This window comes from Furipterus horrens, unplaced genomic scaffold (assembly GCF_987537825.1).
Source record: "Furipterus horrens unplaced genomic scaffold, mFurHor1.1.pri manual_scaffold_8, whole genome shotgun sequence".
NCBI classification, from domain to species: domain Eukaryota; kingdom Metazoa; phylum Chordata; class Mammalia; order Chiroptera; family Furipteridae; genus Furipterus; species Furipterus horrens.
Window position 1 is genome coordinate 92,955,444 of NW_028327178.1, and position 107,583 is coordinate 93,063,026.

Genomic DNA, 107,583 nt, shown 5'->3' on the forward strand with positions numbered 1-107,583 from the left:
GAGTACTAAGACTTGGGGAGCTCAGGAACTTTCCATCAGGCACAGAGTGGAAGGCCTCAGGCCAGGGCTAAGACTCAACCTGCTTCCCTTGGGACCCTGGCATCTTGTGGAGGTTCTTGGACCTCTCAGATGCTGCTGTGACTGTGGTTTCCGGCTTCCTGAGTTCTCATACTCAGCTTGGTGCTGCAGATGTCATACCCCAGTTCCTGCTTTGGCAATTGACATGCTCAAGCTTGGTGATAGTCTGAGTAGATGGAGTCTGTGGGACTTACTTTACTGTTTTAGTTTTCCTCCTTTGCCTTAACTGGTTGTAAATGCCTTTGGTTACATAAGGACAGAGTAAAAAGATTTGCTCAGTAAAAGCTGAGAAAGATCATTTTTCTAATTGAATATCCTATCTCATGTTAGGTCTTTAGTTCTGCTTCTCTTTAGCTAGGGACATTTTGAACACTAGACAACAATCTAGTAATAAAGCAATTACAAAATCATTTATACAGAATTTAATAGTTTAGAATACATTTCTCATATGTTATTTAAATTAAATGTGACAATTCTATGAGGGTAGATATCCCATTTCATTTTTTTAGAAGATTTTATTTATTTTCAGAGAGGGCAAGGGAGAGAGAAAGAGAAGGAGAGAAACATCAATTGGTTGCCTTTTATACGCCCTCAACCAGGGACTTGGCCCGCAACCCAGGCATGTGGCCTGAGTGGGAATTGAACCGGTAACCTTCGGTTCACAGACTGGCGCTCAATCCACTGAGTCATAGCAGCCAGGGCAGATACCACATTTTAGAGTTGAAGAAAAGTGATGCTGAGGGAGAGAAAGGACTCTTGCTTGCAGATATTGAATACCTCTTGTACTATTGTATATCTTGTGTGTATTCAGGGTTTCATTGTGGAGCTATCTTTTTATGGGTTGGGACCACAGTTCTGGAATTGTTAGATTCTTAACAATCGATTCTACTCTCTGGAATTGAGGCTGCTATACAGTCAACCTTTCACTCATTCTTTCAATCACAACTATTAGTTAAATGCCTATCCTGTATAAAGAAAGGGTCTACTTAAGAAAGAATTGGAAGGGTGAGACCAACTACTAGTGAGATGCTGGAGAGGCTTTTAAGGCAAAAGGTGGATGTTGCTAAGGAGGCAGTGGTAAGACCTGTGCTTCAGACCAGAACTCTGCAAACTGGTATTCTGTGGCTAGCTAGCAATCAATGAATGTCCAGTTTAGAAGTTAGCAAGCCAGGTTTCTGCAGGTTTTTTTAATCAGAAAGAGTTTAACTCGCAAGGTACTTTATTCATATCTGTATCATTTTTTTTTTACCCAGCCAGCATCAATTTTCCTCTCTGTTTCCATTTGGGGGGATACTCTTAGAGGCAGATTGTTTCTCTCTTCTTTCCCGGCCAGCCTAGACTTTACCATGTGACCTGAGATTGACCAATCAAGCACAGCTCCTGGCCAAGACTTAGCTGGATTGTTGATGTTCTAGGCCCCAATGACATATTTCTTTATATTTCTCTTTTGCTTGTACTTGCAACAGTGTCTGTGCTGGTACTTGTAACAGACAAAAAGAATTTTCATTTACAAGTTGTGACAACTTCTTTATGAAGCTATAAACTCCTTGAAAGCAGGGCCTACGTTTTATCCTGCTCTTTGTCTTTGGTGCCCAGCTTAACCCTAGTCTCAACATATGTAGGTCAAATAAATGAAGAAACAGATATAGAGTTCGGGATTCTTGGCATTACTGTGGTTGTGGGGCAAAAATTTTGTGCATACTACCACAGTCACTAACAGTTGAGCAACACGTGGATGGAAACTAGAGGGTCGTGGGAAGGTCCTTTCTTCCTGTATTTGAGTACTTGGTGAAGTTCATGTTGGTGGTTCTAGTCCTCAAATTCCTGAAGTTAAAATTTTTTTATTTGAATATGGAATACCACTAACTTGCATCTTACCCCTGGGCAGGGGCCACACTAATGTTCTCTGTATGACTTCTGTATACATGCTTTGGAAATGAGCACAGCTGAAGCTTTTGTCCCTGGTTTCCCACAACCTCTTCCTAGGCACTGCACCCTGTCCTACTTCAGCCAAGGTAATGCCCTCTTCCGTTTTTAGTCCTGATATGAAAAGCACCTCTCTTATGGACTCAGGTCATGAAGACTCTACAGGTTCTGACGGTTCAGTAGGTACAAGATAGTCCTTAACTCGAATTCAGGATATGGACAAATATGACCAAGAGAAGAGATGAAATGATAACTGTTGTGCTCTGTTGAAAATTGAAGTGATTAAAGGTAGACAGTAATTTCCATGGTGAGGTGTGTGATAGAGGGAAGCACTTCTAGATACTGTAGTCAAAGAGGATTTCACTGAGATGAACTGAGACCTACATGAGGAAGAGTTAGCTTTGCAAAAAGCAACAGCCTATGCAACGGCCCAGCAGCTGGAGAGAGCCTGGAAAGGGCCACAGAAACTGACAGAAAGTTAGTTGTGGCTAGAGGGTGAGCGGTGGTGGAGGATGCAGATGGAGATCGGTTATTTTAATCAGGGCAGTGCCATGATTAGACTTATGTTTTAAGAAGTGAAATCTGGCTATTATGTCATCTCTCTAATGTAAAATAAAGTTGTTCTTGCCCTCTTAAATTACAAATGTTTAGCATTTCTCCTTGGGACTTTCCAAGTCCCATTGGGAAAACACCCCAGAATCTTCTGGGGTAGATGCAACTCCGATCTTGGTCCCTGGAGGCAAAATGAAGCTCCTCTTAACACCAGCAATTGGAATCCTTCCCTTGCAGTTAATGAGGCAAAAAGTGGAGAAGGAATAAGTACAAAGGCCCTGATGTGGGAAGGAACCTGGTTTGAGGACCTGAAAGCAGCTGAGATCTGGGGAAGCTGGAAGTGTGAGAATGCGAAAAGTAGGTTAGGTCCAGACTTTCAAGAGCCTGGTAAATAGGCTTACAGTGAAGATCCCATTGATCTTAATCTTAAGAACAGTGGGAAACAGGCTTTGGGCAGGGGATGCCTGTGTATTTGCGTTTTGAAAGCTTCCACTGTCTGTGTGTGAAGATTAGATTAAAATGGGGACGAGTAATGGCCTGAAGGGGAACACCATCATCTAGGAGAGACGGTGGTCTATACTGGCGTGTTGCAGTGGTATGGAGAGAGGTGGGAGGCAAAATTAAGAGGTGATGGAGTATCCAGTACCCGGCTTCGTGGTTACGGGAGAGCGGGGACTTGGAGTTCTAGAACAAGGGAGTCGGCCTGGTTCTTGCGCGTCAGGACAGTGGGCGTGGCCCGCCGGAGCCGTCGCCACGGTGATCGGGTTGGGCGGGGCCGAGGGCGGGGCAGCTGTGCCGCTGCGTCACTTGGTGGTGGCGATGGTGCGTGTGTGTGGGGGGGTGGGGGATACGCTGGGCGCGTCCCGAGGGTCACGTGGTGCGCAGCACGCAGAGTCCTTCTGTCGGTTGGTTCTGAAGCGGCGCAGCCGGAGCGGGGCTGTGAGGTGAGCTCGCGGTGAGGCGCGTTGAGGCGAAGCCGGCTGGTCGAAGCCGGGTCCGGGCGGGCCCGCGCCGGCGCGTGCCGTGCGGGTGGGGACGGTGACGGACGGGAGCACCGTTCCGGTGCCTGCTCGGCCCTGATCCCCGCCTGGCCCGTCTCGCCCGTCTCGCCCAGCCCGGAGGGAGGCCCGGGGACCGCTGCTGAGAGCGTGGCGGGCGTGCGAGCAGCGCCCAATCCCCAGGGCTCTTCACGGGAGTGACGGCCATCTAGGCCAATCAGTGCCGCCCTAGGGGGCTGGGCCGCGGCTTGCGGGCCCGGGGCGCGGAGCGGGCCGTGTTGGGGGTGAGGGGTAAGCGCTAGGGTAGAGCCAGAGCTTTGTAGACCCCGAGAGCTCCACCATCAGCCCTTCCTGTTGCCTTATTCTTTAAGATTGCGTTAAAAAAAATTTACTCTTTTATGCTATTCTGGGGAGCACACCCCTTTTCTCAAGCCCCCGACTATGGGAGTGTCCCCTTTCTCTAGTTTTGAAAATGTGGGTGGGGCACCCCGTTTCTTAAGCTCCAGCCCTTGGGTTTTATCTCAATTTCCAGAGCCCCCTCAAACTGACGATGTACCCCCTTTCCCAAGCCCCCCAAACTGGGAGGACACTTCTTTTTCCAGCCTTCAATCTGGATAAGCACTACCTTTTTAAATTTGGAGCTTCGCCCTGTTAACGAGTCTCGATTCTATCAAGTCTGGGGTCCAATAACCAAAGTTTGGGGGCACTTATTTCCACAGATCCAGGGAAGACTCTTCTTTTCCAGGCCCCAAATCTGGCAACATGCTTTCCAGAATTTCTTAAATTTAGGGGCCACTTCCTTTCCCCAATTCTTCGAATCTGAGGTACGCCTCATTTCCAGAGACTACCGACAATGAGATCCAAATCCTGAAGTTTAAGGTTACATATTTTCAGTTATACAAATAAGGGAATTCACTGCTTTTTCCAGTCACTGTTATTGGGTTTGCACCCTTTTTTCATGAGTTCCCCAAATCGAACTGTCTTACTTCCTGGGGGAGACTCATTTTCATATCTGAGAGTGTATTTATTTCTTGTGGCCCACAAATGTACAGGATGCACCCCTTTTGGTTACACAGTTTTTAGGGTGCAGCCACCTTCCTGATTCTTTTTAAATCTGGAAGGGTACATCTGTTTTCCGAGTCCTCATTCCCAGGTGAGGGTCCATGGTTTTTGAGTTTTTCTGCCAGCCAAGATATTTTCTTTCTTCAGTTTCCTTCCATTTTTGAAACCCCAATTTCCTCTAGGTGCTCTCCTTGTCTGGTCAGTGCACCCATTTCCTTTACTTCTGTGACCTTTTTTTTTCTCTAAGCACACTTTCTATAGTTCACACCTCCTGAATACCCCTTCCCCAAGGGGATTCCCTCTTCTAAAGGGGTGCCTGCAGGTTTTATCTCCTGTGTTTACTTTATTTTTTATCTGGAACTCTTCTCTCTTGGCTTGCCCTGTCCCCAGGCATTTTTCTGGTTTCTGACTTTGCACACTGCTCTGCTTAGTGGTGTCTGTACAGATTTTCTCTTTCTTCCCCAGCGCTGGAGGTGGCCTCAAGTCCAGGACTGCCTGATGCCCCAAGTGCTGGATTTAAACTAGAAAGGAATCTCCTCTTATATTTTTGGTTATTCACAGGACTGTTAATTCTCCTGGTGGTTTGCTTCCTATAACATTCTGGTTAGATGAATACTGTTTTCTCCTTTGCTTTATTTCCCTGTATTGGGAAGACAAAAAAACCCTCAAGAGATTCTTGCTTTCAGCTCAAAAGCTTCCTCCCTACATTGGCTTTCTTCTTTCCTTTTATCAAGAAAAGAGGTCATTTGGAGGAATCTCTTAGTCATTGTTTTTGTTCTTGTCCCTGGGGTGCAGGTGGGGGATGGATCCTTATCTCTCCCCATCATCCTCTCACGTATCCACCTAGCCTTGCTCCCAATCCCCCCTCCCCCTTAAAATCTGCAAATATCTGGGACCCTTGTCTCTTAAGAGCCTCTCAGTAGGTTCTTTTGTATTTCTCTTTCTAGATCTTACTCAAGGCTTCTCAGCCTAAACCCCTTAACTAGATTAATTTCTCCACAGCTGGAATTCCAAGTGCTTATGGAATAATGACACCTTTGACCTTTCTCCCTTTTGAGAAGTACTGAGTGTGCAGCTGTATGAGGCCTCAGTGGGGGAGAGTTTGGGCCTGAGAAGCTGCCCTGGCAGGATAAGGCAGAAGGAACATACTGCATTTTTAGGACCACGTCCTTCTGAATCTTATTTGGAGATTGGATGTTTGCCAAGCACCTGCTCCTTAGGGATGCTGGGGGGATTGACTGATACTCCCAGGAACCTATGGGAATTAATGGGGCTTGTGGAGAAGTGTTTGAACTATGTTGGAACTTGAATAAAATTAAACATTATTGTATTTTCAGAACAACTAAGCTGTTTTATATTTCATGTTCATGAAAGCCCTAGAGCTAAGTTGTGCTATTTCAGGATGTCAAATAGATCACATTTGATCATTTGGTCATTAGTAAGTATCAGATTCATTAAAAAACATTGGAGGTCTGTCTGAGTGAGCAGTACCTAATAAAGTATGGTATACAGAAAGTGAACAGGTACTTTGTCTCTTTATTTGCCTGTTTGGTACTTTATCTGTGTACTGCTATGTACAGTGCACCCAAAACTTTCTACACCACTGCTTCTCAAACTTGAATGTGTGTATAAATTACTTGGAGTGGGTGGGTAGGGCTTGCTAAAATGCTGATTCTGATCCAGTAGGATTAGGGTGGGGCCTGAGTGTCTGCATTTCTAATTCCCAGGTGATGGTAATGTTATTGAATTACATTTTGAATAGTGAGGTTCTATACACAAAGCCAAAAATATCTCTCTGAAAATATGAAGGTGATGGTTAGCCTTATGCTGGGGTATTGCATTCCATTTTCTCTTTATCCAGACACACATCCCTTAAAGTTTGTACAAGGCATGGCCCTCTTCTGAGGACTATTAGTTATACTGAAATACAGTTATTCTAGCATTTAGCTTTTAAAACCATGGCTAAAACTTCTCCAGGAATTTGATTTTTATGTATTGTCAAATTTATTTATTTATTATTGTTTTGTGTCTGCCTTTTCCCAAAGCCTGAGCATTCCTTATCAAGTTCCATGATAGCTCAATTAATGGCTGTAGGCATGACACTCCCCTTTGTGCCTATATTAGCTCTTACTCAGTCTCTTCAATTCTTCGATGTCAAGGTGGTTTCTAGCGTTTTACTACTATAAATAGTGCTTTCTGTATAAACACATTTAGCCCAGTCATGATTATCTCCCTAAGATAAATTCATAGATGTGACTGCCAGGCCAAGTTACATGTTTATTTTTAAGGCTTTTGATGAATACAGCCAAAATGACCTGCACAAAGGATGCACTGGTTTGTACTCTCACTTAACAATGTATGAGCGCGCTCTTTTTAAAAACAAGTATGAAAAGCTCAAATTTCTTTTTATTTCCCCTGAAAATTTGTTTGTTAAACTTTAATTTTTTTTTTGTTGAATTTATTGGGGTGATATTGGTAACAATATTACATAGGTTTCAGTTGTACATTTCTATAATACATCATCTGTATATTGTGTGTTCACTACCCCAAGTCAAGTCTCCTTCAATCACCATTTATATTTTTTCAAATTTAGATGTTTAAATATAAATATTTCTTGCTTAAATGTGGACATAATTCTTGACATAGAATCATATCATACTTTATAGTTTATAGTAATAATCAGCCACCTTGTCTCTCTGGTTCCTCATCTGTCATCTTCCCATGGTGAAGAGTCTGAGATACCCCAAGTCAGCAAGGTCACAGGTGCTAGAGTTTCCAAGGAGTCTTTGATTTTGTAGGTTCTGGGAATGGGTCTGGGAAAGGCAGTGGAGCTTGAATGGAAGCTGCTGGCTTATCTTTGGGAGCTTCACAAAGGTGAATGCTGGTGAGAAGATGACCTTCTTTGATGGGGATTATGCCTTGATGACTATGCTCTCTCCCTCCTTTTGTACTTACTCTAGTCTTTTTCTAAGTCTTAGTGGTTTTTCCTTTCTAAATGTCTTAGGTCATCTGTACCTATTTCCCTGACTGTCACCTGTCATGGGTTTTTCCCAACATGATCCTATTCTGGGCTCTAATCAAGACAAACCTGAATGCCTAGACTATTTTGTGTCCTGGTCCATCCCCCTCCCCACCCTCACGTGAATGTCAGCTCCGTTTCAGTCAAGGATTTTATCTGGATTTGATTATAGTTCCAGCTGTTCACTCAGGCAAGTCACATAATGCTACTGGGCCTCATTGTCCCCATTTGTAAAGTGAGGGGCTGATTATCTCCAAGGTGTACCCTGCGCTGTGTCTTCTTCAGTACCTGGCTTAGAAACCCAGCCTGGGAGCTTGTTGTAGCAGATCTGATTTCTTCACGTGCTCTGTTGGGCAGGCTGCCAGTCATTCTCTCGTCCGAGTCACTTCTGCCACTGCCTCTTTTCTAGCCAAGACAGCCAGCTTGTCCTTACACCCAACTCCAGCATTCTTCTGCCTCCATGTCCTCTTCCAGTTCCAAGCTTTATTTCATTCAGAACTGCCTGATTTTTTCAAAGAAGTCTTCCTTGAATTCTCTATTCAGTGTTAGCTAGTTCCCTGAATCATTTAAGAGGGAGTCTGTAGTTTACACACAACATGTTTATTTCTAAGTTCTCTTGTCTGATGTATATTTTATTTTTTATTTATTGGTTTTAAATAGAGGAAGGGGGAGGGAGAGACAAACAGACAGACATTGATCTGTTGTTCCACTTATTTATGCTTTCACTGGTTGCTTGTATGTGCCCTGACTGAGGATCAAATATGCAACTTTGGTGTATCAGGACAATGCTCTAACCAACTGAGCTAGCTGGCCAGGACCTGGAAAACATTTTTTAAATAAACATCAGGCCCTGGCCAGGTAGCTCAGTTGGTTAGAGCTTCATCCCGATAGACCAAAGTTGTGGGTTCGATCACCAGTCAGGGCACATACAAGCAACCAGTGAATGCATAAATAAGTGAAACAACAAAGCAATCTCTCTCTCTCAAAATCAATAAAAATTTTAAAAATTAAAAAAATGTTTTCGTCTCCTCCCCTTTTCAGCTTTCCTTTTTGCTTTGAATTAGCAGTGTAGGTAGAATGAAATTTAATGTTTTAAAAAAGATTTTATTTTCTTTTAGAGAAAGGGGAAGGGAGGGAGAAAGAGAGGGAGAGAAACATCAGGCGGTTGCCTCTTGCACGCCACCCACTGGAGACCTGGCCTGCAACCCAGGCGTGTGTCCTGATCCAGAATTGAACCGGTGACCCTTAGGTTTCCGGGCCGGCACTCAGTTCACTGAGCCACACCAGTCAGAGCTAGAATGAAATTTAAAAGTGAAGCAGGTAGTTTGCCTTTGGCCAGAGTTGGGGCAAAATGACATATAATTCTTTTAGCCCTCTTTACCCAAGGTTTCTCATATCTGTGGAGAATCTGCTGTCTGGTATTTCTTCCTGGATTTTAAAGGTGTTTAGCCCTGGCCGGTGTGGCTCAGTTGGTTGGTGTGTTGTCCTGTAAACTGAAAGGTCGTGGGTTTGATCCATGGTCAGCACATGCCTAGGTTGTGGGTTCAATCCCAGTCAGGGCACATATGAGAGGCAACTGATCGATGTTTCTCTCTCACATTGATGTTTCTCTCCCTCTCTCCCCCTTCCTTCCCCTCACTCTAAAATCAATAAGCACTCCTCAGGTGGAGATTTAAAAAAATGCATTAAAGGACCTTAAATTCCCTATCTGAAATTTGAAAGTGTATCCAAAATTTGAGTGTATCCTAAGTTCTAATACCTTTTAAAAATTACTTCCAAGTGCTCTTCATCCTAGAACGCTCACCCACAAAACTCCAGACAAGAAATTTCTAAGGACAATAAGAAATCTAAATTTCAAATAACTTTATCAATGAGTAAAACTAACACTTATTTGAAAACACCTCAAAGGCAGTTGCCTACACTGCCTGGAAATCAGGGCTCAAAGCTATCTATATATAACCTTCTAACCTCCCTTCCTCATCATCTTAGGAAGTAAGTGGGGGCGGAGTTTACATTTTTCTTGATAAGCATTTTTTAAAATCCAAACTAAATGTGTCTTTAGAGTCTCCTTGGTTAGGTTGGATTGTAAACTTGGAAAGAAAAAGGGAGAATGTTGTTTGTCTCTGTTCATCTCTCAGCAACTGCCCCTTTCAGATTATTGACTGACTAACCTATTGAAAATTGAAACCCTGATTTATAATGATGCTGTGACAACTTTGCTGGGTCTTGGGCTAGGTATCCAGCTGTCCTTTGCTTTCTTTGGCCAAATAATGGAAGCAATGAGCTTGCAGAAATCTCATAAAATTTTGGGAGCCTGGTATGAGTCACCAAGCGTAAACTGTACAGTTGTATGAAAGGGAGGTAGCTGGTGCCTGCCTGAATCAGTGGACTTTGGGGAAGGAGGGAGTGGAAGGGCCAGGGGAAGGATTTAAAATAATGGTTTTAGAATGGGAGCTTATCCTGTGTCAGGAACATAATCCTAGGATTTAAAAGGCTGACTCCCAGGCATCTTAGATGAATATTGGGGTTCTCTTTGTCCTAGTAGAGATCTGATTTTCAAGAAATCTCTTTACTGCATGGAAGAGGTGCCTGGCTAGGTGGATTGACATGCCTTCCTTGCTTTTACTGGTGCACAGACAGGTGTTGGGATTTATAGGTTTTGGAAACCTGGTTTGGAAATGTGGGCATTTTACAGTAATAAGTATAGCAAGCATTTTTGGGAGTACTCTACTGGATTTTATTGAATCTTTACAGTGTATCTATTATCCTCATCTAATAGATGAGGAAAGTGAGATTTAGTAACTTGTCCAAAGTTATTTGGCTAATGAGAGGCCAGGTTTCTTGGCCTGCAATACTGGTTCTCTTACATCTTCCTGTCTATGGATGCCTTACTCCCCCCACCCCTACCTCAGGTTTGAATGTCACTTTAATCACAGTAGCAAACAAGTAGTATCCTGGAACCTAGGACTGAGGCGTTGCTGAGAGGAGGGGTGGCCTTGCCCCCTCACCCCAGATTCCATTCCTGACCATGCAAACATCCCTTAATTGTCGAAGCTCAAGTCTCTCAGCTCAGGCTGCCTTTCTCTTTCTTGAGGCTTCTGGGCACGGATGGTTTGGGCTGCTTGATTGCCCCATGGAGCGGTGGTGAATGCTCTCCAATGTGCTTTGATGAGTAGGAAGTTGGTCATGCTATGACCTGTGTGTTATACATCTGCAGTTCAGAAAGGCGAGATAGTTAAAGAGGCCATCTTTCATGTCCATGGTGCATGGTATTTGGTGGTAGGAACCAGGATTTGGAGACAGAATGCCTGAGTTTGAGACCCAGCATCTGTAACTTGTGGGCTTTGGAGACAGACCTCTAGCATGCCAAGTTACTTAACCTGTCTGGACCTCTTTTTCCACACTCAAGTGTCATCGTAACTGCCTCCCATTGATCGTTGGAAAAATCAGTAAATGTTATTTTTCTACATTTCCTAATTGATAAGTGGGAATAAGAAAACCTTCAAAAAGTTAGCAAAACTTGGTGAACTGTGAAGAGCTGAGTGTATGTTACCATTATTTTTGTTTTATTTCACCCACAAAGTGTTTGTAAAATCCCCTCATGGACTTTGTTTGTAGTCTGTTTTATCCTTACTACATCAGTAGTGTCTGTAAGAGAAAGACTTTAAATTTTTTCCCTCATTTTCACACTTAAGAACATAACAGTATGTACTCCCTTAATATCATTAGTGTTTAAGTATCCCAAAAGCCTTATTTTTAAAAGCATTATAAGTATAATGGGTTTTGGAGGAGGTGCTGCTTTTCAAAATTCCAGCTCTTCCACTTAGCTGGTGACCATGGACAAGTTATTTGCTCTGAGCCTCTGTTCCCTCTCCTCTGTAAAATGGGATAATACTGCCAACTTCTCTGCATTGTTGGGAATGAGATGTTTGTCAGGGATTTAGCTGTGGTGAAGACTCAGTAAATGTTAGCCATTTCCTGGTATTGATAATAAAGGCCAGGAATAAAAGTTAATATTTAAGAATAAGGTAATAAAGTCATTGACTATTAAATAATTTATCTTCAAAGCTCCGTATTAGTGAAAGGGTTGTAATTCAGGAAGATGTCTCTGGAGGCCCCAAGGAGTAATGACTCCAATTCCAAATTGTTTTCCTTTGTAATGTAGTGATACCTCAAAAGAATCCTGTAAGCTTAGTCAGGTATGTTTAAAAAAAGACTCCTTTGCCTGAAAGGAACCCACACAAACCCATGCCAGAGCTACTGACATTTGTAGACTGGCTCCTCCTTGTGAAAGAATACAGCTGTTCTTCAGCCCCATGGGTGAAATTGTGGTCTGTCTTCAGGTGGCTCATTCCCTGTACTTTGCTTTCCTCTCCCTGCCCCCAATTAGTAATAACAGTTACTACATTTACCCGTGGATAGCAGTTTTCAAAGAACTTGCAAGTAATTATCTCCTTGAATCCCTACGTCCCTCCAGGGGAGTGATATTGGTCTCTTTCCTGTTTTTATTCCCATTTTGCCAGTGGGGAAGCTGAACAAGCATAGGACCACCATGTAAGGGTACTATTTGTTAGATGCCGGGGTGTCTATGAGGAGTTAAATGCCTAGGGAGAAATTGGCTCATAAAGAGGCAATTTCTTCTTTTTTAAAGATTTTGTTTATTGACTTTTAGAGAGAGGGGAAAGGGAAGGAGAAAAACATTGATGTGTGGTTGCCTCTTGCACACCACCAGCTGGGGACCTGGCCTGCAACCCTGGCATGTGCCCTGACCAGGAATTGAACCGGTTACCTTTTGGTTCGCAGGCCAGTGCTCAATCCACTGAGCCATACCAGCCAGGGCAGAAAGAGGCAATTTCAGTGCAGAATGTGAGTGCCGTGGCCCAGAGGACAGGCCAGGCTGCTATGGGAGAATATTGGAGTGAGCCCCTGGCTGTTAGTGCTAATGGTTGAGCCCAGGCCTGAAGGGGACTAGGCAGAAGAAGCAGCTTGTTTGAGCAGAGGTCTGGAGGTTGGAACTGCAAGTCCAGGTGTGTGGGCTGCAAGAGCAGTAATAACCTTGAGAGCTTATTGTGTGCTAGGCTCTGTGCTAAGTAATTTTTACCTCCACAACGCTTGTACGACAGTACTGGTACTATCCCCTTCTTTTACAGAGGAGGCTGAGGCTCAGCAAGGAAGTGCCTTGTGCAAGGTTATCTGGAACATGGTGGAGCTGGGGGGGATCCACATTAGTCTCACTCCAGAGTTCTGGCTCATAACCACCGTGTACCACTGCCCCTTTGCTAAGCTTGCCTGCTTCCCTCTTAAGCTCCCATTGAGTTTGGTTTGGGTATAGGGCTAACTCATTGACAACCTTGATGCCACACTGAGTAGCTTAAACTCAGTTCTGTAGAGAAACTACTGAACTGCTTTTATTTAAATTGAGATATCATTAATGTATAACCTGAACTGTTTTATTTTATTTTGTTTATTTTTAGAGAGAGGGAAGGGAGGGAGAAGGAGAGGGAGAGGAACATCAATTTGCTAGAGATGAATCAATTGGTTGCCTCTTGCACGACCCCATCTGGGGACCTGGCCTGCAACCCAGGCATGTGCCCTGACTGGGAATCAAACTGGCAATCTTTCAGTCCACAGCCCGGCACTCAATCCACTGAGCCACACCAGCCAGGGCTTATTTTTATTTTCAGAGAGCTGGGAAGGGAGGGAGAAAGAAAGGGAGAGAAACATCAATCAGTTGCCTCTTACATGCCCTCCAGCAGGGACCTAGGCATGTGCCCTGACTGGGAATCAAACTGGTGGCCTTTTGATTCACAGGCAGGTGCTTGATCCACTGAGCCACACCAGACAGGGCATAACCTGAACTATTTTAAACAGAGGCATCTTATGATCAGATTTGTGTTTTAGAAATAGCACTGTAGTAGCAGTGAGGAAGATTAGTAATGGTGTAGTAGTTGACTGGAGTCAGACTACCTGGGTTTAATTCTTTGCCCCAGTCTATACTTGCTAGCTTTGTCATTTGAGCAGCTTACTTTCTGAACCTTGGTTTTTTCACCTATAAATTAGGAATAATAATAATACTCATTATGAACCTGTGAAGTGGACACTAAATGAGATGATGTGTATATAAGTACTTAGAATAGTTTCTGTCATGAAATAGGCAAATGTCTGTTTTTAAGAGTATTGATTTGGATCTGGGGAGGGTGTGTCTGAAGGCTTTGAGCTCCATCATAAACTTCTGCAGTAGTTGGATTAGAACTGATGGGGGTGTGGAGGGGGGCAGTTGGAACTGGGCAACCACCCAGAAATGGGAGAGACCTAGAAGTAGGTGTTACAAAATGGTGACTGAGAGTGGGAAGCAAGGGTGATGCCCATGTGTTTAGCTGGGCACATTGATCAATCTTGGGGCCTTAAACTGTGATGGGGAGAAAAGGAGAAGGAACTTGTGAGGGTAAGGTGATTAGCTCAGTGAAGTTGAGTAATGTGCCAAAGGTCATTGAGCAAATATATTCTGGAGCCAAGCCTGGACACCAGGCCCTTTCCACTGCTCCTGGGATTTCCACTGATTTAACCGACTCATTCTTAGTACTTTGAAATGGGTAAACTCAGCATGTGTTTGCTGTCTGTCTGATTTTATTTTTTTATCTGTCTGAATTTTAATTGTGGAAGGAAAAGCTAGATTCTTGGAGAAAGCATTTCAAAAATCTGGAAAGCGGGTAAGGGAATTTTTTGGCCTGTTTCCTCTGTGACTCTCCCCTCCCTTTTACTTCCCTCCATAGTCACTCAAATAAAAGAAACTAATTCACCTCTTTTTTTAATTTTCAGAGAGAAGGGAAGGGAAGGAGAAACAGGGAGAGAAACATCAGTCAGTTGCCTGTCACGTGCCCCCAGATGGGGACCTGGCCTGACCAGGAATTGAACCTTTCGGTTTGCACTCAATCCACTGAGCCACACCAGTCAGCCCCCCCCCCCCCTTTTTTTTCTAAATTGGTTTTAGGGAGGGAGAGAGACATTGATTTCTTGTTCCACTTATTTATGCGTTCATTGGTTGGTTCTTGTATGTGCCCTGACCAGGGATTGAACCCACAGTGTTGTATGTATCTAGACAATGCTCTTAACTGAGCTACCCGTCCAGGGCTAGAGCCGTTTCTAACAGCCTTATCAAAGTGGTCCTCCCATGTCACTGATTCACATTATTTTGTTGGTTTTTTTCTCACAGTACTTATCCTGCCAGAAATTACCGTGTTTGTCATATTTTTGCCTGCCTTCCCCACCAGAGAACAGGGTCCAGGTTGTCTCATCTTCCCTGTCTCTATCTCCAGCACACAGCAGACTCTCGATAACTATTGAATGAAGGAGACCTAAAGATTTGAGCGTGTCTTTCTTTTCTTTTTCTAAAATTAAGAAAAAGTTTTTAATAGATTTTTAGAGAGTGAGGGAGAGAGAAAGAAAGAGAGAGAGACATTGATTTGTTGTTCCACTTATTTATGCGTTTGTTGGTTGCTTCTTGTATGTGCCCCGACCAGGGATCAAATTTGCAGCCTTGGTGTATTGGAGTGATGCTCTAACCAACTGAGTGACCCAGCCAGGGTTGAGCATGTCTTTTACTTCAAGTGTCCTTTAATTGAAAGTGGGTGGCATCAAGTTTAAAAGACACTATCACTCTTTGATGGAGGTTGAATGCAAGCCTGGTGATAAGCAATATTAGGTTATCCCAAGCCTGTTCTGTAGTTTCTGGTGATTCACATTCTTTCAGGTGTCTCAGAGTTCATTTTCCCTTAACCCTGACTAGCTGAAATATCTTGTTTCATACATCTGTCACTTAAATTCTTTATTATTTTGAGCCCTCAGTCCCTTCTCCCAAAGCACAATAGGCTGTTGAGGGCAGGACATTCAGTTACCATGGCTGTAGTACTCTTTCACCTCTCCCAAAATAAAATCTAGAGTCCTTATCAGTACCTCATTAACTGTAAAGGTATTATAAATTCTGAAAATTCTTCTGCCAAATAGGGGCTTTACAGATTTTTTCTCAGCTAATCCTTGTAATAGGGGCCATTAATTCTCATTTGATGAGTTAGGAAAGAGTACTCAAAGATATACCTCCTAAACAAACACGTGGTAGTGGTTAAGAATATGGAGCTACAGGGCTTAAATTCAAATCCTGACGCAGCTCCTTATTGTTCAATATATAGGTGTCCTAGGGTGTTCCTAATTTTTCTCTGTTCCTCTGTTTACTCACCTTTACAATGAGGATTAATGATGACACCTCTTTGGTGTTTGTAAGGATTACATGGCTTACTATATGAAGCATTAGCTATTATTACCATTATAAATGTTTTTTATGTAGGCCTTGTTAGTCTGCATAAGGCTATTTTATATCTACTCTCCTTTTGTAAGGTTAGTTCACATCCTCGCCATTTTAGCACACTCTTTATTTTATTTATTAGGCATCTGTTGAGCATCAGTCATTCTTTACCCTAATAGGTTTTCTTGTTCTTAAACATGTGAACTGTATCTAGTTTCCCCAGAATCATATGTAAAGAGCCATTGCTTTATTCTCGTTTTCACAAATGATTTATTTTTATCCTGGGCTGTATTCTGCAGATTAAAATTACTGAGTCCAAGTGTCCAAGCAGTTTTACAGCTTGTTTCTTGCTTCCAGATTGAAGTATAAAATGATGGCTCTAGTCAGGGCCTCAGGCAGTGGTTCAGGTGTTCTAGTTTCTCCACAGCTGGGCCCTCAGCCTTTTCTCGGTTTTGTCCTTTCTAAAAAATTGAGTATTTCTATTTGTTATATAATGGTGTGATAATTCTAACACAACATTTGAAAAGCATCCGATGCTAAATTTTCTTTAAATTATATTTATATCTAAAGGCATGAATATAAAAGCATAGCAACGACAACGTTGGTAGAGGAAAGGGGAAGGGCCTTTGAGAAGTGGTTTGTCTGCTTCTGGGAAAATCCTGTTAACTGGGCTAAGAGAAATGTCTCCTTTCTTGGAGGGCCTTGAAAGCTGCTAGCCCCTCTGTACCTCAGTTTCCTTTCTGTACATATCACGTTTAGTTTTTTGTTTTTTTTAAAAAAATCATTTTTTTAATTTATTTTTAGAGAGAGGGGAAAGGAGAAAGAGAGGGAGAGAAACATCACTATTTGGTTGCCTCTCACGCGCCCCCAGCTGGGGACCTGATGTGCAACCTAGTAATGTGCCCTGACTGGGAATTGAACCAGTGACACTTGGTTCGCAGGCTGATGCTCAATCCACTGAGCCACAGCATCCAGGTTTCACATTTAGTTTTAATATGTCATTTAGTGGTTGTAAAGATCCAGTAAGATAGTATAAGATGAAAGGATTTTGTATATTTTAAAAAGGCTTAAAAAATAAAAAGGAATATAAATAATCTAAAATTAAAATTTTACCAACTAGAAGTACATTTTTTAAATTTAATATTATTTTGTATTCATTTCAGGTGTACAGCATAGTGGTTAGACAATCATACAATCATATACTTTACAAAGTGTTCCCCCTGGTATTTCTAGTACCCAACTGGCACCATATATATTTATTACAACATCATTGACTGTATTTCCTATGCTGTACTGTAAGTACGTTCTTTAAAAAAAAAATATTTATTTTTAGAGAGAGGGGAAAGGAAGGAGAAAGAGAGGGAGAGAAACATCGATGTGTGAAAGAAACGTCAATTGGCTGTCTCTCGCACGTCCCCAACTGGGAACCTGGCCTGCAGCCCAGGTATGTGCCCTCACTGGTAATTGAACTGGCGACCTTTTGGTCTGCAGACCAGTGCTCAATTTACTGAGCCACGCCATCCTGGGGCATGGAAGTACATTCTTAAGGTTAGAAAATTATTACAACACAGAAAGGTAAAATATGAAAAGTCAAATTTTCAAGCTCTGTTCCTCTCATTTAAAACAACTACTTACACAGTTTCTTAGTTTCTTCCAAGAAATAATTTTATGTATCTGATATAATAGATCTGTCTATACTTATGTCTGTTTGTTCACATTGAAGGGGTAATACCATACACAGGTCTCTATACCGTACCTTTTTTACTTGACTGTGTACATATTGCAGATGGCTTTGTATCAGCATCTACAGATTGCTATTGTTCCTTTTGATAACTGTACAATATTATATTGATGAACCATAATTAATTTAATGAGGCCTCTTGATGGACATTTTAGCTGCAGAAATTGGGAAGTGTTTTGATAATCCTTACAGGTAATCTGGGGAATGTATCTTTAGCGTAAGTTACTGGCAGTGGACTGCTGCTGGGTTGCAGGTATGTGCATTTTTGTAGATAGTGCCAAATTGCTTTTAGAAAAGCTTTTCCAATTTATGCTTCTACCAACAGTATATAAGCAGCCTCTTTTCTCCTCATCCCTGTAAACAGTGGCTATCCTCCCTATCTGAGTTTTGCTATGAGAAGTGAAAAAAAAAATTTTTTTTTTTTGAGTTATATTTTCTTAATTTAGGGTGAGGTTATGTGGAAATAATAGCACATATTTATTAGACCTTTGTATTAGTCCCACCTTGTAATCTGCCAGTTCTTCAACATTGCCCATTTTAAATTATTTCTTAATCCTTACCTGAGAATATGTATTTTTTATTATTATTGATATCAAAGAGAGAGAGTAAGGGGGAGAGAGAGAGAGAAAGTGAGAGAAACATCAATGTGTCACCTCCCGTATGTGCCCCAACTGGGGATTGAACTTTCAGCCTCGGTATGTTCCCTGACTGAGAATCGAACCTGCAGCCTTTTTGTTGTACAGGATGATGTTCTAACCAACTGAGCCACCTGGCCAGGCACACTTTGCCCATTTTTAAGTGAGTTTGACCTTTTTATTCTTGGCTTGTATGCACTCTTTGTTAATAAAGTAAGTTTTTTGTCATGTGTGTTGTAGTTGTTTTCTTCTAGTTTGTCATTTGTTAAAGTGTCTTTAAACTGTTATACAGTATACATTTAAAATTTTCATTATTATCAATATAGGAGCATTAACTGTGAAAACTGTATTTAAGGAAATAAACTAGGCTCTCTGCCTTCTGTGTGGGAGCAGTGGGCTCCCATTCTAGCGAAATTTGAATGTAAAGAAGTAATTTGAAGTCTTGCCAAGGTCTTTAAAGTGAAATCTTATATAAATACAGATTGCATTATATTTTTTTCTCAGTTTTCCTCGGTGTCCTATTGAACATATTTTTTTCCCTATTATTCTGGAAGCTGGAGATTTTTTGGAGGAAAAGCTAAGGCCCTGAAGAATTGATAAGTTAAAAGCTATAGAACTTTAGCTTTGTATTTTGAGAAAAATTTTTGTTTAAAACTATGAGAAGTAAAAATGTATACTTCTTATGCAATTTAAAAAAATTCTGTTTCTGTCTTGAACTATTTTGTTAGCAGATGTTGTCAAATTAATTTGAGACTTTCAGATGATTTTCCAGGTGTCCTTCCCCTTGCCCTTTGTTAGATAGAGCTTGTTCATCTCTTCTCAGTGTTTGTGTTTGTCTTCCTGGATGGGCTGAAGTGAGGACTGAGTTGGATTTCTTATTTCTAATTTCCAGCACAGTGCCTTACTAAGAGTACTCACTAATTGTACTTTTGAAAACAAACTCTGCTACCCCCAGAAGAATGCAGGGAAGGTTGAGGATGGGACATGAAAACCAGATTAGTCCTTAGTCTTGTTCTGTGTGATACCAGAGAGTAAAACTTCAAAAATTGGCCAGTTAAAATCAAACAGGTGTTAGTTCACAATAAGGAAGACCTGACAATTCAGGCTCAAGAGGAATTGTTTTCCTTGAACCATTGGGAATAGTTTGCTCATCTTTATTCACTCATTGCCTTGTCCCCACACTCCTGTATTTTAACGGACAGTCTCCTGGGGTACTTAGGGCAGGGGAGTTGTGTAATAAAAGTATTAATTCAGAAATCAAGCAGACCTGGGCTTTTGTTTTGGGACCTGATCCTTAGCCAAATAACTTTAAGCTTTATTTTGTGATAACAGAATTATTAATATCTACTAACTATATAGTCCTTATTTTGTACTATCCCTATGCTCCTTAAATGGATTATTTTATTAATCCTCTCACATGTACTGCCTGCAGATAGGTACTATTATTGTCACCATCCCATTTCACTAGCAGTTCAGTGAGGGTTCAGTGCCACTCTGCCTTTCTTCTTGTTTGGCATCACATTTTCATATAATCTGGGAGCCAAACTATTAATCTGAATATTACTTGGTATGCATAAGGTCAGAGATGAAAAGATAATTTGATGTGGTATTTCAGGCAAGCCAAAATGAGGACTTCTACTGATTGGGTTTACTTATATCAGATTTGATACCTTATTTTCCCAGAGTGTATTAGGTAAAGTTAGTCAGACCTTCGACTCCCTTTCCTAGGGTCATATGAAACACTCCTGCTGTACAGCTTTGCAGTTTACTGTTGGGTTCAGCTTCTTTAATAACAGTTGTCTTCCATTCCTGACTTAGTTTGATTTGCTTTGTGTTCTCTCTAATATCAGGCCTGTGGAATGGGTTGGTTAATGGATAGTTTATCCTTCATATTACACTGTATTTTTTCCCTTATGGAAAATTTTTGTTGTGAAAAACTATAAATCTAGGAGACTGTTTAAGAGGAAAAGGACAGTCACCTACAACTGGTTTCTTTCTTCTAGTCTTTTTTTTTTTTTTTTTTTTATGCACAAGTTTTAATGTGAGCTCAAATTGGTATAGTTTTGGATTCTGCCTTTTCATGTAATATAGTGTAAGCAAATTCTTTTAAGATAAGATGGTATTACACATCAGATATAAGGAGCCACTTACGTGATTTTTCTGCATTCTTCTCTTGCAAAGATAGTGTTTCTGGTATGAGGCAGGTAAGGGATTGTTGAGATACAAAGTTTAGTGGGAAAGAATTTAGTTAGGGGTAGCTTGCTGTATGGAGGTGGCCTGCTCAAATGCTCTGAGAGTTCAAGAGTGGCTCCATCTCCATCAAAACCATCAATAGCCCCTAAAGATAGATTTTACTTGTAGAAAATGACCACCAATCCCAGTACCCAAAGGCTTGATATAGAATTACGGTACTTAGGAAAATATATTGTTAGAATGGACTCAAGAAAAAGTAGAAAATATAAATAAATAGATCAAAGAGAGTAGAACTTTTTCTTTAAATAGGTCTTTATTTAAAAATATGATCTGCTAGCAGTGTTTTCCATCAACATGGGGAACAGAAACCTTCACAGGCTTCACAGTCTTTTGTTCAGGTGCTGCCTTTGTGGGAACCTTAGCAGCAGCCACTGCCATCTTTCTGTCTTTTTAGGTTCTTGCTTAGCCTTTTTTGCTTCCTTGACAGCCCTGGTGGCTTGTTCTCTTTGAGCTTTACTAACTTTAGGTTTCTGATTATTCTTGGCCATTGTATCAGCAAGAGATGATGCACCAGTGATGGCGCTGTGGAATTTGACTGCAGAGCAGGTTCTTTTCTTTTGAATTTCTTCCAACTGTCCCTTTCTGTGCTTTCTTCTGAAGAGGACAGTCCAGTTTATCTGTTGAGGATTCCTCTTGGAAAGGAATGCTCACTTGCATTTTGCATTAGGAAATTAGAAAGCCATAAATGCGGTTGCTGGTGTGGCTCAGTTGTTTGGGCATCATCCTGCAAAGTGAAAGGTTGCTGGTTTGATTCCCAGTCAGGGCACATGCTTGGATTGAGGGTTCAGTCACTAGTTGGGGTGTGTACAAGAGGCAACCAATCAATGTTTTTTTCCCTCTCTTCCCTCCCTTCACCTCTCTGAAGAAATAAAATACAGGGTAGATCTTGTATCCACTGAAACTGCACAGCTTGACCTTCATGGCTGCGGCTGCTGCAAAGAAGGGTAGATGGTGAAGAGAAGCTAAATAGATCTTTCTTGTCCAGCCTTCCGAAAGTAAGGCCAGAAATCACTGTCTCGGCATTTGTTTGCTTCCTTTGTAGTCCTAAACATTCATTGCAGTTACAGCTTGCAGTTATATCATTTATCTGTTTACTGACTACATTATTGTGTCCTCCCCCAGTGCAATGGAGGCTTCATGAGGGCAGGCATTGTCTCTTTCGGTCCTGTTTTCCTAAGTCATCTGTCTGCTGATATTTGGTGACTACATCAGGAAATGATTAAATTTAACCCTGAGAGCAAGTAATTGTTTTCTTGAGTTTTGAGGGGTCCCACTTAGGTAAGTCCTTTCTCTTCACAATTTCAGAGACTATAGGATGCTGCATAATAGAAAAGGAACCAGTGGAGGACACTTGTGTTAGGATGAGGGCAGGAGTGATAGAGGGTGCAGACAGGTTTTTTTTTTTTAATTAAAATATTAAAAAATTAAATTTGTTAGGTTGACATTGGTTAATAGGGTCAAGCAGACAGGGTTTCCTGAAGCTTTGTGTTTTGAATGATGCCTGTTTGTCTTTTATCTGTAGTAAGTGATGCTACACTCTGGGCAGACTTTGCCTAAGTTTCATAAATATTTAATTGACTTTTTCAGGAGAATAAAGGCAGCCCCGTTGATGACTGAAAATGACAAAGCATCCACCTAACAGACGAGGAATCAGCTTTGAAGTGGGAGCCCAGTTGGAAGCCCGGGACCGATTAAAAAACTGGTACTTTTACATTTTTCTATTAATTAAATCCCTTCAGTAAAGGACTCTTGCCAGCACTGATAAAGAGGGGTAGTCTGGGCTTTTCTGTAGTGTTTTCCTGCTCCCTGAGTCTTGGAAGGTGGAAGGAGACTTAAGTCTAGAGCCGTGGGAAAGACCTTTCTCCTGGTGTAGGGACCCTTGTGTCTAGGGGACCATTCTGTGACCTCTTGTTTGTACTTGTTTCCCCTTCCTGCCTCTTCATCTAAAGGAGTTAAGAGAAAAAGAAACATAAGAGGCTACAGGGAATGGAAGAGTTAATAGTGGCATCTCTTGCTTTGGGCTGCCTGTCTGGAAGAGGAGAGGAGAGAAAGATGAGGGATGGAAGAATGAAGAAAAGGGGTTGGATCAAAACAGCTCTTGTGTTGTGAACAACCCCTCCTGTTTTCTGGGTATGTTGGATGGTTGAAATTTAATTGTCATACTGTAGGGGTGATCAGATTCCAAAGCTGAGGGGTTGTAGTCTTTGTCATTGACTTGTGTCCTCTGGCTGGTAATTTGCTGCTTTGAGCATCAGCTTCATATATAAATGTGGGTAATAGTGTTGACCTCACAGGGTTTTTTCTGAGAACCAAATTATAGGGTATGTGGGAGAAGGCCTTATAAACTATAAAATGATTATGGTTGTTGAGGACATTCTAGAATTTGGTTATTTATTAATGCTGAAGGTGAAGGTGGGGGTTTCTGAACTCAAACCTTTCTGAATTTTTACGAGGAAGAGTATGGCCTTTTGAGGAGTTTGTCTCAGAATATACAGGCTGACCAGTTTTAGAGGTGGCAGAAGAGAAGACAGGAAGAGAAGCAGGGAAATGGCTGGGGCAGAAAATGTCTCTGTGGGGCTGGGAGATTTGATATAAGAATTAGAGACACTTTGAACACCTAGTTGTTTTTAGGCTGTTTGTATTATCTATAATGATTTACCTTTTTTGGTTTCCCTCAGTATTTTTAAAAGGTAGCTTTAATAAAGGGAAGGAATCCTTTTTTTTTTTTTTTAACTATTTTCTGCAAAGTCAATCAACAAGTGTTGGAGGGGGAAAGTATAAAAGTTATTCTTGCATATTCGGGAACAGCAAGCACTTAGTTCGAGAAAACAAGAACTTAAAATAGTTGACTCAAAGGCAGTACCCTGCTACTTCTATTTTAAAACAACTGTGATGTTCTTTCTTAGCAACATTTCTTCCCTAAAAGCTACGATATGATACAGAATGCAGTAGCTCACTTGAAAGCACTAGAATCAGAAGGTAAAGAATGTTATATGCCATTCCAGTTAACATTCCTACTATACCATGTTTTTTTTGTGTGTGTGTTAGATAAACCAAGCATTCATATTAGCATAACATTCAACAGAAGCATTTCTCATACTTTGGGTTTAAGATCCTTGCCCCCTCCAGTTCTGATGTTGTGACATCTGACTATCATTGTAAATATTTCAGTCATTTGCCATATCTGCATGATGTTATCCTCAGACGCCAAGCTAATGACCCATGGCTCATTGGGGTTCCAGCTACAGCCTGATATCTTGGCTGTGTGTCCTCCACGAATAAACAGGAGTTCAGAAGGCCCTGTTTTCTGCATCTTCTGCTGATTGTTCTCCAGTTTTGCATTATGTATCCTCCTGAGGCTGTTCTTCAGGGGAAAGACTTAAGGGACAGGCAGTGATGGTCTCCTGAGATGAATTCTGGAGACCTCACTACTGCCAGGAGGAACTGGTTTTGGGGGTTTGTAGTGGAACAGTGCATTTAGATTGTTGTGGCCTTGGACCTTGGCGGACCTTGGCAGAACTTGGAGTGGGGCTTTGGGCTCTGCCAGAAGCCAGCTGAGCTAACCCAGGGCCACCTCCTGTCAGGCGAGAGACTATGCCCTAGGAATTCTTTTTGGATTTAGGAAAAAAGCCTAAAACAAAAAGTAAAAAATGACAGCTAACCATAAACTAATCTGTGTCCTTATCACTCAAAATTAATAAACATTACCATTTTTGTTTTATTTAAAAATAAAGGACATAAAACATTTTTGATAAAATGGAAGTACTGTACCTTTATACTCTTCCCAATTCAGCTCCCTTCTCCATATTCCATAAAGGCAGCCAACATTCCGAGGCTGGTTATATCCTTTATGTTCATGTTTTTACATTTTTACTTTATATATGTATCCATAAATAGTAGAATTGTTTAGGGTGTTTCCAAAAAGTTTATATAAGTGGTATCATGTTGTTTGTTTATTTTCTTTATCATGTTTTTTTATGATTTACTCATATTGATATATAAGATATCCATTCTAATTTCTGGAAAGAGTTCACTGTATGAATATACTATATTTTGTTTATTTAGTCTCCTATTGATGGGCACTTAGATTTCAATTTTTTACTTTATATACAGTGCTACTGTGAACATCTCTGTAAATGTCTCTTTTGTGGACATGTGCCAAGAATATTTTTTGGGCAGAGGCTTTCAAATATTTTTGAACACAACCTATATAGTAAGAAATATATTTCAAGTCCAGTGTGGTACCCACCCATATATACGCATAACATTTTTTCTTTTCTTTTTTGTGTACATATTCTTTTTTTTTCTAATTTTTCCTTTCTTTTTATATATACATGTAAATTTAACTGAAGCAAAACTTTTATGAAACAGTCCTTGACATTATTACATGCATTATACTCTGAAGTTTTTCTTCTGTGTCGTGTAGTGTATTTCCTTAACATACACACCAAAATGCTGGTCAAGAAGCATTGATTTGATTTTGTAATCTTCTAATGGGTCACAAATTGCAGTTTTATAAGACTGCTCCCATGAATTTGTTGAGTAATATGATGTACACATTTTTGGTTTTCCTGGAAATTACCAAATTGATGTCCAAAATGCTTCTACTAAACTACATTCCCACCAGTAGTACATAAAATTTCCTGTTTTTCCACATCCTTACTAACCCTTGCCTTTGACAGACTTTCTGGTTTTGCCAGTCTTTAGTGTTGGTTGTGAAACTTCCACAGTTATTGTAGTAAACCGACAGGGATTATCAGTGGATGCTAAAATCATTATCTCAATGTTGTGGGGTAACAGGATATTGATATGTACCAAAGTATCCCTACAAATTACTTAATACTTTCACAGGGAAAAATATACTTTTAAAATGGTAAGAGATGGTATTCTTTATCTTATCCAAGTGATATAAGGAACAGTGGGGCAACCTAGCTTTATGTGTTCTCTGATGTGATACAGTATAAAACAGAGGTACTGTTGAAACATTCTGCAAAAAATGTTTATAATCTGAAGTCTACACCTAACATCCAATTTACAGAAAATATAAGGGAATATAAAAAACAAATTCACTATGAGAAAAAGAATGTGACCAAGTCAGAATATGGAATGTTCTATAAAATAGCTGTTTCGAATTCTTAAAAATACATAATGCCACGAAGAGGGAAAGAGTGGGGAGGGGAGAAGGATTATGTGGAATAAAAGCAACTAAAGAGACATAAAACAAAAATGTACTGTGAAAACCTTGATCAAATCTCGATTTTGAAGAGATTTTTTTGGATAACAGGAGTAGTCTGGATAGTAGCTGTTTTGGAATTATTACTAATTAGGATTGATTACAATAAGTATATAAAGTGGGAGAAAATGATTTTCTACTTCTGTCAATCTCTGTCTTAATAGTTGATGTTCTTCTGTAAGAAGAGTTTTTTCCTTTTTAAGGATCACTAAGGACTCAGATTATTCAGTGTGGTGTAATCAAATTACATTCATTATTCTCTTTGGTGCTAAATTATCTCAAATTTGGCCAGTGGGAGGTCCTTTAAACCAGCTCCTTTTTAAACAGATTTTATGTACTTATTTTTGTTTTTAAAATGTTTTTGCAGCTTTATTGAAGTAGAATTAACACTTGGCCCGCAACCCAGGCATGTGCACTGACTGGGAATCGAACCAGCAACCATTCAGTTCACAGGCTGGCTTTCAACCCACTGAACCACACCAGCCAGGGCTATTAATTTTTAGAAAGAGGGGAAGGGAAGGAGAAAGAGATGGGGAGAAACATCAATGTGGGGTTGCCTCTTGCATACCCTCAACTGGGAACCTAGCCCACAACCCAGGCAGTGTCCTGACTGGGAATCGAACCAGAAACCCTTTGGTTTGCAGGCCAGTACTCAATCCACTGAAACCACATCAGCAAGGGCCCAGCTCCTTTGTTTTTGTTCTGACACATTCCTATTAGTCCTTGAGCATTTTTTTGTTTTCTGGCACTATTTGAAGCCCCATATTTATCTTGCGTGAGTCTGCTCCAGACCATGGAGCCTGTTGTTTCTCCAAGGAGGCCTGGTTCTTTTTAGTTGTAAGTGGTATATAGAAATTAAGCTCTGGGCACTTGGTATGTTTATTGCTTCTAGAATGTCTTCTTTTAGGCCTTTTGATTGGATGGAGCTAAGAAATAAATTTTTTGATAAATTGTGAGTTCATTTTGATATTTTCAACTTAAATTCAGCATTTTGTAATTTTACTTTTGTCTCTTAAATTAATTTTTTTGTTCCTAATCACACTAATATATTAACCTGTTCGTGTCATTCTACATTGTACACAAAATAATTTCAAACCTACAGTAACAATATTACTACTAACAAATCTACTGAGTGAAGTTTAAGATTTTCTTGACATTAAAAAACATATACATGCCTCTAAGGATAAATTATATTTAATTTGTAACAAAATTATACATTTAATTTGTTATGTTAAATAGGATTTCAAATTAAATATTGTGAGTTCCTTTTTAATACTCTTACAATATAATTTTATTTCTACATAAAAATTTTGAATACACATATAGTAACATTTTCCCTTTTTTGGACATATCGTCGTCGTCGGCAGCCGTCCGTCTCGAGAGACGATGGTGTAGCTTCTTAAGAGTCTATCTGCACGGCCGAGAATGGCTGTGCAGTCCGACTCGGGAGTGACATGGTATCTGTCTCCTCCCGTGTTGAATCGACATCTTGCGATGACGCTGAAGCTACAGAGCCTGGGCAGGGTGATATGGAGGGCCAGCTGTTGCCCATGCAGCAGACCCCCCCTCTCTTCGCAGCTGAAGGATCCAAGGGAAAGACGGAGTCAATACAGCTTGGGTTCAGGTGCGCCGCAGGAGTTGCCGGTGTTGACTACAACGTCGAACCGCCTTAGGGACTCCGGCTCCGGATTTTCTGTCGGGGTTTACTCCCTTAGCCTTTCCCCTGAAGAGGTATGCCGCAAGGCAGCGGAGGTTTTTTGGAATCAGAGTTTTCCTTCTCTGATGTGCCCTGACTGGAAGATCGAACCAGCGACACTTAGCTCGCAGGCTGACGCTCAATCCACTGAGCTAAACCAGCCAGGGCTGGACATATATACCTGTGTTTTAACACATACATAGATTCTTTTAAGTGTCACCACTAACAGGATATAGAACACTTCAAAGAATTTTGTCATTTATAAATTATTTGATTTGATTATTTTGTGGATTTGTGTATCTGTCTTCCCCTCTAGAATGCAAGCTTAGTGAGGGCTAGTATGTTAGATTGGATTCTCCTAAGAAGCAATACAATTGATTTATTTGGAAACCACCTGTAGGGGGGAAATGCAGACTGAGGTGAAGAGGCTGGGAGAGCTGTCAGACAGCCTTGCAAGTCGCCCCTGTGGAGGAGAGAGAAGGAAGGTACCAATGACTCACTGCAGTGCCCAAATAAATAGCCCAATCAGTGGTTTTGCTCATCTGCAGAGCCAAGACGGTGGCGTGATCCAGCCAGGGAATGCAGCAAGGTGAAGGTCTACCTGATTTGGGTCCTCAAAGAACTTTCCTGGTCTCGGAGCCTGGTCTGCCTCTCTGTCCAGGCAAGGTTGCTGAATCATCAGTTACTAACTAGCCACTTGATAAAAGATGTGATGAGGGTATTTTGAAGGCAGCCATAGGTGGGCTACCTATTTTGTTCACTGATGTATCTCCAGTGCCTCAGAATTACATATGGTATATAACAAGTACTCAATAAAATATTTGTGGACTGAGTTCCAAATGATTGTGGGAAGACATTTTCCTAGGTTGTTTTGACTACTTTCTTACATCTTAAGCCTGAGAGATATTTTTTTAAATATTGCAGAGTTAGATAACAATTAGGTAAAGTACTGACTTTGTGTCAGGCTGTTCATATGCAGCTTCTTCATTAAATCTTCTCAACAAGCTGTCAGGTTACTTATTTCAATTTTATAAATAAGGAAGAAATCAAGGTTCACAGGTGTGAAAGTCCTTTGTCCTGAATTTTCTAGCTGGTGAGTGGTAGAGCTGGGATTTGTATCCCTGTGATCTGACCCAAAGGCTGCCATGCTTTCTCAGGTGAAATTTTTCTATGTGCTCTTCCATATTTTCTTGATTTGCTGCTGGTTGCAAAAATAAAAACAAACAAGTCATGAAAAGGGTTAGGATTTTTCAAAATCCATGTAACAGTAGAAGTGTATAGAAAGACAAATGTGACCCAGAGTGGGCGAATGGGTTTCATGTTTATATCCTTATTTTGTATCTATTGCTTATACAGAAGCCTGTTTTTTCGCTCATCTTTGTATACTGCAGTATCAGGGTACAGAACAGCTAATATTATAATTTTGTTAAAGTAACAGTAGCAGTGACAGCTAACATTTAATCAGCATGATGCTGGTTGCTTTAAGTGCTTTACTTGGGCTATTTCATTTAACGCCCCCACCTCTACCCCGGTAGCAAACCCATTTGAACCTGAAGCGCAGAGGTAAAATGACTTGCTCAAGGCACAAACTAATTACTAATAAATCCAAGACTTACTTAGTTCTCCTTTATGACAGTGTTCTTTCTATCTTACCAGAATTTATTTGTAAATCTTCTGAGTCAGCTTTTCTTAAATTATAGGATCCCTGTGATATCATGAAATTAGGATTTTAATTTTTTAAAGGGAGTTTGTATATAGATTTGGATTTTCTGTGGAGATCGTTAGTTCTCAAAGCAGTTTATCTCACCAAACAGACTGGAATAGTGATAAGAATCTAAGTTCTAATTTGGATCTACCACTTTGGGGCGAACTTTCCACATATAATTTTCCTATTCTATAGACAGGGTAATCCTGTCTGCCCTCTTTACCTCTAGGGTTGTGTAGGTGAACTGACATGTGAGAAGCTACGGTTTCCTAGTAATGATGCTTGGTGGATAGAACGGAAGCTGCTTGTTCTGCTGCCTTCGCCTTCTTCCTGTGATCTGTCAGGAGCACACCATCTGCCCTGAACAGTAGGCCTGGCCTTCCCTGTTCTTACTCTGAGCACAGTGAAAAAAGCTCCTTCTGTCTGTTGCTTTCATGACTTTTTCGTATGTTTCTGTTACCCTGTTTTCATTTAAGGTGATCATGGTATCCTATTTCTTTTACAAAGGATTTTAAAACCCGAGTGTTATTTTTTTAAAAGATTTTATTTATTTAATTTTAGAGAGGGGGAGAGTGGGAGGGAAAAGGAGAAAGAGAAACATTAATGTGTGGTTACCTCTTGCACACCCCCAACTGGGGACCTGACCTGCAACCCAGGCAAGTGTCTGACTGGGAATCGAACCAGTGACCCTTTGGTTTGCAGGTGGGCCCTCAGTCCACTGAGCCACACCAGCCAGGGTGAAATCTGAGTTTTATAATGTCTCTCTGAGTTTTATAATAGCTCTCTTCTATTTCTTTTTCATTAGGATTATTTGCACTGATCAAGGATGAGTTCCTGGTTCATACCTCTTTTCTTGTACCATCTGTTTTTTTCCAGTCATCTTTCATTTTTGAGCTTTTCGCATACATGAGTATCTCCTGTGAGTCAGGCATAATGGTAGGCACTGTGGAATGAAGAGAAATCACAGAAGTCCCTTAAGAAATTTAGAGGCTAGTGGGGTATTTGGCTTTGGCTTTTAGAATTGCCAGCCGAGGACCGTGAATCATACAGTCTCATGCTCATGTCTGTGCTAATAGCTCACAATTATTGAGTAACTTACTCTGTGCCAGGCACAAATCTGAAGGCGTACATGTTAACCCCCCTTTAATCCTCACAACGCTATGAAGTGGACTTTTATGATTGCCGTTTTATATGTTAGGAAACACAGGCACAGAGCAGTTAAGTAAGTTGCCCAAAGTTGCATAACTAGTAAGTAGTGGGTTTGGGATTTGAATCCAGGTAGTCAGGTCTCTGAGCATGATAGGGTATGACTTTGATCCCCATACTGTGTTTTATACCTAGGATGGAGAGTAAAGTCCCAGAAGTTAATGGTATTATGAGGTGATATTTACACATGTACACTCCTGTGGGGGAGAACAATTAATTTCATGTGTGGGAATTTCAGAAGGCTTCAAAAGATTACTTGATTCTAGGTCATTCATTCAGTGCTAGATGCTGCAGATAGAGTAGTGATTAAGATAAACGTAGACTCCGATACTTAGGAGCTGACATACAGTGGAGTGAGATAGACCATAAACAGATCAATACTTATAAGGTTAGGTGGTGATAAATGCTAAGAAGAGGAATAAGTACTGATAAGTAGATGGAGAGTGACTTTCTGTGTATGAGGAGTGCTTTTTAATGTGGAGGGTGCTTAGGGAAGATCTGTCTGACAAGGAGACATTTGAGTAGAGATCCGAAGTGAGGGAGTGATCCAGGTCGGTATCCAGGGGAAGAGAACTCCAGGCAGAGGCAGTGAAGGCACAGAATGCTGGGTATGTTCAAGCAATAGCAGGAGGGTAAAGAGTGAGGGGCCAGAGGTAGGAGAGGAGTCCACAGATGTCATCAGGAGTCAGGTCAGCCATAAAAGGGGGTTTGGACTTTATTCTAAGTGTAATAGGAAGTCATTGAAAGATTTTAAACAGGGAAGTGACATATTTGATTTGTTATTAAAAGTAGCTGTAGTTATTCTGTATAGAATATGCAGTAAGCAGGCACAGGCAGAAATAAGGAGAATACTAAGGAGTCTTTTGTAGTCCAGATTAAAGGTGGCTTGAACTGAAAAGCAGTGATGGAGACAATGAGAAGTGATCCGAGTCTGGGTATTTTTTTGAAGGTACAGCTGACAGATTTATTGATGATGTTGTGAGAGACAGAGAAGAGTCCAGGATGATTCCAAGGGCTTTTGGTCTAAGTATTAGTAGAAGTACTATTCGCTGAAATGGGAAAATCAGCAATCTGTTTTTGCACATATTAAATATAGGATTCATTTCTGACAGCCAAGGGGAGGTGTTGAGCAGGTGGTTGAATAAACTGAGTCAAGTGTTCAGGTGTGAGCTCTGGGTTAGAGATAGAAAATGGGAGTTGGCAGTCAGTATATGAGATTAAAAGAAAAAGATCTTATTTTGTAAAGCAGTTATAGGTTCATAGTAAAATTGAGCAGAGAATAGAATTCCCATCAAATATACATAGCCTTCCCCGCTAACACATCTTTCATCGAAGTGGTACAGTTGTTTAATCGATGAATGTACATTGGCACATCATTATCATCCAGAGTCCATAGTTTACATAAGGGTTCACTTTTGGTGTAGTATATTCTGTGGGTTTTGACAAATGTATAAAGACATGTGTCTACTTTTGTAGTATACAGAGTAGTTTCATTGCCCTAAAAGTCCTCTGTAATTTGACTCTTCTTCCTCTAACCGCTGGCAATCACTGATCTTTATACTGTCTCTATAGTTTTGCCTTTTCCGTAATGTCATCTAGTTGGACATATCATACATACAGTATATAGCCTTTTTGGATTGGCTTCTTTCATTTAATAATATTCATTGAAGATTTATTCATGTCTTTTCATGGCTTGATAGCTCATTACTTTATTTTATTTATTTATTTTTAGAGAGAGAGAAAGGAAGGGAGAAAGAGAGGGAGAGAAACATTGATGTGCAGTAGATAATGGCAGTTTCATATGGTTCACCCTAATAGTCTTAAAGTTTAATTGGTTCATTTGTCTTGTTTTCCTCAAGGGCAGGTCCCACAACATGTATGTCTTATAATTCCTTCCCAGACCTGGAATTGATTGGCTGAATCAAAATCACTTAATAAAATTCTGTTGACTGATGAAGTTGAGCTGTTCTCAGGGCAAGTAATTGTGATCCACCAAGTTTTGCTGCGTTGATCTCTAAGATCAACTGTCTCTCTGTTCTCTGAAATGCAGTTGGGTTTCTCCATCCTTTGTGAGTGACCTGCATCATTGCCACACTTCAGAGAAGTAGGGAGAACTACTTTCTCCTTAGGAAACCTTGCTGACTGCTTGGTTACTATTGATCCTCCTACAGAGTTGTGTGTAGTCTGCAGATAGTGGGAAGCCTGTGTCCTGTGAAGTTTTTTGAGCAAGGAAGAAGCTTTAGGCTAGCCCAGGGCCCAGAGCTCCTTTAGACTCCGAGTATGTGCAACAGGGGTTGCTAGCCTAGGAGTTTGGAGTTGATTCTGTGGACCAGACTTCTGAAATTTATTTTTAGAGAGAGGGGAAGGGAGGGAGAAAGAGAGGGAGAGAAACATCGAAGTGCTAGAGAAACACTGATGGTTGCCCCTTGCATGCTTCCAGCTGGGGACCTGGTTTGTAACTCAGGCATGTGCTGTGATTGGGAATCGAACTGACAGCCTTTCAGTTCGCAGGCCCAGTGCTCAGTCTACTGAGCCACACTAGCCAGGGCACTGACCAGTGCAAGTTCAAGAGAATTTGAGGTTGCCAACTTTTTATTTTGCCAAACAAGGATATTTAAAATAAGTATATAATTATATACTTTTTATAGTTAATACATGCTCATGGTATAACATTCGAAACATACAAAAGGATGTACATTGAATAAATTAATTCTCATACTTCCTCTCCAGTTTCTTAACTATCCAGTTCCCCTCCCAAGAGGCAAACTGGGTTGCTTGATCATCCTTCCAGAGATAGCCCACGCATTTAAAAACAGGTACGAATGCATTGGCTCTCTCCTTTCCTCCAAAGAAATAGTAGTGTAGGGCCTGGCTGGGTAGCTCAGTTGGTTAGAGAGTCATCCTGATATACCAGGGTTGCGGGTTTGATTCCCCCAGTTGGGGTACATACAAGAAGCAACTGATGAATGCATCAGTAATTGGAATAAAAAATTGATGTCTCTCACTCTTTCCTCTTTCTCACCCCTTTCCTCTCTCTAAGATCAATTTAAAAAAAAATGAATTCAATATCATTTTTCATCTTGAGTTTATTTTTCTCCCCACTTATCTTAGAAATCTTTTAAAATTAGTACATAGAGAGCTGCCTTATTCTTTTTAATGGCTGCATAATATTAGTAAGGCTATTAAAAAGTTACCACTGTTTTAATTAAAAATATATTTAAGTACCAAGAAGTTAAAAAGAATGTGATTGTTGTATAAAGAAGAGTTTATAAATTAAATAAATTTAGTTTTGTGGAAAATTAATTTTATGAGTTGGTCCAAAGGCTTGTGTTTGAAAAGTATTAGTAGAGATAGTAAACCATTACAGAAAGGGCTTTGGATAAGAATGTGTTGGGCAGGTTGTGTTATTTTAGGCAGGCTCACTAATCTCTGGTAGGCTGAATGAATGATAGGGCAAAAGGAATATAATTGAGATATCCATGTCCTCCACATTTTACAGAGAAGAAACCTTTTTTGTCTCCCCTAGTTGTACTACTCAGTTCATCAGATCTTACAATTAGCTATTCTGCTGTCAAGATATTTTGTATTTATAGCAGCTTTATGCCAGTTGGATTAGAGTAGGGAGACTAGTTTCAGGGCTACTTCCCTCAGTTAATATTTTTTGAGCAATTAATGTATGCATGGTACCATAAGGAATTTTGAAAAGCATACCCTATCAGTCCTCTGTGAGAAGTAGTACCCACATGGAGTGATGTGGGTCTAAACTTGGAGAGTGAGTGAAATTGGAATGGGTAGCTGGAGTTTTAGAGCCTTGGGATTGGAGAATTTACAGGATATGTGAGCTTTGGGGAAGAACAGTAAGAGTGGAATTCATATGATGAACATTTATTGAATGCCCAGTATCTGCTGTGATAGTTTTAACACCAAGCAAATTGCCTTAGAGGACACTAGTGTAGGACTGAGGAAGACATAGTATATAGACACAAGCAGCAGGCCTGTTTATTTAGGTATCATTTATTTATTAGGACAGCGGGGTACTACGTGCTAGATCCAAGAAAAGAAGAAAATGGTGCAAGTCCAAGTTGCAGGGAGAAAATATTGGTAGAATCTAAACTTTCTTAATCTAGAATAGCAATCTGATTAAGGAAACAGTTGCATGCAAAAATTATTTTTCTTTATTGTTAACCATTTATTTTTGTAGTGAGCAATAATTTATATGGTTGAAACTGAAAAAGTATTAAAAGATGCACTACTAAAAGTCTCCCTCCCACTTTTGCCCCTTCCCATCCCCAGTTCCTCTCCTGTGTCAATCAGGCTTAAATGCTAGAAGCAGAAACCACTCTGGGTACTTTAACTACAAAAGGATTTAACACAAGAAATTGGGTACTTATGAATTGTTGGAAGGGTTGGAAGAGTAAGGCTCAAGGGGCTGCCCTTAGAGAATCAGTATGAGTGACCCACCACTGAAGCTGTGATCTGGAGATCAGGAAGTTACTATCGCTACTGCTACCTCCACCAGGGCTTTTTGACACACACAGCAAGCTAATGATTAGACATTAGCTTATTGCTACTGCAAATTAGCACATCAGTATCACCTGGGGGTTGTTTAAGGCTCTTAGTCCCTAGCCCCACCTACTGAATCATAATCTTCATTTTAACAAGATCTCCTGATAATTTGTATTATTGTACATGAAAGTTTAAGAGGCCCTGCACTGGAGCTTTGGGCCTGGCTACTATGTTGTCTCCAATCCCACAGGTCTCCATGACCTTGATTGCTAATTGTAAGGGAGTCAGGGAAATGTAGTTCTTGGTTTTTGAAACTGTCTAGAAGGAGGGTGGAACAGAGATTGAAAGAGCCCATTTACTGAACTGACTATACTTCTACAAGTAACCATTTTTAGTTTCTTGAGTGTCTTTCCAGCTAGCTTATGCATATTTAAGCAGATATGAATATATTCTTTTTAATACAATAAACAATAACTCATCATACACAGTATTGTATATCTGGCTCTTTCCATTTAATAATTCACCTTGGGAGAGCTTTTCATGTCATGACATATAACTATCTTGTTCTTTTTAACAACTACACGGTATTCTATATGGACTGCAAAATTCTTAAAATTGAGACTGTCTTAATACAGTCTGGGTTGCATGGTCATTCTAATTTGTTGGCACATGTAAAATATAACCTAGTTGTTAAATGTTTAGTTCCTGTCTCTTTTGTGCTCAGGTCTTGTGTATCTGTCTTGTTTAACTTGCATTACAACCCAATGTGCTGGGTATCCTTCCTCTACTTCACCTGAGGAAACTTTGTAGGATTAACATAATAGTTCATAAGCTGAGGAATATCAAGGTTGGGATTTGAACTCCATGTCTGTTAGCCTCTGTAATTTGTGATTAGGCACAGTTATATAGAGCCTTTAATTGGTGGGTTTTATTTAGTACTTTGATAATCTACTTCTTCGGAAAGAGGTTTGGAAGGGTTACTCTTTTAGGTATTTTGGGTGGGTGTTTAAAGGCATTTCAATTTTGTTTTCTGACTCAGGTATCCTGCTCACATAGAAGATATTGACTACGAAGAAGGAAAAGTACTTATTCATTTCAAGCGTTGGAACCATCGTTATGATGAGTGGTTCTGCTGGGACAGTCCTTATTTACGTCCTTTAGAGAAAATACAGCTGCGAAAAGAAGGCTTACATGAGGAGGAAGGATCTTCTGTGAGTAACATCTTTGAAGTTCAGTAATGAACTGTATCAGCCATTGGGTTACTTTATGTTCTAGCCTTTGATTTTCAGTGTGAAAGCCAGTAACAGCTGGGGACCAGTCTTTATTTAGGCCTGTAGTTGCAACCCTGAGATCCCCAGGGCCCCCAGGCTCTTGAAGAATCCCAGCTGTCATCTACTTGAATGATGTTATTGATGCAACCACTCATAAAATGACTTGGTTGAAACCTCACTGATGATGAATGGGGACCTTATCTCTTACACCACTGTATACCTTTAGGTCATTTATTAAGCTGATCTGCTGTTTGAGCATTTATTAAGCAATCATTCCATGTGAAGTACTCTGCTAGCCTCATATTGAGATCTTTTTTTAAAAAAATTTGTATTTATTGATTTTAGAGAGAGAGGAAGGGAGAGAGAGAAAGAAAGGGAAACGTTAATTTGTTGTTCCGCTTGTTTATGCATTCATTGGTTGTTATATGAACCCTGACTGGGGATTAAGCCCACAACCTTGGCTTGCAGGGATGGTGCGCTAACCAACTGAGCTACCTGGACAGGGTCTCAAGGTCTTTTATAAGCCCTTGAAAAACTTGAAATTGATTGGACTCTATTTCTGTTTTTAAATTTCATCACTCTGCTTCAAGTTTTCATTGACTTCAGAATTAAGGATGTGGTATGGTACCAGTTTTGAGTTTTTTTAAGCATAGATTGAGACCTCTGTAGAGATCCTGCTGCCTTTGGATCTGTCAGCCCTGGATTGTTTTCCATTTTAACCCTGACCAGGGAATTGAACTCTTATTAGCCTTTTCTTTTTTTTTCACCAATTTAGGATTGTTCACTGTTGTCTAATTTAATTGCTCAATATTTATTCTACACAATTTATCAATGCAAACTATGTACTGGGAAACAGTGTGAAATATTAAAGGTGTTCTTTGGCAAAAGACTGTTTTAAAGTGTGGATGAAACTCATTTTCAAGGACAGGATGCAATTATCATCAGTGCTGTGCTGCATTGCCCACACTGCCTAGAAGGGGAAAAGTCTTAGGTTCAGCCCTTTTGTTTTGACTCCCAGTGCTGAAAAGCAGAAATATCTTCCTCTATCCCAGGAGCTATCTCCCCTTCCTGCTCTTGTGAATTCTAGCTGTTCATGAATTTTGGTGTTGTGTGTGTCCTGTGAAATTGGATTGGTAACAGGATTTCTTTTTTTAATGTTTTTTTAGGAATTTCAAATAAATGAGCAGGTCCTTGCTTGCTGGTCTGATTGTCGTTTTTATCCAGCCAAAGTCACTGCTGTTAACAAGGATGGTAAGGCATTGAGTTGTAATTGTTTTTACTCATGACTTAGTGGGGAGTGGGGGATTGAGAGTATATTTTCAATATGTATTATTACCTAGAAATTCTCTCTCTTCAAGGTAATCACTATGTCAGGAGTTAGGAAGAAATTATAAGTGGAGAGAAAGCTGGGTTAAATAGGGGAGTTGGATTCTTTGATTTCTAAATTTTAGTCAATGTTTTCTAAAGTAGTCATGGTTCACGTGTCATTCTGATGTAAAGTGTAAATTCTTGCTGTTTAGGCGTTCCTAATATAATTGATGAAATAAGTCCCCTATATTCCTTTTACTTACTTGTGAATAGCCTAGAAGTGAAGTGAACACTGACAGACATTTCTTAAAAATGTGCTTTATGGATGTAAGGTGGATGAAGGTGGTCTGTAATATCAGAGTTGCTAGTTGATTAGGGTGCTGGGACATGGAGCACTGAGTTGGGATGCTTTTGCCAGAGTTTAGAACATGTGAGGAATCAGGACAAGGTCTGGGATGCATAGAGGCTCGTTTTGCTAGTACAAAGGCAAGAGGAGGGAGAGGAGATGGACGCTCAGCATTCTGACAGCATCCTGCCACTTGGACAACAGACTCTGGGTTCAATTGATACCTTTTTTTTTTTTTTACATTTTCTACCAGGATGTTTATTATGGTTTGTCCATGATCTCTGTAATGACTGTTTAGGGTAATTAGGCCTTTAGTACTATTGTTAGGGGTGGCTGCAAGGCCAGATTGACTATTCATTCCACGAAGTTATTCAAGTATTTATTCAGTACTCTGCTAAATGCTGGGCCTTGGTCCGACCAAGAAGTTTTGAGTGAGAATGGGTTGAAATGGTCAAAAATGAACATTCATTTGCATGTAGCAGAAATTTTAGTTTGTCTATTGCTATAGTCACCCTATCCCCACCCTGCTGGTTGTTAGACTAGTGTGGGTAAATAGATGCAGGTTCACTCATGCGCCAGATGTAGGTTATTCTTAAAGCACAGTCCTTTTGCCTCAGACCTCCAAAGCAAGGTTGCATCTTCTAAGTTGCCTAAGCAGTTAGTTACTCATCCTCCAGTTTATGGTTAAGTATTTTTGGATAGTTTCTTTATAAAAAATTTTATTTATTTATTTATTGAGAGAGAGGAAGGGAGGGAGAAAGGCAGAGAAACATTGATCGGTTGCCTCTTGTATGCGCCGTGACTGGGAACTGAACCTGCAACACAGGTGTGTGGCCTGACTGTGACTCGAACCTGCAATCTTTCTGTTTGCAGGACGATGCCCAACCAACTGAGCCACACTGGCCTGGGCCATTTTTGGATAGTTCCTTGTTTCCTTAAATTACCTTTATAAGCGTATGTTCAAAATAAAATACTACTACTACTTTTCATATATGTGACATTAACCTAAAAACTTATCTAAAAGGAAAGCTTATATGTTATTAAACTCCCTCAGATTCTTTTAGTAAAAGACATAGTTTACTTTTTTAGTTTCATTTTCAAGATTAATGATTTTTTCTGCTTTTACTGTATTTAAATCATGATGTGAAATACAGATGGTCTTCATGTCTATTAGGTTGATTTATACTGATCAAGTCATATTTTCTCCCAGAATAATATCCATTGGCATTTTTTTCTCTTGGGTAAATGGCTGTCCCTTAGCGCAAATGAAATTTGTAGGTAGTAACATGGGTAACTGTAGGTAAGGGAGGTAGCAGAAAGGAAGCAACATTTCTCTTTTGTTTTAGTGAGTGATGTCTCAGAGTCACAGGGAGGACAGTAATGAGGCAAAGGAGATTGGATGAGGGAGTGGCAAAGGAGGGCAGATTGAGGAAGAGGGGCTGGGGAGCCCTGGGAGCTGTCTCACAAGAGGGGTGGGGGATGTCTTGGTGAAGGCAGGAAAGGCATAGGAACTTACCTGCATCTAATATCTGAAGAGTTCAGAGTTTGGCATTATGGATTGAAAAACTAAAAAGATCTAGTCCAAGGCAGAATGAGGTGTTGAGATAGAGCCATCAGGAGGCGCAGGGCAGGAGCAGATGGTGCAGATAAATCATAAGGGGAGTGAGGAGGGATCTCTGTCTATAGTTAATGGGTGTGTGTGTGTGTGGGTGTGTGTGTGTGTGAGAGAGAGAAGTCTTGCAATAATCATTTAAGGGCTAAAAGTCATTGGCTACATTGTCATTCCTGGTTAATTAAGATTTTAAAACATCTTTTAAACTGGAGTTACCAGAACCTTACAAGTTTAACCCTTTGAGTGCCATGAGTAATTTGAAATTTGGATCAACATGAGAAAAAATTATATCAATATATAACCAGCAGTACAAAAAAAGAGAAAAAAACATAAAATAGGAATTATTCCATTGTTGTTTACATTTTTAGCCATCAAAAAAAGAGTTGCTGGGAGTGACGCTGGCACTTTTGGGAAAATTTGTCAGCGTCGCTCACAGCGATGTTGGCACTCAAAGGGTTAAAAAAATCTTTCCAGTTTATTTCCTCCATGAGCTAAAATTATAGTAGGGAGTCTTGAAGTAATGGTTGTTCCTAAAACGGTTATTTGCTACTCCAATATATAGGTTCTATAACCTCCGAAATCTGTCTGGTGTATTTTAATTAATTGAAGGACATTGAAAATGAGTGGAGGTTTCTGCCATAACCTGTTTTCCCTAGTTCTTGAGTCTGAAGTCCTGTATTATGCTGCTACCCTTACTGGTTCTTAAGACTAATTGGAAGGGGGAGGAGAGGAAGAACATGGGGGAGAGGAAGTCTTAAAAATTAGTAGAACTGGTTGAGTGGTATTATTGCCAAATCGTGGATTGTGAGAGAAAGCTAGCTTTTCTGGGAACTCAGATATTTTGAGATGAAATAATGACCCTTAGGTGCTGCCTTTGGGTTAGATTTCATCTATGGGAGCTGCTGTACAGTTTCTAGTTCATCATGATTCATTCTGTCAATTGCAGAATTGGAAGGGACAATACTGGGCTCTCTTTTCACTCTTTCCATGGTATTTTTTGTCCTGCCTCAGTTTCACGTGCAGCAGGGGTTATCACAGCTTAATGGCTCTGTGAATAGAAGCTCTGCTGGCAAGGTGCCCTTTTATTTCCTGTAAAAGTCATTCTGTCTTGTTGGTGCTGCCGAGAGGAGGCCGGGGATATAGCAAAGTCATACTCTGTAGATTCATCTTTGGAAGGCTCGGTATGGTTTTCTTGCTACTCTTAACCTCTCTGTTGGTTTCTGAGGCTGATTATTGACTGAGCCGGCTGGTGGGTGGGGGCTCGTGCTGGAGGCTGGAGAGCAACAGCTGCCGGTATTTGGAGTCTGGCATGATTGAATTACAACTAAATAAGCAACTTTAGAGTTTCTTGGGGGAGTTAGCAGTTGGAAATTGGGGAGGGCAGTGCCATGTTATTTAGTTCTCTTCACCTGGAGTGGCTCTTTGGCAGTGGTAATTAAGCGGCATTTACTGTGAAGGCGGTTACATCTGGTAGCCTCTAGACCCTGGGTCTGTGTTGTAGTTAAGGACAGGATATATTGGTTCCAGGGAATCTTTGTTCAGCAGCCATCTCTGGTGAGTTGATCTCAGCTCTTTGCTGGGGCTGCTCAGCTCCCCTTTTTTAGCTGGTGGTGGCAGAGGCACTTATCTATGTCAGTGCTTTGTGCTCCCAGTCGCAGAGGAAACTGAAAGTAGGTTCACATTTACAACAAAATGAGGAATTGTTCCTTCCTGTTGATGAATGGTTCCTAGTTCTTAAAGTTAAATGCATATTCTTGGGTCACAGTCCTGTCCCACCCTCCCTCTTAGTTCAATCTCTGGTTCACTGACTGAAATCTATGTTTATAGCAGGAGATCCTGTAGAAATAGTCTTATTTCTAGAGTCTGTTGTTGAACAGTTACTATTTTTTGTTTTCTTTATGTTGTAACTGATCCTGCATTTAAAATGCAGGGATATTGGGCCTATGTGAACGGCTTTGCACAGAGATAAAAAGGAATGTTAGGCCCACACATGTGAGTGCTAGCTTGGCTTTTATTGATATCTTCTATGGGGGGAGGGGTTGGTGCTTCTATTTTAAAGTAACTTGGATGATAATAATTAGAACCACTATTGATCCCTTACACTGTGACAGTCCCTTTGCTAAGCAATTTCCATCTCATATTGGAAAGGTGGTTGCCATCAACTGGATCCTCGTTTAATAGATGAGGAACTAAGCTCACAGGAGAAATTGCTGGAGGTTTCAGAGTGCCTTCATAAATGGTAGAGCTCAGATCTGAATGGAGGTCTGTGGGTCTGCAGCATTCCTGAACTGCAGTTCCCCCAGTTCCAGGCTGCCTCTCTGGAGCAGGGTTTTCTGGAGCAGTTGTTGTCAGGGCAGGTGTTCATTGGGAGTGTGTGCGTGTGCGTTGCACACATGGGCCTGATATGATGGTAGGATGGGTGTAGATGGTTTGCACTTTCTGGAGCCTGCTTGGTGATACAGGCAATTCACCGCCCTTGCTGTGGGGTCATTTGAACAATTAAAAATTGAAGAAGTTGAAATAGATGAGCATTTTTGGAAGTTGTTGGTCACAGGACCCAAGCCCATTATGTAAAAGTTGCTTAAAAGGAAAAGACTTGAGGGGAAAGGGAAGGTGTGTCTGCAAAAATGTACCTACCCCTTTGCTCACCTGCTGAGGCACATCTGTGGAAACTTGACGGTTTTGAGAAACCATGTGTGAAAATTTTGAGTCTCCTATGCATGGCATTGTGGAATTCTCTGACTCCTGGAGAATGACTAGGATAAAGAAAAGGCCTTGGAGTCACGGTTATGGTAGATTTCAAGAGCAACAGAAGTCTGTCCTATTCACAGTGACCTGTGTATCCCTATTTCTTTAGTCCTAGGGAAGATGAGCTTGCTATGCATCTCCAGTTTTGTTCTTACATCCCTTCTGCTATTAACTGACTACTATAAGGTTGTCTGGCATGCTAAGTTCTTAACTGCCAGAGGGGTAAGGCCAGGAAGTTTTGTTTTACCTGGCAATGTAAGGACAGGGGCTTCTTAAGGGAGCCTGAGCCAGGAGGCCTTTGTGTTAAGGATGTGTTTATTTTATTGAATTCTGTCATTTACATGTTATTTGTTAGATGTTGTTTGCGGGAGTGGGAGAGCTTTCTTGTCAGCCACCCATGGGAAGATTCCATGGGAAGACACTCTTTTAGTTACACATGAAACCATTAAAATATTGTAGATTTGGTGCCTGTTATCCATGGGATGTGTTGTTTTGTTCCCACTGATTTTTTTGAAGCCCAAGTAAGTCTGTGTGCATGATCAAGGGAGACAGTTTCAAGACAATCTTGTAGGTAATCCTTTGGGAGTAAAAAGGGCCAGGGCCAGGATATTGCTATCTAAGGACAGTGGCCCCTGAGCACCTTTGGGTATAGTTTGGGTCATTTCAGAGTGGCCAGTTGTGGTCTGGTTTTGTGGTTTGAACTTTAGGCTGAAGGACTTGTGGGGTGGTGGGAGAAGAATTGGTCAGAGGTCAGCAACAGGCTTGGATTCAAATCCTAGCTCTGTTTCAGACTTAGGGAATTCAGGGCATATCCTTCATCTAAGGCGTCCTTTTCGAGTCTGCCATAAGTAGTAAGCTTCAAAAGTGACTTCATGTAGCTGAAAACGTACTGTTGGATAGCATTACTTAACGTTGTCTTTCTGGAGGTTTGAAATGTTTGTAAAAATTGACAGTTTTCATTTTGTTGCCACTGATGCTGAACTTTATTTGTAGATAAAATAGTTTAAAGTATAGGCTTGGGTGGTTTGTTGGCACTCTTAATATTTAAGATTTCATGAGAATTGGGTGCTTAAAGCACCAGTCCCCCTCTCTCATGCTGACCAGAGCTCCCGTGGTTGCTTGAAATGGGCCTGTTGATAGTCTCTGAGCACTGTTTATCATTGCTCTGCTGCTTGCCAACACCCTCCCAACAGAAGCAGGAAGAGAGGAACCCAGACCTTTGTTGTAAGTGCTCATTAGTCACCGCTGAGCTGCCCTATGTAGAATTCTTTACCATAGCCTGTCATCTAAATTGCTTGTTTTAACCATCCAAGCATAAATATATATCATTATATCTAGCTTGTATGCTAGCCATTTTCTTTCTGAGTTGGTGACACTTGTGACAAATAATCACCTTTATTTTGTAGTTACCAGGAGTAAAGATCAGTTGGTAATTACTAATTGTCTACACCAGTGGTTCTCAGACTTTAGTGTGCAGTAGAACACCTGAAGGATTTGTTAAAACATCCGTTTCTGTGTCGCACTCCCAGGGTGTTTGATTCAGAATATTGGGGCTGGGGCTGGCAACTTGAATTTCTAACGAGGCCCAGGAGTTGCTGTTGCTGCTGGTCGGCGCACCACACTTTGGGAAGCACTGGTCAGTAGCGAGCCAGGCTGTGAGAGAGAGAGACTGGTGTGAGATGTCATGTATGGCCTGGGAAGCCTGCTTTCAGTTTGGGATCTGCCTTCTTGATAAGGTAGACCTACTTATGTGTGAGGCCAGGTGCCAAATGAGTCTTTGAGAAGCTTAGAACAGGGATACATCTCCAGTAGCTGAGAAATCAGGAAGCTTTTACAGAACTGTTGTGGTCTTTTGAGCAGGGGGTCCTAAGGATCCATGAGTGACACGTTCCAGGCAGGAAAACAATAGAGATGTGGAGGCACTTTCAGTCGTGGCATGTAGCTGGTCACTTTGAGTGGGTGCGTATTGTGTGCTGGTAATGGGAGATAAGGTTTTGCAACTTGTTGGGCTCAGATGGCATTGGACTTCCAACACTAGAGAGGGAAGCTTTAAATAGAGGTGGCTACCCATTGACAGAGACCTTTTCAGGACTGGAGGAGCGATGGGGTGCAGTGGGAAGACAGAGTTTAAGAAGGAGTTAAACAGCCAGGTCTTAACTTCCTTGTAGCATTCTTTTGCTCCTAACCCTTGGGATTTCTTGGGAAGTTGGTCCTGAAAGCTGACTATTTATCAGTGTTAAACTATTACATGATTACTAGTGGTTCACTGGTAAGCTTGACAAGATTAACTATGAATCTTTTTAAATCCTTGTGACAAAAAAGGGGGGCAGAGATGGGTTCTAAGATGCAGAAGTTTGGAAGTGTTGGTTTGAGTGCAACTAATGAGAGCTTTTGTAATTGGTTGCCTTATTTATTATTTGGATTTCCAGCTTTATTTTTATTTTTTTATTTTAACTTTATTCTATTTTATGTATAGCAGATAGTGATTTTTGTTGGACATTTTTTTCTGATGGAATAAAACTGACAACGTAGCAGGCACCATTTAGTGTTTTGGCTAAATTTCTATTTTTAAATATTATAACATGAAACATTCATATGGAATTTGAGATTAATGTGATCCCTGCAAACGTGTGATACCTTTAGCAGTAATGTTTCTTTTAAAGTTAAAGAGCTATTGCTATCTTTAAGCTCAGAAAATAGATTAAATGATAAAAATTAATTCACCAAGAAATATATAAATACGCATTTTCCTCAGACTCTTAAATTATTTTAGTGCTCTTTGTTCTTAGTCTAAATTCAGTGCAAGTTTATTTTAATTTTAATGAAGCATCATAAAAAGGAATTGTTTTTTGATGGATTTTGATCTCTATAGATAAAAAGAAAAGCATACATACTGTTATCTTAGTCATATATATGATGTGATTCTTAAAGAATTTTGAAGTTTTCGTAAGTTTATTATTGTTGAAGTTCTCTTGTGTTTCATGAAACTGCAAGTTAAAATCATGATATCTTCTTGAATTTTAGGTACTTACACTGTGAAATTTTATGATGGAGTAGTTCAGACCGTCAAACATATTCATGTCAAAGCTTTTTCCAAAGATCAGGTGAGAAATACGGTTTTGTGCTTTGTGGTATGACTAATGCTAACACTGTAGTTTTGTTTCTCAGATAATTACATTTGTTTGTGATGGCAGAGTCTTTATTTCCTCCATTTGACACGATTTAACTAGAAAGCAATATGCACATTTTCAGAAATTGTAAATATTTCTCTCTCTCTGCCATTTCCTTTTAAACACAGAATCTTCTTTTCAAAAGTACCAGATACTTGGATACCATTTACCTGTTTTTTCCTCATTTTTTCTTGAAAGTGTCTAGTTTTTATTTTTTTTTCTCTCTCCATGTGCTCTGCCTCCAGAAAACTTGCTGAACTGCTTGAGAAGATCTAGAGTATGTTTTCTCCTCATCTGACTTTGTCTTTAAACTCAGGACCATGACATGGTGGTTACAGAGCTTTAGTTCAGCATGGATTTGCCAGTCACTTGTGCTAGATGTGCCTGGGTTGAAAATTTTGTTTTCTGTCCCAGGCATGTATTGACTTGAGCATGGGACCTGAGTTTTGATACTGGAAATACGGTGCACACAGATAATGGACCATTTAGGAGTGTTGCCTACTTCATGATCTTTACCCCTTTAATCTTTTTAATTTTTATGTTTTCATGAAGTAGTTGAGGGGAAGGAGAGACCAAAATTTGGATATTGATGCTTTAAAAACTCCAATTGTTACTGTTACCTTTTTGGTGTTTGCTGATATGACAATATTTGGTGATGTTGGTACCTGTTATATTTTTTCTTATGATGACCAAATGTTTCTCCTTATCACAGATTTTTATAAATTCTTCTGTACATATGTTTAGCAATTTCAATGGATCATAACGTGATAACGTTTAAAGGTAGTCTCAAGACATTTTTACCTTTTGCTGGTTTTCTGCTTCAGAAAATTGACAAAACTATAAGGCTTTAGTTCTGAGGATGTGTTCTCTTTGATCATTTGCCCTTCAGGCATCTAAAGAGCTACACAGTACTCTAAAACATCATTTTGGTGTTTGATTTGACATTTTTTGTGTGCAGTTCATGAAATTAGTCAATATAGATAGAGGACCATATTAAGAACTTGTCCAGAGTTGTCAGATTGTTTCTAGAACTCCCTAAATGGAAGCCCAGGGCTCCAGAAAACAAACGTCCAACTGTTTCTTCTGCTGTACTCAATAAACTGATTGCTAGCACTCATGGCGCTTTGGCCTGGAGCAGGGCACCTTACCCAGGGTGGATTTGTGGGTGCTTCAATTCTCAATTTCCAGATGCCTCTGAGTGTCTCACCTCATCTCAGGCCTGGCAGGTGGTCAAGCACAGTCCCATGGCACCTATTTTTTCTTTAACCCCAAGAGGACATAGTAGTTTGGATAAGTAGCTTCTCAGCTCTTTTTTTTTTTTTTTTTTTTTTTATTTTGGTTTTTCAATTACAGTTATCCCCTTTTCCCCCAATTTCTCTCCCCCACCCAGCCCACCCCCTCTCCCGCACTCATATCCCTCCCCGTTGTCTATGTCCATGTCAGCTCTTTTTGATCCTAATAATCTAAGGCACTTACAAAGCAAAACTTCTTAAAAATATCTGTCTGGCAATTTTTAAAACTTTTCTCATATAGTATTAGAACAGATGGAAGTTTCTTTTGTAGGACCACTCTGTCTTAAATGTTTTGATAAACTATATTTTAGGAACATTTCTCTTTTTTTGAAATTGAAGAAAAACAATACATTTGCTATAGAAAATTAAGAAAGTACAGAAAGGCACAAAGAAGGTAAAAACTGTAATTCTATCATCTAGATACAATTACTGTTAACTGTTCACATTTTGATGTATATCATTCTGTGTTTTTTGTTAAATATTGATGTATAGACATTTCTTTATAAAATTGGAGTCATGTAGTATATTACTGTACTAGAGCTTGCTCTTTTAATGAAATAACATTTTCTCAAGTTTCTTTTTACAATTAAAAAAAAAGATTTTACTTATTTATTTTTAGAGAGATGAGGAGGGAGGGAGAAAGGGAGAGAAACACTGATGTGCGAGAGAAACATCAATTGGTTGCCTCTTGTACATCCCCAACTGTGGGCCTGTCCTGCAGCCCAGGCTTGTGCCCTGATCAGGAATTGAACCTATGATGCCCAAACCATTGAGCCACACCAGCAGGGCTCCCCAAGTTTCTTAATACTGTATGTGAATATGGCTTTTAATAGCTACGAAGTATTCTATAATATGTATGTAATCCTGATTTGTGTAACCAATTCCCTAATGGTCATCTAAGGATATTTGTAAATCTGGGTGCACAAGTCTGATTATTTTTTATTAGCAGATTTTATTTCTAGGAATTCATTCTAGTTCAAAAGTATAAACTTAAGTCTTTTGACCCAAATTGCCCCCTTCAAACCCAGGCAGTTGCAATTCATATTTCCACCAACAGTTACTAGGAATGCTTGTTCTCAAACCTGGCTGCTTTCAGAAAATTTTGGGGACTTGAAAAAATATTTCCTTCTAGGCTTTAACCACAGGGATTTTTTTTGTTTATTATTTTTCTTTATGGGACAAATTAAACTTTTACTCAGTGAGTATTTAGGCACTCCTTCCTGCTTCTGGCAAAGATCTGTGTGTCTAGTGCATGCTAGTGCTGGGGATCTCATATGAACATGGTGTGATGAAGACTGAGGTCTTGAAAGAGATGTACATATACAAATAAACTTAACTGTTGTTTTGGAAACTCCAGAGCTTTCAGAGCCTGCTTTATTGTGAGACAGTCATACTAGGACACAAGATTTTTAGGATGAATTTTAAAGAAAGTAATTTAGGAGGAAAATAACCAAGAAGCAGTACTTCCTCCTGATAGATAAACGTCAGTAAGTAGCTCAGGAATATAGTAAGTAGCTTGTTGGACTGAGCATAGCCTTTACCCAGTAGAGAAAGCAAAGACCCTGTTTCTGAGTTACAGAATCTTTGAAGTTTTCCTATTCAGCCTCTAGTTATCAATTTGGGTTCTACTCTACAGAGGGGATCAGCATCCACTGGCACACTGAGCCAGGCCTCTGAAAGGCCCTGGGTCAGTGTAGTCGTGCTTGGGATGAGCAGAATGGGACATGAAGGCTTTTTCTTAGAAAGAGTGCTTTCCACAAGATGCCCCTGGGGGTAGTTGTCTGTCCCTTTTATTATTTTCTAGTGATGTATTAATTATAAGGGAGATAGGTCTGCCTCAGAAGGAATTGAACTTGACTGTTGTTTTCTTTAAACTTAGGATTGGTTCCTCAAGCCTCAGAGTATGGCTGGATATTTTCAGTGGTGACCATTATGTGGCTTGCATATGTCCTTTTTATTTCTTTGTCTTAGTAAGTTTGCAAAAAACCACCTGATTTTATATTTGCAAGTAATCACAGTGTGTTTCATCACTATTTTGCTCATTTTAGAATATTGTGGGTAACACTAGGCCTAAAGAAACGGATCACAGAAGTCTTTCATCGTCTCCTGATAAACGAGAGAAGTTTAAAGAGCAGAGAAAAGTCACAGTCAACCTGAAGAAAGACAAAGAGGACAAAGCCTTAAAGACAGAAAAACGACTGAAGCAGCCTGATAAAGATGGAAAATTAATCTGTTCTGAAAAGGGGAAAGTGTCAGAGAAAAGCCTTCCCAAGAACGAGAAAGAAGATAAGGAGAACATTTCAGAAAATGACAGAGAGTACTCTGGAGATGCCCAAGTGGATAAGAAACCTGAAAATGACATTGTAAAGAGTCCACAAGAAAACTTGAGGGAGCCCAAAAGAAAACGAGGCAGACCCCCTTCCATAGCTCCTACTGGTGAGTTTCCCTAGAGGGCTCTGCAATGGGCAATGCCAGTGTTTTTCTGTGGCCCCTTGTGGTTATGTACATCAGTTCTTCATTTTTGTGGCAGTCTTTGAATTGTCCTATAATCTGAAAACAAGTCATCTGAATTTTAAGGGAGGCATGAGTCTATCTAGAGCAGCAATGTTCAGCCTTTTTTTCATCTCATGGCACACAAACTAATTACTAAAATTCTGCAGCACCAAAAAATATGTATTTTTACCGATCTGACAAAAAAACAGGTATAATTTTGATTCATTCACACTGGATGGCTATTACTGTGTTGACTATTGTCACTTTTTAGTCAGGTATTGCATGTTGTAAAAATTCTTGTGGCACACTGGTTGAAAATTGCTGATGTAGATGAACATAAGTTGGGAGGCATGTCCGAAACTGATCTTCGGGGTAGGGTAGATAATTGTTTAATAGATACTTATATGAAAAAACCTAGTATGCTAAGGCCTTTTGCTTGCACCTATTTAAATAATACCAGGTTAAGTAAGCTTAATAGAACCTGGAATCAGGAAATAGAATTTTCATGAGAAACGTGGAAGGGGAAAGGAGGGGTGAAATAGTTGTGGGTGTCTGAAGGAGACTTAGTGAGGGAGATGGGGCCAAAGACCGGAAAGGCATGGGTAAATTTGAAATAGAGCTCTCTGGAGAGTGATTATTGATTGACAGTTTTCACAGTCTAAATAGAAAGCTTGAGATGGCTGATTGGTAAGAGTCAAGGTTAGAGGGTATAGACTTAGGGAAAAATCCACAGTTGTGAAGTAAAGTTGAAATTTGGAACTTTTCTAGAATAATCCAGAATGAAACATACCCTGAATTTCTTCCTAAGCCAAACATTCTTTCTCTATATCAATTCAGTGGCATGAAGAGTTCTGAGGATCTCTGGACTGAATGCCTGTGATTATCCAGCAGTGTTTCCTCAGACATTCTGGCTTGCATGTTCTCTACATGAATATTGAAAAACTATGAATTTCTTAGCGCATTTTAAAGTGACATTATTTTTTTCTCACAAGTTTAAATAGTTGCAAAAGGTATATCTAAAATATAAAATCTGTTTTCATCAAAACCGTGGAATTAAAGAATTAGCTCTTTCATTGTTTCCAAAGCTACTTCTCTAAATCCAGACAGTTACATCAGACTTAATTTCTGTGGCATAAAGTCTACCTTAATAAACTTCAAATAAATGTTGTATTAGTAGTCATTCATAGTAGACGAGCTTCTTGCATCTGAGTTCTAATTTTAACAGGAAATTAGATAGATTGATTTCTTCCCAGATGAAATAAGGCACCTCCCCCTTTAGTGGTTGTAACTGGGTTTTGCCCTCAAAAGCTGAGCAGGCCGAAATTGTCCCTAGACAAATTAGGCCCTAGACCTGAGCTGTCCAGTATGGTAGCTGCTAGACACACGTGGCTGGTGAGCACTTGAAATGTTGCTCATCTGAATTGAGATGTGCTGTAACTGGATTTCAAATACTTAGTATAAACACCCCCACAAGAATGTATAATATCTTAATAATTTTTATACTGATTGCATGGTGAAATATTTTTGGATGTATTGGGTTAAATAAAATATATTCTTAAAATCAATTTCACTTTTTTCTTTAACTTCTTAATGCGACGGCTAAAAAATTTATATTTACATATGTAGCTTGCATTTGTGGCTCTCGGTATGTTTCTGTTGGACAGCACTGGCCTAAATTCACTGGCTTTCTCAACAGTGTCCTGGGAGAGGATTAAACTCTAATGCCCAAGGTATCCATGTAATGAATTGACTTCTCTCCTGTGCATTCTGAATGGTGTTAGTTATCAACTGCTGTTGGGAGAACTGAGAAAATAACCTGTGTGTTTTGTGTTCGAATGAGGAGTCCTAGTTAAGAAAGCCTAGAGGTTTTAGACCTCTGGGTAGTGTACCATGTTAAGATGTGGGATGAGGGAGAGGTAGTCTTTTTATGTAAGTGGAAAAGGTGAACTGGCAGAAGTTGAATGTGTCCCCTTCTCAGTTTAGGAAATTGTATATGTGGGAATTGACTGCTGTGAAACTGATATGCCTTTAGCCATTCATACTCTGTTTTGTACCATCAGGAAGGTGCGTACTGGGCAGTTGGGCTTCAGCTTGCAGGCTGCTTCTGTGAAGCCACATGACTTCATTCAGATTAAATAAGTGTCATCAGTTTAATGCTTTTATTTTATAAGTGTAAGATTTCATAATAGATAGGATCAATTTAAGAGAGAAATGGTGTTTCCAAACCTTCTGTTAGTACTTTTCTTTTCTCCCCAGTCAGAATCTCTGGAGGAGGGTCTGGAATATGAATTTCCAGATGATTCTTACTGTAAGAAGAATTTGGGAAACACTGAAGTTCTATATAGTTAGCCCCAGTTTATATATGGTACCCAAGTGGAGAAGGCTTGCCAAATAGATGATAATATAGTTCAAATCCCCTTTAAAAATTGCTTAGAATAAGCTCACTGACTCAGTGGAGCCTTGAGCCCTCTAGATTGTACTACAGACTTGATTGGAAAAGGATCTGAGCTATTTAAGGAGGGCTCTTTGTGTTTAATTTGGAATGGGTGTGATCTCTGAGTTCCCTCCACTTGGGACAAAATAATGGTGGCACACTGGGAAAATTGAATGCAGGAAGAGCCAGGGAGTTCAGCACTCTCATCAGGTTTTCCTCCTCAGAACTCAGCCCTGTCTTTTGTTTGGCCATTGGACATGGCAGAGCTGGAGCTTCTGGTGTAAGATGAGTCTTCTCTCCATTTCTGCTCCCCTCTTTTCCTTTCCTCTTCCCTTCCCATTTCCCTCCCTTCCCCCTCCTTCCTCTTTCCCTGTCCTTCTCTCTCCTTTGAACCTTCATCAGTCCCCTTAGCCCTGCCTTCCCCCTAAGCTTCCCAGTTTCTTTTCTTTTGTTTTCTCCTTCTGCTTGCCTTTTGGATTATCTTTCCTGATTATGGATGAGTTTCTTAAGTGTTAGATTTAAAAATAAAGAGTTCTGTCCCAGGGTTTAGTGTCTGCCCTGCTAAATTACGTCAGGGCTGGATTTGCTGGTGGTCAGCAGCCTTGCCTGGAACACTGACTGTCAAGTAGAAGAGTCTCCAGAGATTTTCCTGGAATTGTTTTTAGAGGTTATAAGTTTTGACATTCTTTTTGGTTTCTCAAAACTAGAATCAGTGCCAAGCTAACTAATTTCAGCAAGTAGAGATTGAAAACAATCAAGTTGTACTTCCAGGGTTCACATTTTAAGAAATAACCTGCATGGTAGATTTTCTGAGTATTGGATAAGTCCAGTTTTGATGAACAGATTTGAAGCTGATTAAAATGATTTTTCTATTGTTCTTACACCTTCGTATTTTAAAGCAGTCCTGTTGGGGCAGAATGTTGTAAAGGAGGGCTTCAGGAGAGAAGTATATGACGAGAGCTGGTCACAGATGTCAGCATATCTCAAAAACAAGTAATTTCTCACCCATTTCACTTTTTGGTTTTCTTTTAGTTTGAGTAAGAATGCTCCTTGGTCTGTTTATCATGCAAGAATGTTTTTTGTGTGTGTTATTTATAGATAACAGTGAGGATTGGACACTAGGAAATGACATACCTTTTTTGTGTGGTTTTATTTTCACTGCAGCTGTGGATTCAAACTCTCAAACATTGCAACCAATAACACTGGAATTAAGAAGACGAAAAATATCAAAGGGAAGTGAAATTCCATTAAAACGTCCCCGGCTTGACAAAAATTCATGTGAGTTTTCAGTTTGTGTATGTGTGCCTAGAACTGACTTCATTTGGCTTAGCTTCCCTGTATCCATGTTTCCCCCTATTTCCTATAGGCTCTAAGACTTGTCCTGGATCATAGGAGCTAATATGAGTGGGATGTGGTTGGATCAAAAGGAGTTTTTCTAGGAGAACAATAAATCTTAAAGCATAAACTCCATTAATATTGGATTCAGTGGTATCACCTTCATACCCATAAACTACATCTGATTTGAATTCCACTGGAAATTTAATGGCTTAGTAGGGTATGGATTTCATATGCTGAGTGAAACTTTAAAAATACTACTTATTGATTTTTAAAAAGTATCCTGTTGGCTCCAAAAAGGATTTGTGATTGTTCTGAGGCTCTATAAACCTTATTGACTTTGAAAGTCTGTTACCTATACTTTTATGTTTGGAAGTTCCAACATAGAACTTAGTTGTCAAGATTGGGACATGACCTTGGCACATATTTGCAGACCATAAATCCTTAAATAAGGAAAATTCTGTCCTGGCAGGGAGACTGTGCCTTTACTTAAAACTATAAACTAGGAAAGGATATTTCCTTTTATCACTGGTTTAATATTCCATAAGTCTCTGTAAAGCCCTTATAGAGGACAACCAGTCCAGAAATCTGTAGTAGTAGAATTATTTCTTCTGGTCTCTTGACTACAACTCTCTTAATGGTTTGTTAGCCCAGGAAAAGTCAAAAAACTACCCAGAAAACACTGACAAAGACTTATCGAGGAGACGGTCCTCCAGGCTGTCCACAACTGGGACCCATGAGATCTTAGATCCTGACTTGATTGTATCAGATATGGTTGATACAGTTAATACCGATTCTTTGCAAAACACATCATCCAGTACCAAGGAATCTGAAGAAGGTGAGTCAAAGTCTGTTCTGGAACTGTATTGTCACCCTGATTCCTCTCTAGTGAAAACTAGTTTAATCTTTGTGTACTGCCTTCCACAAGTTTTAGATGGTCTTGAAATCAAGTTATTGAATGGGCTGCAGTGTTTTTATAACATATTGTTCTTCACTGATGATTCAGTAGACAAACCTTTTGAGATTGGTTTTGCTTATGTGTGTTCAAATATTGGGTTGGAGGTACAGTGCTTGAAGAGCCCTGCCCCTCTCTCTGTCTTTCTGGTGCCGTCTTATTCCAGGCCTCTGCTTTTTTGTTAATGCTTCTGGTAAATCCTCCCTTCACTTTAGCCTCTTTCTTTGAGATGATCACAGCCCTCGCTATATGTGCTAGAATCCCTGAATATATTGTTAAAAAAAATTTTTTTTTAAAGAATCTATTTATTTTTAGAGAGAGGGGAAGGGAGGGAGAAAGAAAGGGAGAGAAACAACGATGTGTGAGAGATATATCCATTGGTTGCCTCTCACATGCCCTCAACTGGGGACCTGACCCGCAACCCAGGCAGTGTCCTGACTGGGAATCCAACCAGCAACCTTTCAGTTTGTAGGCTGGTACTCAATCTACTGAGGCACACCAACCAGGCTTATTTTTTTAAAAAAAATTTATTGATTTTAGAGAGAGAGGAGGGGGTGGTGTGATAAGAGAATGAGAGAGAGAGCCAGAGAGAGAAATGACTTTTTGTTCTATTTACCAATACATTTGTTGGTTGATTCTTGTATGTGCCCTGACTGGGGATCAAACTTGCAACCTTGGCATATTGGGACTAACAATTTAGCTACCTGGTTAGGGCATGAATATATTTATGCTGTGAGATGAATGGCTTCCTCTAAAAAGTTCTTGGCTTTCTTAGTCTATTGAGGTACTTTGGATTCTCAGACTATATACACACACACACACACACACACACACACACACACACACACACACACACACACATATAGGTATATGTATGTATGTATAACATGTGTTTCCTAAGCTTTCTTCTTTTCTTCTAGGTCAGTTGAAATCTCCTTTGGAAGCTGGCCAGATCCCATCTGCACTAACTTGCCATTCCCTGGGGGATGGATTGGGGGCTTCAGGCTTGGAGTTGAACTGCAAGTCAGTGGGAGAAAACGCTATGAAAACGGAACCGACTTCTCCACTTGCTGAGTTACAAGAGATTTCTACTGTGGCAGGTTCATATTTAGAGTTAACATATTCATATTTAGAGTTAACATAATTTTCTCCTGATACATATTTTTGATTGTGAAATATAAATAATGGAGTCTTCAAATTATGTTTCTTCACATTTTATTAATAATATTTTCTTATTTTAATGTTATACTCCCTTCATTTCTCATATTGCTAATTTGTGTTTTTTTTTCTTGATTAGTATGATTAGGGATTTATCAATTTTGTTTGATAGTTTCAAAGAATCAACCTATTATTTTTTTCTCTTATCTTTTTTAAAATGTCACTGATTTCTGTTTAGACCTTAATATTGTTTTATTCCTTTAAAATTTTCTAGAAATGTAGGTCATTGATTGTAGGCTTTCGTTTTCTTTTTCAGTATGAGCATTTAAAATTATAAATTTTTGCCCTGGCTGGTGTGGCTCAGTGGATTGAACGTCAGGTCGCAAGTTTGATTCCCTATCTTGGCACATGCCTGGGTTGCAGGCCAGGTCCCCAGTTAAGGCCTGCGAGAGGCGACTGATTGATGTTTCTCTCCATATGATGTTTCTCTCCCTCTCTTTTTTCCTCCCTTCCCCTCTCTCTAAAAATAAATAAAATCTTTTCTAAAAAGTTACAAATTTTTCATTAGCATTGCTTTAGCTGCATCCTACAAATTCTGACGTTCCATTTTCGTTTTCATTCAATTCAAATACCTTGTGGTTTATTTGTTGACCATGGGTTACTTAGGATGTGTGTTTCATTTCCGAGTATTGGGGTTTTTAAAGATACCTTGCTGTGCCTGATTTCTAATATAATTCCATTGTGGTCAGAGAATGTACTCTGTGGGATTTTAGGCTTTTAAAATTTGTTGAGACTCATTTTATGGCCCAGAATATGATCTGTCTTGGTGAATGTTTCATATACACTTGAAAAAATATATATTCTGCCATTATTGTTTATCTATTCTGTGTCTGTTAATTAGGTCAAGGTAGTTGATGGTATTTTTCTGATATATATCTCCATTGATTTTGTTTTGATGTTTGTTTAGTTGTATCAATTACGAAGAGAGGAGTGTTAAAAATCTTTTAACCATGATTGTGTATTTTTCTGTTTCTCTTTTTAATACTGTCAGTTTTGCTTCATGTATTTTGAAGTTCTGTTATTAGGTACATACACATTTATAATTGTTATGTCCTCCTGGTGAATCGCACCTTTGTAATATTGAAATATCACTTTGTCTTTGATAATAGTATTGGACTTGAAGTCTGCTTTGTGTGGTATTAGTACAGGTACTCCAGCTTTCTTTTACTTATTGTATGCATGGCATATCAAACACTTTCTGCCAATATAAGTGTGTCTTTAAATTCTGTGTGTCTTTTTAAAAGATTTTATTATTTATTCTTAGAGAGAGAGAGGAAGGGAGGTGAAAGATAGGGGGAGAAACATCAATGTATGAGAAACATCAACTGATTGCTTCTCCCACATGCCCCTACAGGGGACTGGACACGCAACCCAGGCATGTTCCTTGACCGGGAATCAAACTGGTGACCTTTCACTTTGCCAGATAATGCCCAATCAACTGAGCCACACCAGTCAGGGCTAAGTGTGTCTTTTGTAAGATAGTATATAGTTAGCTTTTGCTTTTAACTGCCATGTTTAATCTACTTACATTAAATGTTATTATTGATATGGTTGCTTTTAGGTCTCTTATTTGCTTTTTGTTTTCAGTTTATCCTCTTTGTTATTTGTTCTTCCTTTCCTGATTTTTTAAGTTAATTGAATTTTTTATTAGTATTCCATTTTAATTAATCTATTAGCTTTTAGCTGTAATTCTAAGCATTTTTTTAAAGGATACTCCAGGGATTATTATATATATTACTTAAGTTGTTACAATTTAATTAATATTGAATCACTTTTTGTGAAATATATAGTTCCATTAACCCCCCTCCCTTGATGCTCTAGTTGTCACATGAATTGTAGCCACATATGCTATAAAATCCACAATACAGGATTATAATTTTTGCTGTAAGCAATATATATTTTAAGGAAGACAAAAGGAGTAATCTTATGTACATATTTACCATTTTCAGTGTTCTTCATTTCTTCCTGAAGATTTCTTTTCAGCCTGAAAATTTTCCCTTAGTTTTTCTTGTAATATAGGTTTCCTGGTGACAGATTCTCTTGGTTTTTGCTTATCTGAACATGTTCTTTTTGAAAATACAATCTTTTTTTCTCCGTTACCATTTTTCCCCTTACATCCCCCTTCCCGCTGCAGTCGCCACACTTGTCTATGAGTTTTTTCTGTTTTGCTCAATCGCTCCACCTCCTACTGCCACCCTAGCTGCCCACCATAACTGTCATACTGCTTTCTACATGAAGGGACCCCAAAAACCTGGAATTTATTAAAAATTGTGTATTTAGTCTCTTACATGTTTAAACTTCAGTCACCTTTAGAGTACTATCCATTTGATTCAGTAGACCCATTGAGACATTTTTTCCACTACTCAAAACAGTTTTTGAACTCGTCAATGTTGATGCTTTTTATTGCTTCTGCTGTCTTTTTGGTTCACATCTTCCACATCAGCAAAATGTTTCCCTTTGAGGACTTTTTTCATCTGGGGAAACAAAAAAATGTCGTTTGGGGGCAAGATTGGGTGAATAGGGAGAGTGGGGAATGGGGGTCATGCTGTTTTTGGTCAAAAACTGCTGAACACTCAGTGTGGTATGGACAAGTGCACTTGTAAATCACCCATCATGAAATGGGCAAACACGTTGAGTCTTCAAAAAATTTTACTGAAGTCAAATGCAGCCTCTCACAACGCCTGCTGGAACACTGACACAGATGGGTCCCTAGAGCACTCATCTAGTGGGGGGAAGCCTGTAACTAGAAGGGGCCCACCCTCCAGAGGATAATTCCATTTTTTGTTTTTGTTTTAAAAGATTTTATTTATTTAATTTTAGAGAGAGGGGAAGGGAGGGAGAAAAACATGAATGTGTGTTTGCCTTTCGCACGTGCCCAACTGGGGACCTGGCCTGCAACCCAGGAATGTGCCCTGACTGGGCATCGAACCAGCAACCCTTTGGTTCACAGGCTCGCACTCAATCCACTGAGCCACACCAGCCAGGGCTAGAAGATAATTCAATTTTTTTGCCCCCTCCCATGTATGAGGCTGTCTCTATTGTGCTTGTTATGAACGTGGTTTTAACTTTCGCTCTTGAAGGATATTTTCACTGGATATAGAATAATGAGTTTACAGATTTTTTTCTTTTAAGTACTTTAAAGATGTTATTCATTGTCCTATGGCCTCTATTATTTCTGAAGGACAGTTAGTGATCATTTATATAATTGTTTCCTTATGTATAATGTGTTGTTTTCTTTTTGGCTACTTTTTAAGATTTTTGTCTTTGGTTTTCAGCAGTTTGACTATGATGTATTTAGGTTTGGTTTATTTTTGTATTTAATCTGCTTGACTTTCAGCTGAGCTTTAGTATGAAAATTGATATCTTTCATCAAATTTCAGCCATTATTTCTGTGAATATTTTTTTCTGTGCCATTCTCTCTGTTTTCGAGTTTGGGGGTTTACATTAGACCTTTGTAAATAAATGTGTTATGTTAGACCTTTTGATACTGTGCCACAGGTCATTGAGTCTCTGTTTACTTTTTTGTTTTTTTCAGTCTTCTATTCTTTTTTCAGATTGAATAATTTCTTTTGATCTGTTTTCAAATCATTACTTCTCTCAACTCCCAATCTGCTGTTAAGGTCATCCACTGAGTCTTATTTTGATAATGTTTAATTCTAGAGTTCTCATTTGGAATTTTTTTCTATAAGGAAAAATATAGTCATTTTGCTATTTGTTTTTTCTATAAATTTGAAAGCCAGTACATGCTAAGAAAAATTAAAACAACTAAAAGAAAAAAAAAGTCCTCCCTTTATAGTTTTCTTGCTCTGGGATGAACTATGGTACGATTCCATGTGTGGCTTTCCATCCTTCCAGATATGGTTCTGTGCATATGCATAAAACATACATATACACATATAGCTTTAAAAAAAAACACAATAATAGAAACATTCTTTTATTATTGCTATTTTACTTGTGGTATTCTTCCATGTTCATATCTCCTTTCACAATTGCATATGACTTATTTTATTGTATGAGTATTCTATGATTTATTTAACTATCCCCTGCTGAAAGACATTTATTTCTAATTTTCCACTGTTCTCCCTGTTGTATAGGCTAAGAGCCCAATGCTTGCTGAGAAATGACTTAACCAGAGTTGTACACTCCCTAGATGGCTGATGTGGTAAATGCATGGTCTGTGGCTCCCATCTTCCAGATGAGTGCCTAATGCCATCTGATGAGATGCTAGGTGCTGTGTGAATCAGCCCCTGCCTTAGGAAAGTTGTACAGTATGTGATGCAAAACTCCCACTGCTCTTGAGGGGACTCATTAAACAGTGTGTACACTTTGAGTAAGAGGCTTATTAGTAGGGTAGCAGGCTTGAAGAGCAGTGTGTGGTACAAGTGAAGTCAGCTCCAGACACAGTGGTGCCTTAGAAATTCTTTAATTTGATCTGGAATGTGAATGGTGTTCCTGGTGTTCCTTTTGGAACAGGGCTTAGTGGTGAGTACAGGACGATCCAGAAAGATTGCTGGGGGAGAGGGGATGTTGTTGAGAACTCATTCACCAGGAATGTGTTATGTAAGCAAGCAGGAAGGAGGGCAGTATCATCATCAGAAACATCTAGCAAGGCCCCTTGAGGCCAGGATGCTGCTGTGTAAGTTGTCATCTAGTGATTGCTGTTCTGAGCTGGTGCCAGTCTTGGAATTTCTAACCTGGGCTGGAGTCACGGTCTGAGAAATGAGTGCGAAGGGGTTTCTGGGCAGCAGCAGGAGGACTTGAGGACGACAACAAGTCTAGTCCTGACAATTCTAGTCTGGAGCAGAATAGAGAATTAGCTGCTCCAGAGGCAGCTCTGGCATTTGGGGCAGCTCTGCCATCTTGTGGAACAAATGCTCAGTGATTTTTGTGAGGGCTGAGTGTGGAGATTGCAATCCAGGTTATAGGCTTGGCAAGGTTGCTTTCCTCCTATTTACATATTCTATGGCCTCAAAGTATTTTTCCCTGCATATATTTTTAATAAATTTTTATTTTCAAATAATCTCAGACTTACAACAAAGTTGCAAGCATGATACAAGGAATTCCTGTATAGGCATACCTCGGAGATATTGAGATTTGGTCACAGGCCATGGTAATAAAGCGAGTGTAGCAATAAAATGAGTCAAAGTCTTTTTGCTTGTGGAGGGTCTTGCCTTCAGGTTGTAAAAAAAAAAAAAAAAAAAAAAATCTGCAAAATACAATAAAGTGAAGCCCAGTAAAATCAGGTGTGTGTGTGTATCATCAACCAGATTTCTCACTTGTTATCAATTTACCATGTTTGCTGTATTACTGTTTTTGTTTTTGTTTTTAATTTTTATAAGAGTTTATTTGAGCCAAACTGACAGCATATACCAGGAAAGCAAGATCTCAAGTGCTTCTATTCTGTTTTTTAAAGTATTTTTTCTGAATTGTTTGCAAACAAGTTGCAGACCTTTGCCCTTTAATACCCTGGAACACATTTCCTAAAAACAAGGATGTTCTTTTGCATAACCACAAAATAATTTTATCAAAATCAGGACCTTTTTCAGTTTAGCAAAAGTGGAAAAAACTTCTTTGTTTTTTCCTGGTCAGGATCTAATCCTGGATGGCACATTGGATTAATTGTCATTTTTTAAGTTTTCTTTTATCTGAAATAATTGTTCAGTCTTTCTTTGTCTTTCATGACTTTGACATTTCTCAAGGATATGATGTTCCTCAATTTGGGGTTTTCTGATGTATCCTCATGATTAGATTTAGATTTTTGACTTTTAGCAGAATACCATGGAAGTCATATGTCCTTTTCACGTGTATTGTATCAGGAGACACATGTTATTTGTTTGTCCCGTTTATTGGTGATGTTAACTTTGATCACTTGGTTAAGGTAGTAGCTTGCAGGTTTCTCTAGTGTAAAGCTATTATTTTTCCCTTTATAATTAAAAATTTTATTGAGAGAGGGTACTTTGAGATTATGTAAATATATTGTTTATTAAATGATTCCCTACTGTTGTAGCATTTATTGATATTTCTTGCCTGAAACAACTTTAACTATGATGGCTGCCTAATGGTGATTTCTAACTCTCATTCCTTCTACATTTATTAGTTTGTATTCAATTGTAAGGAAGAGCTGTCCCTTCTTTATTTTTTGTATTATATCCACGTGGACTCATGGATTCTTACTTTGTTCCATGGGTTATAATCTTTGGCCAGTGGGAGCCCTTCCAGCTTTTTACTGTATCTTCTCTTCTTTCAGCACTTCTTTACTTTCTGGCATAACAAGATGTTTTAAGCTCATTTTGTATTTACCCAATCCTGGATTCAGCTACTTCTCCAAGAAGTTCTATTTCTTTTAAATGGAGAAATTAGAAACCAGGATCTGTGTGCTAAGTGTGCTCATTGTTCCTAAGGTGTACAGAGAAAATGTGGATGTTTCTCTTTACCACCTGACTTCCTAGGCCAAGCCCCTCTCCTAAGGTAACCATTATCAATAGTTTGATTTCTGTCCTTCTGGTTTCTTTTCTGTTTATTTTTATAATATCTCCCCCCCCCACAACCATATGTGGAATTGTATAGTACGTATTGGGCAATTTTCTGTTTTCACTTAATAATATATCTTGAGATTATTATCAGTTAAGTATAGAGCTACTTTATTCTTTTAAGTGGCTGGTTAGAATTACATAATTCAGACTTCCTGTAATTTTTACAACTTTCTCTGTGGACATTTTAATTGGTTGTTTTTTTATTCTAAGCATTTTTCTGGACTTTCTGTGAATATTTAGATCTGTTTGTGCTTTTTTTTATTGATTTTGTTACTTCAAAGCTGAGAAAGTTATTCCTTCATAGACTAAAAAATTTTTCTATTCATTCCAGTATTTGAAATACATACAAAGAAAAGTATTTTAACGACTGGATTCATGTGATATCATTGCTGACTAGAATACCAGCTGTATTAGGGATTAATGCTGAAGGAACAAGACAATGAGAAGTGGCCCTTATCCTCTGGCTGTAGAAGTGACAAATTATAGGGTCCAAGAGCAGATCCAAAGTGCTAAAGGTGGGATGTAGCAGATGGTCACTTGTACCAAGAGTTGATGGCATGTGGTTCCTGATTGCCAGGGCCATCTGGCTGCCTTCTTGCACATGGAGTGAGCTGGGTCTGGATGGAAGTGAAGACTTGGCTGAGCCACGGGAGAATGGCAGGGAGAGGGCACAGCATGAGCAGGAGTACGAGCTATGGGAGCATGAAGCCGTTGCTGGGGCCAGCAAGGGGCTGGGGCAGATGCTGAGGCCTCATTGTGGATTAATTGGAGCTGGGTTTCAAAAGCAAGGTTAGAAGGTCAGACTGAATATTGCTAATCAGACTGAATATCACCATGATAGTCATCTAACTGTGAGGTTTTGAGGTACTATCAATGAATATACAAAAGAAAGAGGGGTTTAACAGGACATTTATTTCTAATCCAAGTTTCAAGAAACAGTTAAAACAAGTTTCTAGTATAAAAGTAATGTATGCTTATTGTAAAAGGGAAAGTATTAAGTGTTACTAGAAAATGAGAGGGTTTCCGATCCTACTCTGTATTATCTATTGCTATGTAACAGTACCGCAAACATAATGGCTTAAAACTCACATTTATTTTCGTACAGTTTGTGAGATCAGTCACAGCCTAACTGGTTCCTCCGCAATGCTACAGTCAAGGGGTTGGCCAGGGCTGTGTTCTCATCTGAAAACTATGGAGGAAGGATCTGCTTCCAGGCTCACGTGGTTGTTGGCAGCATTCAGTTTTGCAGCAAGTCAGAGTGAGGGCCAGTTTTTGCTGGCACACTCAGTTCCTTGCCACACGGGCCTCTCCATAGAACAGCTCACAGCATAGCAGCCTTTTTCATCCAGCCATGATGGATGTTACAATCTTACGTAACATGATCATGGAAGTGACTGTCACTGTTGCTATGTTCTATTAGGCAAGTTACCGGTCCTTCCCCCACACAAGGTGAGGGGATTTATACTTGGTTTGTGACTACCAGAAGGCAGGGATTATTAGGAGATGTTTTATAGTCTATCCTCCTCCCCCCCAAACAAACAAAAACAGTGAAGAAAACATTCCTTAGAGTTACTATTCTTAAAAGGAAATTCAAACTCTGTGGACTGTTTTTCTCTGTATAGTAGTAACTCGGGAGAGACGAGAGCAAAGGGTGACTGTTGGGATTTTGAGCCTGGGAGCCAGGAGAGAGTTCTGTGCTTTGCTTGGTTCCTCCAAACAACAATCTCTTAAACATGAGGACGAGCACAGAGCATTTAAATGGGAATACCAGTAACTATTTGCAAATATTGATTTCCATACTGTTTTATAAAACAGAAATAAATTGGTTTTTACCCCAAGGGTAATTTAATTACTCCTAGCTTTTGAACCAGTCTTCCACAAGGATTTAATGTGCATATTTTCTGCCCTCTGTGTCCTAGTAAGTGCTCCCATGTTGACAAGGACCATGGTATCCCAAGAGTGGATAATGTCACTTAACTGATACCACCAGTGATATATGTTTCAGATGAACTGTCCTCCCCTTGGGAAATACACATCTGTGCATGAGACCTGGGATTTATGTAGACAGTGGCTAGCAAGCAGGCCCTTTTGGCAACCAGTGGCTCTCCTAGTTTCTCAACCATGCTATCAATACCATGTTTCTTTTTGTCACAAGAACACCTTTCTGGGGAGGAGGATATTGTGAAAATATGAAAGAATTTTGTTGCTTTTTCTACTGTGGAAGTAATATGGCTATTATAAACATACTAGAAAACATGGAAAAGTAGAGAAAACTGATTGTTTACTTGAAAATTCATAATCAAAAGGTTGTCGTTGTTTACTTTCTTACAATTCTAAAAAATATGCTATTGTTTTACATATTAATCTAATACGTGATTTTATGTTTTGCTCATAATATTTCTTTTGCTGGATGCATCACTGTACTGTTTCTTTTGTGCTTTTATTAATCATCATTAATACATCAGTTTTTGATTAGATGTTAAAATTTTGCAGTTCATGCCACTAAGACATGAACCCCTGGCTGGGACTCTGTGTAATAGTGATTGTTTGAAGCAAGTCACTGTGAGATCAGTGACAACCATGATGACAACTAATGTTCAAGTAACCTGTTACAGTTGATAAGGGTTTTCTCTTCTGTTACCTCATGGAGACACGTAGGAGCCTTGTGAAATACGTACTTTTATTCCCACTTAATTATGAAGAAATGTTCTTGGAGAAGCTAACTCTCCTGTTTGATGTAGTGGTACAATAAACACTGTAAGAAAAGAAAAGAAAGGAACACACTTCCTGTTTCACGTTTTAGAATAAGGAGTGAACAGAACTGACTGTAATACAAATGAAAAAGGACAGATACATGATTCATTTTCCATGAAATACTTATGGGTATTCAGAGAAGGCAGAACAGAATCTTTTCTGCTGAGAAACCAAGGAGGAAGTATTGTGCAAGGGGGTGGCATTTGAAGGATGAGCAGGGCTTGGTTTGCATATGGGAGAAACGTGACAAACAATGGGAACCACGTGGACTGCACTGGCTGAACTGGCAGCTTTCATTGTGCCTACAGAGCTTGTTGTGGCTGTTATAAGAGAAAAGTAGGATAAAATTGTAAGGTCTGGAAAATTTTCTGTACCTCTCAAAATTTGTGGAGTTCAAACTTAGTAGTTTGTAAGACCTTCATGAAAGAGGAACAAATACTTAAGTCTTGGGGTATTTATATATCTTTTGTTTTGCTGTTGTTTCATTTTATTTAACACATAATTCTCATCATTAAAAAGTGAGCATAAACACTATTACTATGTAATATTTTTTATCACTTTTCAACTTGTGGGTCTGACATTATAGTTAGTTGTGTAGCCTATCAGATTTTCTCAAGGCTGTTATTCATACTGACTTATAACCTATTTGCTGCTTGTCTCATCCTGATACGTATGTTGATTGTTTTTTTCCCCACAGTGCAAGGTAGATTACTAACAGGCTTATAATTAGAAGGGCATGTATATCAATGAGTTAATACTTTAGTGAATTGAGTTTATAGGGGAATCTTCCTGAACTTCCATAGTTGAAGATTCATAATACTTAAATCTTTTTTTAATGTTTAGTCCTTCAGACAAATACCAGTGACTCATTTTTTGTTTTATCAATGTTTATCTTGAAGGAGGCCCTTGGCTTGGTCATGGGCTTCATGGCAGTGACACCTGGCAGTGTCTTCTCTCCTAGGGAATTTCTTTGTTCACCTGATCCTCTGTGATCTAGGACCACCTTTCAGAGGCAGGTGACCCACCTGCATGCCAGGCTTGCTCTCCTTTGGAGGTCCAGCTGTTCCCACCTTTGACTAAGCAAGGATTTTGCTTTTGGAGGGAGGAGTTTTTATCCTGCTCGTCGGCAGCCGTCCGTCTCGAGAGACGATGGTGTAGCTTCTTAAGAGTCTATCTGCACCGCCGAGAATGGCTGTGCAGTCCGACTCGGGAGTGACACGGTATCTGTCTCCTCCCGTGTTGAATCGACATCTTGCGATGACGCTGGAGTGTCCTCTCCAGTGGAGCTGAAGCTACAGAGCCTGGGCAGGGTGATATGGAGGGTCTGCTGTTGCCCATGCAGCAGACCCCCCCTCTCTTCGCAGCTGAAGGGTCCAAGGGAAAGACGGAGTCAATACAGCTTGGCTTCAGGTGCGCCGCAGGAGTTGCCGGTGTTGACTACAACGTCAAACCGCCTTAGGGACTCCGGCTCCGGATTTTCTGTCGGGGTTTACTCCCTTAGCCTTTCCCCTGAAGAGGTATGCCGCAAGGCAGCGGAGGTTTTTTGGAGTCAGAGTTTTCCTTCTCTGATGTGCCCTGACTGGAAGATCGAACCAGCGACACTTAGCTCGCAGGCCGACGCTCAATCCACTGAGCCAAACCAGCCAGGGCCTGCTACACTCAAGCTTATTTCCTTTTTAGTTTGATGAACTCCCCTTTGTTTATTTTTACTTTTGTTTTCCTTGCTTGAGGGGACATACCAAAAACATTTTTTCAGACTGATGTCAAAAAGTTTATTGCCTATATTTTTTCTTATAGGAGTTCTGGGGTTTGAGGCCTTACATTTAAGTCTAATTCAATTTGAGTTTACTTTTGTATATAGTATAAAAGAGTGGTCCAGTTTCTTTTCTTTTTCATAATATCTGTCCAGTTTTCCCAGCATTTACCAAAGATCATTTTTAGTTCTTAGATTTTCTTTTTTAATTCAAAGAAGTTTGTATTTTAGCATTCTTCTTTTGCATTAAAAAATAAGTTTTATCACAGATCTGGGCTTCAAATACAAGTCAAAGGATGGCTGAGTTTACTTGAACTTGACTGCTGTAGTCCTCAGGTTGTAGCACTGCTTTGGGATGTGTGTATGTATGTGTATAAGTTTTTACTTGTTAAGATTGCCTGTATAACAGTATCCATCAGATCATCAAGCCTACCAGTTTTGCAGTCTTACCCTAGTGCTACAATAGAGTATGATTTAGATTGAGTTTAAGAATTTTATAATTTATTTTGATTATGGAATATAACTTCAAAAAGTAATAATCATATTTACCAGTTTCAGTGCACTATCTGCTTCTAATAGAACTTGTATCATTGCATTGAGGAAAAATTTGATTCGCTCGGACCTGTTCTGTAGAGGAGTGACTTGAGTTGATGGTGATTGCTCTCATTTGAGTGAGGGCACTGTGAAGGGAGTCTTCAGTAAACTGATTTTCTAACACACATGAAGGCCTTGTGACAGCTTTACTTTTTGCCATTGCTACATGAGACCATTGCCTTCTGTTTGGTTTGAGGCGGTTTCAGACTTCGTCCCTTGAATTTGATCATTGAACTCTCCCAAGTTCTCATCATGCCTTCCAGCTTCATTCAGTTGGTTGATTGTTTTTTATACTCTCTTGAGTCCTTGTGATGAAACAATGTACATGATGGTGAAATCTCACAAAGCTCAATACTAAAACCTTTATCACAGTTGTACTCTCCTTGTGCAAAAACTATTGTATGATTCCTTAGGTGTATAAAGAGATCCCACCAGAATAATGCCTAGTTCTGTCCACATGGAAAGCTACTGGAGCAGTGGTGAGTCTGAATCTAGTCCAACTCATGAGTAACAAGTGATGGGTTGGGATTCTGATTTTTGTTTTTAGGATTTTCCCTTGTTCTTTCCCCAAAGTCTGACACCCTGAGACCTTCTAGGGCAGCTTCAGAAAAACAAACAAACAAACAGACAAACAGGTTGATCTCCTTTCAAAAGGTGACTCACAAGTGAGTCTCTGTTATTTACCCTAAGATTGTATTTCTCCTGTCCAAACAGTAATCTTTGGGAGGAAACAGCAGTCTGAGTGATGTCTCCAGCTACACATGCATGCTACTCTTTCACTGTCTATTGCCATGTGTTAATGTGTGTATTGTAATAACTAGGATAAGCACAAAGGATCTTTATGTATGTGTGTGTGTATATGTTTTCTTTTTTCCAGTGACAAATGCTTTTAAGAAAACAGATGATTTGGTGACATCTAAAGCACCAGCTGTCGACTTTGACCACAAATTTAGGTGCAAGGTTGTGGATTGTTTAAAATTTTTCCGCAAAGCCAAACTCCTGCACTATCACATGAAGTATTTCCATGGAATGGAGAAGGCTCCAGAGCCAGAGGAGAGCCCAGGAAAGAGGCACGTGCAAACGAGGGGCTCTTCAGCTTCAGACAAGGCAAGCCAGGAGAGCCTGACCAGGAAGCGAGTCTCTGCCAGCTCCCCAAGTAAGTCTTTTCATTCTGTGTTGTATTTCTATCATAGAGGGGTCTGCTGTTCAGGTCACAGTGCTTGCATTTCTAATGCAGGAAGCAGGTGTTGGTCTGGTCCAGGTGATTCCCAAAAGATTAAAAATGACAGGTGATCCTCAGGGGTTACATTATGGAGCTGCAGCCTTCCTGGAGGAAGCAGAAACGCCTAACTTGTTCTTACCTGAGCCTCTTGCTGTTCAGGTTACCGTGAGAAAGTCACTTAGCCTCGGAAGGCCTGGGAACTCCTTCCAGAGCCAGCAGGAGAACTTGTACTCAGAACAGTATCCCCATCCCCCATTCCTGCCTGTAGGACAAAAAAGATGAAAAGAACTAAAAGGTACTATATGATCCTGGCCGGGTAGCTCATTTGGTTAGAGCGTGTCTGGATAGGTCAAGGTTGTGGGTTTGATCCCCAGTCAGGGCACATACAAGAAGCAACCAGTGAATGCATAAATAGGTAGAACAACAAAATCATTCTCTCTCTCTCTCTCTCTCTCTCTCTCTCTCTCTCTCTCTCTCTCTCTCTCTCTCACACACACACACACACACACCCTGCCCCATTCTCTCTCTCTCAAATCAATGAATTAAAAAAACATTAGCCCTGGCTGCTGTGGCTTAGTGAATTGAGCGTTGGCCTGTGAGCCAAGTGTCTCTGGTTCAATTCTCAGTCAGGGCACATGACTAGGTTGCACATCAGGTCCCCAGTTGGGGGCGCAAGTAAGAGGCAACCACACAGTGATGTTTCTGCCCTTCTCTTTCTCCTTTCCCCTCTCTTTAAAAACAAACAAGCCAATAAGTTATTACAAAAAAATTAAATAGCGATATGTGATTTTCCTCTTGGATCCAAATTTGAGTCTGCTTTTTTCATAATTGTGACTGAAAATAATTCCCTATGACATTGTTTATTTTGCATAGAAACTTCAATGGTGGTAGTAAGAGTTACCGTAAAATTACATGTTCCTAGGGAATTGCAGGAAAATTAATGAGTTTCCTATAAATTCTAAGAGTTTCCCAACTTCTTTTTACCTAAAACTGTAACTTTATTATGTATTTTTGGCATAGCTTCTTCACTGAAATACTACATGTGTATTAGATGGCATGTGAAACTTCTGACACATCTAACAGCATTTATAAAATGAGGTTTCAGGACAGTAGGGCAGAGCTATTCTGAATGAGGTGATCTCTGTGTGTAAAACCAGCAGTCAGGTTGTTGCCATTTGGTATAATTAAGAAGTCCTGCTGCTGCTGTTAACCAGCAGGACCCTCAGTTATTATCACCTGTAAACTGGGCTCAGTAGACATGTTCATGCTGCTGGCTGTCAATGAGAGCAAACACAGCAGGGTATTTAGGAGATTGCATAGGCCCCAGTGCTCCAGAAGGACGCCCCCTGCCCCTCTGCCCCCCCCCCCCCCCCCCCCGTTCCAGGCATCTTCTCTCACTTTTTCCCATCAAAGCCTCTGTTGGTTTCTTCACAGTTTTGCTCATATTTGACTAATCTGATAGCTAAATTTCTTAGAATTTGAAAGAATAAAACCAACTGAGTAGCTCACCTGTTCTCTCGGCATATCTGCGTTTCATCTCAGACTTCTAAGAAAACCCTTATCTTTAGGAGTAGAATTTCAGACATTTGAGGGGAGCTCGTTTGGGGAGATGTTTCAAGGTGAGATCTGACACCAGGCAGCCTATGTCCTGGTTCACAGGCAGTGTGAACTTGACATTATGCCTAAGTAGAAAACATAATATTAAAGGATTTGTACTGCTTGGGGATAATTACTGTAAAAAAGTACCCTCATTATGCTGAATATGCTGATTATATTAAATGGAAACTTGGGTTCTAATGGATTTCTCAGATGGAGATTCCTGGGACTTCTAGTCCATCCGAACCAGAAAACTTGGCAGAGATTTTTTTTTAGGGGAGGGGGAGGTCAATTTTCCTGCCAGTAATGTTGAGCAGGAGAAGCAATTCTGATCTAAGAGTCCAGGGACTGAATATTGGCTACTTGCCTCCTTGTGCTGTGAGTTCTTCACAGATCTGATTTCCTCATTTCTGAAGAGATGATGTAGGGAGAAAAGCACATAAACAGGGACAGTGGACGGGCTAAGACCTACATTAGGATATAGAAAGTGCTGTGGGAACACACATGCAGATTTTGCCTGTAGAGCAGGGTGAGATGTTGAGAAGAGAAGGTTACATCTGAGTTAGGCCTTAAAGGGTGAGGGTAGGTAAGGGTTGGACCAGAAGGCAGGAGGATAGGAAAGGCACCCCTGTGCTGAGAACAAGCAGAGCAAAGGTTTGGAGGCATTGAGGCCAACAAACTGCCATGATCATCTGTCCCTGAGGTGGCCTCTGACTCTCGCCTTCAGGTGGTTCCTCTTCCCTCAGTCAGGCCTTTAGTCTTCATAAGTGGATTTGGAAGGTCAATTTAGAGTTGCTTTCCAAATGAGATTTCTCATAATACCAGAATCTATTTAATAAATTCTCTTCAGGGGCAAGTTCAGGCTTTTTTGGTATTTGGTTTTGTTTCTGCATAGGTGAGTTCAGTACTGAGTAGAGGTTTGGCTCACAAAGAATATTCTAGAATTAAAGGGAACCTTTGGTTTATGTTTTCGCTCTGCATAAACCTTAGTTTAGGCCAAAGTGGGCCTTGGGGCAGTGGGCCCATCTTTGTCGCAGTCTGCACCTTTTCTTGTGGTACTAGACTGGCCTTTGCACTTTCTCCTTTAAAGGAAGAGAGCAGTATGCACTTAATTAGGGTATAGATTACTATGTCAAAGTAGTTGGCTTAAACAAGACCTTCTCTGGTGAGACTGCAGCTCCCACATGAAACTCCATGAAATGACACAGGCCTGAGGCTAAGATGTTGCTGTTCTCTGCATGGCCCACAACGCTTAACCTTGCCTGTCTTTTGGCTGCTGGGGAGGGAAAAGGAGGGCATGCCTCTTTCCTTTAAGGGCACAATCCAGAAGTAGCACACATTACTTCTTCTTTGTTTTTTTTTACAATTTTACTTATTTATTTATTTATTATTTATAGAGAGAGGGGAAAGGAGAAAGAGAGGGAGAGAAACTTCACTGTGTGGTTGCTTCTCACGCACCCCCAACTGGGGCCCTGCCGTGCAGCCTAGTCATGTGCCCTGACTGGGAATCAAACCAGCGACACTTGGTTCGCAGGCCGACGCTCAATTCACTGAGCCACAGCAGCCAGGGCCTACTTATTTTATTTTATTTTACAGTTTTATTTATTTATTTATTTATTTATAGCACACATTACTTCTGTTCATATCTTGAACATCTGTACCTGGCTACACCTCTGTCAGGAGAAGCTGAAAAACATACTCTTTTTCTGTAGCACAAGTGGAGAAAAGGATATTGGAGAATGCATAGCAGTCTCTGTCATGTGAGCTAAGGTGGGAAAATACAGGGCTTGAGGGAGGCAGTTAATGGAGGGCCCTTTTGGGCCAATGTCTGGGTGGTATACATAGTGAGGGATTGATGGGAGTTGAGGCTGGGAAAGTAGACATGGTGTGCCCTGGCCAGGTGGCTCAGGTGGTTGGAGTGTCATCCCATACACCAAAAGGTTGTGGGTTCAATTTCTGGTGAGTGCACATATATAGGTTACAGGTTCGATCCCTGGTCAGGGTGCATACGGGAGGCACCCGATTGATGTTCCTCTCTCACATCAATGTTTCTCTCTTTCTTCTTTCCTGTCTCTCTAAAATCAATAAAGATATCCTCCAGTGAAGATTTAAAAAAGAAACGTAGACATGGTGAAGTGATGGTGTTAGGCCGTGAGCATCACTTCCTCTGATAGGCAGTGAAAATCTCCCCAAGAGCATACCCATTTGTACACTGCGCTGGAGCTGCCATTCCCTTGCTCGTGAGCTGCTCTGTGGTGTACAAGCAGTTCTTCACAGGTGAGGGTGCTGTTACTCTTTCCTCTTCCCTCTGGAAGCAGCAGTTTGATACCCTTCTCTGTCATGACTCAGTGATGACCTGTTGGAGAAGTAGGGAGCAGGCTGTATGTACAGAGGGAGTAAGGAGGGCTCCGGTGTTTCTCCTGATGGGTGCCTGCAGCCTGAGGAGAGGACAAGTGGCCATCCTGGGAAAGCCTTGTCCTGCTCAGGGGATAAACTGCTCTCTGATGCAGCGCGCTGGCAGGAAGTCACTCTGTCCAAGTTACGTGTTCTGTGGATCACGGAACAGTTGGTCAGGCTGTCTGAAGAGAGAGCTGACAGCAGATCAGCACCACTTCCTGGGCAGAGAGTATCACAAGCAAGATAATAACAGCTAACATTTTGAGTACTTGCCATGTGCTGGGCACCATTTCAGATTCTTCACTTATATTATCTCATTTAATCCTCACTACAAACCCTATGAGGCAGGTGCTGTTGTTTCCACTTTGTAGATTAGAAACTGAGGTGCAGATGAGATGGCTTAACTTGAACCGCTATCTATACATCTAGCAGGTGGAGGAGCCATGATTGAAGCTATGGCTGCAGAGCCCACGCTCCTGTCTGCAGGCTCTGCTGTCTTTTAGGACTCAAGGGAAGGATGCACTGCCCCTGGGTCCTGGAGTAGGGCATAGGAGTGTCTTCCCGAAGGAGACTTTCTGTGCACGGTCCCGAATGGGCTCTGCCTGTTGTCCCCTTGTCTGCCCCTGTTCCTCACCTGGCTTGACTTAGTCCCCACTGGGCAACTCTCCATGTGACTCTGCCACCTCAGGCTACATGACCTCACCATCTTAGCTAGAGGCCAGGCTGTGCCTCTGAAGGCTTCTCTCTTGCCTTTGTGTTCAGAGAAGATGCTGCTAAAAAGAAGAGATTCTAGTTGTTGTTCTAGAGAAGGTGATGGAGAAGGGGCTCCCGAGCCCTGAGGGCAGAACCAGGCCCACAGTTCTGTTCTCCCATCCGTTTTAATTCTTCACATTGGACATGCTTCCTCACTTAAGAATAAATACCCCAGAGTTGACAACAAAATATTAGAATGCCGGTACTTACACTTGTATTTAATTCTAGCTGCAAAAGACAAGGAAAAGAATAAAGAGAAGAAATTCAAAGAGTTTGTGAGAGTGAAGCCAAAGAAGAAAAAGAAAAAGAAAAAGAAAACCAAACCTGGTAATTTTTCCTGTGGGGTTCACGAGGGTTTCCTTACCGTGGATGGGCCAAGGGTTTGCTTTCTCCCCAGTGCTGGCCTCTGATCCTGCATGCAGGAGAGGAAGGGCCAGCAGGCCTTCACTGGGCCTGCTGAGCTCAGCCCTGGCAGGGGAAGAGCCCCCTCATCCTGGGAGTTACGAGGACACACTGGCATTTAGGAAAGCTCTCCCCTCTTGCTTCACTGGCCAGTGTGCCCTGCCATAGGGCAGTGCATAGGAAAGCATCATAGTAGCAGAGGATATGCATGTAAAGGACTGTTCATGTCTCTGGACCTTTTCAGGAAACGGTTTACTTCTTGAAAAGTGTGTGTCTAGCCCTCACATAAATGTCGGTTTTTAAAGAAAATCAGTGCTCCAACCTTGGGAGCTAAAGGGATGCCACATTTTATTTTCAGTGTCTCTTCTGGCTTAGAAAAAGAATGTGGCATCAGAAAAGATCAGAGAAGAAGGGTGATGAAGAAGAGAAAGCTTTTGGTTTTGAACTTCTCAGAGGGAGCGGGGAGAATTAATCCCTAAATCTCTTCTACAGCATGTCTGTAGTTAAATTGCTCCCGAGCCTTTGAGCTGTTTGAACAGCAGAGATGTTTGTTGGATGGGGTTGGTCCTGGGATGTCCTGATGACATCTAGGGCTGCTAATTCCTTTCTGATCTTGTTCTTTCAGAATGCCCCTGCAGTGAAGAGATCAGCGACACCTCTCAGGAGCCTTCTCCACCCAAGGCGTTTGCTGTCAATAGGTGTGGGTCCTCACACAAGCCTGGGGTCCATATGAGCCCACAGCTCCATGGCTCAGAATCTGGAAACCACAAAGGGAAAGTGAAAGTATCTGGTAAGGAGGCCCTCTTGCTGGCTTGATCATTTGTACAGCACTTAGCCTGACAAGACCCGATTTATGTTGATAATGTAATCTGCTCTCCAGGCCCTCTGCAAGTATGATCTGTTATGTTTTTAAAATAAGTACATCAAGTGAAACAAAGGCCATTAGCTATGCCTTCCTTGAACTTCTCATTCTTTCTGAATACTTGAGTCTTAATTAATGTCTCTCAGGTACCTCCAAGCCAGGGTGTCTATAACCAAATCCATTATCCCCCATCCCCTTGCACACCTGCCCCCAATTTCTCCATTTCCTATTTGATGGCCTCTGCATTTAACCTGGTTGCGCGTGGAAATCTGAGTCAACTTTGAAGGTTCCCTTTGTAGGGTGATTATGAGTTTAAAGTTAATAAGTATGTGGAAAGTACCTAGAACAGTGTCTACAGAATAAGTGATCAGTAAGAGTTAACTGTAATTATAACTAATCAGGCTCCAAGACCTTGTGATTTTAGTTCTGATTATCCCTGGAATCTGCCCCTTCTTCATTCCCCATGTCTACAGAGTTTTAAAGGTGACTCTGGTTACAGACTTGGGTGTAAGTCAGGTCCTGGCTGGATGGGGTGAGGTTGTAGAACACATGTGAATCATTAGGGATGATGATTTGTGTCATTCATGAGGAGCTGCAGCTTCTCTGCCAAGGAATTTTGTGACCTGGAATAGCCATTTACCTTGGGCCTCTCTCCAGTAAAATGAGGAAATGGTGTTTAGTTTGTTGCTAGGCAGCATACGTTGTTTGGGCTGTTACTAGATGATAGGCCATTATTCTTGACAATCTAGGATTTCTCAAATTTCATAACATAATTTAAAACGGTGACTATTGTTTTCTCTTTCCTCTCAGAGGAGGACAATCTAAGTGAATCCTCTTCCGAGAGCTTTCTTTGGAGCGATGAGGAGTATAGCCAAGACGTCGATGTGACCACCAACCCAGATGAGGAACTCGATGGGGAGGACCGCTATGATTTTGAAGTGGTCCGCTGCATCTGTGAGGTTCAGGAGGAAAATGACTTTATGATTCAGGTAGGTAGAGCTTCTAGAAGACAGGTATAGAGAAGCACAGGCTGGTCCTTGGGGGAAATTTTGAGGGACTACAGTTAGAGGCCAGCAAAAATAAGTCATATCAGCAGCCCCAGATAGCCAGTGTTATCAACAGCAGATTGAGCTTTGATCTTTGGGTTAGCTTACTCTGAACCTCGGGCTGGTGTGAATAGCCTATTAATAGAAGAAGGGAGGCCTTGAGGGATCACTGAGTCTAAACCTCTCATGCTCTGCTTGGGGCAGCTGGGACCCACAGATGGGAAGGGCCTTGCCTGTGGTCACACAGTAAGGATTTGAGCAGCAGTGCCCCAGATGTCTGGAATGGCAGTTAACCTTCCTGTGGACCCATACCTTCTCTCTCAGATAAAAATTCTTTATGGCCTAAAGAAATGGAGGCCAGTTTTATAACTTGTCTATTTCTTGTTCTTTATTTTCCTGACATTTGTACCTGTCATTTCCCTCTCTGGGATGTGCCTGTGGGTTGGGCCTCCTTGCCTGCTTGGGGAAAGCATCACTGGCCAGCACCTCACTTCCTCTGGTCCTTCTCTTGCTCTTAATCACTGTTCTGGTGGAGGTAGCTCCTATTTGGCTGGCTCCGAGGGCTGTCATAAATGTCTCCGCAGCTGCCTGGCTGTCCAGGAAACCTGAGTTTTTAAAGTAAGTCATGGTTATGTTGGTTAGATTCTTTGGGTGTTTCCTTCCTTTGGAAGAGCCTCTACGGTAATCGCTAAGAATTCAAGGGACATGAATGGTCTCAAATATTGTCTGATATTTGTGACCTTAAGTATGCCTTAGGTCAATGGTTTTCAAACTTTTTAAGCATCAGAACCCCTTTTCTTAATGAATTCTTTCACAGAGTCCAAGATGTATAAAGGTAAAAACAGTAGTTTAGAAAGTTCAAAATAGATAATCTTTACTTTTAAATTCAGAAATGTGAATGGTGGTCCTATTCCTATGAAATCTGATATGCGGTCAGGGTTGTGACAGTTGCTTACTTGGAGCATTTCAATGGCTCAATTATTTTTCTCTTTTTGTGAGATAAGCCTAATGCTCATGGCCTTTGTATGGGTAAGTTTTTCTAAACAACTTGCTGTGTAGTCACTTTGATTAATCAGAGGTGGGAGGAAAAGCTTTGTTCCAAGGACAGTGTAATACTGAGCTAGCCCAGCAGAGCAGAATTTTGTGTACTGGTGGGCTCTGTTGTCTTTTTAACATTTAAGCTTCAAACGTGTGTGAGTATGCATTTTTTTTTTTTAAGTTTGTTTTTTAAAAGGATGTTGGAGATTATTAGTTTTTATCCTGTATCTCTGGAGGTATGTGCTCAGTTCTGGCCTTGAAACCTGATCTGGCCTTCATTTGTCCATAGAAATCTTTAGTGGGTGCATAATGAAGGCCACTCTGGCAAGGCTATTCTGGCCTATCACTATGGGACACAGTGCCAGTCCACTGTGGTTCTTTCTCTGTTGATTTTTCTATAAGGAGCAAAGATCACAGGTTACTTGCGGGATAGAGCTTGACTTGGCATTCTGTACTATAGGAAGAAACTAAGTTTGTAGCTATTGAGGCATACCAGCTGTTACATGGCAGAATCGGAACTGACTTCCCTCTCCTGCTTCCCAGGCTCTACATGACCTTCCTCCCAGCTCAGCTTAACAATGTGGCTTCTTGTCTGGCGTTGTGTGATGATGAGCTCACTTCAGAACCCTTTTGGTTTTGTTGTAGACTTTTTCTCCTATCCAGTTGCTGTCCATCTGGCTTTGTGTTACAGAGGGACAGTTTCTGACCTTCCCTGTCATTATGAGCAGTTTACATTTTCTACTCAGGACTTTTTTAGCAAAAGGCATTCATAAATTTAGAGGGAGCTAACTGGAACAAATACATTTAAACTTATAAAATTTATTCATCATCTAGTTTTAAATGTGTTCATCATCTAGGAAGGTTCAAATAATTTTTTCTTAAAAGAAATTTTTAACTTAACTGATAATTTGTACAACCCTAGAATACATTTAGAGTTTGTTTTCTATAAAATACAGATATTACTATAGAAAAATGATTTTCTTTGATCATTTTCATTATTTGATTGATATCAGCATTACTCAAATGTGTTTTTGTTTGATTTTATTTACCACTACTAATTTAAATCACTGGGAGGTTAAAGTTCTACTTAGATCATTATGAATATTTGAGAAATCTGGGTACCATATTGAAAATGAGCATCAGGAAACACATTTGATGTTTAAATTATTTTAATTAGTTTAGGCCAGGTTTTGGCAAACATTTTCTAATAGGATCAGATAATAAATATTTTAGGTCTTGAGGACCATATGGTCTCTGTTGTAACTGCCCAGCTCTGTCCTAAGCAGCCATAGGTAGTCTGTATATAAAATGAATGAGCATGTTCATATAATACTTTATTTACAGAAACAGGACTCCAGCTGGATTTGGCCTGTGGGCTGTAGTTTGCTTACCTTTGCCCTAGAGTAACAAATATGTATTAGGTGCCAAACCCCAGTATAAATTGTATAGCAGTTTTAACAAGAAGCCCATTTTTAAAGTTTTGTTTGATTTAAAATGTATATTGTTTAACTGTTGCTGACAAACACATTCACATAGTTCAAAGTCTAAAAGGTATACAGAGAAAAATCTTACCCCCCGCCCCTGTCAGTCAGCTACCCTAGAGGCTGCCATTACAATCTTCTGTACCATTCCACAAATATTCTGTGGCTAAACAAGCAATAACAAATATATTGTCTTTATTCTTTTTTTTAGTGGTAAATTATGCATAATTACCATTTTAACAATTTTTAAGTGTCAGGCATTAAGTGAATTGGCATTGAGTACATTCACATGTCTGTATAGCCATCTTTAAAAAAATTTTTTTTAGATGTATTATCAAGATCTTTTTTTCATATAACACTATATAAGTTGAAGATCACTTCATTTTCAAATATAAAAAGCTTCCCTATTTTTTTTATGACTGCATAATGGATGGATGGTAATTTATTTAACCATTTCCCTATTGTTGGACATTTAGATTATTTCTAATCATAACAGTGATGTAATGAATAATTTTGTGTAAATATACCTATGGCCTAAGTTTGGGAGTGGAATTCCTGGACTAAAGGGTATGTGCATTTGTAATTTTAACAAATATTGCTATTTGTCATAACGATATTATATAAACCTACCTTGGAGGCAGTACCAAAGAAGTCACACCAGGCACCCTTATTAGTATACTATTAAACTTTATTAACTTTGCTCTTTTTTAAAAAAGTTTTTATTTGTTTATTGTTAGAGGGGAAGGGAAGGAGAAAGAGGTAGAGAAAGATAGATGTATGAGAAAAACATTGGTTGCCTCTCACATGCTCCCGACTGGGGACCTGGCCCAAAACCCAGGCATGTGCCCTGACTGGGAATCGAACCAGCGACCTTTCAAATTGCACGCTGACACTCAACAACTGAGCCACACCAGCAGGGCTACCTTTGCTCTTTTAAGTGAAAAAATAGTCCATTAATATAGCCATTTTGTAATTTATTTTAAAATAAATTTGAAACATATTATAATTGTAGCATTTGGGAAATGCAGAAAATCACAAATTAGAAAACAAGTCACCCAGAACACTGATCTTTGTGGCTCAGTTGTTTGGCATCATACTGCAAAGCCAAAGGCTGCCAGTTCGATTCCCAGTCAGGGCACATGCCTGGGTTTCAGGCCATGTCCCCAGCTGGGGGTGTGTTAGAGGCAGCCAAATCCATCTTTCTCACTCCTTTCCCCTCTTTCTAAAAATAAATAAATACAATCTCTTTTTTGAAAAAGGAATCACCTAGATTATTTTTACCCAGGGATAACCACTGTCAATATTTTGGAATACACATATACACATACACATATAAATGAAAATTATGCTCTGTAAACAGTTTTTCATAAGAATAACACTTTTATGATGAAGGTAGTAAATGTTATAAAAACTCAGTACATAAAGGTGTACAGAATTGATACATGATATTTTCATGTAATCCCCCAAACCTAGAAAATATGTATGCATATTATTAGACTGGTTTTATTTCACATTAATTTATATTAATTCAAATTATTTTACATTAATCTATTTTAATGGTTGATTTAAACATGTTTTTATTTAAGAATTAGTGTTTTTTTCCCCTTTGATCTGTCTGTTCCTGTTCTTTATCCATTTTTCTGTTGAATAATTGGTCATTTTGCTATTCATGTATAGTCTCTTTTGTATTGGCTGTTACAAATGAATAGTTACAAATGTTTATATTCACTTTGTCATCTGTTTTCTGACTTGTCTTACAGATTTTTTGTTGTTATGATGTCAAATATATTAAACTTTAATGGTGTCTGATATTTGAATAGTAGTTGCTTTTTCATTGGAAGTTCATAAGAGTTTATAGAAATTTTAATAAAAAATTCTCATGGTTCCTTATGGTACTTCTGAGGTTTCATTTATTTTTTTAAAAACCATATAAATATTTGATCTACCTGGGATTTTTATCCTGGTATAACATGAAACTGTGGCTACCTAGTTGTCTCAGCACTATATCTCACTTGTTGCTATCCATGAATAAGGTACACCTTACTATTGACTTAAGTTTCTACGTCTCTCAAATAGTATTTTAAAACTTTCTTCATAGAGATCTTGCATATTTTATTTTTAGATAGTCTTAGGTATTTTTATTCTTAAATTGTCTTAGAGTTATTCTTAGATATTTTACCTTTTCTATTATTCTTATTCATTTCTAAATTTAAACTTAAAAAAAAAAAAAAAGAATAACGGCTCTGGCTGATGTGGCTCAGTGCAGTTGAGTGCTGGCCTGTGAACTGAAAGGCTGCTTGTTCAGTTCCCAGTCAGGGCACATGCCTGGGCTGTGGGCCAGGTTCTCAGCTGGGGGCAGGTGAGAGATAGCTGATGGATGTGTCTTTCACTCTCTTTCCCCCTCCCTTCCCCTCTCTCTAAAAAATAAATAAAATCTATATAAAAAATGAATATTGCATTTTAGTCAGACTCTCATGAAGAAAATTATTTTGAAATTTTCAACTTGGCTATATTTGATTCAATTGAATCCTAGTTCTTAAGACACTAACTCGTTGGTGAGAGAGACTTTCATCCTTATTACAAGTCTTTTCTGCTACTAACTACGTTTGTTATTGTATACTCTACTTTCTCTCTGAGCTTTAGTTTGCTCATTGGAAATGGAAGAATCAGGATCATATCTTATCTGAAGTCTCTTGCACCTCTGCCCCTGTTGATTCTGAAATGATCAGCTTCCTAGAGGCTTTATATCTGCCCACGAAAGCCCTCTTCATGCTAGGGACTATCTTACTCCAAGTGGCTGAAGATTGTGTGAACTTGGGGCTTTTAGTCGCTTGTGGCCAGGCTGGTGGCCCATCCTCAAGGCCATGCATGTCAGGAAGCTCACTGTTCACCTTCCAGAGCTGTTCGTTTAGTTGGGTACTTAAAGGTTTTGGGCCCTGGTTTGGAATTGTTTGGAATACCTTAGTATTTCTTTTGACACCTGCTTTTCCTCATTTCCTCCCCTGGGCCCTTAGTCCTCAGGCATACTTTCCACAGGCCTCCCAATGCCGCCCTCACTGTCTACTCCTTTCTTTTCCTCTGTACCTCCTGCTCCACCTTTACCACCCTCTCTCCACCTCCTCCCTTACCCAGGAAAGGCAGTGAGGCTTAGGGATTAAAAGAACTAGCTTTGCAGTTTCACCTGGCTTGTGTTCTGAACCATTTTTGCTTCTCTTGAGCTGTGTGACCTTCGGTAAGATTTAGAGAGAATAAATACAAAGTGCTAGCATGTGGTTACTTCAGGAGGTAGCAAAGTGGAGTTAGACTGCCCATTAAAAGTAGTATAGTAATAGGCTCTTAGTATGTTAAAGTTGTGAGATGGAACTTTTACACATGACCCGTTGATTCTTCATATACAGTCCCACATGGTTGGTAGGAATAGTATCCCATTTTGCTGATGGGGAACTGAAGCTTAGGGTGTGGAAGTGACCTCTGCAAAGTCACACAGCTAATGAATATCTGAGCCAGAATGCAAACTCAGGTTTTGTCATTACAAGTTAACCTTCCTCTATGTACTTGAACAATTTTTCCTGTCAAAAATCAGAAAAGTTTAAGTCTTTAGAATTGAGAGTGAAAGCCATTTTTTGAGACGAGCACTGTTTAATAGATCTAAATATTCTTCATCTATGCTGTCCAGTACAGTAGCCACTAGTCTTGTGTGGCTATTAAACACTTACGACGTGGCTAGTGGGGCTAAGGAACTGACTTTTTAACTTAATTTGTCAATGTAAATGTAAAGAGCCACAGGTGGCTAGCACAGCTCCAGATGAACGGGTGCAGCCCCGCACCTGTGAGAGTCAGTTGTGGGTGCTCTCTCCCCTCTTCTTCTACCTCCCGCTCCCCTCCCCCATGGGTGGGTCTTATTTTTGGACAGAGGATATCTTCTGAGTTTAATTTTTATTGCTTCTTTAATTCTAACAGTGTGAAGAGTGCCAGTGCTGGCAGCATGGGGTCTGCATGGGATTACTGGAAGAAAATGTGCCTGAGAAATACACCTGTTATGTTTGCCAAGACCCTCCAGGTAGAGATTTCTGGAGTCAGGGGTATTAACAGTATGTAGCCTTTTCCTTGGCACAGCTGGTTGTGAAGCAGCCTGAGTGTCTATGGTCTTGAGACTGATTTCGTCAGCATCGGCTACACTCTGCCTTCTCTCACTTTCGTTGCTCACTTTTCTGCTGGCCAGCTTCCCTGAGCTTAGCAGTAAGAGACCATGTGTGAAAAAGTTCACCGAGTGGAAGAGCTGGCCTTGAGCTAGAATTTATTATTTTTTTATTGTAAAAATTATGTAATGTGAGATCTGCCCTCTAAACATTTTAAGCGTATAGTATAGTTTATAAACAAAGCAGTGTTGTTCAGCAGATCCCTAGAACTTACTCATCTTGCATGACCAAAACTATAAAAACTATGATATGCTCTGCAGTTTTGCTTGTCATCCTAGTGTAAGGGCCATGCTAATCATCTCTGTATTGTTCTGGTTTTGGAACTCTCCTTTTCTTGAGAGTTCATGAGGATGTAGGCTCTGTCCTTGGCTTTTAGGGGCTGTTGGAGGGTTAGAGACCTCCCACTGCTCCCTCTGGTGGCATCTGCCCTTCATTGCTTCTCTGGCACCGGGAAGGGAGACAAGCCCTTGAGGGGAACAGGAAAGGGGTGCTTTTGTAGAGCGTATCTGCCACCCAAAGCAGTGAATTACCAGTAATTCCTTAGCAGGATCAGTTTGTTTCATTGTTCCATGGCCACTGGGCTGGCCTGTGGCTCTTGGCAGCCCTTTTCAGAAGTCTGAGGGGTGGATTATAACTCTTATCTTGCTGTCAGTAGGATGGTAACGTCTTCTCCCTTCACCACCTGCAACGTCTCCGCTCTGCCCCAGTCCCATGATCTCCCTACAGCTAGACAATACTTGAGAACCACTGTTTCTGTTATCCTTTCAGTCCTTTGAGGGGCCTGGTAGGAACTCCTACTCCCATTTTGCTAATGAGAAAGAAATTGATGTAACAGATATGAATGACTTTCCTAATCTCGTGAAGCAAATTGGAATTACAACTGGCTTATGGGGCCAAATGTCTCACTTTTGCTGGTTGTGTAGGGCAGGGCTGGCCACCGTAGTTCATTTTCCAGCAAGTAGGTCCCTCGGGGCCTGATAACCTCTGTTTGTGTCATTGTGTCTCCTTGTGTTAGATGACTAGTCCACAGACAGAGAGGAATCTGTCTCTGTTTTTCTCTTTATCTCAAGGGAAGAATATGATCAGATTAGTCTATGAGTCATAGAATATTTTTGATGGGCAGGCTCTCAGAGACCACTTACTTTAGCCCCAGCATTTGACAGGCAAGCAAATATAGGCCCAGAATGGACATGACAGAAGATGAGAACCAGTGTCTCTCTCACCTTTGTCTTGTAAAACAGGTAGTGCTGCTCTGAATCCTGTTCAGGTGGCTTCTGCAGTAGCTGCCTCTGAGATTTCACATATAATCCCAAGGGTTTCTTAAGGCACTGTTTAAAAATCTCTTGCCCTGGCTGGTGTGGGTCAGTGGATTGAGCGCCAACCTGCGAACCAAAGGACTGCTGATTTGATTCCTAGTCAGGGCACATTCCTGGGTTGTGGGCCAGGTCCCCAGATAGGGGTATGCGAGAGGCAAACACACAGATATTTCTCTCCCTCTCTTTCTCCCTCCCTCTAAATATAAATAAATAAAATCTTAAAAAAAATTTTTTTAAATAGTTTTTGTTTTAAATTATTTATTTGTTTATTTGTAGAGAGAGGGGAAAAGGGGGGGGGGCATCACTGTGTGGTTGCCTCTCACTCGCGCCCCCAACTGGGAACCTGACGTGCAACCTAGTCATGTGCCCTGACTGGGAATAGAACCAGCGACACTTGGTTCACAGGCCAACACTCAATCCACTGAACCACAGCAGCCAGGACCAATAAATAAAATCTTAAAAAAAAAAAGCCTCTTGTCTACTTTATTGCTTCCCACTCTTTCCCTCTACTTTTCTCTTTTTAGAAATCATACACATGACCTTCATCAATTCCTATACTCTTTTTGAACTTTTTTAAAAAGTTTATTTTTATTGTATTTTTTTCCATTACCATTTATTCTCCCTAGACCCTCTTTAGTAATTCTTAATTGCCAAGATTGTGAATAGAGTTCTCCTTGAATTGAGAACTCATTGTCTGTCACATTTTTATAGACTTGGTTGAACTCTGCAGTATCTTGGACCAGAAGTTTAACCTAATAGCTAAAGGTTATTTAAAGATACTTTTAACAGAATCATGGTGCATTCCTACCATGTGTCTTGGTAATGCCAGAAAGAGCCTAGGAACCTTGATAGGGATTACATAGGTTATTTCAGGGGTTTGAGATGTTAGGAGGTGAACAACAGTTTGAAAGATGTCCCCCTGGGGTTTTGGAGCTGAAAACGCTGCCAAATCACATGGTCATGTTTTCAGTCCTTCCTAAGAGTCCCTATAATGAACAAGACCACTGAGGCCATCCAGTTCATATGCCATAACAGATGGGAAATGGAGGTCTAGAGAAGGGAGGAAACCTGGTCATTATTTAATTGGGTGGTAGTTGACAGTTGTAGGGGTGCTTGGGGCTTCTTTTCATTTGATAAATCCATTCAAGATGCTTTTTACCAGGTACTGGGAATATAACCGTGAACAAGATGGTTACTATTCTTTTGGCTCTTAATGGAGTCGGGACCAGAAACGGGTGTCAAAATAAATCAGATAAACTAGAACTTGTTAGATAAGGACAAATGCTGGGGGTGGGGAGTGAGGGGTGCAAAAACGATCAGATAGAGAACAGCTAGGAGGCACTGAAGAGGCTCTCTTACTTTGGGAGGTGACAAAAGGCCTCTGAGGAGAAGTAGTAAGGAGCCAGTCTTACAAAGGCCTTGGGGAATGGTGTTCCAGAGTGGGTGCTAAAGCAGAGACCCTAGACCAGAAAGAACTTGATGTTTTCCATAAGCTGAAAGGAGGCCACTGTAAGGGTGGGGCCAAGAGGCAGAAAGAGCCTGTCCTACAAGCCTCAGTGGCCAGAGTTAGGGCTTTGGGTTTCTACTGTGTGCCGTATAGTCTTTTAGGTTTAAGTAGGAGAGGGGATGATGTGGTTTAAATTAAAGAAATAACCAGGTTCCCACTGCACCTCTGGCCATTTTCAGGAGATCAGGAAACTTACATTTCTTACTCTCTACCTTATCCCCAACACCTAGCAAAGAGCCTAGCATATATAGTAGGTGCCAAGTAAATGTATATTGGATGAATAAATGAACATAATAGACCAGTCCATCCTTCCAATAGTTTATGTAATAATTGTACATTGGTGAAATAATCTGGGTTTCCTTCAGGCCAACCATTAACTCTTATTGTCACTATTTTAGGTCAGAGGCCTGGCTTAAAGTACTGGTACGACAAGGAGTGGTTGACTAGGGGACATATGCATGGTCTGGCATTTTTAGAAGAGAACTACTCCCACCAGAATGCCAAGAAGATTGTGGCCACTCACCAGCTTCTTGGGGATGTGCAGAGAGTGATCGAGGTTCTGCATGGCCTGCAGCTCAAGATGAGCATCTTGCAGTAAGTGTGGTACCTGCAGCTTTGGGGACGGGTCTGATTTGGCATAGTCTGGGGTGAGGATAAATTTGAGAAATTAGAAAGCTACAAAATCAAGACATGACCTTATTAAAAATCCTGTTATAAAACATTTTTAAAAAGATTTTATTTATTTACTCTTAGAGGGAGAGAATGGGAGGGAGAAAGAGAGGGAGAGAAACATCAATGTGTGAGAGATACATCCATTGCCTCTCATACACCCCTAACTGGAGACCTGGCCCACAACTCAGGCATGTGCCCTGACTGGGAATTGAACCCGTGGCCTTTTGGTTCGCAGCCTGGTGCTCAATCCACTGAGCCATTCCAGCCAGGTCCCCAGTTGGGGGTGTATGTAATTTTTAAAAATTAACTTTATTGAAATATATTTACATAAATTGAGTTCATCCAGTTTTTAAGTGTTCATTGAGTTTTCACAAATGTATACACTCTTGCAACCACCACCATAATCAAGATACAGTATATGTATTTATAGTTCAGACTGTTTTTTTTGTGTGTGTTTGTTTTGGTATATGGTTCTGAATTTTTTGTTTTTGTTTTTTAAATTGTGGTAAGATAGCCCTGACCAGAGTGTCTCAGTTGGTTACTTCTCAAAGTGAATGGTCACCAGATTAATTCCTGGTCTGGGCACATGCCTGGGTTGTGGATTTGGTCCTCGGTTGGGGCATGTCCCAGGTGGGGCGTGCGTACAAGAGGCAACCAGTCGATGTTTCCCTCTCATATCGATGTTTCTTTCCCTGTCTGTCTATTCCCTTTCCCACTATGAAAAAATAAATAGATAAAATCTTTTAAAAAATTGTGGTAAGATATACATAATATAAAAATTACCATCTTAACCGTTTTTCAGTGTACAGTTCAGCCGTGGTAAGTCCAACCAATCTCCAGGACTCTTTATCTGTAAAATGGAACCTTTATACTCATTAATAACTCCTCTCCTTGTCCTTTCCACCATTCTACTTTCTGTCTATGAGTTTGACTAGGTACCTCACATAAATGGGATCCTGCAGTATTTGTCTTTTTATGACTGGTTCATTTCACTTAGCATGATGTCCTCAAGGTTCATCTATTATGTAGACTGTACTGAATTTCCTATCTTTTTAAGGTTGAATAATAACATTTCATTGTATGTAATACCACATTTTGTTTATCCATCCTAAACCTTCTTGATTGGTAAATAAAGTAAAATTGAAAGCTGTTGGAAGAGATATTGTTGGCAAGCCTGCTCTTTAGCATAGGGGCTGCTCAGTAAATATGTCCCTTGATGATTTGCTCATACAGAAAAGTTTTAGACCTTTTGGAGCTGGACTTCTGGAATTTAGTGGCCAGAGTTTGGAATTAAATTGAGTGTGAATTCTCTCCTGTGGTCACATTCTACATGTCAGATGACGCAAGTTTATGTAAACTGAGAAAGACAAGTGGCTCTTACTGGAGTCTGTTGGCTTTTATAACCTGTCTCCTGTTTACCAAATTGGGCCTTGAGTGGGTCAGTTACCCTCCCCCTCCATGGTTTCCAAGGCCAAGAGTAGAACTCAGATCCTGACTCCCATCAAGCACTTGTTCTAACCTTTCTAACTGCCTCTCCTCAGCTGTTGCATGAATTTTCCTTTGGTGTTAGCACAATCTGTGGTAGGAACAGCATCTCTTCTGTAAAAATCTCTCCTTAAGTTCTTCCATAGGGTGCCATTTTAGTTACATCATCAACAGTGACAGACTAGCGCCATGAGTGAGTTAGACATGACAGGCCACTCCCCGACAAGGTTTCCTTTGTGCTGACTAGTCCTGGAGGCCTCTTGGTGTCAGGCAGAGTAGAGTGTCGGAGCCCTGAGATGGCAGGATGAGGGTCTGCTTTCTCTTGCGTTCTGGCGCACAGAGGCCTGCCTTTAAGTATTGGCATAACAAGGGGTGGTTGAGCAGGGCACTTTCAGCAAGAGTATATATTGGTTTGGGTGAAAGCTAAGCTGCTGTAACAGGGACCTCCAAACAGACACTAAAACAAAATGGAGTTTCTCACTTAATGTATGTTTCAGGGCTAGGTAGGGGTCCTGGCCAGGTAGGTGACCTTTCTCAAGGATTCTGTCTGGGGACTTAGGGTCCTGGGTTCCTTGTCTCTTATTCCTTTGGCATTCTATTGGGATTATCCTCGTCTGTGTGGCTGAAGCAGTCTCATCTGTACCTCATCTCTGCTCCAAACACCGGGAGGGGGAAAGTAGGAAAAGGAGGAGCAAGCAGTTTCATGGATACTCCTAACTGCAGGGGAGGCTAGGCAGGTGGCCACGTGCCCTGCTGAAACTCAGGAGTGAGGGTAGAGTGGGTATAAGAGAAGGGAGCATAGTTGCTTGGTGTATTAGCTATTGTTGTGAAAATATCCGTTGAGGTGAGCTGAATCAATTGATATCCCTGGATAGGAATAACTTTTAAACCAAATGAGTTTCTTCTTAATGAGATGCCAGAAATCGACTGAGGTAAGTGGAAGGGTGGTCCTCAGATGATGCTCCTGATTTTGAACTTTGCTAGATTTCTTTTCATTTGCAGAATCAGTCAGAGATGGGTCTCTTTCTTCTCACTGAAGTGTCAGTGCTCCTGGCCCTGTTCCAAATTCAGAAACCTTGTCCCCTGCAATTCCCTGTTCAGATCTTTCATCTTTATAGTGGTAACTTTGTACTGGAATTAAATCTGACTTCTCCAAGCAATTCAGAAGGGTGTAGGGAGATCTTTTTAGTCATTATATGTGGAGAAAAGATCTTGGGAAAAGGGGAGGTGGTCCCAGTATGTCTGTGTACACACAGATAGTCTGTCGTCACAGACTGGATCTTCATTCTCAAGTACTTTTCCTTAAGTGGCCTGGTCAACTTAATTTCAGAGGCAGACAATAAAAGGGAATAACTTCGGAGCAGCTGTTGTCATTTAAAAAGTAGCATACATGGCTGAGCATACCTTCTTTGTGATTGACAGAGCTTCTAAGGAAAGGTCAGGGTCATCCTTGTATGGAGTAGTAGTTGGGGCTTCAGATCTTAGCTGGGAGGGTGAAAACTATGAGGAGGAAGCAAAGTCTTTCATGATTTAGATGTAATAGGAGATCTGTACTGGGGCTTCTGTGTTCCATGTTAACAGATTTCTGACTACAGTGGACTTGAAAGTTAACAATGATTCTTATTCCCCTGATGTGGTTAAGGTGTTGAGGGTGTTTTGGGATCTGGAGTTCCTGGTATAGGCTGTGATACCTTGATGGAGGTGACCCCGGGGCCCACGCAGCCACGATGCTGGTGGTTTTCTGTCCTTCCCCAGTGGATGAGAGTGGTGTCGGTATTGGGGATTGCTGAGGGGAGAGCTGAGAAGGGATGGTTGCAGCCTCTTGGGAGCAGAGTTTTAGGTTCTGTAAGATCACTGGACACCTTCATGTTTATGACATTCCATTTCTGCAGGAAGGATTCAGTAAAGGGGGGGGCAGCAGTACCCATGTGTGGTAGTTGCTGCTGAGTTAAGCTTGTGTTTTCCTGCTGACCACTTTCTCACCTGGGGCTGGGAAGGTGCCTGTTGACAATTGTACCATGGGATAACTCTGTGGCATTGTCCCAAGCGTTAACAGGATGTGTAGCATCCTTGGATTCTGTAAACTAAATGCCAGTAGTACCCTTCATCATTGTGACAGTCAGATGATGACTGGCTACACGTTTCTACACATCTGTGAATCAAATGTGGGTAGCACCTCTCTGCCCTCCCACTCCCTGTGAGTGTACATGAGGGAGCTTCCCTGGAGGTGAGGTGACCACGGATTTCCATTCTCTTTTGCTTGGCAAAGGGTGGTTTGTTACCAGATGGCCCAGGTGGGAGCTCTTCTTCCTGTTGGGAGAGTGTTCAGGCACTGAGAGGCGCCTGCAGTGGTTGCACTTACTCCAAAGCCCTTCCCGTGTTTGCCCTCCCCACAGAAGCAGGGAGCATCCTGATCTGCAGCTGTGGTGTCAGCCTTGGAAACAGCACTCAGGGGACGGGAGATCTCATTTCAGACACATCCAAGTTGCTGAAGCCAAGGGCAAGGAGGAAGCCCCAAGCTATAGAACTTTGAATGGGGCAGTGGAGAAACCCCTGCCCTTGCCCCAGTCTGTGGAGGAGTCCTATATCACCAGCGAGCACTGCTACCAGAAACCCCGCACCTATTACCCTGCTGTGGAGCAGAAGCTGGTGGTGGAGACCCGGGGCTCTGCCCTCGACGATGCTGTCAACCCCCTCCATGAAAACGGTGATGATTCCCTCTCTCCGCGCTTGGGCTGGCCTCTAGACCAGGACAGAAGCAGGGGGGACAGTGACCCCAAACCCAGCTCCCCAAAGGTAGGTGGCTGGCTTGTGCTTGTGCTTGTTCTTAATTCAGTGTTTGAGTGCTTGTAAGTTCTCCTTCTAGGGATAAATGTTCTGTGGAAGATGTTTATTATAACATTGTATTTGTTGTAAAACTGTATAAATTGTATTTAAATTTCATATCACAGGGATTTTGTTGTTTTTTGTTCCTTGCTAAAGTGGGTGCAAAGTCAGGAGAGCCCACTTAAATCAAAGATCATTGGTTCTGGAAAACGCCCACAAAATGGCATAGTCAGTGGGGGTGGGGGTAGAGAGGTGCGAAGTAGAAAGGAGAAAAGGGTTGACTGGGACCTGCTAAATGGAACTAAGTTAGGAAGTGAGTTTTTTCTTTAATGCAATTTGTAATTGCACCTAGGTGCTAACTCTTAGCATGAGCAAAGAGTGAGTCAAGTGTTATGTCTGGCATAAGTTTTTAGTACAATTCTATGATAGCTGTAGTTGGACTCTTAACTTTGCAGCCCTGACATAATGACAGTCTGTTTTGTTAAACTATTTGCAAGTTGCATCAGTTTTCCCAAGAGCCACTCTTCATTTTTTTTGTCTTTCAAGTTATTCTCTCCTGGAACTGCCTGTGTCATCCTCTTGCTAAAGTTATCTTTAACTGTTCACTGGTCTTGTTCTACCCTGTTCTCAGTGTGATTTGAGAGCTTCTCTACCCTTGTCATCCTTGCTTTCACAGCATTGTGAGTCACTATTACTAGCATTGAATATGTTGTTGCTTATTGAGGAAAGGGAATATCCTAAACTCTAAGCCCCTCAAGGGTGGGCATCGTATCTTATTCAGCCTGTGTCAAAACAGTCCTGGGCAAGGGTGATCTTGGAGACAGAGGACACTTGGAGCCAAAGGATACAGTCTTTAGAGATAGACCCAGTTTCAGGTCTTAACCAGGTCCCATTTACTGTGTAGTTAGGACAAGTCACTTCACCTCCTCTCCCATCATGGCTTTGCACATAGTAAGCTCTAAATAAATATTAGCTAGAATCTATTTTATTTCAAATGAATGAATGAAAGGTTGAGCTCACAAACCCCAGAAGAGGTTTGTGCTCATGCAGACTAGGCGGATTTCCTAGAGGTGTCTGGCACATAATAAAAAATCAGAAAATATTGCGTCTAAACAAGGCAAGCAGAGTTAAAAATCTCTTTCATTGATGGCAAGCTGACTTTAGGCCAGCACTGTTTTAGAAATCTTACCCTGTTTCATCTACATGAACATTTAAAGTAGGTTTTACTGCTTTACATAAGGGAGTAGAGGTTCACCTATTCAGCAAGGCATGGAGCTGGGACTTAAAATTTATTTGTTGATTCTCACATACCAATTCTTGTCTACACTTGCCCTGCTAAACTCTGGTCTCAGGGCTCTGGAAGCCATTCCATGAGGCCCACATCAGGCCTAGGGCATTGAACCAGTCACTGAGAAGCAGCTGTGGGGTCCTCTGAGCCAGAGGTCTGTGCTGCTCTGAGGTGGTTGCAGTTGGTACAGCAGTGCCCAAAAGAGAGGGAAGAAAGGGAGATAGAGATTTGAAATATTCAGACTGCACCTAGCTTTTTAGATGGTTTCAAACACTGGTTGGCTGGAAAAGGGGCTGGGAGCTGTCTCCACTCAGTTATTTAAATGTCATTGCATTCCCAGGTGCGGGAGTATGTCTCCAAAAAGGTCCTACCAGAGGAAGCCCCTGCGCGGAAGCTGCTGGACAGAGGCGGGGAGGGGCTGCTGAGCTCCCAGCACCAGTGGCAGTTTAACCTGCTGACCCATGTGGAATCTCTTCAGGATGAAGTCACGCATAGGATGGACTCCATTGAGAAGGAGCTGGACGGTAGGGCTCCTTTCTTGCTCTCTGCCTCTCGGCAGGCACTGTGAGCTTAACAGGATGAGCGGCTGTCTGCACTGCCTTATTTGGCTCTCCAGGGACAACTCTATTCTTGCCTACTCTTCTTTTTAGTCTCACTCACTTTCATTCTACCCTCAAGATGGACCAGCCAGCTCTGGCTGGTGTGGCTCAGTGGATTGTGAACCAAAGGGTCACTGGTTCGATTCTCAGTCAGGGCACATGCCTGGGTTGCGGGCCAGGTCCCCAGCTGGGGGCATGTGAGAGGCAACCACACATTGATGTTTCTCTCCCTCTCTTTCTCCCTCCCTTCCCCTCTCTCTAAAAATAAATAAATAAAATGTTTAAAAAAAAAAGGCCGAGCCTTACTTTCAGTATTTATTGGGCACGTCTAAGGTCCATGTGATGTCAGGAGTCCTGCCTCACTTGCCCAGTCCCTTCTATGGCTCTACTGCAGGCAGTTCCTCCCTCCTTCCCTCTCTTCTTCTCTCCCTCTTTCTCTCCTTTCTTCTTTCTTTCTTTCTTGATTTGTTTTTAAGAAAGAGAGAAACATTGATTTGCTGTTCCACTTATTTATGGATTCATTGGTTGATTTTTGTATGTGCCCTGACTGGGGACCAAACCCACAACTTTGGCGTATTGGGATGCTCTAATCAACTAAGCTCCCTGGCCAGGGCTAAGCAAGCTCTTAACTGAGCTTTTAGAATATCTGAGGATTAATCTGAAAAAATGAAAACTTTTATTTCACCCCTTGATAAAATCTAAAATGAAACCCTTTCCTCTTTATCAGTCGAGATTTAAGAACTTGACTAAGTCTTTTGTGTAGTCTCTGAGATTTCTCCCAGATGTTAGTGGTAACAGATGGGTTTGGAGGACAGAACTTGTTATGATGAACATGATCAAATTTAGTCTCTATTGATCCCCAGGAAGTTGTTAGATTTTTGAAGACAAAATTCCTTCTTGATTGTTAACTGATTTCGTAATTGTTTTCATCCTTAAAATGTAACGCAATTAAGAAATAAATGTTCTGTTTGATGATTCTGACTACAAACTATTATTACTTTAATTGGGGATATAAAACATACTTATATGAAATAACTCAGAAAAATACTGTATGTTACACAAGCTAGGGTCTCGAGGTGTGGCCAGGACATATGTACAGCTGAGGCCATGCCAGGGAGAAATGTCGTGAGGGAAACTAATAACAGGGAGGCTTCCTGGAACTCCTGGTACTGAAGTTGAGCCTTGAGGAGCGTGATGTCTTCTGCTGGAGAGAATGTGACTCAGAGTGGATGAGGAGAGGACTGGCTGTTCTGGAAAATGGATTGCCGTATTGGAGGGGGGAGAGAGAGAGAGAGAGAGAGAGAGAGACAGAGACAGAGAGAGAGACAGAGAGAGAGAGGCAGAGAGAGAGAGAGAGAGAGAGAGACACCTGGCCTCATGCTTCTATCTTGCCTGAGGCAAACCCGAGGAACCCGGAATAGGAGGCTAATCCTTGAAAGGGGAGGTTTAGCACCATGGAAACAGGATGAACAGCATTCTGTTGTTGACAAAGGAACCTGCCCTTAGGGGAAAAGTCAGAGACTACATACTTCTTACTGACATCTCTGCCCCCGCCCCCCCTTCAGTGTAGTTTAGGCAGTGTGGCCAGGATGATAAGCCTGGGATTCCTTCTCTGGCCTTCCAGAGAACTTTTTATGTGGTGTCCTGCTGACTTGGGGCCACATACTCTGTTCCTGTGCTAACGCTCCAGGCCCTGAGAGGTACCGAGGAAGCATGGAAATCATTTGTAAAGTGTAAAGATTTTATTCAGATAAACAGACTTTTACATTGTGTTTGATTCATCAGAATCCTGTTTTAGCCCTGATTGGTGTGACTCAGTGGATTGAGTGCTGGCTTGTACATTGTAAAGTCACCAGTTGGATTCCCAGTTGGCACGTGCCTGGGTTGCAGACCAGGTCCCCGGTTGGGGGCATGTGAGAGGCAGCTAATAGATGTATCTCCCGCATTGATCTTTCTCTCCCTTCCTTCCCCTCTCTCTAAAAGTAAATAAATAAGATCTTTAAAAATATACATATAAGAAATGCTCATAAAAAAAAGAATCCTGTTTTTCTCTACTGTAATAGGGAGTGAACTTAAATACCATCAAGATAAGCTTTGATAGGAATTTGGATACAATACTGCTCTTAAAAATACCTTGTAAGCTGTTATAATGACTGATATGTTTTTAAATGTCATTGTTTTACTAATCATTATTTAATAATTTATGTAGTTGTGAGAACAGTATTATAAAACTAAAAGACAAAAGATGTTTGATGACCATGAAAATTATTAATCTTTTAGCATTTGAAATATATATTGTTTAAGAAAATGTTACTTTAGAGAGCATTAGCCTCTATCCAATTGGTCTGAGTGTATTTGAAATGAAACCTTTTGCCTTGCTTGTGGTCAGTATACTGCTGAGAAACTTTCGAGCTTTTAAAAAGAAAAACAGGGTGATGGTCTAGCACATGGTGTGGAGAAAAGGCAGGCTTGCTAGATGCTGGGTTCAGAGGAGATGGTGTTGGCTGAAAAGTTCTGGGTCTGGTCTTCAGCCCTACAGATCTAGAGAAGGCTTCCACCATAGGGGCTCTAAACAAACACATTCAGATTCTCAGATTCTTCTGGTCTGTGCACTGGTACTCCTCCCTATGCATGCTTCTTGGGTCACCATAGTGTAGGGGGATCTCTTTGGTGAACCTGGAATTATATCTGAGGTAGTTATAGTGACCTTAGGAGCAAGGTCTCTTAGCAATTGTAGGATCTCTTTTTTTTTTTTTTACTTATTGTTTATCTTTAGGGAGAGGAGAAGAGAAATAAGAGAGGGAGAGAAACATCTGTATTTGAGAGATACATCAGTTGATTGCCTCTCACAAGCTCCCAACTGGGGACCTGGCCCACAACCCAGGCATATGCCCTGACCGGGAATCAAACTGACAGCCTCTCAGTTCACAGGCTGGTGCCCAGTCCAGAGCTGTAGGATCATCTTGCCAGGGACCATCTCTGTCTGTCTCTCGGAATCAACCCAGCCAGCTGTGACTCCCTCTTCTAGATTCACCCAGATGGCCTCTTCCAGCATTGATTTGGAGTCTTGCTGAGTAGTGCTGTCTCCTGTTTTTTTGTTTTGTTTGTTTTTGTGAAGACTTACTGGTGTATTTAAACTGGTCACTATGGAATTTTTCTTGCTCAGGAGGTTGCTAGTCACTCTCATGAGATAGCATAGCACCCATAACACAGGGACCAGACCCAGGGTGTAGAGTTGGGAAAAGTTTCCCTGAGAAGTAACTTGAAGGAAACAAAGCATTTAGAAAGGTGGAAAGGAAGGTGGAGGGCTGGGTTTGAGGAGGGGAAAGGATTGTGTGTGAGGCTCTAAGCTGCTTGAGAAAACCTTCTGGACTCTAGAGCTGCACTACTTCAGTAGTAGACTTGCTATGTGTGGCCATTTAATTAAAATTTAATAAAATTTAAATTCAGTTCCTCATTTGCACTAGCCACATTTTTAAGTGCCCAGTAGCTACATATGGCCAGACAACACAGACATTAGCCCATTTCCATCGTTGCAGAAAGTTCTGTTGGACTCTACTGCTCTAAGGCACTTGAGCTTTGTCCCAGGAGTAATACAAATACTTTGTAGAGAGGGCGATGCGTCACTGTTTCCTGAACTGGCCTTCCCTTCCCATTCCCCCATAAGCGGTCAGATGGGATATGGTGCTGAAATTCTTGTTGACAGTCTTGCACATCAGGTGTTGGGAACTCACTGGATCTTCTCTCTCTCTTCTGCTTACAGTGTTGGAGAGCTGGCTGGACTACACTGGGGAACTGGAGCCCCCACAGCCGCTGGCCAGGCTTCCTCAGCTCAAGCATTGCATTAAGCAGCTGCTGACGGACCTGGGCAAGGTACAGCAGATTGCACTCTGCTGCTCAACATGAAACTGGGCACCCAAAACTAATGGGGGCACAATCTTGGGCTGCCTGCAGGAGGAATTTTGCATTTTTAAATAAACCTAGCATGCCGAATGCACGTGACATCGACTGACTTCAGGGATCTGGGTAGAGGGGGTGTGATAGACATTGGACAGAGAGGCCATTTTGGCTGCTGGAGGGCAGGGCACTCTGATCTCAGAGCCTACCAAGAAGGTAGCAAACAAGACTCTTCGGATTCCCTTCTGTGCACATTGTTGGATGGAGCGTGAGTCTTTTTGCACAAACTTCACTTGAAATCGTGCCACTGATGATAAATGGAATGAGAGCCAAAAAAGTTTCGTCGGAAACAGTTGTAAATTCAACTTGCAGCTTATTTAATTGACTTTTCTGTCAGGTTGGGGTACATGCCAAGACTTCTGGCATGGATTAAGGCAGCAGGCATCATTTTCATTTTTCCAGCATCGTGGGAATGTCGTGACTTCATCATTCTGTGGAGATTGGGAAGGAGCAGAGGCTTTGGCTGCCCTATCTTCTCTGTAGGACTCTTCACTTTTCTCACCACATCTCTTGCATGACTTCATGGTACTGGGGACAAGTTTTGTATGCTTTCACCCCAGAGTTGGTTGGGTTGTGTGTTTTATAGCAGGGCCCATACAGCCTGTGGAGGAACTAGAATCTCACTGTACTATGAATCTAGGAGAAATTCCAAACAGAAGAGGCAAGGTCTGGAACCCAAAGGACAGCATTTTCTACCCACTTCTTAATATTGACAGCTTCCCAGTTCTATTCAATGTCCAAAAAATATTTCCCAAAATTCTGAACTTTTTCACTGTAAAGATTTGTTACAAAGAATGTGGTTTGGGGAATTACTTTATTTTATATTGTTGTAAACAAACTTCAGATTCTGTGTCATTTTCCTCCTTCCCTGAAGGGTGTATGTTCAGTAGTGGCATTTTCAGATTTAATATACTTTAACACTTTAAATTTCCTGTTTGTATTATTTTGTTAGATCAAAGTGATTATGCTGCTTAAGGTCCAGGTACAATCTGTACCGTTTAAGACAATATCTGTTACTCTCACAGGTTACGGTTCCACGTGTAATTGCTATGTTGTTGTTTTTCATTAGGCAAAGTTAAAGAAAATGTTTCATGTTTTGAGGAGACCTGTTTCACATTTAGTTTTCTAATCACTAAAGGCAAAAAGCAAAGCACAGTTGTCCATTAACACAGGTTAATTATGGGTTTATGAATCTGTAATGTTATATGCTGCAAATATTTACTATGTAAACGTGAAGTAGCCAATCTCTCAATAGCAACGAGTTATCTCCTGTGATCTGTGGAATGGTTAGGCTTTAAGGCACAGGTCTTTGTTGTCATGAAGGCTTTTATACCAAGATCTGTTTCAGGGAATGCTGTCCAGTGATGTGTTCACCGTGTAATATAAAATGAATTTAGGACAAGTTGACCTGTCACTTATCCATCAGAAGGAATACATGTAGTAGCTACGATATTTGCAATAAAGCTGACACAATTCCTCTCTACAAGAGGCTGTTTCCCATTGCTAACGTTGGTGTTTCTGGTATGGGAAGAAAAGCTCAAGGAGTGTGCATGGCATCTGTTTTGCATAATTTATCAGCCAGCCACATTATGAGAACTGTGTCTGAAAAGGGAAGAAACAGGATGGTTTTCTGTGGCCACAACTGTGAAGTATGATGGCTTGTATTCTTAGATTACTGATTTTTTTTCTCTGAAAATAAATTTGAGCGTCACATCTGGGAAGCTGTAATTTAGGGTAGTCAATCTCATGTCTTTTTCAAAGACTGAATCAGAAACTGAACTACCCTGGTTTTGTCCATTAATTGAAGAAGTAATTCCATTCCACTCATTGTAACTTTTGTCCTTAGGGAAGTAAGGATGACTCCAAGTTCTGATAACCTCAGTGTGCTTCCCTAATTTAAAGCCATGTTGAGGGGCTCCATCCTCATTTTTGGGTCAAGTTGACTAAACCCCAATTTGGAGCACTGGAAACTGTTATTTGCAAATATTACTGTTACCATTTAGAAATATGTACACTACCTAAGTTTTCTTTTGAGTAAAACTATCTACCTTTAAAAAATTGCCTTGACAAAAACAGTTCTGGTTGACTAATCATTTTGTTTCTTTAAGTGATAAGAGTATATATAAGGTGGACCCTTGATAAGCCAACATTGCACTGTGGATACATATCTATGTTTACGCGCTCTTAGAACAGAAGGCGCTGTATATAGAAATGTTGCTTTGAAGCAATATTTGCAAAACATGCAAACTTCTGTATCTGTATTTGGAAAAAATAAAACAGGTTTTTGTTGCTATGTTTTGTCATGTTATTGAATTATGAAATTCTCTCAATATACATTATTTGATTTTATGTAAACATTAGCTCTTAAAAGAAATCTGCTTTTTACATTCAAAACAGATTTATCTTCTGCAGGGAGGCAGATAGATTCAAGCTCAGGATCCTAAATGCCAAGGAAGTATGGAAAATACTTTTGAATTCATTTCAGTCTGTAGTATTCAAAAGTAAAATGTCCCACACCAGCTCTAGTCCAGTCTGGCTCATGCTTTGTGGTGTGAACTGCAGGTTTATTAGACTCTGATTATTGAAAGCAGTGCAGGGAAGACAGGTTTGGACTTCCTGGTACGAGATGGCAGCCACTGCATTTAGGACCCTTCTCAGACAACCATACTGCCCATGGATTCCAATTTGCTCCTTCCTGGTTGGGCTGAAGATCCAAGAAACAGACTAAACTTTATTTTTATTAATGTTAGAGGAAGGGAGCATTGATTTGTTGCTCCACTTATTTATGCGTTCATTGGTTGATTTAAAAAAATTTTTTAAAATGTTTATTGGTTTTAGTGAGAGGGAGACTCATCAATTGATTGTCTCCCATACTTCTCTAGACCCAGGATCAAACCGGCAACCTAGGTGTGTGCCCTGACTGGGAATCAAATCCCCAACCTTTTGGTGCAAGGGACATTGATTGGTTGATTCTTGTATGTGCCTTGACTGGGGAATGGAACCCACAACCTTGGCTATCAGGAAGACACTCTAACTGAGCTACCCAGCCAGGGCAAGGCTTTAAATTTCATAGTGGAGCTTCCCTATTCCCAAATTCCTTTTTACCTTTATAAACAATTATGCTTTTTTAAATGGAGGCAGATGGAGATTAAAATGCATAGCTCAGAAAAAAAAAAAAAAGCATAGCTCTAGCAATATAAATAATCCATTAGTTGCCCTGATTGGTGTAGCTCAGTGGGTTGGGCATCATCCTGCAAACCGAAGGTTGCAGGTTTGATTCCCACCCAGGGCACATGCCTGGGTTGCAAGCTGGTTCCTGAATGGGGGCGTGCTAGAGGCAGCCAATGGATGTTTCTCTTTCTCCCTTCCCTCTCTAAAAAATAAATAATCCGTTAGTTCACACCAGTTCTGCCTAAATGCTTCTAGAGGCCTGAAATACAGCAAGGACAGTAGGTCTGGAGGCTTAAACCAGAGCTAAAAAACGACTAGCCTATCTCTATAAGGAACAGCACTGAAACTTAATAAAATAGCCCTATGGTTTGGGCTTTTCAGCACTCTATGCCCAAAGGGCAGGCTAGTGGAGCAAGTTGGTGGCACTGATAGTGTAGAGGTAGGCAGTTAAACTATCATTTAACAGAGCCAGTTAATTGCAGGATGCTAAAACCACCTACCTATAAGGCAAGACGTGTCACTTTTTTTCTCCCTTTTTCAGGTAGGAAAACAAGCTGAGAGTCTACCTAATGAGAGGTAGGGGCGAATATGGAACCCTTATTAAAGCCTCCACCTAAACAAAGAGTATCCAAGTGGGGTCCTGGGAAGCATGCAGGAGAAAATTTCCCAGATAAGGCAAACACCGAGGCCTAACCGACAGGTAATGGGCCCACAAAAGCCAACAAAAACCAAGTGGTAGGAAACAAAGGCTTTATTCTCAATGGGCTCCCAACTTGGGTTTGCCACAAGCCAGAATGAAGGTTGGAAAAACGCTCGGGAAAATAAACCAGTAAAGAACGAACGAAAGGGTCACATCAGATTACACAGGCTGCCAAAGCTCGTTTTTTATGAATGCGTAATAAGGAGCCAGGCTCAGGCCTGCGGGCCCGATCGCGGCTCCCTCCAGCCCGGAGAGCGCCGGAGCCAGGCCGCCCGCAGCTCAGCCAGTGAAGCGAATATCTGGGCGGCGGCGAAGACACCGGGCCCGCGCCGCCTCGGGCATGATGGCGAGCAGCTGCTCATGCACCAGCATCTCCACGATCTGCTCCTTTGTGCGGATGTCGGGTCGCAGCCACTGGCGAGACAGCTCCCGCAGCTGCCGGAAAGCCTCTCTCGGGCCCGCCGCATCCTGGTAGCGGAACTGCCGGAAACGCTGGCGGAACGTCTCCGGGCCAGGTCGGGAGCCGCCAAGGCCTGGAGGGAAGCGAGGAGCAAGAGGCGCGGACCCCTGGGGTGCGGGCCCCACAGCCGCGGAAGCCACCGCAGGAGACGGCGGAGCTTCAGGGACACCAGTGTTGGGGGTGGAGGATTTGGCGGCAGGCGGTGGCGCCTCAGGAGTGGACGAGGAACCCGCAGGGTTACGCTGCGGGTCTGAGCTCCTGCCGGCTCCTTCTTTCTCCAGAGGCAGCACGGGGCCCCCAGTGGCCGCCAAGCCCGGCTCGGTCGCCGCCATGACTCGGGCTCTGGACGTCACTCTTTGTCCTGCGGTTGTGGGTTCAGCACTGCGTCTGCGCCGGGGTGGGGTGAAAAAGGAAACGTTTTCCACTAAAGGGGGGGCCCCCCCCCCCCGCGCAACCAGGGGGAGGCGGCCGCGGCGGGGAAGGAGAGCGCGCCAAACTCACCGACCGCAGCGAAGCGCCTGAGGTTGACGAAAACAAGGCTCGGCGAGCGTCTCTGAGATGAGCTTGACGCGCAAGCGCAGGGCAGGCGAGTCCCGGCTACAGGAAGTGTCGCCCCCCTGCATTCGCGAGTTACGTCAGGAGGCGGCAGCGACTGCGCAGTCGCGGGCCAATGGGAGCGTGCATTGGCTTCCTTGGGATGGTGCCTCCTCCACGTATCAATTCGAGCAGGAGTCCGAGTTGGTGGATGGGGAGAAGTTGGAGGAGGGGCCAGAGGGGAAGGAGGAGCCGGAGCCCAGAGAGGCTCTTATCCGTGGTGATCGCTACGGCTCTAAGGTGATTGGCGCTAGCCCGCCCCGGCTTGCGTGTCTGCTCTCTAGGTGCTGTTTAGGATGTTAGCTCGCGGGAGCTGGCGCGTGACACCTGGCTTCGGTGGCACCGCTGAACGCAGGTGGACACTGAGGCAGGACTCGACTGGAGAAAGTTCTTACAGAATATAACGTGTGTGAGATCCTCAGCATACAGTAAAACTAGCCATTACCATGTCACAGAGTAACTCATTGCCATTATTATTTCTTATATGTTCTCTGAAACCGAGGGATAGGTGGTTCTGTGGGTTGGGCTTTTGAGGATTAGTAAATACACTAAATTTGTTGGAAATTTTTAGTTTCAGGTAACAGTTACTAAGCTTAGTAACCAATGTATATAAAAAGCTGTTGTTTCAGGACTTGAAGGTATGACCCACCTTGACTCCAGGAGCCCATAAGCAGTCAGGAGGACTGCAGGCAGTCAAGATGGTAACTGAGACATTGCACTCCAGGGTGAGGCGACTACTGCCCAGGACACATGAAAGAATGCTGCAGCTTTTATCTGATAAACTTTTTCCCTGAATTCCAAACCCCTTACCTACACTTTTCTTCTTATAAAAAGGGCCTGTTTGTACTGGAATGTAAGACTGTCTGTTAGGGTACAAACCCACTGGATCGCCGGCCATCTGAATAGAGTGCCCATAAAGATTCAATCCCTGTCTGCTTATTGGGTCTGGTAGATGACACAAACATGTTTTTTCTGCTTTCAATAACAGTTTGCAGATATTGGGTCAAATAAAATACATGATTAAACAATTTTGGAACCAGAAAAATCAGTGTTCATACTGCCTGTCACTATCAGAATAAGTAGAGACAAGGATTGAATATTTATGGGTGCTTTATTCAGATGCTGGCAATAGGGTCTTTTTAAAAAAAAATTTGTTTTTCTATTACAGTTGTCTCATTCCACCCCCACCCCACCTTGCTCTCCCCTCCCTTGCCCCTCCCCCCGCCCCCAATCAATCCCCACCCTGTTGTCCATGTCCATGGGTCATTTATACTAGTTCCTTGACTAGACCCTTCTCCTTCTTTACCCCCTGGCAATAGGGTCTTAACATCTCATGTTAAGCCAAGATCTTTTCCATATGGAGAACAAAGGGTAGGTAAAAGGGGTTTGGAAAAAAAGGTTAATCAGATAACAGTTGCAGTGCAGAATTTATCGGTTGATCAAGAATTCTTTTGCTGCTTCTCTGACATTCCTTTCCTGGAACACAGTGGCTCAGATACCAGCTACATCTCTTGCAGACCCTCTGGGCATAAAGGTTGAAGAACTTGTCCACCTCCTGGAGTTCTGTAGGTCATGCATTCCAGTTTCTGGAATAACAGCTTTCTGAATGCATTAATCACTTAAGCCTATCAACCTACTATGACTGAAGCTGAAATCTTTTAACTCCTAACTTCCCCTATCAATTTCACTTATGTCATTTTACTTTTTAAATGTGGCTACTAGAAAGATTTAAGTTACATATATTGTTTACATTATTGTTTTAATTGAATGGCACTCCGGTAGGGTAGGCTGCCTAGGTGGCATGAATCCCCAGCACAGGGTGTATTTGCCTTATGCCAGAGTTGTTGAGAGGATTAAACCAGTAAAACCCTTGGAAAGAAAGGGCTTTTAAAATGTTTGCTGTTGTCTTCGTTAGATAAGGTTTTGCATCTCTGAGCTAGTTTTCTTACCTGTAAAATGTGGATGTAATAGAATTTACCTCATAGAAGTTTTGAGAATTCAGCGAGATAATGCAGGTAAAAGCAGTAGCTCCGACAGCCTTTCAGTAAATCATATATTCCATTTGACAATTGACTTGAAACCAGAAAAGGCAGAGTTTGATCTGCCTATCACTTAAGCCTATCAACTAAGGCTAAAATCTTTAACACCTGAGTTCTCCTAGCATTTCCTCCCAGTTTGTAATTATCTTATTTCTGTAAGATTAGTTTACAAACTAAAACAACATAAGATGTGTTAGTGGGGTGTTGCAATTCATCAAAACAGTTTTAGTGCAGTTGACAAAATTTGCACATTTTCCAGCTAGGGCTACGTTAGCATTTAAAAAAATATTTATTTTTAGAGAGGGGAAGGGAGGGAGAAAGAGGAGAAGAAAAATGTCGATATGTGAGAGATACAGCAATTGGTTGCCTCTCGCACGCCCCCAGCTGGGGGCCTGGGAATCAAACTACCAGCCTTTTGACTCCCAGGCTGGTGTTCAGTCCACTGAGTCACACCAGCGAGTCACACCAGCCAGGGCTACATTAGCATACTTGAAGAAAACATTTCTCTGTCCTTTAGAATTACCATAGGTTTCCAATGATCTTTCCAGGGGAGTACAAACACCTACAAGACATAAAATAAAAGTCTGTTTGACATAGGTTCCAGTCCAATTTTCTTCTAGTTGGCTTTCTGGGGATCCTGTCTTCCAAGTCTTGAGTAGCATCTTATATCGAGGCTCAAAGGAGTGTTGGGGAGAGAGCTCTAATACAGCTAAGGTCATTAATTACAGCCAAAGTCTGACTTAAATGTTGTGCATGGTTATTTACCTTCACTTCTTGATCTACATATGTATCTACCATCCCAATCATAGCCTGAAATGGTCACCTGTATACAATTTCATAAGGACTCAATTGAATCCCATTACGAGGAACTATCCTTATCCTGATCAGGGCAATAGGTAAAACTTGATCCCAATAGAGACTGAGTTTCTTGACCTAGTTAGGCTACCTTTTTCTTCAAGGTGTGATTCACCTTCTCTTCATTCCCAGAAGCCTGAGATCTGAGTCGCCACTTGATTCCTAAAAATTTACCAATCTTCCGTGTAATTTTTAAAACAAAAGCATGTCCATTATTGCTCTGGATGCTTCTGGGTAGGCCAAAATGAGGAATAATTTTCTTCAGAAGGGCTTTCATTACATCTAAGGATTTCTCAGTTCTAGTAGGCCAGGCCTCTACCCATCCTGAAAAAGTATCAGTGGAAACTAACAAATATTTCCATCCTTGGACCCTTGGTGTCTGGGTAGTCTATTTGCCAGTTCTCAAACAGGCACTGTCCTTCGTATTGTTTTCCTTATTTTTTCTGATGGAGGTCTGTCTTAGGATTGTTCTTCTGGCACACATGGCTTTAGAAATTCCAGGACCTGTGAGCCATGGTTTAATATAAGTGGTTCAAAATCCCAGCTCTTAGCTTTCTCCAAGTCTGCAGTCGAATACTCAGGGTTGAATTGTGACAAGTCTAGAACAGGTACCAAAGGCATTATAAATGTTGCTTTAGTAGCCTCTTTCGCTGCTCAATCAGCCAGATTGCTTTCTCTAGCCACTTCAGTGTCCTCCTTCTGATGCTGGACACAATGCATAACTGCCACCTGTAAAGCTACCTGAACAGCTTCTAATAATTTTTAAAATTGTGCTACATGCTTAATTTCCTTTTTATTGGAGGTTAATAATCCTCTTTCCTTCCAGAGCAAACCATGTGCATGCAAAATGAGGAAAGCGTATCTTGAGTTGGTATACACATTCACTCTTTTTGTGTGACAATTCCAATGTGTTTGTCAATGCAGTCAGTTCAGCTTTTCGAACAGAGGTTCCTGGTCATAAAGCCTTGGTCTCTACTCTGTCTTCGAGAGTTGCAGTTGCATATCCAACCTGTTTCCTTTGTCCATGTAATTGCTTCCATCTGCATATAGAGTACAGTCTGCCACTTCTGGAGAATGATCCAGTAAATCAATTCTGCTAGAATAAGCTTCATCAATTACTGTATTTCACTACAGTCATGCATTAGCATGGCCGAGTCAGGCTGTGGGAGAAGGGAGACAAGATTTAACTTATGGTTTTAAATTGCTCAGTACTTGCCCATTCTTCCAGCAGTGAGCCACAAATTTCCTTTTCACTCTTGCAGGCTCAACACTCGGTAGGGTGTGTAAATGGTGATGGGCTGTCCCAAAGAAAACTTTTTCAGCTTCCTATAAAAGCTTGCAGGTGGCTGCCACAGCTCTCAAGCAGGCTGGCTGCACCTGGACAGTGTGATCTAGTTTTTTTGACAAGCCTAGTAAGACTCCTTCTTCCAGGTTCCAAGAGGAACCCAAGAAACAGTACAGCTTTTTGGCAAATCTGGGCCTTCTATGCTGATACTTTATAGCTACAAGATGCCAGATGGTTCAAGGTAGCTATAGTATTAGTTAAATGATGCATCTACATATTGTAATGGAGTTCCTCCTTCTATTTTTAGATCATTTTTTATGTCCTGGCTCAGGGTCTCCCCCCAAATCATGGGGGAGTTCTTGAACCTTTGTGGTAAGACTGTCCAGCAGTACTGAGTCTTGACCTGATTCCTGTTCCTGCCATTCAAAAGAAACAATGGTTGAGAGTCTTGGCCAACTGGAATGCAAAAGGAAACATCTTTTAAGTCCAATACTGGATACCAGAGGCTGTCCCCAGGTATACTGTTCTGTACAATGTCATTTATGACCCGTAAATCTTGTACAGGGAGCGGCAGGGCTGAATGAGTCCATATTCCTGGAACTTCTGAACTATTGGGCATATTTCTTCTAGGGTCTCCTTTTGCAAGGGATACTGCCTCTTATTGGAGTCCCTGCCCCCGGTTTGAGGTCAACTTGCTTAGCCTTCTCTGGCCTTCCAGCAGCCCACACAATGGGGTTTACCTGATTCTCAATTTCCTCTGGTCAGGGTTGCTTTCCTCCTTCCCACAATTTCATTAAGAAACTGCTGGGCATGCTCTTGAGGGACCTGTAGATGGAGCTGTTGTTCTTCTGGATAGAAAGTGATTTGAACAAGGAGTTTTGCCCACAGATCCCTTCTCAGAAGGGAAAAAACTCCTATCTCCCATAGCACATTCCAATGGCTTCAAGAAAAAATGGCTTTTAGGGCTTCCAGAAATTCCAGTTACAGTTCAGCTAGAGGTCTATTGACCACAGAATATGTCGCTCTAGTATCAATCAAAAGGTCTACAATTTGTCCCCACACCGATATTTTTACCTGAGTTCTCAGATTGTGACCTCCTTTTCCCTCTCTTGGGGCACTCATTTTTCCCTTGCAAAATGATTACCCTGCCCCAGAAGGGGCTTATCCCCCACCAAATTTGGTTCCCTGACTGGCTTGGGATGGAGAGACCAGTTCAGGCTCACCTCCTTCGGCTCCCTCAGCTGAGAAAGGAGGAGCATCCCCCAGGGCTGGAGGGGCTGTGGGAGCCCAGACCATGCTCGCAGCAGCCATCCTGATCTTCCTGGTCCCTCTATTCTGAGCTTCTGCTATCTGCCACAAGACAGGTGGATTCTTTATTCCCCCTTTGGACCATTTTTTCCCATTTCCCTGGTCTTTGACAAAACAACCCAAATTACAGTATAGTAAAGCAGTTTAAAGACCTATTTAGTGGTCAGCATTCTCCTGTGTTCAGATTATACACAAGGCAAGCAGTATTTAAAAAAATAAAATCATTTTCTTAGGTTCATAAGCATAGGTTGACCAATCAATCAGAATTTTCCCCAAAGGCTGTTTCCTGGAATGGAGTTTCCCCACTTTGCCATTCTACCAGACAGAGCTCTGTAATATCACACAAATCAGAAGGCACCTTAATTAAACCAGAAAACACCTTTTTACCAGACAGAGCTCTGTAATAGACCAGACAGATTCTGTAAACCAGAAGGTGCCTTAATTAACCTGGGACTACAACCCTGAACCAGAAAGCACAGTGACTCAATCGAAAGTGAAGGCGACATGGGGTGCTGAGAATTGGAGGAGAGTCCCCAAGTGAAATCACTTGGCAGCTGCTATAGAGTCTCCAAATCTGCACCATGGGGCCCCCCAGTCCAGGCAGCCAACAGGGTTCCCTGCCAAATACCCAGACTTACCAGAGAGTCCTGAAGTCTGTCCCACCAGAGTCACCAGAAGACTCACTAATATATTTTGTATCCCCATTTTATGGATAGGGAAATTGAGGCCCAAAGAGAAACAGGTGTCCCATATGAAAGGTTTTGAATGACACGTGCAGCCCCTTTGAGCTCTGTGCAGAATGAGTGGGCCTGTTTAACAACCATCAACACACCAGTGGCCCTGATATAAGACTTGCCCCCAGCCAAAGGATGTGCTCTCTTGAATAGTTAGAAGTAAATCTTTTTTTTTTTTTTTAACGGTGAAGTCACATATATTTCTTTTTTTCTTTTTTTAATTTTGGTTTTTCAATTACAGTTGTCCCCTTTTCCCCTAATTTCTCTCCCCCACCCAACCCACCCCCTCTCCCGCAATCATATCCCTCCCCGTTGTCCATGTCCATGACTCTTTTATACAGGCTCTTTAATTAAACCCTTCCCTTACTTATCCCCCTTCTCTCCCTCTCCCCTCCCCCCTATTGACTGCTATTCTGCTCTTTGTTCTATTTAGTTCCTTTGTTTGTGTTGTTCTTTAGTTTCTAGAAGTAAATCTTTTCGTAACAGTTTCCAGAGCCTGAAAACCTTGAAGGTCATCACAATGGATCTTTAATGTTTTTAGTTACTGCCATGTAAAAATTGGGAGATTTAACATGCAAACTGGATTTCCATGTTTTCTTGAAAAAGTGAATGAGCTATCCACACTGGACCCACCCACATTCCTGCTAGTCAGCAATCAGGGGGAGCTGAGTTCAGTCTTTTTCCTTTACACAAGATACTCTATCCCAGTTGGACTCAATCCCCACCACTCCCTATTGTTCTCCAAAATACTGTAGAATGTTGTTTGCTCCCAGGTTGTTTTCCTTAAAGCTGGCATTTTTTCTCTGTGTTCTTTTCAGAGGTGGGAAAACAGGCCTTTATTTCCTCTCCCTGGCCTTTTGGCAGTTGGGTTTGCTGCCCTGAGTGAACCAACAACAGTCCTATTCCCTGTGTGGTAACAGACAGTCAGTATCCAGGGCTAAGGCAGCACATCAAACCCTACTGCAAGGATGAGAGGTCATCAAAGGTCTCACTGGAGAGGGAACCTTTAAGCTCAGACTCAAGAAGAAAAAGGATGGAGTTGGGCATTCCAGGTAGAAGGCACTGC

General features: G+C 41.1%; 2 protein-coding genes and 1 non-coding gene across 5 annotated transcripts; 1 reads left to right on the forward strand and 2 right to left on the reverse strand.

The window, feature by feature from the left end:
* Positions 1–3,427: 3,427 nt before the first annotated feature.
* PHF20 (PHD finger protein 20) lies at positions 3,428–97,666 on the forward strand. 3 transcript variants are annotated; one of them, XM_090286335.1, is made up of 18 exons: positions 3,428–3,500; positions 22,151–22,265; positions 35,949–36,120; positions 37,347–37,431; positions 45,219–45,298; positions 48,705–49,092; positions 52,748–52,861; positions 53,568–53,756; positions 54,794–54,973; positions 67,603–67,881; positions 72,922–73,020; positions 73,721–73,885; positions 74,768–74,946; positions 81,483–81,582; positions 84,943–85,138; positions 89,098–89,497; positions 91,156–91,339; positions 95,178–97,666. In XM_090286335.1, the coding sequence occupies exons 2-18, from the start codon at positions 22,183–22,185 to the stop codon at positions 95,318–95,320; spliced, it is 3,036 nt and encodes a 1,011-aa protein (XP_090142461.1). In that variant the 5' UTR covers positions 3,428–3,500; positions 22,151–22,182; the 3' UTR covers positions 95,321–97,666. The 3 variants fall into 3 exon arrangements, with proteins under 3 accessions (XP_090142461.1, XP_090142462.1, XP_090142463.1); XM_090286336.1 differs by lacking the exon at positions 95,178–97,666 and adding an exon at positions 94,191–94,859; XM_090286337.1 differs by lacking the exon at positions 54,794–54,973.
* LOC150003498 (U6 spliceosomal RNA) lies at positions 81,960–82,062 on the reverse strand. The gene has a single exon (XR_016512839.1). It is a non-coding gene; the product is annotated as a U6 spliceosomal RNA (small nuclear RNA).
* A 1,612-nt stretch (positions 97,667–99,278) lies between the features above and the next one.
* On the reverse strand, positions 99,279–100,310 carry SCAND1 (SCAN domain containing 1). Its single transcript, XM_090286339.1, has 2 exons — positions 100,204–100,310; positions 99,279–100,089 (listed from the first exon to the last, which is right to left on the reverse strand). The coding sequence occupies exon 2, from the start codon at positions 100,032–100,034 to the stop codon at positions 99,522–99,524; it is 513 nt and encodes a 170-aa protein (XP_090142465.1). The 5' UTR covers positions 100,035–100,089; positions 100,204–100,310; the 3' UTR covers positions 99,279–99,521.
* Between the last annotated feature and the right edge of the window lie 7,273 nt (positions 100,311–107,583).

Coding starts and splice junctions, on each gene's coding strand:
- PHF20 (XM_090286335.1), top strand. CDS start 22,183: ATGACAAAGCATCCACCTAACAGACGAGGAATCAGCTTTGAAGTGGGA. Junction 49,093..52,747: donor CCCTTCCATAGCTCCTACTG/GTGAGTTTCCCT, acceptor TTTTCACTGCAG/CTGTGGATTCAAACTCTCAA. Junction 52,862..53,567: donor CCGGCTTGACAAAAATTCAT/GTGAGTTTTCAG, acceptor ATGGTTTGTTAG/CCCAGGAAAAGTCAAAAAAC.
- SCAND1 (XM_090286339.1), bottom strand. CDS start 100,034: ATGGCGGCGACCGAGCCGGGCTTGGCGGCCACTGGGGGCCCCGTGCTG.